General features: G+C 35.2%; 7 protein-coding genes and 1 non-coding gene across 11 annotated transcripts; 3 read left to right on the forward strand and 5 right to left on the reverse strand.

Annotated features, from left to right (window-relative positions):
* Positions 1–10,067: 10,067 nt before the first annotated feature.
* Positions 10,068–12,468, reverse strand: LOC129248636 (tudor domain-containing protein 1-like). Its single transcript, XM_054888259.1, has 3 exons — positions 11,217–12,468; positions 10,770–11,162; positions 10,068–10,712 (listed from the first exon to the last, which is right to left on the reverse strand). Exons 1-3 carry the CDS (start codon positions 12,417–12,419, stop codon positions 10,398–10,400), a joined length of 1,911 nt encoding a protein of 636 aa, XP_054744234.1. The 5' UTR covers positions 12,420–12,468; the 3' UTR covers positions 10,068–10,397.
* A 1,140-nt stretch (positions 12,469–13,608) lies between these two features.
* LOC129248052 (ATP-dependent RNA helicase WM6) lies at positions 13,609–16,563 on the reverse strand. Of its 4 annotated transcripts, none has more exons than XM_054887471.1 (8): positions 16,439–16,563; positions 16,045–16,272; positions 15,633–15,853; positions 15,388–15,571; positions 15,197–15,315; positions 14,336–14,467; positions 13,863–14,265; positions 13,609–13,792 (listed from the first exon to the last, which is right to left on the reverse strand). In XM_054887471.1, exons 2-8 carry the CDS (start codon positions 16,241–16,243, stop codon positions 13,779–13,781), a joined length of 1,272 nt encoding a protein of 423 aa, XP_054743446.1. In that variant the 5' UTR covers positions 16,244–16,272; positions 16,439–16,563; the 3' UTR covers positions 13,609–13,778. The 4 variants fall into 4 exon arrangements, with proteins under 4 accessions (XP_054743446.1, XP_054743449.1, XP_054743450.1 ...); XM_054887474.1 differs by having other exon boundaries at positions 16,045–16,275; positions 16,439–16,556; XM_054887475.1 differs by having other exon boundaries at positions 16,534–16,554.
* Positions 16,564–18,112: 1,549 nt separating this feature from the next.
* Positions 18,113–21,276, forward strand: LOC129246997 (chitinase domain-containing protein 1). The gene is made up of 6 exons (XM_054885812.1): positions 18,113–18,768; positions 18,832–19,018; positions 19,072–19,275; positions 19,348–19,509; positions 19,569–19,806; positions 20,405–21,276. The coding sequence occupies exons 1-6, from the start codon at positions 18,490–18,492 to the stop codon at positions 20,544–20,546; spliced, it is 1,212 nt and encodes a 403-aa protein (XP_054741787.1). The 5' UTR covers positions 18,113–18,489; the 3' UTR covers positions 20,547–21,276.
* A 4-nt stretch (positions 21,277–21,280) lies between these two features.
* LOC129246995 (uncharacterized) lies at positions 21,281–27,323 on the reverse strand. Its single transcript, XM_054885811.1, has 3 exons — positions 27,173–27,323; positions 25,076–26,464; positions 21,281–24,908 (listed from the first exon to the last, which is right to left on the reverse strand). The coding sequence occupies exons 2-3, from the start codon at positions 26,264–26,266 to the stop codon at positions 21,828–21,830; spliced, it is 4,272 nt and encodes a 1,423-aa protein (XP_054741786.1). The 5' UTR covers positions 26,267–26,464; positions 27,173–27,323; the 3' UTR covers positions 21,281–21,827.
* Positions 27,324–29,614: 2,291 nt separating this feature from the next.
* LOC129248131 (zinc finger protein 208-like) lies at positions 29,615–35,682 on the forward strand. Its single transcript, XM_054887574.1, has 4 exons — positions 29,615–30,998; positions 31,057–31,092; positions 32,712–33,086; positions 33,148–35,682. Exons 1-4 carry the CDS (start codon positions 29,894–29,896, stop codon positions 35,577–35,579), a joined length of 3,948 nt encoding a protein of 1,315 aa, XP_054743549.1. The 5' UTR covers positions 29,615–29,893; the 3' UTR covers positions 35,580–35,682.
* Positions 35,683–44,884: 9,202 nt separating this feature from the next.
* On the forward strand, positions 44,885–44,955 carry Trnag-gcc (transfer RNA glycine (anticodon GCC)). The gene has a single exon. It is a non-coding gene; the product is annotated as a tRNA-Gly (tRNA).
* A 19,963-nt stretch (positions 44,956–64,918) lies between these two features.
* Positions 64,919–76,286, reverse strand: LOC129247093 (WD repeat-containing protein 81). Its single transcript, XM_054886016.1, has 8 exons — positions 75,331–76,286; positions 74,083–75,220; positions 72,191–74,019; positions 71,220–72,059; positions 70,985–71,160; positions 70,028–70,909; positions 65,687–66,282; positions 64,919–65,614 (listed from the first exon to the last, which is right to left on the reverse strand). Exons 1-8 carry the CDS (start codon positions 75,935–75,937, stop codon positions 65,380–65,382), a joined length of 6,303 nt encoding a protein of 2,100 aa, XP_054741991.1. The 5' UTR covers positions 75,938–76,286; the 3' UTR covers positions 64,919–65,379.
* Positions 76,287–79,774: 3,488 nt separating this feature from the next.
* Positions 79,775–83,492, reverse strand: LOC129248910 (E3 SUMO-protein ligase ZBED1-like). Its single transcript, XM_054888521.1, has 3 exons — positions 83,166–83,492; positions 82,043–83,086; positions 79,775–79,810 (listed from the first exon to the last, which is right to left on the reverse strand). The coding sequence occupies exons 1-3, from the start codon at positions 83,340–83,342 to the stop codon at positions 79,775–79,777; spliced, it is 1,257 nt and encodes a 418-aa protein (XP_054744496.1). The 5' UTR covers positions 83,343–83,492.
* Between the last annotated feature and the right edge of the window lie 60,687 nt (positions 83,493–144,179).

Raw genomic sequence — 144,179 nt, forward strand, 5'->3', positions numbered from 1 at the left:
TATTTCAACTCACACTGAGGGGGTCCAAGGAAAGTGGGTAGACGTAGCAAAATGCTGCAAAACATTTATTCGTACACTATCAACTCATGATATTCTTGCTGCAAAAGTAACAGTAAAAATCGTTTGTGTTTTTACTAATATTGCTGAAAATGAAAAAAGATTGATTTTTCTTAGTTTTTATCGTCGCTTCAGTTTCAGATGCCCGTAATATCTCGATTGAAAGTGACAAAATGGGACGAAGTGCGGATTTAACATTAGAAATGCGCGAAATTGTTATTAAATTGTACTTAGAAATAAGGATTTGACAAAAAATTGGCAAATCGCATTATACGGTGCAAAGTAATTACGTTAATACTGGTAAATTGGAAGCTAATCACCACCAAGCCGGAAGGCGAAAACTATTGGCTTCACGTGCCGAACGCAATATAGTAGCATCAGTCGCGCAAAATCTAAAAATAACCTCCACGATACTATGCCGAAGTATTCTAGAGCATTTGCATAAAAAGTAAGCCCATAAACAGTCCGTAATTGTCTGCAAAACGCTGGTTATCATAGCAGAGTGGCACGCCGCAAGCCCCACATTTCAGATATTAAGGGGTTATGTGGGCTTCAGAGGTTGAAAAAAAGAAGATTTTGACTATTTTTTTTTAGTATATAAAATTATATATTTTATTTAAGCAATTCACTATATCTAAGATACATATATAAACAGTATTTTGTGAAATTTTTATTTAAAAATTTCGAAAACTCAGTCGTTGGTACCTCATCTTCCTTGACGTCTCAAAAAAAAATGCTCTTGCCGTGGACAGCATAGCTCATTATTGGTTCATCTAAAATCAGAAAACCAAACGGATTTCGTTAGTACATGGATAAATCTCGTTGTTGTACGAAGGAAAAAAAAATCAAAATTTGAATTTATGACAGGCTTTGAACCAAAAAACACATTTTTTAGTGAAATTTTCGACATACATTGGCTAAAAAAAATTGTTGTAATTAACAGAAAAAAAATCCTTCGTTCAATAACTAGATAATGTTATTTCAAAGATTTGTACAAAATTTGAACTAAATCGCTTCATAACTTTTCGAGATATCGTGTCCACCGCCTTAAAAAATGGAGTTCTGAGATAAACACGTATAAGTTAACGTATTCAGCAATTCAAATTAACTTCATTTATTTATTCCCACAAAATATTATGCTGACGCTATGTCTGCGACAGCGGATATTTTGGCAGAAACAGTGCCAAGTGTTTTGTGGTAATATGACGCGCACGTGTTGCATCGTCAACAGTAAATGCAGTCAAGCGAGGTTTCATTATGTTGTGCTTGCCTAATTAGAGTTAGTCTTTTAGAGTACTCAAACAGAGCATGAAGCTCAAGTGTAATCAAATAAAGTAATAATACCAAATAAAATGTAAAATAAAATAATAATAAAAATACCAATAAATGTAATTTGTACAACAAGGGCTATCTTACGAGGTCTGGCTGTTAAATAAATGTAATTGGCGCCCAACGCGGATTAAATTAATTAAAAACTAAGAAACTAATCAAAAAATAATAAAATCTTTTTAACAAAAAATTAATCCAGAACAGTAAAAAAGTGAAGTTTTTAAATTAAAATTCAAAAAAATAATAAAACCTTTTTAACAAAAGTTTTTTGAAAATAAAAAATTTACGCAGAACAATAATAAAATATTTTCAACAAGTTTTTAAATAAAAAATAGTCACCAGAGCTTCGAAATAGCCTGGGCAGCAAAAGTAAAAGAAAAAATTACCGGAGCACCAGAGAGGAAACCAGCAAAAGGAGAAAAGTCACCAGAGCTTCGAAATAGCCTGGGCAGCAAGCAGCAAAAGTTAAAGAAAAAATTTACCGGAGCACCAGAGAGGAAACCAGCAAAAGGAGTCTTATATTTTAAGAAAAATGCAATACCTTAAGTAAGTAGAGCGCAAAAGTAGTGTCATATCCTTGTTTTTGTTTCTATAAGAATAAATACAATTTTTTTTTACGTAAAATAACAAAGTTTAAATTTGGAAACTAAAAATATTTTTTTGTAAATCTTTGCACGGGTTGATCTAGCTCCTTGTTTTTGATTTTATTTTTGATTTCTATGAGTGAATCTGATAACGAGTTAGAACAAGTTTTGGAGGCGATCAACGGAATAGAAGTTAATAAGATACAAAATAGAAATAGCTTAGGAGCAACTAATTGGTGGGAAAACACAACAATGTCTCTCACAACAGAACAATTGAAGGCAATGGTAGAGGTCGCCATTGGAACCGCTCTAAGATCTCAGAAGCAGATTTTCGAACAACATATTGAGGATCCTAAGAAAAAATTCGATGAGTGTGTCATTCACACCCCCAAGGTTGAAACATACAAAGACATAGAAATAATACAGGGGCAAAAATGTGATGAGCCACTGGACATTGTTAAATCTCTGCCTGATTTTGAACTATTAATTTGAAACTATTAATAGACACAGGGGCTTCGAAAAACTACATTAAACCCTTACGGGAACTAAAGAACGTAACCCCTGTAGATAACCCTTTTTCAGTGAAATCAATTCACGGTTTCACGACCATTAAGAAAAAATGTATTATTAACGTATTCAATACGAACAGCAACTTTTTTATTTTACCGTCACTGTCGACATTCGATGGTATAATTGGCCTTGATTTGCTAACGCAATTAAGGGCAAAACTTGATTTCAAAAACAAAGAAATCCAAACCCAAAGCGGGTTAGAAAAATTATAATTTTTAAAGTGTGCAAATGTAAATTTCACACAAATAGAAGACATAGTTGTACCTCAAAATGTTACAGAAAAATTTAGGAAAATGATAAAAAAGTTATTAGGAGTTTTTGCAAACCCTAATGAATCTTTATTTATCAAGGATTTTGCTACAATAGCAAAACCTCTTACTGATATATTAAAAGATGAAAACGGAAAAGTTAGCGCTCATCAGCCAAAAAAGATAAGGTGAACTTGGACGAAAGACAAGTTCAAGCCTTTGTCAAATTAAAGGAAATACTGACTTTACAAAAACTTAGGAATTATCTACGGAGTGTTCTGCATCTAACTAAAACCAATTAACTGCTACCAGAATCAAATAGTTTTAGAAGAGGCATCTTTCGCCCGAAAACGAAACTTTATTCTTTTTGGCGAAAAAACTCATCATACAATTGAATTTACTGATCACGGTTCTTATTAGGGGGAGGGTGGTCCATAAGGACAATCTAAGATAAAATATTCCTTCTGATTTGTAAATTTTGTTTTTACTTTCCTTTTTTCTTTTCCTATATTTCCTATATCTCCTACATTTTCATTCTTTGTTTTTCCTTTCTTTCTTTCATTTTCTTATAGGACTTTGCTTATAATACTTCCACTTCAAATTATATCTACAAAATTAACAGATTATTCTAACTCACACTACATTCCTATTGCGGATGGAAATGTGTTCATATGGCAAGACTTCGAATACATGCAACATACAAGCAACTTGACAATGTACTCTGAAATAGCAGACGAAACAAAACATCTGACAACCCACTTCCCTTTATCTCATATGGTAAAGATTCTAAACTCAGACATAGCCCGAATTAAAACAATATTGGCATCCTTTGACATCCGCCACCGACATGTCAGGAGCATCAATATTCTAGGCACTGCCCTTAAGGTTGTCGCCGGGACACCGGATTTCGATGACTTCGAAAAAATCAGATTCAATCAACAAAATCTAATAGAGTCAGAAAATAGGCAAATTGTTATAAATACAAAAACACAGGCCCAAATAAATAAATTAACGGAAACAGTTAACGTAATAATTAAAAATTCGAAAACTTACCAAATAGATACCGCCCACCTGTATGAAACTCTGCTCGCGAGAAACAGAATAATAATTTCGGAGCTTGAAACATTAATGCTAGCTGTCACCCTTGCAAAGATAGGGATAATTAATCCTACTATTTTAGACTCTGAAAATTTAAACACGATTATAAAGCGCTCTACAAATATAACTTTAACTATAACTGATCTAATGGAAGTATCCTTTGTTAAAGTTCTTTTAGATAATAATTTTTTACATTTTCTAATCAAATATCCTAAGCCTAAACTAGAGTGTAAGAAAATTATTGTATTTCCTGTACAACATAATGAAACGATCCTGCACCTCGGTGAAAACAACAATGTTGCTGATTGCGAAAACAAGGTAATTGCTATTGGAAACTGCAATGCAACTCTTACATCAACTTTTTGTCGGGAGCTGTTGAATCCAACATGTGCCCAACAACTCCACTCTGGAAGCGTAGCCCAATGCAGTACAAGACCTAGCCACCTAGAGCCTCTGGTTGTAATTGATGACGGCATTATCATTATCAATGACGGCACTGCTGTAATAGAAACCATTGAAAAAACTAAAAAGCTTATCACCGGAACGTATCTTATCACATTTGATGACGAAATACAGATTAATGGATCCACCTACAAAAATCTAAAAAGAGGATTGAAAATGATACCAAATTCTGCAGCTGCTACAATCGTAAACATTACTTGCCACCAAGAAATATTGAGCCTTCCATACCTTCGAAGACTGGGCATCGAAAATTTGCGGTACATTGCGCAAGTCGAAAACAAACTCATTGTGGGACCAGCTGTTTCCGCTCTCATTATAATTTGTATCATACTCGCCTTTGGCTTAATTTTCAAACTACGTCAGAGAAGAAAGAAGAAGCGCCAGGGTCATATCATTCAGGCTACCATTGATAGTTTAAGGAGACCCGAGGACGGCTCTCACTTAAGCGAAGGAGGAGTTAACGTATTCAGCAATTCAAATTAACTTCATTTATTTATTCCCACAAAATATTATGCTGACGCTATGTCTGCGACAGCGGATATTTTGGCAGAAACAGTGCCAAGTGTTTTGTGGTAATATGACGCGCACGTGTTGCATCGTCAACAGTAAATGCAGTCAAGCGAGGTTTCATTATGTTGTGCTTGCCTAATTAGAGTTAGTCTTTTAGAGTACTCAAACAGAGCATGAAGCTCAAGTGTAATCAAATAAAGTAATAATACCAAATAAAATGTAAAATAAAATAATAATAAAAATACCAATAAATGTAATTTGTACAACAAGGGCTATCTTACGAGGTCTGGCTGTTAAATAAATGTAATTTATACCTGCGTAGCGCTCAACTGACGTGGCCTAATGGGCGGAACTTCTGAAGGGTCTATCTCATCGAATTTTACTCGGATTGACTTAAAATTTTAGGAAAGTATTTTAAACATACTGTACTATTTAATGAGATAAAAAAAACAAAATTCGATTTTTTGAAATTTTCAAACCCACCTAACCCCTTAACAGAAAGAAGAGATTGAAGTTCGCCAAACGCCTTATAAATGAGACAGATTCTTTATGGGAAAACGCCATATTTAGTGATAAGTCAAAATTTAATGTTTCCGGATCAGATGGTTCTCCAAAAGTTTGGCGAAAAGAAAATACAGAACAGAATGAAAAAAATAGTATTCCTACCGTTAAGCATGGAGGAGGGAATGCAGTGGTTTGGGGGTGCATAGTTGCATCTGGAGAAGGAAAAATGGTTTTATTGATGCTAAAATGGACAAACATCTGTATTTAAATATTTTGAAGAATAATTTGCACCTATCACTGCCGTTAAACTTGAACTGGATGCTAAAGGGTTCTTGTTTGAACAATACATTGACCCGAAATACTCATCTTATCTCGTGCAAGAATAGCTTATTTACCCCTGTAAGCAGCTTAAATATTCACCTCAATTACCGGATCTGAATCCAATTGAGTATGTCGAGGAGCTCTTAGAAAGGAGAATCAGAAAGCGCGAAATAACATCAAAGGCGTCATTAAAGACAGCTTTAAGTGTTGAGTGGGAGAAGAGTGCAGCTAATGAAACCAAAAAGTATGCACCGACTTTTGGAAGCAGTTATTAATGCTAAAGGCAGCCCAAAAAAGTCCTGAGTACTCGTTTTTTCTATTAATTTTTTAATCAAATATTTTTTATATGGCTATGTACGAATTTTTTTTTTTGCATAAAATTGTGCCTTATTTCATTATTGCCCTAAGTTCTCTGATTCCAGACATTAATTTGGAAGTTTTTGTTCCTTAAATATTGAATAAATTTTTTTTTTAACGAATATATCCAAATTTTGTTCTTTTGTATAAATCGTGCCAAGTATCAGGTGTATCTGTTTATAAACTGTGAGTCTACGTATAAATTGTGTGACCACTGTATATTTGACCCAACAGACAAGCTTGAATTAAGGGGGCAGATACCTGTAAAATTTCGATTTTTTTTTTTTATAAAATATTAATATAAGAATATGTCAAAAAAAATTTTAGAATGTAAATTTATGTATTTCTTATATTATAGATCGTCACGACCGTGACAACTCTTCCGTTTGAGCGCTGGGAGAGGTATAGTTATGTATTGAAACTTTAGAAGCGGTTTTCTCAAAACTATATTTTTCGAATTGGCGGGCACGATAACTCGAAAAAGTATTGCCCGATCTCCCTGAAATTTCGCACACATCTTTTTTATGATATTATTTTCTATGTGATTTTTTTCGAAGCAAAAATAGTAGGAAAATACGCCCCGAAATTCATTTTTTTAAGCATTTCATTCCGCGAATTTTTTCTTTCATTTGCTTTTAATTCATATAGAAATTATGATATTAATAAACAAGACAATGTTTGGTTTTTTGTATTCAGGTCACTGACGCCAATGCTACACTGCCCGCCGATTGAGAAGGCCCGCTGCAACCTTCCTGGAAGAATTGAGTGTAGATCCGCCATTTTAAATGATTAAAATAAAAAAAAATTTATATTTATTATTTTAATCTCTATACTACAAAGGTGAATGAATGTCTGTACGTTGTCCGCGCATCACTACGAAACGACAACACCAAATGACGCAAAAATTTTTATATATTCATATTTTCACCCAATGAAGGTTATAGACATGTTTGTATGATGGAACTCCCTTCCCACAGCCCCAGGCCGCTCCACCACTCTCATTCGTCACTAATAATCGAATATTTGCTTAAATTTAATCTAAAAAATCTTAGTTTTTCCTATTTCCCACTATTTATAGCACACTCTAGACTTCATAATCCGCATAAGCTGTTTAACTATGACCCAAGTTCAAAAACGGTTTGAGATAGAAAATTAATAAAAATAATTTTGCTTGATATTTTTCTGATTGGTTGTTTTGATTTTATTCAACGAGGCATAGCAACGGATGCCGGGTATTGTAATATTATGGTTATTATATTATTATATTAAAACTACTCCTACGCGAGCGGGGCCGCGAGTTAAAGCTAGTGTATAAATAAACTGTATGCCAATTTGGAAAAAATATATTGACTTCTTCATTTTAAATAATTTTAATGAAAATCAGGGAAAATATGGCCGTTTACAGGTATCTGTCCCCTTAAAGACTTTCTCCCACTCTACTTACATTCAACGGAATACTGGAGAACCCACAGAGTAACAAAGCATTTGATTATTGTTTCAGGCGACTGTGTGAACAATAGCCTTAATTTATACTTTTTGCAAGTGAATAAAAATAATAGTGAAAGTTCCAAGCTACTTGGTTTTCGATTGCCTTTTTTGGGAATGATTCAATAAGTCTTGAAGACCTAAAGAAATTCGGAACTACCCGAATTTATGTCACTTCAGCTGCATTTCCTGTATATGTATGGGGAGTGTTTATGCTGCGACAATAACAGCAACCTAAATAAAATCACTCCTAGTACCATAAGTCGTAGTTACTCCACATCTCATCAATCTTCGGTGCATAAGTAATTATGCCCCAAAGGGCCGATGGAACTTAAGAAAAGCAATGCCGTTTCACAAATTCAGTTATCAAATCCTCACAGCAGACTTTTTCTTCGCCTCAAATCTCAACGCTTTTACCTTCAAGGAAATAATAACCACAAATGAGTTTGCTCATTCATGTAGGCGCTTCAAGTGAAATAAACAGTTAATTTATAGAAAAACTTATTTTGAAAAATTTAAATTTATTTCGAGAAGTTTATCAACTACAGCGCCTATAGGTGAAAGACCACGATTTGTGTTATAAAATAAAAAAGTAAATAACACAGGTCAACAACGTTTTGTTCTAGGAAAGTGTAGGGTCATTAAATTTAATTATAATTTATAAATTAAATTGCTCTATCACGTCAGGATTTTGAGATATCCTAACCTACAAGTGCAAAAAACGCTGTTTTTGCCCATTTTTGCGGTTATGTAGCTACGCAGATTTTGCTCTTCATAAAGCAGTATAGTATTTTAAAGTATAAGTCTTCCTCTTTTAAATGCCGTTGAGTTTGCTTAAATATCTTTATTTTTCACTGAGATATCGGATTTTGAAGTTTCCATGTTTGTGAATTTTTCGATATTCGAAAATCCATTGAGCTAACATGAGACGTGATACGGTCAAAATGCGATATCTCAGTGAAAAATTAAGATATTTGAGCAAACTCAACGGCATTTAAAAGAGGAAGACTTATAATTTAAAATGTAACGTCTACTTTTTTATGAAGAGCAAAATCTTCGTAGCTACATAACCTCAAAAATGGGCAAAAACAGCGTTTTTTGCACTTTTAGGTTAGGATATCTCAAAGTCCTGACGTGATAGAGCAATTTAAACCCCGTATTCGGATTCTACGCAAAAAATTACTTTGGAAATGACACTACACTTTTATAGGACATTCCGAACCCATTTTTTTGCAGACCTGTGTAATTGGTGCATACAGGGACAGGTTAATGTAATTTTCAACCAAGATATGAAATTAATTTTAAAAGCATACCCATTTGCTTGATGTTAAAATTCATTGCTTCAGATTTCCAACACTTCATATCAAGCAATGTAATTATATATATAGGGTGATCAATCATGAGGTGGTTTTTTCAATAGTTAAAAAAAACAAAAATGTAAATTATGTTCAAAACCTTTATTTATCATTTGAAAGGACATTCTTTGACATTTACTTTTTGAATATGACTTCATTCAAATGTTGGCCGCAACTACGCTTAAGGTGGTCCATTCTGAAGGTCCAATTTTCAATCATTCGACTGGTATGTCGTGAATAACACGCGTAATGTTGGCTTCCAGAGCTTCAATCGTAGCTGGTTTATCAGCATAGACCTTGGACTTCACGAATCCCCAAAGAAAAAAGTCCAAAGGTGTGATATCACAAGATCTTGGTGGCCAACTCACAGGTCCTAAACGTGAAATCAGCTGCTCTCCGAAATGACTTCTCAATAAAGTCATTGTTTCACGAGCTGTATGGCACAGAACGCTGATTTTCATAATACAGTTGAACAATTTGTAGACGTTGTTGCGGTGTGAGTCTTTCCATGATGAAATGCCAAACGCTGTTCAACAAATCCACGATGACAGTTTGCCACAACTCGCGCGCGATCTGTAAAAAAACGCAAATGAAAAAACTCCTCTTGATTGATCACCCTATATACAAATAATTGGCGCGTGCACCCTTTTTGCGTGTTTGGCCGAGCTCCTCCTCCTATTTGTGACGTGCGTCTCAATGTTGTTCCACAAATGGGGGGACCTACAGTTTCAAGCCGACTCAGAATTTCAATTATAGTGTCTATATTCCGATGCTTTAATGTACTTATTTTCAAAACCTCTTAGAAATGGGGCCGTTAATAATATACGACTTAAATTTTTAAGTAAATCAGTGAATTGATAATTAAACTGACATTAACGGCTGCATTGGGCGAGTCCTATGTATAATGGCCGCTTTCTGATAGAATCCGCAAAATTCATCTTTAAACGATTGAGCTGCACTCACTTCATTTCAGCTGTAAGTTATGATGGCCGCTCTAAAGATAATCGAATTCATATCTTGTCAAGGACCGTCGCTGTTCCAAAAACATGATAAAAATAAAAATGCAAAGTTATTATTGTAAAACAATTCCGCAAAACTGAAATATCCACATCTGCATCAAAATGCATCACCTCTTCGTATGCACATATGTATGTATGTATACGATTTCGAGTAAACATTACAGCTACTACATTATAATTCAATTTATTAAACAAAAACACTTTGTATTTCCCACTTGTCTATGATACATCTAAAATATTAGGTATTTTTTGCACGCATAGGTAGCTGCGCTAAAACTGAAAAAATACGCCCAGCGTCAATTATCTATAACTGATAAAAAAAATGTTAATTTTTTACGTAACTATTTCATAGGCGCATATAAATCTATACACTTATTACTTTATACAAATTTGAGCGCAGACGTATGTATGTACCATGTGGGCATAAAAAAAACAGTTAACTTTGTCAGAACTCTTACATACAAAAATAAATAAATATGCCCCATTGAAGGCGTCCTCTTAGATTTCCTTAGCATAGCCCATTTCGACCAACATTTGTGTTGTCTCAGCAAACTCCTTGTCCAATAGTTGTACGCACAACTCTCCATCGTTCATTTTTTGTACGACTCGCACTTCGATACGTTGATTCAATAACATAACAACTAACATTTGCACAGCTTGTTCGCAGAGCGACTCGTCCCCGTTAGTAATATCGATTATACCAGCAAAACGACAAAATACTGCACGAAACGGTGCCGTCTCTTGGGCACTATTGCATTTGGCAATGCTCTTCAATGACACCGTCTCTGTATTACCATAATCCAAATAGAATACCTTCAATGAAAAATACAAATCGGTAAACCATAGCAAAAATTGTAAAACCATATTTACCTTAAAAACATCATCATCGACCACATCAATGACTTTAGCGCGATACCAAAATTCATCTTTCGCATATTGCGCCAATATTATATCACCCAATTTGGGTTGCGCTGTTAGCTTTTGCTCCAACAGAACTTCGCCGGTATTCCAAAATAGTTGTTCCAATGTTTCCGATTTATTTTTAAGTATTTGTGCATGGAAGCAATCAGGTCGGTCAATATGCATAACTTGCAAATATATAATATCATTTTTGCAAACCTCATCTGTGCGCAGAGTTAACAAAAATTTCAAATTCTTATTGCTGTCAAATTTGGTTTTTGGTGGTTGAACGTCACTGTTATATGAATTTTCATTAAAAGAGTTTACGAAAGGGTTGTTTGATAAATTTTCTCCTTTTTTATCCTGAAGTAAATTTTTTTATTATTATGTTACTTTAATGCAATGGACCAAACCTACCTTTGGTGATTTCGCCTCAATTTCTCGATTCTCAATTACATACACAAATAAAACTCGACCTGTTTTTCTTACAACTTCGAAATTGACTTCTTTAAATTCATAGCTTTGTAGCTTTGTACCCAATACACATGCATCCATCTGTGCACATTCATCTAGTGCTGCTTTAACACCCAAAAGTATACATTTCATAGCCTGTGCAGGCAAATCCCGGTACACTTTTGGTAAATCATAAAACTGAACATCATTGGGATTCAGGGGCACCAGTTCTCCATAATCGATGAGTAGCACATGTAAATTACCATTTCCGCCATCGGAAGCACCGTCTAGATACTGGAGTACTCCCCGCAAAATGCTCTTACTATTAATAGAAATACCAAAAACGGTATTCGTTGAAGGCATGCGTACGCTCTTGAGCAGGTTGAACATGTTACTCAATTCGTAGAGCATATCGTTGCGCATTTGGCAAGCATAAAAACTCAATGCTCCTAGGTCTTCAACGTATGTCACAAATGCAGAAAAGTGGTATCCAGCAACAAAAGTGGACAAGTCACGCAATTGCACACAAGATGGCCATACTTCTAGCGTCAACGATTCTGGCGTAGCAAAAGTTATTTTACGCACAAGCGGACATTTTTCTTCGCATATTTCATCAGTTGAATGTACTTTTTTACTGACATCTGCCACCGTAGTGGTAGCAATTGATGGCCCATCTTCACTTCGAAACGGTTTCAAATCGAGACACTCATCGCTGTCCCATAAAACCTTGCGCCATTCCACAAATTCATCAAATAGATAGGAATCAGGTGCCAAGCCCATTCCAATATCAAGAGCAAATATCTTATGCAGATTATGTAGTTGCAAGTGAATGTTAAATTTCCGTGCAAGGTTTGTTACAGCAGCTAAACGCGACATGTATCGATCATAGGCCATAAGTGCAAACACGTTGGCGTGTGTTGGAAAGCCGTTTTCTTTTCGAGAGTTTTTTAATACATCATTTCTCAGTACAGCTTCACTATCTATCAGAAACCTAGACAAATTTGTTTGCAACTGCTCAAGCTCTCGTGCGCACATTGCATGCATTGTTTGCATGCGGTCCATATTTGAGCGAAACGCCATGACCAAAAACAGCGTAAAAACGTAAAATTTAAAAAACTTACTAAATACAACTGATTCAAAATTGTTCACAATTGTCAAACTCAACATTTTAATACAACATCCGTTATACTAGCCAAAGTAACGGCACTTGGCATATGATATTGCCAGCTACAACAAAGTTACAGCAAGTAAAAGCGACTCGGTACCCTCGCTTTCTGCTCGTCACTCTTGTGGCTATACATAACTTACGAGCTTGCCCAACAAAAGTTGCCGTACCTGAACGCAGTCACACAAGTTTATAGCAGTTGTACAAAGTCGAAATACATGTAATACAAAAACAAAATGCATATAATTATATGTTTATATATACATAAAATTATATTGTATGTTTTTTTTTTGTTTTTTTTTTTGCTGTACCTGTGATACACCAAACGCCAAATAATAGCAATTATGCAGACAGTTCGAATCAGCTGAATGTTGTAGCAACATTAAATAGTCCACAGAAATTTTTCAATATACTGCTGAAGCACCTTTTTACAGGCTTTTGAAATTTTGTCAACGGTTTTTATTTGCTGAATGTTGAATGCGGCACTTTGTGCTTAAAAACAGATAATCTCAGCTGGGAAAATTTTTCAGTCAACTGACATCTTATCGAAATATTTGTATTTTTGAAGTGATCTAAAACCCTGATTATTCCTTTGGAACCAGCTGAATAGCTGTGGTTTGTAATTTTCGAAAAAAAAAAAAAATTGATAGTTAATGTGGTACAAGAAATCCAATGTATTTTTAATAAAATCTCATCGAAAACAATCCAAAAAGGTCTCATATCTCCGAGAATTACACACTTCGAAATTACCACGCACCCAGAATGAATTTTTGTTCTTTGAACATTTTGTTATCCTATTTGTTTATTCATTTTGTACCGGAAAGACCCAAATTATTTCCGGTCAAGGACTGTCGCTGCAGCAGCATTTTCCTTGCATGTATGCTTGTTCACGCTCTTGCCAAACTTCAGTTGCGCTGCATAAGTGCAACGTTAAGCGTCCTTAAAAAAAATCGAACATGCGTACTCATTTAAAGTTCCTAAATATATGCATCAAGTTATTAATACTCATTTCAAACGAAAATTGTTTATAAAATTTTTATGATGCAAAGCATTGCAGTGATAAAATTCGAGGCGGCGTTCAGGAAGTCAGCCATATTGAGCAGTCAAACATTTGAATTTTAATTTCAGTACCATGTTTCACCCACTCTATATTTATACCAATATTTCACATATCTTAGTAAACAAACGAAATTTATTTTATTTTCTAATCTCTTTATTCTATGTATATTTATCAGCAAGTGTCTTAAATAAAATAATTTGTGTTGAGTTTCTGGACTTTATTTGAGTAAAACGTTCTAGGTTACGATAGGTTTACAATGAAGCCGCCCAGTTCTATAGAAAATACTTATTTGTTTAATATTTTATCGTCCTTCAACTATAAATAAATAAAATAAATTAGATCGTAATTAGTACTGTACACTATTCCAGATTAAACAAATACTTACTATACGATGATAAATCAATTTCATCTGGTAATTCAGTGATATTGACATCAAATCTGTCTTGCACTTCATTCAAAATTTTAGCATCCGCCTCATCCGAAACAAATGTTATAGCCAAACCTTTGGTACCGAAACGACCAGCACGGGCCACACGATGCAGGTAAGTGTCCGAATCTTCTGGCATATCATAGTTAAATACAATGTTTACACGCTCGATATCCATGCCACGACCAAAAAGATTGGTGGCTACCAGAATACGCTTTTGAAAATCTTTAAACTGTTGATAGCGATTTAGACGCTCTTCTTGAGTCATGCCACGATGTATGCCAATTGCGGGAAAGTTTTGTTCGGTTAGTAACTGTGCCAACGCCATGCAACGTTGAACAGATTTTACAAAAATCACGACCTATTTCGCCAAAGTAATTTTTTAGTTCGAATTCAAAAGGAATGAAAATCACTTAAAGCCAAATACATACTTGGTTGAATTCGAGTACATCCAACAATTCGAACAATTTTTTATTTTTCTCGTTCTCCTTCAGCTTAACGTAATGCTGTTGTAATCCGTGTAATGTCAATTTCGCTTCATCATCCACATAAACTTCCATGGGCTGCAATATAAAATTAAACAAGGCATATTTAAACTTACAGTTATTGAAAACCAGCATAATTAGGAATCATCATCCTGCCGCTGAATCGTCAAAAGACAGATGAGGTGCCTTTAGCTCATTCACTGCCTCCCAATATTAGACTTAGCAAATTTAGAATCATTTATATGCTATAATTACATACGGCCACACAACCACCACATCTCATTAGTTTCGAAACAGGCTACTGGTGCAGGCGCACGCAAACACTTTCAAGCGATCCCCAAGAAAAGTTTACACCTATATCCGTTTCGTTCTCGGCTTACAGATGCATCCCCAAAGGCATTCCATTTGTGAATGATCGATTCAATGACTATATTATTGTCGCATGTTGGACTGTATATAAAAGTACGTCGCATATAATCCACGTTGTTTTACAAAACAATTCGACATACATTGTTCTTGCATTTTTTGATTATGCAGCAAGTGACGCATTACTAGATCTTTTAAATGACCGTTTTGTTCCGGCCTTCTTTGCATTTATAATTAATTTTGTATGATCAGCTTGTGATAAATTAATATTTTGTTATACTTTATGTTTTTTGATATTAACTTAATGTTTGATCGTTTTTTAATTGGTATTTTAATGGTGTAGTGGTGTTTATGGTGTGGCAGTTCAGCAATTGAGATAAAGCTTAGTGGTATAACTAGTAGTAGTAGAACAAGTAGAAGAATGGACACGTAGATATTTACATCTTGCATGAATTTTTTGCACACCGGACGTATTTCCTTGCTCAACGTGGCGGAAAACATCATGACTTGTTTTCCATGTGGAGTGCTGCGGAAAATCTCCTGTACATCGCGACGCATATCTGCAAATAAAACAAAGTTATTAGATGTAACTTTTTGACTCTATTAACTCATTAATTTAGCTTTCATCTTACCAAGTTGTTCCAACATTTTGTCGCATTCGTCAAGAATAAAATGCTTCAAATGCTTGAGGTTAAGTTTTTTGTTGCGTATCAAGGCAAGGATACGACCAGGTGTGCCTACAACAATGTGTGGCGTGGTGCCCTTCAAAGATTCTTCATCTTTTTGAATCGACAAACCACCAAAAAATACACCCACCTAAAATATGCAATAATAAATGTTATAAAAATTCACAAAATTCATTTTTTGAGGTCATTACCTTCACTGCTGGCATGTACTTTGAAAATCGTTCATACTCTTTGCTTATTTGAAATGCTAATTCACGAGTATGACACATAACCAATACGTATACCACATTTTCCGTCGGTTCTAACTGCTGTAAAGTTGCAAGCACAAAAACTGCAGTCTTACCCATACCCGACTTGGCCTGGCAGAGAATATCCATTCCTAGCACGGCCTGTGGTATACACTCGTGTTGCACTGAAATAAAATTAAAAAATATATACATATGTAAGATAGCAGTTAAATGTACATATGTCGCTTGGCAGATGCAAGCATGCAGAATAAAATTTGATAAATCGATCATTTTATATCTTATGTATATATTTCATTACTTAAACAGCGTACATCTTATATTTTATAGCGCTTATTCATTATATATTTTTCCTTACCTTCGGACGGATGCTCAAAACCGCAGTCGACTATTGCACGCAAAATTTCTGGCTTCAGTAGAAAATCACGAAAGCCCGAGCTATGAATTGACACGTATGTGCCTTTCACATCCTTCTTTGGTGCTTCTGGGACCTCGGCGACCGTAGTCTCGGTCTGCTCCTCATCCTCATAATCCAAAAGATCATCATTATCAGCCATTTTTATTGAAAGTTGAGAATCGTGCTTTACTACTACCCGGGAAAAATACAAAGTTAGGTTAATCGTGTATCGTCGGCAAAGCTAAGCGCCGCATAAGACGCCATTTTCTTTTTCTTCCAATTAGGTACAAAAATTTATACCTGATTTTACTTTCTTAAAATTTATTTCAAAGACTAAAGAGCAAACAATTATTACCGTCTAAAGATTTATAGTTAATTGAAATGCAAATATTTCACAATTTATTCTAATTAGTAAAATCGTGTAAAAGCGCGTCACACTTTTTCACTCACCGTCCGAAATTCTACAGGGATGAATTTAAACTTGTGCTACCATATCGGAAAATAATTATCTGTCGCTTTTTGCATGCTTCCATTTATCGATAGAAAGGCCGAAAAGCAGCAGCAGCAAATTTAAAAAGTTTGAAAGTGACTTTTTTCGAATGTACAAAAAGGGTAATAATATTAACTTATTTAAAGCCGGCACATATACGTTCTGCTTTTCCGATTATCAGAACGTTTTGCCGATTCCAACAATCTTAGCTCTAAATATTATATGATGTGAGCGAAATCGGCATAGCATTCGAGCCGGGAAGAAAAGCAGAACTTCTAAGAATCGGATCCGCCATCACAGGGTTCTACGATAATCTGAAGGTGTTCGTTCTATATGATATGTTCACATCGCCGCACACAATCGATATCAAGCTCCTTTCCGACTATTTGAAAGTGCTTTCTCTATTGGTTTAATATAGATCGCGACAAACTTGAATTAATTTCAGTTACATTTTATAGTAATTTGCGAAATTGAACATTTAAAATTATCTATTGAAAATTATCCATGTAGTCATTGCTTGCCATTCCCTTTCCGGCAATTACTTTAGTCATCTCAATCGTATCTGTGGATGATCGCTTCTTCCTCTCTTCCAGTCCTCTATAAACAAATGTTTCTAGTTGGTTTTTGACGTTAAGATCGCATAACTTGCCGGTGGGGTCCAAAATTCCTATCGAACGATATGCAGGGGGGGGAACAAAGCGCCTGAATAAGTTACTTTTATTAATTTTTACAGCCTCCAGCTACTTGAAAGAAGCCCTTCTTACAGGTGCATATATACGAATTTTGACACCGCTTTCTCTCAGCGTTCCACCAGTGTATCGGCTTACATCTTTTACACTCTCTTAGTCGGGCCATAACTTAACCGAATTATGGCTTAGAATTTCAATTTTATTTTCATTAAGGTATGATTAGCTGACTTCGTACTAATTCAATCATTGTGAATATTTTAAAATTTTTGTAATTCACAAAAACCTTTCTGAAAATACGAAAACTGCACATTGTTTCTTTAAAATTTAATTGGACCATTGAACTGGTGGTAGCAGTAGCGAAGAAAAAACAAGAAAAATGTATTTTGTTTTTGCTTTTGGTCCTTAAAATGAAAACGAAAATGCACTACCAGAGTAAACGGTATTTCTGAAGACAATTTGATTTCTTCCACTATTATTCAGCAACCTCCTAGACTAATAATTTTTTTTGTTTTTCGTTTCCACTACAATCGGTTCTACGTTATCGAAACGACGCGGATCTATATCCGGCCAAGGACTGTCACTCCAGCAGCATTCCCTGTATATATGGGGAATGTTTATGCTGCTACAACAACAACAACAACAACAACAACAACAAATAATTTTTTATACAATTTCTTTTTTTGGCTCTGTTATTATAAAACAACTTTTTTGAATATTAATCAAGGTTTATTCATTTTATTCCATTGTTTTCGTTAATTTTTTCATATCGATGTGATAGCTAATTTCGATAAATTTCCGATAAAAAATAGGCAAGACAACAATTTTTTTGTAATTTTCAAGGTATCAATAATGCTTACTTACAAACGAGGTAATTCGCTTTAAAAATATTGTATAGCGAACTATGTATTCGAAGCAAGGATGATAGATTACCTGAAATTTTTTTACAATATATTCGAATTAGCTGGGAAGTGAATTACGAATGAGAGAGCGAATTATGAATGGCAGAGCTAATACGTGCCGTGGGAACTTAGCTTAAGAGAAACCTAAATAATCAAACAATCCAACATGACTTTATGGAATCAAGTAGCCGGTCAATAATATAAGAATATATAAATAAACGCTGGTAGGAGTGGGTGGTTTACCTCTTCTGGTGACATATTTCAACTTCAAAAGGCCAGTCTGTTCGTGCATGTTATAAAGCCAATTGAAAATAGTGAACATACGAACATGCCGACCACTGCCACATATTCACTTCTAATAACCGTATTATTGATTGTGTTTTCAACGATTGAAGCTACATTATCACCAAGGAAAGGACGTGCTGAAAAAACCAAAACAATTAAACCTTTAAATGTGTTAGCTGGACCTCACGATGAATCCGTTTTCGAAAGAAATCTAATTGATATGCGTCCCCTACCCCAAGATATTCTAGAGCACAATGCGGCATATTACAAGGATACTTCATTGCGGAATTTCAACGGCACTGTACTTGGCTATGTTACGGCGGTATTGTTTTTAAATATCTTTACTATATTTGCTATTTATAATAAAATTTGTATGGCCTTGCAGTGGAACTCACATGGGTATGATGTGGCAAAATGGTTTGCGCGAAAATTCGATATTATCTCCCCGGTGTGGTTTCAAATTGTCAAAAATGGTGATGAATATGAATTAGCTGGCACACACGACATTGATCGAAGTTGGATGCGAGAAGTGCGCCGCAAGGGTAAAAACGATCGTGGTACTGCAGTAAAGAGTAGGTATTTGGCTGATAATCCATTAAGAAACTAAAATAGTAAGAGCGATTAGTTTTTCCACGTTTCATATTTGATAAATTTACGGAACGGGATTTTTCTCGATTGTTGAGTTTGGAGAGAGAGCGGGTGCGTCTAAATGAACTGTTAGTAAATGCTTGCAAACAAAATGAATTCGATGGCGTTGTTATAGAGTTTTGGACGCAAATTGGAGGACGTGTGGACGAACATTTTCTCATTACATTGGTGCAACAATTACGTAAATTATAATATATTTAAATTATAAATTTCGATTAGTTTTCATCTTTACTATTATTTCTTTTCTATTTAGATGAAGCACTCAAAAAGGAAAATTTACGTTTAATCCTTGTGATACCGCCATATCGGCAAGAGGTTCCAAACTTATTCACTGAAAGGCATTTAAATCAACTATATAAACATGTTTATGCATTCTCACTAATGACTTATGACTATTCGAATGTACAAAGACCAGGTACGTATGTGTAAGAATATTTTATATTTAGAACTCGTCTTGAGTTTGAATATTTTCAGGCGCAAACTCCCCTTTGTATTGGGTCCGCCAGTCAGTTGAACTACTAGCTCCTGCTACAAGCCACGATGTTAAGACGAAACGTCGCAAAATTCTTTTGGGCCTTAATATGTATGGAAATGATTATACATCTGACGGTGGTGGGCCAATTGTAGCTGCACAATATTTAAAACTTTTGAATTATGCAAAAAAACGTGTACCTTTCGATGAGCTGGATGTGGAAAACTACTTTGAAGTGAAGTAAGTAAATTTGTAAATTGTAATGATTTGAGTACATATGAGCAGTATAATAATTACATAAATTTTAGTATTTCAATATTTATCGACCTAAGGAAATTATGTAAGGTTATGCAATGAAAATTATTTAATTGAACAACTTTCTCCGGTTGTTATAAAGTTGAAAAAATTGGCCAAAGTTGAGGTTGTAATAGAGCACGTTTTTGTTGTTGTTGTTGTAGTAGCTTACTATGCTTAGCAGCTTAGTAATTTTCTAATTACGATTCATATGTCCGGTACATTCAAATGTCTAGAGCAAACGAAGTTGAAAGTACTTAAAATTTCGCAAAGAATAAAGCAATAGATGAAGGTTTTTAGTCTCACTTAAGAAATGCGACTAAAAATATCCACCTTTATAAATCATTGTTTCTACACTCAGTCGGCTCTACGTTACCGGAACGACCGGGATTTATATCCGGCCAAGGACTGTCACTTCAGCAGCATTATCCGTATATGTATGAGGAATTTTTATGCTGCTACAACAACAACAATGAAATTTTTTTTATCTTAAGTAATATCCATTATTATTACTATTAATCATTTTAATTTCGATTTCTCCTAGAGCCGAGGATGGTCGACATATGGTGTTTTATCCCAGCCTTTATTCCGTGCATGAACGCATAAAACTCGCTCAAGAATTGGGTACTGGCATTTCTATTTGGGAATTGGGTCAAGGCTTAGATTATTTTTATGATCTCTTTTAATGATGTTATTTAAATACTTAATAATATAAGCAATTATCGTCGTGGGTAAGTAAGTTATTATTTATACGAATGCAAATCAAAAATAAGTGATAAGAAACTAAACATTCCCAGTAAAATGCTGATATAAGGACACAAGCGTATTTGAAATCCGTTTGCGACTAAGAATGTAACCAATAAACTTTATGGGTGTCTATTCTCATATTTATATATTTTTTAATTCTATCACTTTAAAGGGATATATGTATAAATAATTTTTAAATTTGAAATGGTATTAGTGATAGTAGCTGCATTTTTTAATGTGTGACACATCGGTTGTTATGTTGGAAGTTGTTTTTAGTTCGATCCCACTTTCTCGTACATGGGAAACCTGTTAGTTGTTCTTAATGGCGATAGCGATTGGAAGGCAATGCCTCCAAGAGTATTTCTATCTCAAAAACGCAAAAATTAGGAATTCGTAACACGGAACACAAGGGATTTTTTTAATAGAAGTTAGAAGCATCATTACATAGTGCAGACCCTTCAAAAAACACGTTTCCTAAACCTAGCATTAGATGTTCTCAATTAAACACTGAGCGATACACCAAGATAGGCAGGACCTAGTAACAACAGCAAAACCAATCGGTGTGTTCTAAGTTTCTGAATTTTTCTATGTACGATTATATTATATTTTTCGATTATATTTATCCTTTGTTTTCTACTCTTCTCAATAGAGTATATCCTAACAAAATACAATGTGCTTATTTAATTTTTTACTTTATTTATTTGCATTGTATGTATTGTAGAAACAGGCTTAATAACCTTTCAGTCTAGATTGAAAACATATACATCTGATTGGATAATGACATGAAAGTATAAATACTACATAGTTACGTGAAAATAATATGCAATGGATGTACTTTGTGTAAATGAAAAATTATGTTGTAGCTCTTTGTAATATATAGTAATTATAAGTAATACATAGATAGATACAATAAAATTTAAATTAGTAAAAACCAAATTAATTTATGCAAAAACTAAATACAAATCTTGAAAACTACAAAATGCTTATGTTAATCAAATGCTATGGCGTCTGAGCTGCTATTTTCGTTTGCTCACAAAGTTTTTTTTTTCACTAACGCCACAGGCTTGTTAATTTGTAGTATACTTTATAATCCTAAATTATATTTAAACTATTAACTAATTTTTAAACATATTCCCACAATCTACAATTCGTTTTATGCTTTGATCAAGTCTAACAAATTTTACTTCCATAACCCTTCCACTATGATTTTAGCGGCGGCTTCAAACAGAAATGCGCAATACTTCACTGCCGTTGGTGCCGCTTGGATTTGCAGTCGCATTCGCGCCCTTACAGTTACCTACTGCAGTATTTAATTGCCCATAATCAGTGAGCATTTTGAATAATTGCTGTTGTTGCTTCAACAATTTTTGCTGCATCTGAAGTGGTTGCGTGCGTTGCTGTTGTTGCTGCTGCTGTTGCTGACGAGTATTGCGGGCGAGGTCGTATAGTTTTCGACGCCGCTCGTAGAAGTGAGCAACACGATCTAATTTCAATTGCTCATCAGAATTAGTTGAGGTTGTATTGTTGGTGCTGGCGTTGTTATTTATAATGGCTTCGTGGCTGTTGTTCCCGCCGTTAGAGCCAATATCCGCACATTGTTGTCCCGACATCGACTTATGGTTGCTACTACTCTTATTATTGTTGTTGTTGTTGTTATGGTTAAGGCCGCCTAAAAAATCAGCAATTTGACGCGGTGAAAACTTCTGGCGCTTGCCGCCATCATTTCTGCTATTGCTGTTGCTGCTGTTGACGAGCGGCATACAACGCTTGATCAATTTGACACGATCATTCCCAATCGCAGGTGTGTTGTTCACAAAGATGGTTTTGCTGCTTTGCGCAAGCACCGGACCAGCAGTGCTGGGACGCGGTGGTGGCGGTAAACGGCTCGTGGGCGTGACTACGGCAACAGGTGCGCCAGTTTGTGATTTACTACGCACAAGTGTCGCGCCGCCTGCGGAACCGCCGCTACCGGCGGATGAATTGCCTGACTTTGAGCGCGAACGTTGCATTGATGACACAGGTGACATAGCCGGCCCACAGCCATTGGAATTCGTATTGAAAGTAATCTCCACGCCGCCGCTGCCTGTCCCACTACTATTACTACCCGCGTTCTGGTGCTTTTGTTGTGCTGCATATAGTTGACTTTGCGAAACAGACGAGTTAGTTATGGTAATACTGCCAATCGAAAACTCATTGCTAACCAAAGAATTCGAGGACGAGGTCAAATTGGAGAAATAGTTTTGCATCGACTTGGAATTGTTGGACAAGCGTGCAGCGGCTGATGGGTTTGAACAGACAATGCCGTTAATGCCACCGCCGCTCAGTGTAATAGGACTGTTGTTGGCTTTCCGTGCATTCAGAATGTGTTTTCTGAAAGTTGTTGCGGCAGCGAATGGCAGCTTGATCAGACCAAAGCAGTTGATAGCAATTGGCTTAGGTATGCCCGCGTAGAGGTAAGCATTCAAGTAAACGTCCTCATAATATTTACTGTTGCTGCTAGCGCTGCTGCCGGGTTCAGTTTTAATGGGTTTCGAGTTACCGCCGCTGCTTACGCTAACCCCGCTATTACTGTTGTTGATGGTTTTCACCGTCTCTAATAGTGAGTAGTCGAACTCGAATAAATCTTCATCGTTTTCATCACTGGCTTCTCTCATTGGCATGTTGTTGCCGCTGTTGCTTTGTTGCAACAGCGAGCCTACTTCGTTTGTGGCATCAATATTCGGTGCATTCGCTGTGGCATTCATATCTGTTGTAACCTGATCGTAGTTGGCACGTGTTAGAAACTCGGTAAGCATTTGTTGCTGTCGATGTTGGCTTATTACAGCCACCTGATTATTATCAGTTATTTCATAAATTAGGTGGTCTTCACCTGTGCCGCCAGGCAGTACATATTGTTGTGAAGCGCGTTGCATGCCATTCACGATGTTAGGCATTAGAATGCCAGGTTCACCGCCATTGGGTACATGCTCTGCTGTTTCCACATTATCATCAGTGAGTGAGGGCACATTGTATAGCTGGAAGTGTGCTGCCATATTATCATAACCACTAGCAAATGAACCAGCTGAGGACATCGTGGAAAAATCACCCAACTTATTCGATTTTATATCAACCGTGGCACACATATCAATCAGGTGCTTTGCACTGACAACACCAGTTTGATCGTATTGTTGCTGCTGCAAAGCTAAATGGTTCGGATCGGAAGAATCATCAACTATACTGGTGTCGTAGTGTGTATTCAATGTTTGTTGTTGTTGGTAAAGAAGCTGTTGCAGTTGCATTGCATCAATAGCCGTGAGTTGTTGTTGTTGTTGCTGCTGCTGCTGCTGTTCTGCCGCATGCTGTAAATGCGTTGATATCTGTTGATGTTGCTCCACCAACGGACCGGAACCATTAAACATCTTCAAATCCTCTAATGTAGCAACATTGTAGGGCACATACTGTTGCTGCTGCTGCTGCTGCTGGTAGCTCACGAATTCTCCTGTTATTTCGACGCCCTGACCTTGCTGTTGGTGTTGTAGCTGTTGCTGTGGTACACTTTCCAATATTGTCTCATCATAGCGCATGCGCTTAGCCGGTGTTACCTGTTGCTGTTGATAAACCTGATGTTGTTCCTGTTGCTGTTGTTGCTGTGCCACAGCTGCGGTATCTAATTCACTTTCGTCAAAATGTATTTCCGTATCGGCCGTGCTGAGAATCTCATTAATAAATTTACTATCGAAAACATCATCAAATGTGAGTATGGAATTATCGTCGGAGGTATTGTGTGGAAGCCCATCTTCGCAGGCTTGCACCATTTCTTGTGGAACCACATAGTTTGGTGGCATTGCTGTTTGCACAACATTCATGTTATTGGGTGCAGTGTTGGCAATAGGCTGATGCAGTTTTTCATTGTGGTTTTCCGTAACCGCTGTAGTACTTGGCATATGAAAAATATTATTTGAAGTTGGTGTCAAATTAGTTGTAGAATCAACAACGTTTTTCATGGAGCCTCCCATTTTCTTATCAGATTTTCCTTCCACTGCAGGGCATTCAGTAATTGAAGATACGGCCTGGTCAAGTTCACTTAACTGGGTTGAGTCAAAGCGTGAAATTTCTTTCACGGCAGAAGCTTTAGCTACCTCTTTGACAACAGGAATAGAACAAGAACTGCTTGTAATTGCTTTGGTTGTTGTTGTATTCGCTATAAGCGACGATTTTGAAGATACCACTTTGCCACTTGAACTAGTGCGCTCGTACTCACTACTCGAACTAGAAACCGATGAATCGGCGAACTCTTGAGCAACAAAAGCAGGGCTTTTCACCTAGAAATCCAAAAACATATTAAATGTATTAGTGAAATACAAGCACAATTTCCAATGTATACGAATTTTTAGTAGCATTTTCATTCATGAATTTTTATATATTTTGGTTTAAATAGTGAATGAATCATCCAAGGAGTAGTATATATGCATCTACAACCTTTACCTACCTCAGGCAAATGTGTAGTCAGTTTTGGTGTCGGCGGCAATGAACATGACGAATTCGACGAGGACGAGTAAAGTGCTATAGGTGTTGTCACTGTCGCATCCAGCATTCCTGTGGTTGGGTCTTTACTATGTTTGGCGCTATTTGCTACGGCACTAGAAGTTGTTACCAATGCGGACGTTACTACTGCTGATGTATTGGTCACATTCTCGTTTTTGTTCGTTTTAGAGCCTGAGGTGTGGGCGGTTTTTTTCGAGCTTTTCCTAGGCGCTTGCGTATTCTCCGAATTGGTGGTGCTGGACGTATGAATCCCGACCGATGCTGCATGGTTGGTACTGCTGTTGTGACGCGATTGTTTGCTCCGCGATCGACTGCCACTGGTGCTACTACTTCTGCCAGAGGAACTGCTCCCAGCCGTTGTACCACTACTTTTGCTACTTTTATGACGCGGTTTAGCTGTATAAGTTGAAGATGTTGTTGATACGGAAGATGAAGATGACGATGCATTTGACGATGTCGACATTATGCCGGATAAATCTGAAGGCGACCCTAAAATTTCAGTTGGTGCTGTTGAACCCGATCCATCACGAATGCAGTCTTGACTATTATCGTTTGGTATTAAACTGTATATGTCACTCGGGGTTGGTGCATTGGATAATTTCGAGGAAGCGGCGCCCCATGCAGTTGGATGTTGCATCATCATGTGATTGTTGAAGCCGACCATAGTGTAAATGCCGCGACAAATACTGCAAACAATAACATCAGCCGATGTCTTCTTGGGCACGATGCCATAATAATGCATATCGTTGCCATTTAAACGTTGCACCTGACGTAGAGATCGTCCACCTCTGGAAGTAGAGGTACCGGACTTTGACGGTGGGGCAGATGAATTGGATGAACTATTCTTTCCATTATTACTTGAAGAACTATCACCTTTATAGCGGTGATGGTGCTTTTCAGCGACGCGGATCTGCTTTAGCAATTTATCAAAATCGAAGTATTGGTGCCACTTTTGTCCCTGATGCTTAATCAACGAATTTTCGATGTTTTTATTAGAATTACTCGAGAGCTGGGTCTCTGAGGATGAATTACTGCTTTTACTTGTTGCCATTGTAGTTGAAAAGCTACTGCTTCCCGATGAACTTTTTGATATTTTTTCTGAGTGTGCTGCAGTAAAGTCGCTGCTGATGAGCATGACTTACATACAACGATTAAGGCGAATTCGCTTTTTTATAGTATTGTTTCTTTATTTTGCAGTTATAAATGCGTATGTTATTCGATCCGTATACCTGGTATGGACTGGATTAGTGTTCAATCACAATGCGTATACAACCTTATTAGTGTAATTTTTGCAGAGTGCGTTCTTGTGAAGAAACGATATCAAACCAGAGTACTGAAATTTTAAAATATTCCCTTGAAATATATATACATAAATATGTAAGTGTAATTACGTCGCTAGCTTTTAAAATTCTGTAATAATACACTAATGCCATTTCATCCTTAAATAATTTGTTTTTAACTTTTAATTCCGTGTACTTGAATTTCGTTTATATTAATTCCCCTGTGGTTGCGTATTTCGTTCATTTTAGATCTTCCAATTAGCCAAAGAAAAGAAAAAATGTACCGTATGTAAGTGATTCAATCAATATTAAAGGTACTAGTTCGTAATACAAATAATATACATCACTGTTATGGGCATAATAATGCCTAACAAACAGCTGTTACCACATATAACAGCTGATAATCCGTAACTTATATACCTCTCTTTTACACGCCTTGTCAAGTACACTAAACACTGAATGAAGGACAGGTAGATAAAAAAGATGAATGTGATGCAGAAGCATGTCAATGTAATTATTTTTTTACCCAAAAAAGATGTGGTGGCTTAAACTACCTACTCTGGCCACATCACCAATGCACCATGTATATACAAATCTGGACAAGAAAACCCAATTTCACTAATATCGAATTTGTAAAAGAAAGCACAAACTCAAAGTACTGCTAAATAACCAACGCGCTTTAGAGTTTAGCCAATCATATACCGAACACCTATCGATAACTCATTTTGCGTTTCCGGTGTACAAATAGAAGCACTTCTCACCCAATAGCCGTGTGAATGAAGCCCTGCCGTTACAGCATATCCCGTTCTAGATTCGATTCATTATTTAGGAATTACTATGTAAAATTATAAAATATATGGTCGGCTCTCTGTCCGAAACAGACACGGCAGAAAATTTTACGTATTCGTTACTTTTATACGATTACTTTATAGTGCTGAATGAAAAGTGTGCTGTATTTTGTAGAGTTGTATTATGCATCGGGACACAATAGTTCTTATACACGTCTTCACTGGCAAAAGTTTTTAACATATTAATTTTAACAGACAATACTCTGCCAATGGAGATATCATACTGCTTATTGAAAGCAGTAATTAGGCATATTTGAGATTCAAAACAATGAACATACTTTTTTAAAGCCTCTTACAAGATACTTTTATCAAGGTAAAAAATTTGCACACACAAATATATCCACTGATAAAACTTATATCTGGCAATCAAAATGACAGGAAAATTAAAACGGAATGCACTGCAACTAACGGAGATGTAACCGCTACTACGTACATCACGGCGTACATAATACTAAAGGTCTCGCCTTCCGAAAGCCACTACTTTATTTTTTGCGATTTCAACAACCAGGTGACAACATCACTCGGCTGTCGGTTCTACGTTACCGGAACGACCCGGCGGCAAGGCTTAATATTGTATATTGAATTTTCACAAACATGTAATTTGCCCTCCATTTATTTGTTATTTGGTTTGTTTTGTATTATTAAAGTGCCTGACTTCATACTTGTTAAAATCGCGAAAAATAGAATAACTGTTTTGGCAAGACGCCACCTGCTGTACTCAATACGTCTTGGTATTCTATCATTATTGATATCACCTTGTATGAAATCGCCTTACTGATTATCGCTTAATAGAAATAATCGCCCATTTTTAGAACTACTAATGCTAGGCGGCCGCCGTAGCCGAATAGTTGGTGCGTGACTACCATTCGGAGTTCATAGAGAGAACGTTGGTTCGAATCTCGGTGAAACACCAAAATTAAGAAAAACATTTTTCAAATAGCGGTCGCCCCTCGGCAGGCAATGGCAAATCTCCGAGTGTATTTCTGCGAACGTTGGCTCGAATCTCGGTGAAACACCAAAACTAAGAAAAACATTTTACAAATAGCGGTCGCCCCTCGGCAGGCAATGGCAAACCTATGAGTGTACTTCTGCCATGAAAAAGCTCCTCACAAAAATATTTGCCGTTCGGAGTCGGCTTGAAACTGTAGGTCCCTCAATTTGTGGAACAACATCAAGACGCACACCACAAATAGGAAGAGGAGCTCGGCTAAACACCCAAAAAAGGTGTACGCGCCAATTATATACATATATATGTATATATAATGCTATGTTCTCACAGCAGATAATTCACTACGTAATTCGCGAGTAATCATGTTTTCACGGTGTATTCGTAATTAATTTTGCCAGCTCTCCTTTTTGTTCTCTTATTATGTACTGTGAATCGGCGATGGAGAGAAAAAATAAGTTTAAACTAAGATTTGTTTTTTATATGTAGCGTACTTAATTATATAATATTAACTAATTCCTTCTATTTTCCAGCAATTAGAAAAGTGGTAGCAAATCGGCCAAAGACTGCTGATAGAGATATATAATAGCGTGGGTGCTGTAAAAACAGCCAAATCATTTTAGAAATGGTGCAGGAATAGCAGAACCAAGATTTGTGTACTCGTTGCTGGAGGTGAAAAAGAAAAAGCACTACTTGAGTACATGGCGCCCACCTCTCAAGGCGCATCCATTAAAGATGGTGGCTATAGACCTACAACAGTGTTGCGAAACAGTACATATTGAAATCATTAGCAAAACAAACTTAGATAAATTTATATTTTTATGAAAATATTTTAAATACGCTCTTTAATAATGTTAATTATAGGTAAATGAAATATGTATTTGCATTTGTTGGTTTTTGGCTTTGGTTGATTATAAAATGAAAAATTGTAGCTGATAACACGGATGTGTGTAAAAGTAAATATACCAAAATATGAATGGCAACATTATGTCGATGCAACCCACACAAACGAAAGCAACTGTTTTCTACGGGCTCAAGTTTTGCTCAATTTTTGCTCAATTTTGTGTATCTCATGGGCAACGGACAGGGACTACGGTAGAAGCGATGAGTATGGGCACCAATATTTGTGCTTTTCAATTTGATAAACAACGCATATTCAAAATTAAAAAAAATATAACTATATAATATATAACTTTTTAATAAAAAAGTTTTTTTAACATAGACTTCAACAAATTATATATTCGATTTATTGTCTGAATAAACCGCTGGGAGCTATGCCGATAATATGTAGTCCTGCCCTTAAAAAGCTTAGCAATAAAATTATATTTTTCGATTAACGATAAATAAAACGGGTATCGTTTATCGGCTTTATATTATTAGTGTTTCACTGGTTTTTGCTTAAAGTTGAATTGATTTTTACAGTTCATCTATGGACAAAAATAAAATTGTAAATAGTTTGAACAAGCTAGTATGCATTTGATTTCAATGATAAAAATATACAATACCATCACCTAAAGTGCAAACAGACGTGACTGAATTTCAATTAATGCATTTAAGCATTGTGGAATGGTCTATATAACTTTATGCAAACACCAATCTCGGATCTTGACGTTGGCATATAAATAAGTTTCTAATTCTAATATTGTTAAAAAACTGTTGCATTTCGTTTTGATATACAAGATATTGAAATGGAGGAGTCGCCAGGCACAATGACGCAGGAGACAACAGGACCGTCCACACCAAGTACTGATGTCGACCCTACTGAGCTTGCAGTAAATGTGAAACAAGAAGTCGAATTAATGGTAGACGAATATGAAACAAACTCAAACATCGACGATGAAGATTATGACGGTAGTGACTCTGAAAGTGGTTATCATTTTGACTATGAACCTGAAGTTAAACGGCCTTGTCCAGTCTTGCCTGATTTAGATGCAAAGAAGAACGCGTACATAAAGAGTGCAAGTTATATTTACAGCAAATTTGTTATGAGACAATGCCCGATGTGTGATTATGAGTTTAATTCGGCACATTGTTGGAAGAAGCATTTAAATTTTGTTCATCATCTAGAGAAACCGGAAGATTTGCAGTTTAAGTACAATGAAGTAGGCGCGAAGTGCAAATTGTGCGACTTTCAAACGGCAACACCAGACTTCAACAAATTACTAGATCATCAAATTTCTCATATGCCATTCAGTCATTATTTGAAATGCAAATTATGCGAATGGAGGACAAAAACACATCCAAGTATGAATTTTCATTTGCGCCAACAGCATTCGGATATACTCGATGTAACGTGTAAAAGTTTAGAGTTAACGATTTGTCCATATTGCCAGCAAGAATTCGCGTCCCAGTGGTATGTGCGTAAACACATTATACAAGAACATGCAAAAACTATCGACGATAGAACATGCTTTATTTGCTTAGAATGTGGTGAAGAATTTTTGACAAATGCCAGTTTACGTGCGCATGTGGCCGAAAAATTCAAAGACAAGTCCGTGATCGAACTAGGTTTTAAGGAATTTCCTGCTAATGGCGATGATGAAGCTATGTTTAAATGTATTCAATGTCCAACGGTTTTCCGAAAAATTACATCGAATCGCACGATAATTAATTTGCGAGAACATTATATGTTGCATTTAGGAGAATCGACAGGTAAACATGCTTACAAATGCAGATATTGTGAAGAAAGCTTTCGACGTTTCGATAATATGCGAGTACATGTTTGCGACGAATTACGTAAGGTATTGGAAACAATGGCGGGCTCCCAAAATATGAGTTTTGGCACAAATAAAGGTAATTTTTCATATTAATCCATTTAAGAAATATGCTCATCATTAATCGTAAATTTCAGCACCATCGCTTAGTCGAAAACGTAAGATGGCAAAAAGTGAGTTGGAAGACTTTTATAAATATCTAAAAAATTCGGAAATGGATTTTAGTTTTGGCCTTAGCTTAGATTTGACACCTTAATCCTATGCCTATGGGTCGATCGCGTCCGGCGCTTATTTCTACTATATAACGCTACTTGCCCTTGCTCCAAGGTAAACCACTACCTCGCCAGCCTTTCTCGGTTCTTCACTGCGAGGAATCTACAACTCTCCCCCACTAAATCCACGGCGACCCTTTTCACCACCTGGACAAAGGAGGTCAAGCTACAACTCAAGGTGAAAGTCGATGATACACAAATTCCGACGGTTAACAACCCCAAAATATTGGGAGTCACCTTTGATAGCTTGCTCTCCTTCTCAGCGCTTAGAACCGCTATTGCAACTAAAGTACAGAATCGCAACAAGGTTCTCAAGTAGCTCGCCGGCAGGAAATATTGCTGTCGACTTTTAAAGCAAAGGCCGCGGACGAGATCTCCGACATAAACAGACAGTTATTGGATCGGACAGTGTACGGACAGGCCACAAACGACATTCATCGGGAGACTCTCACTACCTTCTTAAGCTCCCGACCCCCGAATGCCGTTATCGGAGTCCAACCACCATCATTCGCAGACGAAGAGCTCCAACTTCAGATTTCTCAAAACTTTTTATTTTAATAATATTTTATCATAAACAAATGGTATGAAACATGCAACGTGCAGTAGTTTCCTAAAAAATGCATGATTTTTCAACGAATTGGCCGGACACGAACGAACCATCGGCATGCGATTAGGGTTAATAGAGCTGCAGATACCGAAATAAATTATAACCGGAACGCGCAAGTGCAATACTATATGGCAGGTATATCAGAAGCACGCAGCTAAGCTCTCTCAGTCTGGGTAGTGCCTTTATGAAACACTAGGACTTTTCTATTGAATTGTTTACTTAAATAGCATTATTTGTTGACAATCAGATCAGAATTAATGATGTTGTTGGTGTAGCAGCATAAACAGTCCCCATACTTATATACGGGGAATGCTGCTGGAGTGACAGTCCTTGGCCGGGTCGTTCTGGTTACGTAGAACTGACTATCGTGGGAACGCAAAATTAATGATCTGATCAGGCGATGAACATCATAATATACTACTTCCTCCCATTAACACCAAACACACAGGATGTACCTGTTTGGTGACAATCTAAACTGGGAAGCTTCAGCTCGCTTTGTCCGCTATCTTTCCATATATTTGTGTTGTACGTGATTAATATTTCATTACCAGTTTCAGTAGCGTTTCGAAGCCGGAAAATCGGTCCATTATATCCATTCTATGCAGCCACAAATGCTGTTCGCTAGCAATATCAGCAGTCCTCCAATTTTTTTTTCTTGATTTCCTCGGCTTTTGCATTTTCGATCATGTTCCACTACATCCTGTTCTACGCTAACGGAAGCACTCGGCCAAGGACTGTCACTTAAGCAGTATAAAAAAATAATTTGGGCTTATGATTTAAAATAAGAACCGTCCAAATTAATTTCAATTGAATAATAAATTGAAATCCATCTATTGACAAATTTGTTTCCGAATTTTTTGGGCAACACAGTATATAAAATATTATTTATTGTAGCTTTTGTTTTTTTACTTAGAAATGCAATATGAACCCGTTATTGGCCTGAAAAGAGATTATATGAAATATATTCGGCATGTTTGTTTAAAATGTGGAGTCTCATTTGGTAAGTTGTTTCATTGCAAACGGCATATGTTCCAGAAGCATGGGATGAACAAACCGGAGGGTCTCGATTTTAGAAAGGTCGGAAATCAAAGTGCCTCGGATGTATACGAATGTACAGTATGCGAAGAGTTTACCTCCGATTTTGACTTAAATACGATGTTAGTACACGCACGAATACATACAGTATTTGATCCTTTACAATGCAAACATTGTCACCAGTCTTTCGGCTATGAATCCGAAATACCTGGACATGAGTGTGTAGATGTGGAAAGCGTAAACACGTTGACTGGTAAGCATATTAAATGTTTATAACAATGAAAATTTTTGTTTTAACAGTGATTTTTAAACAGAAAAAAGAGGTCCAAGAGAGATACCCATACCTAACATGGAAAGCTTTTGCCCAAAATGTGGGCAAACCTATTCAACGCCATCTTGTCTAACTAGACATATGAATAGAGTGCATGGAATGAATGAACCATACGGGCTCGGTTTCGAAATCTGCGAACCGATTGACATCACTGAAAAAGTATACCGTTGCAGTGAATGTGAAAATTTCACAGCTATGGAGAAGAATTTGAAAGCTATGCTAGAGCACGCTCGGGAACATTTTCCCTTTGACAGTTTCAGGTGCACTCTATGCAAAGAGCGTTTCCGGTTAAAAGATCAAGCGAGGAGACATCAATGTTCAAATGACACCAGCAAAGAAGATGATATGTACGATGAAAAGATATTAAAGAAAACACGGCTGAATAAAATGGGACGATTTTGCCCTAAATGCGGCAAAACGTTTACCAAAACTTGCATTTGTAAAACGCATATAACCCAGGTGCATGGATTCGATAAACCGGCTGGTCTGGGGTTTGAAAAAATTGAATCGATGGATGGTATTACTGAAGAAACATATCGTTGCATTGAATGTATCACTTATACAACAACACTGGATTTAGGTGTTATGTTGGAACATGCCAGAGAGCATTTTCCTTTTGAGAGTTTTTGGTGCATGTTATGCAATGAGCGCTTTAGATTAAAAGTACATGCAAAAGAACACAAATGCTTAAATGCTACAAGTAAAGCGGAATATGAAAAGGATGGGGAGAACGACAAGACGTCACGAGCGAGATATCCAAAGACTTTTGAGAAGTGTATAAGGAAATTTTGCCCTGAGTGCAATACTGAAATGCCAAGTGTGAAAACATGGCGCTGGCATTTGTGTAGATATCACGAAATGGGAACTCTTTCAGGTTTACATATGAAGCAAACAAAAGGCAATTTGGTAGAATGTTTGATTTGCCAAGTACAAATGACATATGCAAGGAGACAAGAGCACAGATTCGTGCATCTGCCTTTCAAACCGTTTCAATGCAAATATTGCAGCGAATATTTCATCGAAATTGAAAAGGCAAAATTTCATTGCAGCGAATGCACGCAAATACCATTAAATTTCGAGGAAAGTGAAGAGCCAAAAGTAATCGTAAGAGATTTATATAAGAGGCTTCCGCGACGCGTTGAAATAAAAATTGATGATAAAAATGAACAAATCAAGAATTCGATAGGCTTACAAACAAACGTGATAGATGAAAGCAAAGCGCAGACGATGAAATGCCATAAACAAACAAGCAATAATATGAGTTTGGAAAAATTAAATGAACAAGAAGAATTGGACAGTGGAAACGAAAGCAGAGCTACAAACAAAGGCATATGCGTAGTACTCACGGATGACAATGATTTCGCAAAGTTTGTTAGAATAAGCTGCCCATTATGTCCTGATACCGAATTCGAATCCAATCTATTCCTATCACGTCATTTTAACGAAGTACATGATAACTTCCGCGAACACTTTACAGTTCATAAAACAAACTCGGCGAATTGTAAAACGTGTAACAAATATTTCAATATTGTATACAAAAAGACAATGATAAAGCATTATTTAAGTGAAATCAACGCAACGTGTTTCTGGTGTCGACTATGTGAAAAGAACATGTTATACTTTGAGACCATGCGGACACACCTTTTGGAGGATCACCAAGCCGTGATAGCAGGGCAAACACAAGAGGCGAGTAGTTCAACATCCACGGCGGCTGATGTGACGGATCCTTTGAAAGTAACATCTGTAGACATTTCAAAAGTATCACGCACCACCATGGCTATACCCACAAGCAAGACAGCTGTTTTCAATGAATTTAATGCTTACATTTCATACGCATGTCCCGAATGCAATGTGCCATTCGATACATCCGAGCAATGGCATTTGCACATAAATGGTGAGCATGATTTCTTTGATCAGCATCAGTTGAATATTGAAGCCACACCGGATGGCTTTAAGCGTTGTAAACAGTGCAGTGTCAATATAAGTGGTGGCGTATTGGCGGAACAGCGTCATAAATTGACGCATATGCAGTTTAAATCGTTTATATGTACCCTCTGCCAACATCGCTCAACCACGCTGGGTGTGCTCACTCAGCACTTTCGCAGACGTCACTTTGCCAAGGGTGCGTTTAAATGCGGTTTGTGTCCACGCGTTCTAAGTACTTCATGTGAACAAATCGAACATATAAAGAGTGAGCACGATCCACGTGAATACCCACCAAGATTATGTCGCGTTTGTTTTAATATTTTTAGCTCAGCCAGAGCATTGCTTATGCATATGGATTTGCATAATCCCAATCGCGAAGTTTTCCAATGTAATTTCTGCGATCGTTTGTATAAATATAAAAGAGAATTACGTTTACATGTGCGGGCTAAACACCCCGGAAAAGAAGTTACAATCAGTGAAAATAATTAAACTTAAATTATGAACGAAAACTTGATAATTTTTAATTTGAATAAGTTACAGTAATAAGAAGAAATGCAATATAATTTAAAAAGATTTAATTAGACACATAGTTTAAAAAAAAAAACTTAATTTAAATTTTAAAATTTAAATTTTTATAAAAAGGAATTTAGTTTAATTTTAAATTTTAAAATTACATTGATTAAGTTTAATTAATTAACCTGTACAATAAATAAATAATAATAATAAAAAATTATATAACCTTTTATTGCAAAACTTTTAGTATAAAAATCTGACGCAATCAATTCACTATACATACATACATACATATACGAAAAATAACTTAAAATAAAATTTAAATCAAAATCTTACCACTATTCAAAAATACAAAATTTTATTTTAAATTATTTTCGTTCCCAGTTTTAAATATTTACATGAATGTTATATGTATATGTACCTATGTACATATCTATGCAACATATTAATAATTAAGTTAAAATGAAACAAAAAATTCCTTGTAACATTTCTTAAACAATGTCAAATCTTCATAACCATTTTATTGAAAATGGCAATGAAAAGGAAGATCAAATTATGAACTCTTATTAGTTATGAACTAATTTTAAAGTTATAATATATAATAAGTTATATAAGTATGAACTCACTAACAATTTTTAAATTTCAACACAAAAGTTCAATCAAATCACCATCACTTAAAAAATTCACCTACTTTATTATTTTACCAATTAAAAAAAAAACTAGAAAATACACTAAGAATACTTAATTTAACCCTTCGTTGGGCACCCGGGTCTTTTCTGGCCAAAATTTTCGACTTTGGGCGTGAATTTAACATATTTCTATTATAGCTAACGACTTGAGCTTTCAGGTAGCTTCCAAAAATTTAATTTTCTATCGATTTATGGATGTAACATTAAAAAAGAATCCTCGAACAGGTCGAAAAAAGGCCAGACCCGGGTGCCCAAGCGAAGGTTTTAAAAAAAGACCCTCCGTTAAAGTTATAAAAATTAGTTCAATTGAAATATAGCAGAGGGCATAAAAAGTATACATTTTTTATTGAAAATTTTGTGAAATTAATCTACCTATAAAAATTAAAAAAAAGAGGAATTGGTTTTATGAAATACATTATTTAAGGTCACATCTGCTTTCATATATAAAAAAAAAAATTATTTAATACATAAATTATTACTTTAAAAGAATGTATGAGTACACACTGTGCGCTAACTACAAAAAATGTCGTCATTCAAAATTGATCCATTAAAATGAGAGTAACGGAATCGGATATTTTTTTCTGATAGTATTATTTATCATTGTATTTATAAAATTTGTAGTTTTGAAAGAATGATTATTCTTTTGGAGTACTTATTTCTTTGGTCGATCTTGCTATTGTTTGAACTGGTGATTGAGAACACCAACATCTGACGCATGCGCAATAGACTTAAAATGTCGCTATCCTTGTTAGACTAGTGATGTTACGCGCTAGCTTCCTCTCACTCAACCTTCAATTTTTCCCATCTTTAACTGCTGGCAACCCTAACTTGCGGCCAGATTTAATTAGGTTGCCATATATCATAATAATGAGAAAAAAATTAGCTATATTTTGATCTATAACAGATCAATATACGTTATGGATGTATAAATATATCGAAATCATACCTGTTTATACCTGGCTGCGGAGAGGTGCGGCCAAGCGCGCAACGGCAACTACGGTTTTTTTAAGTCTTTACACCTATTGCAGTAAACCGAACGATATTTTATCTCAAAACTTGGTTAGTGAAATTTTTCCCGCAAAATCAATTAACAATAAATTAATTAAAAATACTTGCGACCACATTTCTACTGGCAACTTGGTGAATTTTTATTCTCCTAATCATAAATGTGGGTAAAAATATGGATTTCAGCATGTACTCGATGACTACACCAAATCTGCAGCCGGATCTTAGACTAAAATATTCAAGCCCATAACATAAATGCGTTGCTGCAAAATATCAAATATCATTTAGAAATTAAGTGCATATGTTTGTATGTATGTATATACGGGTAAGTATATACATGCATACATACATACATCTATACATACATAGTTTTATTTTCTAATTTAATGGCTTACCTGATATTCTTTTATTATAAAAGGTAAGAAATGGGTTTTTTAGTTTGGTTTTTCCTATTCTTAAAATTAAAACTAGACAAAAATGTATTGGACGTTGATTATTATTTTTTCTGAACTTTATTTAGTTTAAAATATATTTACAATTTATTTTAGTTAAAAAAAATTATAAAAAAAGTAAACAAATTTTAACTCAATCAATTTTAACTTAATCTCATTTTTAGGTATTCCTATAGAAGAAATCAGTTTTTTCAAAAAAATTTTTTTATGATTTCATTTATTGTTGTTTTGGGTTATGAGTTTGACGTCTGAGGTTGGACGCTTCTCAAAACGACAGATTGTCGCTCTTCTTCGCATCTTCTCAGTATGTAAGTTCGATTTTAACCAAGGGGGGTTCATAGAGGGTGACTTGCGTAGAGCAAGAACAACATTAACATGTGGAATGTAAATAACCAAATAAGGCAACAACAAAGAAGCAGGACACTTTGACATTCAAACCACCAAATCGCAAGAAAGAAAAAAACAAAAAACAAATAATCTGTTATACCGAAGTCACCTTATGTGGATTCGCTACGTATGCACTGCACTACTTTAAGCTCTTTGCCTAATGTTGAACAAGCATATTGCATATCGCATTAGATCAAGGATGATAAAACACCAGGTTGCGCCTTCCGAATTCGCTATGTCGTCAGAGCCCATAAATAAATAAACAAAAGGAAGGGGGGGAATTACTTGTTTGTGAAGAGGAATAGTAGGCAAAAGCAATGAAACAACCAAGCACAAGAATTATATGCACATACACACACACTTTCTTCCCACGGCGTCTTCCGCATAAAAACCCGAAAAACTGCATTTGGAGGCTTTATTAATTTGTGCTTTAACAATTTAACGCGCGGCACTTCGTTTTCATTAGTTTGTTTAGTTTTTAAATTTTCACAAACATCTAATTTTTGTATGTTTTGTATTGATAAGGAACCTGACGTCAGACTTGTCAAAATCTTGCAAAATAAAGTAACTGCTTTGGGAAGACGCACCCATAGTACTCAGTTCGCCTTGGCATTCGATTATGTAGTGGGCAAAGAATATGTGGCTTTAATTTGCATTAACAGCTTTAATGCGCCCTAATTCGTGATTTATCCCATCTACTATGCTGTAAATGCACGAAATCAATAGGGGGAACCTCTATGTCTAGTACGATTTCATAATAGTATGAAACGTAAATGTTCTATGGTAAAATGTGAAAGATTACGTGAGTACCCACATATCACGCTGTAAAGTTACAATAAAAGAATAGTTTCGCATTTGTCATGCTAGGCATTTAATAAGTTCATCCTGTATCTCCCGCAGAGTCGTCTTTTATCGACTTATAGAGGCGGCCAACTCTTCAAAATTGAGTCGATTTCTCTCGCTAAATCTTTTTTTTTTTTGCTTGTTTAACCATTCCTTTCCACTCACTTTTTATAGCTAATAAGTTTTACAAGTTCTGAGGAGATGCTGCAAAATACTGATCTAGCGAACCGTATGAACCGTGTGCAAATCGATCGAAGCGTCTCTATTTTTGTTTTTTTTTTTTAGTTCGCTGTACGCATTTGGACCTAACTCGGAAAGTTGTGGGAATCCCATTATAAAACTTTCAGGGATTACTGAGGATCGGGTCAGCTGGCAATGGGTAAAGTAAGAACAAATCTGAGGGGAATACTTTTTAAAAGTGGTGAAACAAAAGGGTAAGAAGAAATTTAAAAAAGGAGGTTTTTTAGAAGTACATTTTATATTAAGAAATTAAAAAAAGTGGATATAAATGTTAAAAAGAATCGAAGATATATCAGTTAATAAAACTCAGTACAAAAATACCCAACAAAAAAATTTTTTTTTAATTTTAGCAGTTTACTTCTTATTATACTCAAGCAACCAATTTTCAGAAACATTTCAAAATACTGCGATCACTTGATATGTAATCGCTCTATAGTGCAACGGTACCCCTCTAATAGCTCCATAAGATTCCGGCGCAGTGCGTGGATTTCACCTTGTCATGTAGAATAAAAATATTGATTGCGGCTGACTTATGAAAAGTTACCTGGAACATTCTTTTACCAATTACTTGAATAAGGCCGTAGCAATTTCGATGACGACCGCTTGGCTTTAGATTTTTTGCTGTAGTTGGAGGTATTCTTTTTAAGCAATCACTAGTGCATAAATAATGCTGATACACTAAGATACTCCTGGTTATTGGTTTAACTCCAAATTGGTGGTTGAATTGCAGGTGCCAAAACTGCAACTGAAAACAAGCGTTTGCGAAGTACAATTTAGCGCGTGCCTGTAACACAAATATATATACATATATTTAAACGCACGTCAAAAGACAAGCTTACGCGCTCGTTATCGAAGACGTAATGGTTTAATTTAAGCAAATAATTTTTTATTTTCCAATATGCAACGATTTTTTTAATTTTAGATTTTCGTTATATACTATTTTTTTAAGAAAATATTATTTTTGCATAAACAATTTTTATTGCTTGGCCTTAGAATCCTTTACATTTTTCGTATTTTTTGTGATCAAAATAGGTTGTCATTTGTACACATATAATTTACCTAAACTATTTTTTTATACCAAGTCAAATTTTGTATAACTAAATCAATATCTTTTGTTTTATTGTTTACCCATTTTTCAACTTAAAACCCTTCGATTCGTCTCTAGTCTCTAGCAGATAGTATTCGCATATTTTCCAATTAGTTTTAGTGTTGCATATTAAACCTAATAAATAATAACAAAACCATTATAAACAAATTCACTTATTTGAATAGTTGCGGATGAAACTAACTGTTTTTTTTTATCGGTTATAGGCAATTGTCGAATTGTCGATGAGAGTTGTCTTTTTTTCAGTTTAAGCGCAAACATATATACGCATAAAGAAATACAGCTGCTATTAAAAATGATTTTTTGAATTTTTTTCGTTTTAATTTTTGATGCTCTTACCATTTATTTATGCTACGCGAAACTTATTATTTTTGTAATCTGTAAAAAATTTGCTTTAAAATTCCTAAAGGGTTCTCCAATAACAGGTGTTATCTATCGCTATCGAGAGATGATTAACGATTTTTTATGACCGGAATTGGATGGTATTGATCTGGACAACGTTTATTTTCAACAAGACGGCGCTACGTGTTACACAAGCAACGAAACCATTGATCTTTTACGGGAAAAGTTTCCGGACCGTGTTACCTCTCGAAGAGATGATCACAATTGACCACCGAGATCTTGCGATTTAACACCTTGTGACTTTTTTCTTTTCTTTCCACGTGAAAGAGAAGGTCTACACCAACAGCCCAGGGTCAGTTCAAGACCTCAAAGATGGAATTTGTGAGGCTATCGAGGACATAGGGCAGCCACTTTGCAATTCGGTTATGGAAAATTTCATGAAAAGGATATTCTCCCGTAAGCGTGGTCGTGGTGGTCATTTGGCTGATGTTATTTTCCATTATTAACGGCATACCTTCCTCTTTATAATGAAATAAACATCCGAGCATTTATATTAAAAAATAGCATTTTGTTTGAATATCAAAATAACACCTCTGTTTGGAAAACCCTTATTTTTAATATCAAATATTGATTTATTTCACTTAAATACATACATACATATGTATATATATTGTGAATCTCATTATTTTTAAATCTAAAAATGTGATGTTTTTTTGGCTCTGTTGCTTTTAATTTTTTTTAAATTCCAAATCGAATTTTTAATATCGAATATTGGTTTATTTCACTTAAATACATGCATACATACACACATATATTGCTAACGGCATTATTTTTTAAATCTAAGAATTTGATGCTTCTTATTTTGTTGGTGTACCAATATTTTTTTATGCAATTTCTATTTAGTATGAAGGTTCATTACTTTCAAAATATTTACGTTTGTATATACATAGTACATATGTACACACACATATATATATGTATGTGAATACCTACACTCGATGAAATAAAATTAAGAAGAGAAAATAAATGTATAGTTTTAAGATTAAAAACAAATTTTACGTACAAGCAAATACATATACAAATGAATGTATTTTTTAGGCTTAGTAACATTTTTTAAGATTAAAATTTATATTTCCATACGCAATCATTTTTATTCCTTTATTTTTTTTAAAATTAGTTTACCAATTTTCCCTCATTTATACGATGTACATATCAACAACGGTGTACACGATGTACACACACAAACTTCCAGTTAAAATTTATGCTGCAGCGCACAATACAACATCACTGAGCCAACGGGAATTCACACAACTGCTAACTGATACTTCATTACCTACATTCTTTTTACAAGATTACAATAAGAGCTACACCCACCCAGATTGTTTGCTTATCCGGCCGAGAGCGCTATGCTGCCTCTTCTTTCGATGGCGTTTCGGAAGCACGACAACAAACATTCTTACCAGGCAGACATGAATAGTAGTGCGACGGACAGCATCACTGGCGGAAAATGCAATAGACAGTTGTTAGAAAACAAAGAAGAAAATATTAGAATCATACGTACACCAATGTCCATATGTAAGCAATATGTGTTAGATTGTATGTATATGTGAAAACAAATGGCCATATAATATCAGCTGTTACGGAGAGCGTAGTGTTTGTACTGTGAAATTAAAAATAAATGAAGAAATTAACAAATTGTATGTGTGCTTCGTTGAAAAGGTAGACATAAACATTTGCGACAGTATTTTTATGAGCGACATTCGGCATTTTAGCGTAAACTGCCTTGAACATATTTCCATGTTAAAATGGCTATTTGATTAAATCGTATGGGGTAGTTAGAATGCTGCACGAGTACAGTACAGAAAAAAAATCGCATGGGAGTGAAAAACGTTTTTCGTGGTGGATGATTAAACTGAATTTAATCGTTTGCTACTGGGCGTTCAGTAGGCGTCAGCAAGCGACTCAACTAATGTTTTGCCGCCGCGGCAGCAGCGCTGGTTATGGGTATGTTGGTTGTGAGCTCGGAAACATACATTGGGGTGGTTGACAAAAAAATGTTGCATTGGAAAATTGGAGGATGGTAATTGAAGTTGAATTTCTTGCTCAAAATTATTATTTGTTAATTTTTAGATGATACTGAAATAAATAAATAATAAATAGTGAAAGAGGATTAAAAATATGTAAGCAAAGAAAGTGGGAAAAGTTTTTTTCTGGAATTAATTCATCGAACAATTCTAGTTCTATCAGAGAACTTAAAAATCTCGATACTTACAAACTAATGCACAATATATCAATAAGGCTCCACGAGAAATATTGTGTGCCGAAATTTCAAGCGTTCGGAGCAAAATTTAAAAAGTTAAGGGCAATTGAGTCCGAGTTTCTCTACCTACTCGTCTGGAAAGTGTTTTTTGGAAACTTGTTTTGAAATTTAGTACATCTTCACATAATTCGCCAGGTATCCCTGCAAACTTTTTTGCATATTTTTAATAATCATTGATCTTACAATAACAAATTAGCCGATTTTTTTGAGTGACACTTCGTTTTTGGCTTTCAAGTGCTACGAAAAGTCTAATAATCGAAAAAATACTCCCGGAGATGCTTTATAAATAACAAATACATATAATAAATGCAGTTTAATTTTTTGGTTTCAGATGGTTTTGTTTGCGATTTATGATACATATCGCAACTTTTTTTTCGAGTGACCTCGACATTGACTGAATTAACTAACATCGCCGAAAAATATTCTTGAAAGCAGGTATCTCGTTCCCGCGGATACTCTTGTGCCCCGGTGACCACATTAGCTGAGTGCAATTACCCAGTCCTAGTGAGTTTAATCTCCTTATATACTTATTGTATATATCTACTACCTATCTATTGAGGATTTAAACTCAAAGAATGAAACAACTTGAAGTGCTACTGTCTCTTGAAATGCTATCCGCTATTGAAATTCTTCAATTCTAATATTGGATTTTGCTGATTTTTTCCTCAGAAAGCGATGACTTGTTTGTCGGCGTTCTATTTCTAGTGAAAGCTGCTTTTAAGTTAAAAACCATATAAGAAAATTCTCACTCAAAAAATATTTATTCTAATTGCCTCATTACCAGTAGCAGCAACCCACTAAAATTGTTCAAAATTTAGCTACGAGTACGAACTATATTTTATAATTATTGTGGCTATTCTTCAAAAAATTCCGAATTCGAATGACTATAAACCAGAGCAAGCCGGAAACGTTAAAGCATTAAAAGCAATAAAAAATAATAATTTAATTCTAACATTTTTGTTAATTTTATTAAAAAAATTTGAAGTTCTTGGAAATTGGGTTTAAACTTTTCAGCTCGTCCTATTATGTTTCTAATGCTTTGGTCCTCTGCTAAGTATTGGCTGTTTTGTATAAAATCTTCTCATAAATGGAAATATATATCATAAAATAAGTAACTATCAAAGGGTGTCCTTGCATTTCCTTATTTATAAAAAGGGAGAAAAACTTAAATATATGTATGTATATACTCGTATGTATACCTACATATTTCTCCGTGGATAACCGGCATAACCCAGTATTTCCATTAGCGAGGAAGAAATTCCTACGCCTTGCCAGCCTTGCCACTGCTCGTCTTTAACTTATGCATTAAACATTTGTGCACAATTAATATTAAGACAAAACAAATAAGCATTTTTTTAATTAAGACAATTCAAATCCACATTACAATGGAACAAATAAAGGCATTTAGTCGCAACTATACTTTGATTTCGACTCGTCATTTGTTTTCCGTACATTTTTCTAAAATTCTTTCCACCATGGAAGTGAAGTCTCCATAGATATAAAGATGTGCGCCGCATTCAAGCGCAGTATGTTACATTTTTAATATGTTTTGAACCGACGAAAAATTATTTTTTCTTCTCGCAAGTTTTTATGAACATAAATCGAGTAAAATTTTTTTGTCTTAGATTATGTCCAAACAGACACCTAATTAGTAATTAAGAACTTTTCAGCAATTTTTGTCTTAATTGTAACCCAATTTAACATACAATAGTTCAAATTATTAATTGTCCATTAATACTTAATTTTCCATAAGAGTTCTCTAGTGATAACGGCCAATTGAATTTCACTTTTCCCACAGGCTGCTAAACTGTTTGGGTTGTGACACGAATAACAACAAATGTTAATAGCAAATAAAAGTATGTGATTGAAGTAAAGTAACTGGTAGGAATATTGTATAAGCATCGGTGGTTCAGTGGTAGAATGCTCGCCTGCCACGCGGGCGGCCCGGGTTCGATTCCCGGCCGATGCAATGTTATTTTTTTCATTTTTTAAATTATTGCTTCGTATTTTTTTTCAATTCCATATTAAGAAAAATGTTGTGCACATAAATTATATTTATTTCTTTCAGTCGTATCCATCAGATAACTTCTCCGCATACTCGTAAAATAAGTGTAAAAAAATATAGTGCATACAGTTCTAAATATACTAAACACACGCAACATTAATGTGTCCCAAACCAGCACTAGCGCCACAAAGCTGCCAACCATGCTACCTTCACGTGCGTCTGTGTGTTTTCGTGCACATTCCTTTGCGTGCCATGACGTTTATTCGTCGGTACGTCGACTTGAAATACCACACATTTTACTTGCGCTGTGTATTGTGCGCTCGTACAATGACGGAGCTGGTTGCTATTGTCCATGTCGCCCTGGTATAAATGGCATATCATGCAACAATTCTTTGAAAATTTCAGATTCCCCAAATTCCATCATGCGATTTTTTCCCTCTCTGTACGATTGTTGTAAATTTTCTCTGTTTGTTTACAACGAATTTGATTGCTCGTGGAATTGATTGGTGAGTGGTGTGAAAAGGTGAAACTCATTAGCTTTAGCAGCACTCATTGCTTTGCGTGGGTTTCGATTTTAATAAATTTATAATTTTTTTCAAACATTCAGTTTATTATTTTATTGTTAATCAAAACTTTTTAGCACATTGCCTTTAAGTTTGGAAAGTATTTTAAACAACAACAACTTTTAAATATAGCGAAATTAAATAAGTGGAACAACTTTTTCAGTTTATCAAAAAACTGGAGTTTTACTTATTTTTTAAGCATACATATTTTGACACGGCCAACTGTCGAATCAGTTGTTTAAGTAAACACCTTTTGACATTTTGGTCTAGTATACTCTGGCAAATGGCCACACATAACTCAAAGTGATAACAGAGCAATTCGCTATCCAATATGCATCAGGAAGTGCTGGGCGAGGGACCTATTACCGTGATCAAGCGGGATTAGCTTGAAGGATTACCGCTACTCGAAGTCCAAGGTTTAGGTCTTTGGGATTTGCGTCTAGCTCTTGTTCCAGTTGCAATCACAACCGCTGCGCTCTGCACGAATTTTTTAAATATCACGTTCAATGTGGAATTCTGGCAAATTCCGCAAAAGTGTAGCGTTTTGACTGTCAAAAAGTTGGACATTGTTGCGCACGAAGCCTTTTAAAGTGGCATCATAAAAATTTTGTTTACACGATTTCTTCATTCTTTCGTTAGTCAGTATAGTAATATAAATTACCATCGATATTGAAATTATCAAGGAAAATATATGCAGAAAACTCCATTATTTTTATTTACTTATTTATCTTCGCCTATCTATGCAATGTAAGTGCCGAGCATCAGAGAAGTATCAGCTTTTAGCATTTGAAACAAGGTTGCACACGTTTAAAAGGGCTGCAATACCGCCGCTTTTATTTCGTGCCTCGAATAAACTCATAATTTATTTTAAAGCGAAAGTAAATTTGAATTTTTGGAAACATTAAATATTTTAGTAATGACATAATTTTTAATAAGTTATAGCAATCAAAATCTGACAAATCTCTTTGTGTAACCCGTCCGCTTATAATTTCTTAGCTGTTATATATACTATATATATATATTTTTAGATAGGATGTTTTGAATGTTGTATCCAACAATAATACGCATTCATCAGCAAATCAGCATTTTAAGTTTGAGACCTCTGGATCTTCAAAACGGTTTGGTACTGAATATCTCTGCACCGCGGCACTAAATTGTAAAATGGAATCGATAAGGCAGAAGAGCTTGTGACAAAGGCACTTTCATATCATTGTCAACGTCATAGGTGGGCACACTGCATTATAAATTTACTGCATTACAAATAGCAGTAATCAGTAAAATATTACTGATAATGAAGTTTAATTTGCATTACCAGTAAACTTTTACTGATTACTGAAAAAAATTGGAGTAAAAATATTTTTTTACTGATTACTGAAAAAAATTGGAGTAAAAATATTTTTTTACTGATTACTGAAAAAAATTGTAGTAAAAATATTTTTTTTCTGATTACTGAAAAAAATTGCAGTAAAAATATTTTTTTACTGATTACTGAAAAAAATTGCAGTAAAAATATTTTTTTACTGATTACTGAAAAAAATTGCAGTAAAAATATTTTTTTACTGATTACTGAAAAAAATTGGAGTAAAAATATTTTTTTACTGATTACTGAAAAAAATTTGCAGTAAAAATATTTTTTTACTGATTACTGAAAAAAATTGCCGTAGGAATACTTATAATATAATTTGATTTGCATTATCAGTATAATACTTACTGTTTATGGGAAGTCAAAATGTAATACACTCTCATCACGAAATCCAATCATTTATGTACTCAATAATTCTTTATTTTTTGTGGTTTCTCTTATTTTCCTAAATAAAAAAATAATAACCCCATAACTGTAACTGTCGTACAATCCAAACAAAAGAATTGGATGAAGATGCAAAGAAAAAAACATTCCAATAAATATTTATTGCACGCTACACATATCTATACAACATACAAAGAGTAGAGGTGATAAGATATATTATTTTTACATAAATTATCAGCTTCTTTGTTAGAATCGATTAACCTACGTTCTTTCGTTTGTCAAATCAAGTTTACTTCAATATAATAATAAGTATACTTTAAATGCGAATTTAATAACTCCATGCATAACAAGGTTGAACTCGCTTTATGATTCCGTAAATAAGTTACTGGAGCACAAAACCAATTTAGCGGAATTGTGTTTCCGTTTAAAAATTCCTACCATTCTCCGTGGTGAGCTTGAGTACTTAGAGGAATACGTAAAGCTTATGAGACCTATTGCAGAAGCAATCGACTTCCTTCAGGGGGAAAGGACCATGTATTTTGGTTATTTCACACCCACTATAGTGTCCTTAAGAATAAAAATGCGTCGTTTGGAGCCTAAAAGTTTTAAGTATTTAACCGAAAGTAGCAAAAAAATGCGTGGCTTTTGCTTTGCTTAAAGATTTGAAAAGTACTTTCTGATTCAGCCTGATGCTATTTCTGTCCCTGACATTAAGTTGCGATTTGTGAAAGCTCTTTTAGAAACAGCTAAAACGCAAACAGAAGAGGAAGTTAAAAAAATGTTCAACACTTATGTGGTCAAGTATGGAAAAGTAGCCTGTGCCAAAACTCGTACTCTACCTCAACCACCTCAAAAAACATTGTTTGACTTCGGGGATGAAAGTAATGGTAAACTTTTTACACTTGGTTTTCAATTAAATATTTGTTTTATGCATATATTTACTTAAATAGATATTAGCATACAATGTGGTTCCACTGACTCGAAAAATTATCTTCAAGAAACGCTCTTATACCTGGCCGAACGAGAAGAAACAACAAGTTGCCTAAATAAATATCAGGCTATTAAAAACGTATTTTTAAAATATAATACCCCATTACCGTCATCTGCACCTGTAGAACGGTTGTTTTCATTCGCTGGAATTGTAAATCGGTCCAGAAGGCAAAAACTCAGCGATGCAAATTTTGAAATGCTTGTGTTAAGAAAGGCTAATAGCTAATAGCAAATCAAATTATATTAACAGTATTCCTACGGCAATTTTTTTCAGTAATCAGTAAAAAAATATTTTTACTGCAATTTTTTTTCAGTATTCAGTAAAAAAATATTTTTACTACAATTTTTTTCAGTAATCAGTAAAAGATATTTTTACTGCAAATTTTTTTCAGTAATCAGTAAAAAAATATTTTTACTCCAATTTTTTTCAGTAATCAGTAAAAAAGTATTTTTACTGCAAATTTTTTTCAGTAATCAGTAAAAGTTTACTGGTAATGAAAATTAAATTGCAATATCAGTAAAATATTATATTTACTGCATTTTTACTGTTACTGCAAAGTGCCCACCTATGGTCAACGTCAGTCGAATTCAAGCAGCCCACATTGAACAAAAGAAAACCGCGCTAAATAGCAGGGAAGTAGTATTCATAGCCTCGAGGCTACTTATATAACGGCTTTTTTACACAATCTCTCGGAAATATTTTGAGCCTTGAGAGGTTATAGACCGACCGATCTATTTTCAGATTACTTCTACGAGGCTAATATACGCTCTAATAGGAGAATAGTAGAAACGTGGTCAAAACTAGCAAACTAAAACCTAAATCTGCGCTCTGAAAAACTTTACATCGCCACTGCCATTATTGTCGGAAATGAAATCTGCAATATAATCGTTATTTCTTTCATGATATCAAATAAAGTAATGGTGTTTTCGTGTTTTCGAAAATCATGTTCATAGATGTAAAGGGTCGTTCAAAAGACATGCCTAGATGTTGCTTTAAAATAAAATATGCACAAATTTTGCTTCTTTCATATTTCACTATTTTTATTCAAAATACTACACAGCTCTTAACAATTACATATATGTGAAAAATAGCATCATCTAAGAACGTCTATAGGTAAAATCCGCAAAACAGTCGATTCATGAATGCCTCATTGTTGAGAACGTCTAGCTACCGATGTTGAAGGTTGTTTAGCAACACTTTGCGCTACAACATCAAGACCACGTGTAGCTTTTGGTCTGCCAGTCCTTTTTTATCCTCGACAGCAGCAGTTTCTTGAAATTTTTTCATCAATCTTTGAATTGTCGGCTCATTCGGTCGATTATTTCCACCAAAAAAATTACGAATTTTACGATATGCTTTTCTTAAATACCGACCATTTTCATAATAAGTTCTATAGCTTTAGCGCCTTGTTCTATTGTTTAAAATTGTACATTTGTCTACTTGACAAATTTCAAAGATGACATAAAAAAAGGTACCGTCTAGGTATTATTCACTACTGAAACCTAGGCGTCACTTTTGAAAGATCCTTTATTATTAGAGAGGTCGGACTCGAAACCCGTTGTGCGCATAAAATACAAAACAAAGGCAAACCTCCGAGTTTATTTCTGCCATGAAAAAGCTCTTCATAAAAATTCATCTGCCGTTCGGCGGTGGCGGCATAAAACTGTAGGTCCATTCATTTATGGAAGCAAGACGCAATTGAAGGAGCAGCTTCGGCTAAAAAAAAACTGAACTTTAGCCCAACATTTCTGTGAATTTTTTTGTTAACAATTTTCTACACTTTTAGTTTTTGTATAATTTTTTCATTACTGGTATCAAAGCCTACATTATTTTTAATTATTTTGAATTGAAATACTCCTCCATTCAGTGTGGCTGGTGAGGAGTTCTTTAGTGCTGCAAGTCAGGTCTATACGGGTACACGGTGCCACTAGCAAGTTGAAAATACCGGTGAGCTAATATAATATTTTTACATTACTAAGGTGGAATTATACGAGTGAAGTAATAAGAGCAATACGAAAAATTTGGCGCTGGAAATAAAAGTTGGCCTTATTGGAAGTTTATATTTTCCAAAAGTTGGTAAAGTACAGAAATTTACAAAATTGTTTCCCTTCTAACTATTAAAGGGCTATTACTTAAATTTGTTGTAATAAATATATGTATGATTAAAAATTACTTTTGGTGACATTCTCCACTAAGAAAAATGATGAGTGAATATAAATTAAGTAATTTGAAGCATTGTAACCATTTTTTTGTTTAAATTAGATTTGAGTTAACCAATTCTGTGGATTACGCTTGCATTTAGTCAACAATGTTAAAAGAGCTATACAGATTTTACGCCGAAAGTTATAACAAATAATTTGTAGAACCTTAGTTGTAAATCTTGCACTATTAAAAGTAATGCGATATTCTAAATCCGTGGAATAAATAATTTAATTTGGCGAAAGAAAATCAATTGCGAACGCAAATAACGAGAATTTTTGTCTGTGATGACCTTCAAGAATTGGAAGCGTCTATATCCTCTCATTATAGGTAAAAGGTGCAACTACAGATTCAAAACAGTCTCATGGCTTTAGGTAAACAAATGAATATCAAAATGGTGCAATTAGTAAAAAAGATTTTGCTGAAGTAACTTTATTTACAAGTACTCACAAAATGCATAAAAAAAATCTAGATTATTTTATGAAGCGATGCAATTAAATACATATCCATATCCATATCAAGAAAGTCGATAACGTGATTAAGACAAATGCAAGACGTGAGATTATTGTATAATAAATATATTTGAATATCATCATCATCATCATAGTATCACAGTTCGGGGTGAGCCATTGCTTCCGTTACAATTCGCCTCCACGTCACTCGGTCATCAGCTCTTCGTTTGATATCAGATATGCCCATAGCTCGAAAGTCGCCTTCGATGTCATCTCCCCATCGTTTTCTTGGCCGGCCTCTTCTTCTGTCGCCTTATGGGCTTGTTTGAAAAATCTTTTTTTGGAGTTCTATCGTTGCTCATTCGTAAAATGTGATCGTACCATCGAATCATTTGCATCCCTGATAAATGTGTCTAACTCGTCGTTGTACCGAATACGTTTATTTGAATAAATGAATTTAAATTAGTCAATATTTAAGATTTACAAAATTTTGTAAGGAATGCACCCAAAGTTCTTTAGGCTTGAAGACTTTATGCGAAATGACACCTGCACTTGGCGTCATCTTTTTAATGAGTTAGTGCGTTGGAAGTTACATCCCTAGCTGACTTCGAGTGAAAGCTTGGTGACATTCGGTTCAGTGGAAGCGAAGTTATTGCATCTAAAATGTCAGTATGTTTGTGTCATGGGTACAAAAATGAGTTTCGAATAAAGAGCTAATATTAAATTTTCTTTCAAAATTGGTAAAACTTTTACCGAAACATTTGAATTGATGGAAAAAGTTTATGGCGATGATTGTCTATCTCGTGCCAGAGTTCATGAGTGGTTTACACGTTGCAGAGATGGTTGTGAGGACATGAACAATGAACAAAGAACATACGGGACGAAAAAAATCAGTAATCACCGAAAACTCCATCGAAGTCTTTTGTAAATTTATAAAAAATTGAAATTCATGGAAACGGAGTTGAATATCTCCAAAACATCGATTTATCGCATTTCAACTGATCATTTAAGCTAACTTACATTTCATTCCGCACAAGTTAACTGAGGACCAAAAATTGCTCAGAATTCAACATTTAAATGATCTCATTAAAGAGGCGAGAAAAGACGAGAACTTTCTTTACAACTGTTAAATTGTAACTGGTGATGAAATGTAGTGTTTCCAACATGGACCTCAAACTAAGCTTCAAAGTGCCGAATGGAAGGCCCCAGACGAGCCAAAACCCAAAAAATGGCGTTTGGAGAATTCAACAATCAAGTCGATGCTCATTTCTTTTTATGATTCCAAGGGAACTATCCACAAGGAGTTCGTGCCAATGGACCAAACCGTCAATGCAATTTTCTATCTTGACGTTTTGAAGCGTTTGTTGCATCGCATTCGTCGAATTCGCCCTGAATACCACATTTGCATTTGGCCACGAAAGGAAAACGTTTTGCGTTCGTAGAGGCCATCCAAAAGGCTTGTACCGACATCCTGAATGGTATTCCGGTCAACGACCTGAAACACTCTTTCGAAAAGCTTTTAGATTGCGCGAAACAGTAAATCCAGGCCAGAGGGGACTATTTTGAATAAACAAACTCGAAGTTATTAAAACAAAGCTCCTGTCGTTTCTATTTCAGCTCAGTTTTGTTTATTTTGGACTTCACCTTGTAGTTTCTCGGAGATGTTGGTAGTGCCAGAAATTATTCCACCATTAAACACTTGAAACATCCCTTTCAATAAATTGGAAAAAGGAAAAAATTAAAAATGAACGTCTTCATTAGTCCACGTTTTTTGTAAATTGGACAGCTTGACTTAGGAATTTTCAATTTTTTATGCACAAATAAATAACAAAATAACCAAGAAGAAGCAGAGAAGGTTTCATCCGCAGAAACAAAAAAAAAAAAGAAACCGCAACAGGGTCTTCAATTCGAAACCGGTAGCATTTGGAGCAAAGGCAAAGAATTATGGCTGGCGACAGTTCAGAATTATGCAGCGGCCCTCACCAAACCTGCCAAAGCAATGCTATCAGGACAGCCACAGGATATCTCCCGATACCTCTTTATAACATTTTCGCAGCGAGGCTACTATGCTCCCAGATAAGCAGCATAGTCGGATGTTCAAAAAATAATTCCTGCTAAGAGGTTACCGCAGGCACTTGCTGGAGGCTGAGTTACCTCCCAGGCACGTCAGGAGACATGTATTTGACCTAACAGAAGAGATACAGAACTTGATATATCACCCACTGGTATAATGGATAACACCCACCAGTATACAGACATCCTCTAAACGGAGTTCGTCGGGAGCCTCTTACGACCTTTTTAAACTCTAGAATGCCGTAATCGACCAACCAGCACCCTTCGTAGACCGAGATCTTCAGCTGCCTCGTGAGACCCGCGCCATCTTTGCACAATTGCATTAAGGATATTGCATTAAGCTAGATTTCTACCTATCCTGAATTGACGCCGACATACTCATTCATGTGCCCCCTTCAACCCACTCACATAAGACTTCTTTCCCTTTGAACCAACCCCGTCGAAATAGCCGGCACGGTGAAGTCACCGCACTGCGATGATGATCGGTGACTTCACCGTGCCGGCAGGGTAGATAAGCTGCTACAACAACTACATACTTTAGCTAAGAAGAGAATTGCGTGTTTGTACCGCCCAACTATTTGAAGATAAACGCGTATGTATGTATGTCTATCAGGCCATAAGTATTGTACGTATGTATGCATGTAACTAAATCTGTATGTATGTATATTTAGCCGTAAGTATTTGCATAGGCTTAGCAGACAGTGTAATTTCCTGTGGGGTTCCAACGCCACCAGTCAACAAAGTGGTGATGGCATTGGATGATGATGATGTCTTCAATTGCTTTAAAGAATGGATCCAATCAATAATACTGCTTTGTGGTGAGTAGGTCACAAAATTTAGACGCACTATTGTCCTCTGCAAATCCTAAGAGTAACAGGGTAACAGAACAATTGTGAAGCAAATAAAGTAAATGTTCCTGCAAGTGCATATTAGGGTGTAGACACATACATACATACATATTTACAAATAATACATACATTTTCGTAATCAACTTATAAAAATAATATAAAAGTAAAGATACTACAAAAAAAGAGTGATGCTGTCAGAGACGAAGACGCAAAAAAAAGAAAAAAGAAAACAAAATTGCACTGCAACACTTGGAAACTAAAGGCATGCGTCTCCATGCCGGAATATACATACATATGTACACATATCATCAGTGACTTACACACTCGCACAAACATATATGCATGCCCATGAGCATATGGAGACACCGTCGCTACTGCTGCTGTTGCTGTCTCCGTTGTGTTGTCGCTCTTGATGATCCTGCTCTTGAAGTGAAGGTTATAAACGTCGCAAGCAAAAGGTAAGCAAAAACTGGAATAAAAATACACCAAGAAATTGAACAACCGACTTGCTTAAGTGGCACAGGAGCACAGTTGAACTTTTTTTTTCGTATGCCGTCCGATTGATTTAAGTGTTCATGAAGAAGAGCTGTGCGTCATTAGCATAAGGCCGGTGGCCAAGAATACCGGAATACGAATTTCAAAATATAGGACTATATTAAAATATCTTCAATTAAGGGGTTAGGTGGGTTTGAAAATTTCAAAAAATCGATTTTTTTTGTCTTATTAAATAGTATAATATGTTTAAAATATTCTCCTAAAATTTCAAATTGATCCGAGTAAAATTCTACGAGATAGACCCTTCAGAAGTTCTGCCCATCAGGCCATGTCAGTGCAGCGTTTCGTTTTTAAACGCGTTTATCTCAAAACTCGATTTTTTAAGTCGGTGGACACGATTTCTCGAAAAGTTATGAAGCGATTTTGTTCAAATTTTGCACACATCTTTGGAATAACATAATCAAGATATTGAACGAAGGATTTTTTTTTTATTACAACTAATTTTTTCGAGCCAACACATGACGAAAATTTGACCAAAAAATGTGTTTTTTTGTTCAAAGTCTGTCAAAAATTCAAATTAAATTTTTTTTTTCCTTCGTCCAGTAACGATATTTATCCATGTACTAACGAAATATTTTTGGTTTTTTGATTTTAGATGAACCAATAATGAGTTATGCTGTCCACGGCAAGAGCATTTTTTTGTGAGACGTTAAGGGAGATGTGGTACCAACGGCTGAGTTTTCGGAATTTTTAAATAAAAATTTCACAAAATACTGTTTAAATATGTATCTTTGATATGCTGAATTGTTTAAATAAAATATATGATTGTATATATTAAAAAAAAATAGTAAAAATACCCTTTTTTTGAACCTCTGTAACCCACCTAACCCCTTAAAGGTATTTATGTAAAAAATTTCGAGAAAAGCGATGAGTTTGAAATTGGGGTATTTTCCTTCTTTAGTTGGTGAATGATGATTATTTTATTATTATGTTCGATATGGCTCATGGCTGCAAGAGTGTCATAATAAAGAAATAACTATTTTTAGGTAAGTGTACAGAAATGATCACCTCGTTTTTTATCGCGTGTAAAAAATGTATGGCGATATCTAAAGGGTGATCAGATTGTAGGTACCCTAATGGAAAGGGTGGTTTTGACAGATCACGTGTGACTACTGTCAAACTAAATACATTTTGTTTTCTGTATTCATTGACATTTCATCATGGAAAGACTTACGCCTCAACAACGTTTACAACTCGTGCAATTGTAATACGAAAATCGACGCTCTGTGAAAAGTATTCATCGCGCGCTCAGGCCAACTTATGATGTTAAGTAATTTTTGGCATCAATAAGCAAAGTCGTCGTATTCGGGCTGAAGAGCAACCCGAAGCCAATCAAGAACAGCCATTGGCATCCATTGAAAACAACCGTTTTTCATATTTCTTCAGCAAGCAAATCGGCGCAGATAACTTTCACTCTTCGAAATGGCTCATGTCCTGCCGTATATCTTAACAGCGTTCCAATACCACAAACAGATAATGCCAAATATTTAGGTAATCTATTAGACCGGCGTCTTACTTGGCGATCGCATATATTTTAAAAGCGAAAGCAATTTGGACTGAAATTGCGATCACTACACTGGTTAATCGGCTACAATTCAGCACTTACACTAGACAATAAGGTGCTTATCTACAAATCTATTCTGAAACCGATATGGACGTATGGAGTTCAATTATGGGGCTCAGCTGCAAAATCAAATCTAGAAATCATGCAAAGATTTCAGTCAAAGGTGCTCCGCATGTGTGCCAATGCGCCATGGTTTGTACGAAACGAGATATTGCACCGTGACCTAAAAGTTACGACAGTTTTCGAAGAAATAAACAACCTCAGCCAGAGATACAACAACCGACTTGCCACTCATCCGAATAACCGAGCAAATAACCTCTCCAAGATAAGCTACTCTTCAAGATTAAAAAAATGTCAGCCTAAAGATTTAATGCAAAGATTTAAAAAGTAATATATAGTACGTAAATGCAAAAGTTGTAAAATTGTATAATATATGTACAGGGTGACCGATGAGAATCTGACGTTTTTGAAATGAACAGTACACAGTTATTTTAAATGAAATATTTTATTTTAATACACAAAATCCTTTGTCATGACATGCCATTTGAAGATGAATATTATTTGTCTGTCTATTAACATCCCCATCCAAATGAAAATGCGCCTCGTCACTCATGATAATAACTGCATTCTCATTGTCTTCCAAAAGCACTTGCATTCGAAAAGCAAACTCCTGCCGCTGCGCATAATCTCTTTCCTCAAGCTTCTGAGCAACACACATCTTGTAAGGGTGAAATTTTAAGTCTTTCTGTAAAATTGTCCGCAGAGATTCACGGCTCATTCTTAATTCGCGCGCGTGTTTACGTGCAGAGCGCCCAGGGCTACGAGTCAGCGCAGCTCTCACACGCTCGATGTTGTCTGGTGTTCTTGCTGTCTTAGTCGGACCTGGTGGTTTCTTTTTCACAATAGATCCTGTTGTTCGTAGATTATGAACCCAACTGAGAATCGTGTTGCGGCTTGGAACGGTTCCACGACGCCCACGATTGAAACGCACACGAAAAAGTCGCTGCACGGTAATAACAGACCCGCACAAATGCGTCATACGCAAACATGCGATGTTCAACCGTCCACCGCTCCATAGCTACTGAAACGGCATCGAATGGCGAGATTACTGGCTTGTAATTCGCCTCCCTACTCCTCTCACCGGCAGAGTACTAGCCATCCCAAAAACGCCAGATTCCCGTCGGTCACCCTGTATATGTTGTTTGATGTTCATTATTATGTAACGCATTCCACTGGGAATTCTTACTCTAAGCTATTCTTCTTTAAATTGTAGGTAAAAATAGTACTTATTGTTATTGTTATGATAGATTGTATGGAATAAATGGAGTTCGAAAAAAAAAATATTTCTTCAGAGACGAGGCTGGCGCCAATGTAACAGTGAATGTCGAACGCTTTCGCGCCATGATAAACAACTTTTTCATGCTGGAAATTGATCTTTGGACTTTTATTTGTGGGGGCATTTAAATTCGAAATACTTTTTGGATAAACCAGCTTCGATTGAAGCATTGGAAAATTACTAAAGCGATTCACGAGATACCGATCGGAGCCCTCCAGCGAATCATTTAAAATTGGTATTCACGGATGGCCGAATGACGGCGCAATTGCTGATTATAATGTCATGAATGGTTTTACACAAAAATAAAAAATATTGCTCAATCAATTTGAATTTTCCTTGTTTTATTTCAAATTAAAATCCGATACCTGTAAATTGATCAGCCTTTGTTTAGGGGTTATATACAGTTAGAAGGCCGAAAGAAAGCGAATTTTCCAGATTTTTTTCTGAGATAACTTTTAAATTTATTGATCTGAAAATTGGTACACATTTTATGTTATCTATTAACTGTATTTTAAGACGTAGTATTAGTAAAAATATTTATTTGGAAAGGAGCTGCAGCTCAAAAAAGGCGGGAGCTCCTCTCAAAAAAGACGTTTTGTGGTGACCACTATACCTCTGAACTGAATCCTCTGAAATTAAAAAACCGAATAGATTTCATTAAAGTCATGTTAAATCTAGTAATTAATCAAAGGAATAAGCAAATTATATTTTTTGACAAAATGGCGGTTTCTCAAAAAAAAAAAAAAAAAAAAAAACCGATTTTTGACCAAAATTTCGGCCTTAATTTGTTTGTAAAGGAAAAATAATATTTATCGGTGAGAAAAAATCTTCTATTAGTCACTAAAAAATGTATTTAAGAAGCTTGAGTTAAAATTTGAGACCAATCGGTTTAGTCGTTTTCGAGTAATGTTGGTCACCGACTTTGAAAACACCATTTTGAGAAAAACGCGTTTGAAGTTTGAAAATCACTTTACTTTACTCTGAAATGCCTTTTCAAATTTGCGGTAGCTTCGAAAACATTCACCGGAACGATATTAAATTTTCTGTGAGTATTCTTAAATATATGTAATATACCATATATTAAGAAGAAAAAAAAAAAAATTGAGTTTTTGAAAATTCTAACTTTATATAACCCCTTAACTGTATCTCATTAGATGAAAATGTGCCTTTACTTTTATTTAGGGAAGCAAAAAACTAATTTTTTCATTGAAAACATAACATACATTTTTCTTTACAATACTTTAAAAAAATACAGAATAATGACACAAAATAAAACTGTACTCAGAAATTTAATATCCAGCATATTCATTTTACATTATTTTGCCTTTACAGAATTTCGAAATACAGAATTATTACCCAATCGTATTTAGACTTTTTAGAATTTGTTTCACACTTTTTCCAGAATTTTTACTCACGAAAATATTTTAATGCGGAGTTTAGAAAAACTGAAAACTTAAAGCTCTGGATTTCGCAAAGCATCTACAGATACCCGACAACAGAAAGCCGCAAACCACAGAAGTCTAGCCACAATGATTGCTTATCAACGTCAAACCAATCATCAAGGCCCTGCAACTTCCCAAAGCAGGCACTGCAATAGAGAAGTACATAAAACTCTTTGTCGCGGAGAAGGAAAAAATATCAAAATCTTGGTTGGAAATTCATATACAAAAATGGGTTAAAGGTCTGAAATTAACACCACCTTTCTAGTAGTAACTCAAAAAGGGGACCAATCAAACATGGCATACTGCACTCGATATGCTCGGTCTTTACGGCGTTTGCTGCTCGAAGCAGCCATATTGCCAAGATAAACAAAGGCAAATCCATTGTCTGCACAGATAGCCAATCGTGCATCGACCCATCGTATCACCAACCAATACTTAGAGTGAAAAGGTGACCAATCGCAACCCATTAATAGGCTGTTACAATAAGATTAAACTAATGTGAATACCCGGGCTCGTAGAAGTGATTAACTTCACTAACCATGGACTAGGCAATGTGCGCCCGTAGTGGTACAATCAATCCGAGTAGAAAGAGACCAGTCCACGACCCTAACGCACCTCCGTGCGTTAAGATCCTTTACTCGTCTGCGGCCGCATAATTATAACCCATGCCTATCTTTACAATGATCCTTGAACGACTTGTGTGTTAAGCGCGGAAACCACAACGCCCTTTTTTTATTTATTTATTTATTTTTTTTTTGTCCGGACAACTAGCAAGTGCAGCACTCAGACATTAATTAAGTCCATTGTTCTACACTTGGATTCCCTTTAACGCCTAAACACATCCTAATCATGCCCATGCAAAGGAACACGTCGACAAGAGATTTTGTGATACGCCGACCTCATCGATATGTTGAAAAATCATCTCGTTAAAAATTAACAACCATGTAATATATAACTTTCTGAAAGAGGTTTTTCTGCTCAGACGAATTTGACACGATCGCTTAAAGCAATTCATAAATTTCTTCGCATTTCTTCGCAGGCCAACAGAAGACCTCCACCGCCAGTGCTGCGAGTCGTATTGTTTAAAAAAAAATTATATTTGCATTAACCGTCGTTAATGTGAGGGTTAATTTGTTAGGTTATTAACGAGCTAATCAACCTGTTTTTACTAGAGTTTTTATTACAATGTTTTTTTTTGCAATCACAGATTTTAGTTCAAACAATGTAGTCTTGTAGCTGTTAGTTAATTTTGCAGAGGAGATATGCCAATTTGACTTACAATATAGCAGTAAATAAATTTGTTGTTGTGAAAAATTATATAGAAGACAAAACATGCAAATTATAACAAGAGAAAGTAAGTGAAGAAGTAAAGTGGTTGTTGGTAAAAATTTAATTTAATTTAAGGTAGTAGTCTGGTCAGCCCTAACTTTCTATAAAAACAAAGTCCGCCATTTTGTTATTTTTATTATTTATTATTTACCAGAATGACAAGCCTACAGAATAATAATCATTTTAACTTTTTCGTTTCAGATGTCCTGAAGAGCCAAAATCCTGTTGACGAGCCACCTATCTTTCCTTTAAGACGCTTACTTTGGTGCCACACTACTACAAAAAAAACATGTAAAAAAAAAAATTGTTTTTGTATACTATTTGATGTCAATAATAACATACTATAAAATCAAAAAGATGACATTTTATTTTCTTAAAAAAAAATTCCTAAAAAATATCTATAAAAAATGAGTATTTGACCAGACTACTTACTACCTTAACAAAGTCAACAAAAGAAGCGGTGGGTCCATTTGTGGATCAACATCAAGACGCCCACCATAAACACCCAATCAAAGGATGTAGGCGTCAAATAACAGAAGAAGCGAAGAATTTGCTTAACGCCGTTTCCACGACAGTCGGTTCTACGTTACCAGGGCGACCCGAATTTATATCCGTCCAATAATGGTCACTCCAGCAGCATTCCCCGTGCAAGTGTGGGAATGTTAATGCTGCTACAACAACAACAATTCGCTTAACACATTTTTTTCAGTTTTTTGATAATGATTTATCTATTGTAAGCTTAATAAGTTTTTATGGAAATGAATGATATAAAATAAAAGAGCAGAGTTGGTGAACTCGTAGAAAAAAAAAATTTCGAAGGAATTAAAAAAGATTAGCGGTAGTTCATTGCCCCATCAGTCGGTTCTATGTTAAGCGACCCGGATATAAATCCGTTCAAGGACTCCACTTTAGCAGTATTTCTCAAAAATTCATGGGGAATATTTTATGTAGTTACAATACCAACAGTAGCGGCAGAAGGAAAATATAAGTATAGTTTGGGGAAAAAGAAATCCATTATTTTGTAGATAGATGGCTGTAGTGATCGATATCTCGATCGAACAATTTAAAGTTTATGCTCATTGCTAAGGTAACATTTCATACTAAAAAATTCTTTAGCTGTTTTCGGTACATTTTACAGTTTTTCTTTGATAAAGGCGAAAATGCGAAAATGCAAGCCAGGCCGCTAAGATTGTTAATGGTGTCGACTCTATAACGGATAATTACGTGCAATTTTGATTTCGTCGATTCCGTTTAGGCATTTTTGATGTTAAAGAAAATGTGGATAATGGCAATAAAATCACAGAAATAATCGAAGTTCACCGGCATATTAGTAGTCTTAGCATCATCCAGTTGAATTTGAAGAGGACAAGCCAAGGAGCACCAGGAGATTTGGTGGCTCCTAAAACACTCAGGCTAGAAAGCCCATTGTATTTAAAGCTCTGGAAAGGGGGTATATAGTCAAGGAGAGAGGGAGAAAAGTATCAGAGAAAGAGATAGGAAAGAATAGAAACAGAGATAGAGATAGTTAGTCCTGTGAGAATTTTCCAGATTCCTTGGCAAATCTGCAAATATCCTCCAGTTTTAGAGAACGAATATTACTCATTCCCATGACATCGGAACCCAATACTCGTAGTCGCGCTCTAGCAAAGGCAGGACACTCACAGAGAAAGTGCTCAGTGCTATCCGCCTCCTCCAAGCACGACAGGCATACCGGGTCCTCGATGATTCCAATGGTGGTCATATGCTGACCCCATGGGTTGTGTCCTGAAATGATGCCGACCATCAACCGAATGTCCTTCCTTCTAAGTTTTAGTAGAAAGTTTGACAGTTTTCTGTTCGGACTTGTCACAAAACACTTTGCAGTTCTGCAGCGTTCTAGACCGGACCATCGCTCTTTATGTAGATTGCCTACATAATCGCTGATCCAATTTTTGATTCCTGCGGAACTGATTCCGATTATTGGCTCTGGCCCCTGTGGGGGCACCGCTGATCCACGGTTGGCCAATTCGTCGGCAATTTCGTTTCCTTGAACACCGGAGTGTCCCGGAACCCATATAAGTACAAGCCTGTTTTGTCTTGCGACAGAATTAAGCTTCTTCTTACATTCTTGAACAATCTTCCAGGTTTGCTTCGCGTTCTCCAGGGTCTTCAATGCAGCCTGACTGTCACTGAAGACTCCAATCTGTTTCCCGCTCCATCTCCTCTCGATTATCCATTCGGCTACTTTTAGGATGGCAAAAACTTCTGTTTGGAAAACAGTTGCCATTCCCCCCACAGCATAGTGATACTTATTACTATCGTTTAAGTACCATCCGGCTCCAGACCCTATTTCAGTCTTGGACCCATCGGTAAAGAAAATATCCGTCAAACCTCCCTGCATGCCTCCTGGATTGCTCCATTGCTCACGCAATGGAAATCTGACATCAAATTTCCTTCCGAATGAAACTGTGGGTATCAGGTCATCTTTAGGTGCCAAAAACAGTGGATACTGCTCCGACAGCAACTTAAAGATTTCTCTGTGTCCCGAAGTTCCATCTTCGTGCCAGAAACCATATTTATGGAGTCTACACATTGCTTTTATCGCTTCCTGTTGTATCTTAAGATCCAGGGGGAGCAAATCAAGCATAGCATTCAGGGCATCACCAGAGCTTGTACTCATGGCACCCGTGATGCTTAAAAACATACACTTCTTTGCAGCCTGTATAGTTCCCGGATTGTGGACTTAGCCATGCTCCGTCGCCACCAGACCACAGAAGCGTAAGTGATGATTGGTCTGATAAGTGCTGTGTATATCCATAGGACCACAGCGGGTTTCAGACCCCAAGTTTTGCCAAAGGCTCTACGGCATTGCTGGAAAATCTTCAATGCACGATTCACCTTCAGTGAAACGTGTGTCTCCCAGTTCAGCTTCTTATCCAAGATTACTCCTAGATATTTAACTTCGTTGGAAAGACCAAGTGTCACACCTTTCAGTGTTGGAAGACTGAGTCCATCCAATTTCCGTTTTCTCGTAAACAAGACTATGGTTGTTTTGTTCGGATTAACGGAAAGACCTTGTCTCATGCACCAATCATCGATTTTGTCAAGAATCCTCTGCACTTTCGTGCAAAGCCTCCTTAAGGATTTATCCGATGTTAGCGCACAGACGTCGTCCGCATATGCTTGGACGTGAAAGCCGAGTTCCTGCATCTCCGCTAATAGGGAGTCTACGACGAAGCACCACAGCAGCGGAGAAAGAACACCCCCTTGGGGACATCCTTGCTTGGCCCTGACTGTGATTTGCTCGTCGCCGCTCCCACCAGCGGTTAACAGCCTCTCAGAGAGCATGGAATATATCCATTTTATAACGGCTTGATCAACTCCGTGTCGTTCGGCAGAAGAACATATCGAGCCGAAAGTGGCATTATCAAAAGCCCCCTCAATGTCCACGAACACGCCCATTGTGTATTCATCAGCTTCCAGCCCAGCTTCAATCTTGCTAACAAGATCGTGTAAGGCTAATTCACATGATTTTCCACTCTGGTAAGCGTGTTGATTTCTACTAAGTGGACTTCTCGGCAATACCCCCACTCGAATATGTTTCTCCACCACTCGTTCCAGACTTTTCAACATGAACGATGTCAAACTGATTGGTCTAAAACTTTTTGCTAGGGAATAGTCATCTTTTCCTGGTTTCGGAATAAATACTACTCTTACGCGTCGCCATTGGGATGGTATATAACCAAATGCAAGACAGGCTGTGAAGATCCTTTTCAGGGCCTCAATCAGCCTGTCTCCTCCTTTTTTAAGCATTGCTGGATATATTCCGTCAGGTCCAGGGGACTTAAAGTTCTCAAAGGAAGATAAGGAAAACCTTATCGATTCCCTTGTCACTATCCGACTAGCAATATACCAGCTGTACCTAGATGTTCCACCGTTGCCACCGTCATTGTTCATGCCACTCTCAGCTTCAGAGAGAGTTCTACTACCCGGAAAATGGGTTTCGAGTAGAGCATTAAACGTTTCCGATTTGGAAATGGTGTATGAACCATCAGGTTTTCGAATGGAATCCAGCCTTACTGAGCGGTCTAAATGAAGGACCTTACAAAGTCTCGCTGTTTCCCTCATTTCTTCGACGTTACTGCAGAAATTTCTATAGGATTCAAGTTTGGCTTGCCGTACTTTTTTCTTATATTCTCTCTGTGTAAGTCGATGATTGGCCCAGTCCTCTTCTGTTTTGGTCTTCAAGGCCTTATTAAGAAGTTTCCTGGACCTATTGGGCATCATCCAGTAGTATCGACCATAAACAGTTTTATACCATTTACGCAAAAATAATGGACTTCTTCCTCCCCAAACTAATATTATATGAAACCTAATTTTGAACTACTATTAGAAAGAAAACAACTCAAAATGTCGGATAGCCACTATGACAGAAAATGAAGTCTTTACAATTACGTTCTGGTTATTGTAGCAGGTTAAACTCCACTTATTCAGAATCAACCTATGTCCAGCATGTGAAGGCACCCCGCACGACACTAACCACCATTTCACATGCTCCTTCAAACCAACTCATCTAACACCCCTCTCCCTCTGGACCCAACCTGTCGCAACAGCAAGTTTTCTGGGCCTACCGTTATATGAGCTAGACGAAGGCGACTGGTGATTCACAATGCACCGGCAGAGTTTAGTATTGCTGCTACAACAAGAACAACCATGAAGTCTTTAGCAACTGACTTTTTCCCCCGACTATTAAATTTTGTTCAGGGAGCAAAACAAAGTAGCTTTAAGCTTATAAGTAAGTGTCCAAGAGCTAAAAATGTATGTATAAATATATACATATGCCCTTAAGTAGTTTCACATCTAAGCCATTATTAAATGGTATACTTGTATATTTTTTTCTTGCGTTTCTTTTATAGATTAACATATATTACACGTGCACTATATTTACTTAGAGTTAATAGCCTAAAGGATGTATGCCACCCTCGCATATTAAATGGAACTAAGTGGAATGTTTACACAAAACCTTTTTAAGTCAATATCAATTTTTACGTAAAATATGTAGTTATGTTTACTAGAATATTGTGTACAGAAATATGGTATCACCTTTGAAGTTAATAAACTAATAATAAAAATAGCATTACATATTTGATTACTACTACGCTTTGAATTGTGCGCACAATATACATAAGCACTTACATATGTATGTGTGCAAACATTCAGGTGCTACATTTTTGGTTATTTTTATTTTGTAAACTAATTACGTTCTGGTTTAAAATAATTTGTATGCAATGGATTTACAACATTTACAAACTAACATAAAAGCACAATATTCCCACTTTCATTGCCGGCCAAAAATGTGCGATTCAAAGGCAATACCGCCAGAGAGGTCAGCACACCACGGAAAGTCTCAGCGCGCAGCTTTGTCACTGTGTGTATTGCGTGGGAGCTACCAATGTCTGCATAAATACCAACACGATTTCCTGTGGTAGCATAAACCAACTCTGAACCGATGGTTTGAAGGAAGTGAGCGGGTTCGGCGGGTGGTCTGCAAGCAAAGACAATACAGAATAAAATGATGAAAATATTGAATAAAGTGAAAACACGGGAAAAAACTTACTTCATTTGGTAATGTAAAATGCCATCCGTTGCATGCCATACTGCCAAACTGTGATCCAATGCCGAACTGATGAGCTGCTGATCATTTGGTGCCGCCAATTGCAGTAAATCGCATTCCATTGGGCGCCAAGCGTTCAAAATACAACCCGTACGCGTATCCAACATAACAATGCTGCCCGAGGAGAGTCCCACGGCGAGCCAATTGCCCGATGGGGCGACCGTTAAACAGCGCACTGTTGCATTGCCTTGCGTGGCGGCGTTGCTCACACGCCATTCATTCACATATTGCATGCAACGTGAATCAATTATTTTCACCGACGACTCAGCTGTGCCAGCCACTATAAGTGGGCTCGGTGAAGGCAGTGCTTTAACTACAGTTATGGGATTGTGTTTGGGAGCATCTAGCACACCCAGTGGGCGTCCAATGAAGGGGTCCCAGATATGCACACCCGAATCGCAGGAGATCACAAAACGCATGGCCTCCAGGAAGGCGAGTGAGTTTATAGATTTTTTGTGTGCTGTGTATGTGAATTGACAAGAGGTCGTTTTACGTCCGTCGCCTTCGCTGCGTAGTGACCATAGTTTAACGGTTTTGTCCTGAAAAGGGCATGCAAAGTGTATTATTTCATTTTAGTTTTTGCGGCTAGAGAACCGAAATATTCTATTCCTTGGGGCTAACTAAAATCTGCTTTTATTTGCATACAAAAGTGGAAAATTTTTGTCAAAAATTTGGCTTTATCACAAACAAAAAAAAAAAAATTAAAGAAGACCCAAGATTTTATCTGAATTGGATCGGGCCCTAAGGTACACTGCAAATCTTTAACATATTTATTTAATGGTGCATAACGATCGCTACTAAAGTGTACGAAAGTCAAAAAACTATTAAGAAATTAAAAAAAAAAAACAAATTAACAAATATTAAAAAAAAAATATTAACAAATATTTAAAAAAATATATTAACAAATATTAAAAAAAAATATTTACAAATTAAAAAAAGAAGTATTAATAAACATTAAAAACAAAAAAATTAAAAAAAATTATTTAAGAAAAAATTAACAAATATTAAAAAAAATATTATCAAATATTAAAAAAATATATATTAACAAATATTTAAAAATGCAATAAGTAGGTATTAATAAATATTAAAAAAAAATTAACAAATTTACAAAAAGTATTTAAAAAAAATTAGCCAATATTAAAAAAAAAAATTATTATCAAATATTTAAAAAAATATATTAACAAATATTAAAAAAAATATTAACAAATATTTAAAAAAAATATATTAACAAATATTAAAAAAAACTTAACAACTATTAAAAAAAATATTAACAAATATTAAAAAAAATATATTAGAAAATATTTTTCTTAGAATAAATTAGTTGGGGGAAAAAGGAATCGCAAATTGTTTAAAATTGTTTTATGGCCGATCTTTAGCTCCTGGGCGATGGCACGATGGCTACTAACATGCCGGTCAACTTCGATTATTTCTGTGATTTTTGTGATTGTTTCTGAAATTTTCTATAACATCAGAAATGTATGATCGGAATCGCAAAACCAAAATTGCACGTAATTAGCTGTTTAGCGGCCTGAAGTCATTTTCGCCTTTATCAAAAAAAAAAACTGCACGAAAGTTTCTCTTTGTTGACTTCCATTGTCAACACCCTGTAACTCACAACTGGATGGAACAAACAAAAAACAGCAAACGAATTTATTTAGTGTGAAATGTCATCGTGACAACGAGCATAAACTTTAAATTGTTTGACATTGATCACTTCAGCCATCTACCGACAAAATAATCGATTTCTTTTTGCCCAAATTAATATAATGCCACAGTTAATTTAATAATGAGGCAAGAAAGGCAATCAAAGGAATAATGATTAGACAAAAATATACAAATACCAAAAATGATGTATTGAAATTTGTTAATTAGTAGTTTGCTAATCCCAATTAATTATTTCAAAAATTAATTTTATAGACTTTAGCTAAAAAATTATCAAAACATTCGCATTTAAAAAAAGTTATGCTGCTAACAACTGTAGTTGTTATTGTTGTTTTTGCAGCAGCAAAATTATTCCCCATACATGTACGCGGAGTGCTGCTGAAGTGACAGTCCTTGGCCGGATATTTAATATATCCGAGTCGTAAAACCGACTGTCGGGGGAACGTAACTGTTGTTGTCTTTTTGTCTCGCTGTTATTTTTTGAGAGCGGTATCACAATGTGAGTTATTACGGTTTTACACTTGTCGCCCTCGTCGAAACTGTAGCTGAAGCGCAAAGGTTGATCTCATTACTACGTTTTAAAGCCAATCTAATAATAATATCTTAAAAATATTTTGTGAAAATTTGAAGTGAATCCGACAAATACTTTTCCGAGTTATTCAACAATTAACAAAGGGCGCTCGGGCAAAAACAAACAAAAACATAAAGTTTAAATGCGTTTTTCTCAAAACTATGTTTTTTGAACTGGTGATCACTGTAACTTAAAAACCGCTTGGTAGATTTCAATAAAGTTTATACTGCTTTTGAAAAACATAAAAAACTCGTGCCTGATCGAAGGATTTTTGAAGTGAAACTTCTTTTGTCTCGAAGGATGAAACGCTGTGAGGAGTAAAACCATAGCGTTTCATCGATATGTGACGCTACGCCAGCGCCATCTGTTAAAAGCGTGGCGTGGATGAAACGCTGTGAGGAGTAAAACTACGCTAAACTACGTAAAACTCACGCTATGCCAGCGCCATCTGTTAAAAGACTGGCGTGGCGTGTCGTCGTGAATGTAATGCGGTCGTTTATTATTGCATTCTTATCGAATGTAATTTGTAAATATGACATTTGATTGACGGCCGCCGTAGCCGAGTGGGTTGGTGCGTGATCACCATTCTGAATTCACAGAGAGGTCGTTGGTTCGAATCTCGGTGAAAGCAAAATTAATGAAAACATTTTTCTAATAGCGGTCGCCCCTCGGCAGGCAATGGCAAACCTCCGAGTGTATTTCTGCCATGAAAAAAATCTGCTCATAAACATATCATAATAAAACAAAATGAAATAAATGTATAAAAAAAAAAAAAAAATTTTCTTGTGATTCGAACCAAGGATTTCGGATCGGAAGCCCACATTGCTAGCCGCTGGGCTATCGCGCTATGCTGTCGCCGCAAAATAATGTATCATAAATCTGTTTACCATACCAAAGACCATACACTTTGCGAACGCATTTCGGTGGAAACAGTTGACAGTTATCCCAAACACAATATTATTAGTAACGCGAGACGCGTCATAGAGTGTGTGTGTAGTTTTGAGCAAATCTTACAAACATATTTTGTTTTGTTGATTGATTTCTGTTAAATATGGCATCAAATCAACAAAAACGGAAACCGAAAACAGGTGCTGAACGGCAACGTGAGTATTTGGAGCGTAAAAAATTAAGAGCTACTGTTGAACACCGTGATACGATAAGTGATAATTTGTAGTACCAACAACAAGATGCGGAACTACCATTGATGCAGTATTTCATCGATACCTTGATAGATTAGAATGTAGATCATTTTTTACGCATTTCAGTTACCATAAAGCCCTTGTTTCATTTTTGGAAAACGAATCCAATAATGATAATGACAATGCCGAGAACCAAATGTAATTGAGTACAATAAATTCATTTCTTTTTATATTAAAATAAATAAATAATTCTGTTTAATAAAATTCCATTCCATGCTTTCCATGACTTCTGCATGCATTATAATGAAATAATAGTTAAATTATTTATTTGTTGATAAAAGAAGTTTCACTTCAATCGTGCGGGTTCCGTGAACTACCACACACTTTCTTTTTTTTTTTTATTTCGATTTTTTTCAAACAATTAATTGCCGGTTTTTTTTTCGAAAAATATTGTTAATTTTGAAAAAAAAAAAAAAAGCTTCGATGAGGCACTGGGTTATCTATGTATTAATAAAACTAATTTCTCTTGATTGATTTTAGATGAATCTCCAAGGACTCGTGATGATTACCTCAAGGGACTTCTGGAGAAAGGGACTCCACACAAACAGCGATAACTTTTACAATTATTAATTTTTTTTTTTGAAATTTTGCGAAAGTCAAGTCGAAACATGATGTATTAATGCCATGTTTTTATTTTTGTAAAATAAAGCATTTGACTAGCAAAAAAATTTGTTGAAAATCATAATTTTTTCCAGCCTCTGACTACCCCTAACCCTTTAAATCGAGAAAACTACTGCATATTGATAATGAAGTTGGAATATAATATAGGCAACGGATGCTAAAGGATTTAATAAGTGCGGACATATCGAATTGAAATTAATTGCTGTCTGACATGTTTATTTCTGCGCTTACCTTAGAAGCCGACAAAAAGCTGTTTTCGTTGTCCAATGCCAAAATCGAACGCACCGAATTCGTATGGCCCGCAAACGATTGCAATTTGATCTGCTTCAAATTCAGCATTGTATCCTTGTCAGAACGACTGATCTCGTGACGCCAGTAAGCCAACCAATTGCCCTTCAAATGTCTCGAAGTTGGAATTTGTTCGAATTTATAAGCGACCATATCCAACACCTCCATGGGACCAACTTCTTGTTGCGATTGGTTGCCTGCGACCGCTCCACTGACCACCTCAATGCGATTACCAATAATGTTCGTGCCAAAACTATTGGCCACAGACGACTCAAGCTCCGTCAAATTATCTTTACTCTTCGATGGACTATCGACCGTATCGTTTGACTTACCAACGTCGGTTTGCAACGATTTGTAATTGGGTTGCTCAAATTCATGACAAAGTGTTAAAATAAATTCCAAATTGCAGATTGTACGTTGCATTATGGCCTCACCCAGAAAACGCAAGAACGACAAGTAGGATATATGCGCAAGTGCTGGACTAAACACGTCGCGTAGCTCTTCACGTTCGCGACTGGAATTTGCGCCGTCTTCAGCTGATACGCCACTTATCGGTGGTGATATCGATAGTGAGCTGCTAGTGGGATTTACAAAATTCTCTCTTATACCAAATGCCTTATCGAAGATGAGAAAGAATGGACGAAGTGCTGGAATGCATAAATGCTCCTTAGACATATCGGGACCGATACGTACGCAGAGCGTATAAACTGCATCCAACCATTTACGCGCCAATACCGAGCGTCCCAAATAGCCACTGGGCATGAGAAGACGTGTAGATCCAAGTATACGCACTATTGGTAGCAATATGCTGATGAGTATTGTTTCCTATAAAATTGTATAAGGTAAAAAAAGTTGTAAAGGGAACACAACCGTTTTATTATTTTAAATATTTGAGTATACCTTCAAATGTTCCATTAGTGTGGCATCTATCAAACAAGGCACCAAGTACTTGAGTAACTGTAATGTACTTATAATAGCGCCCTCAAGACTGGCTGTTATGCGCTTTGCGCCCAACCCAATCAATTCGCTTATGTGTGGAAAGTATTGCATGAGTATGACCTCCTCGCCGAATAAGGCTGTATAAAAATGGCAAATGTACAGAATGTTAAAGATCAGAAAAGCATTTACCACCTACCGGCTATGGACATTAGACACTCCAGCACACGCGCTGCACTCCGATCACCCACTACACGCGCATCGGCCATGGAGAAATAATTTAGATTACCCATTTCTGCTTGCTCATCCGTTTCTGGCAACAAATTCTCTTGACCAACATAACACAGTGACAGCATCTTCAGCAGATTGCGTGTAATGTAACGCGAAGTTAGAGATGGTCCTAGACGGTGCGCCAGCCACATCAAACTTTCCGCACTCATCTCTGAGATGCGATTATTTTGAGCTGCCTTAGCCTCAGACATTTTCGATATTACCGAGGCTTGCAGTGAGTCCAAAGCAACTTGCGATTGCGTTTCATCCGCTTCCACGGTCGTCTTTCTGCTTTCAGGCAATAGCTTTTTGTCACCAGCAATTTGCTGCGACTTCAATTGTTTTTGTTCCTCCTCCACTGCTTGCGTGATAATCTCAAAAGAATCAATGCTTTTGCGTGAGCCAATATCACAATCGATGGTGTTTAGTTGGTAGCTGCGCCTTATGGCGTTGGCGGGTATTTCGATTGTTGGCGATTTGGGGCCAAGTTGTGCGGTGGGCGAATCATTTGCGCACTGGCTGCTCAACGACACCTTATCGGAATCTTCCAGAGAAGTACTGGAGATTTTTGAACCGTAGAAAATCTCTGAAATAGCTATTTTTTCTAATGTTGCATCGCCTTGACTGTAATCCTCCTTGGCTTCTTCAGCAGGCGCAGGGCGCATGTCAAAAGAGTCAATTGACTTATTTTCGCTGGTGCCACAATTCGAGACGTGATCAGAGTTGGCATCATCATCAAAGCTGAAAACATCTTCGACTTCCTGCTTCACTGAATTGGTAGCAGTGGAATAAGGAGAGAAGTTAAAGTCTAGTGTAAATGCATTTGATGAACTTGTTTTTCTCTAAGTTTCTCAAAATTATAATTCCTCTTGTGATCTATAGGCTATTTCAACTACTTACCCGATACTTTCATCTGCAGCGTTGCATCATCAACACTTACATCTCCTTCCTCCGTCGACATTAACGTTAAAGAATATTCATCCTCCGTAGAATTATAATTCAAGTTCCGACTCGTTCTTCGACTGCCGCCACCTCCACCATTTGTTGAGCTGTGATAATGGAACCCATTACCATCTTCTGGCTCCTTATATCCCCCAACAGCCTCAATAAGTGGCGCAATAAAATTGTGTAGAAAACATTTCAATCCGAAGCGTACAATCAAACGCAAAAGAAAACTGTGGTGGTAAAGCTTTACCGACTTCCGTGACTTAAAGGAGCTGCTCATCGAAAATCGCAACTGCCCACCGGAGGAGCCATTTGCATCCGCACTACGTGTGCGCACCGAAATCATGCCGCGTTCAAAGCTTTCCACATCGTACAATTTCATAATTGGCAATAACAGGTACTTTTGCGTATTAACAATGCCGAGCGCTTGCGCAACTGGATCGAATAAATTCCACGCAGTTAATATCGACGTCTGTTCATCCAACAGCAGATCGATTATATGCGGTAGCAGTAGTTCTACGGGAGAAAATTGCTCATATCCAATTGGTTCCAGCAATCGGCCGATGTATGCACAGCAGGACATCACCTTACACTCGGCTATTTTACGTTCGAAGAGTACGCGCTGGCGATCCATGTCGGTGTATTTCGCGCAGTCGCGGCCATTGCAGTTGAAATGTGTACACAACTCCAGTAGTGAAGCGTTAAAATCGAATTGGTGCAACGCGCGTATGAGGGCATAGGTAGGATAAAAATTGGCGGGGAAAGGTATTAGTTGGTTAGAGAAAATTGGCTCGAGTAATTGTGTAGCTGTTGGGGGCGGCAGCCCCTTTTCAGTGACCAATTCTGCGCGCTGCAATTGCAGCAGCTGGGCGACAACGTAACGCAAACACTTTGGTATGTCTTGACTGTATAGTTTAGCTACGGTGCGACACGCTTGCAAACGCTCCTCGATGCCAACGTTGACGCCGTTCATGAGCATTGCGCGTAGGCGGTGCATAGCGAACAGTTCCACAATCAGGCAACCGAGCACTTGCAACTCACGCTCGCGTTTCTCAGTCAGCAGCTGCTTAATTGAGCGTTTCTTCAGAAAATTTGGACTTGGCGCGAGCAAGCTTTTGGGCTTCTGTTTATTTTGTGTTATGGTCGGCTCAGCAGGATTCGTTGTACCTTCCACAAAAAGACGATTTGTAAAAGAGTTCTCCGAGAAGTGCGCTTCAAACAACATATCGCTATAAATAATTTTTTCCGAAGTATTTGTCGCAGCCTTTTGTTTTGGAAATGTGCGGGCGAAAAAAATCTCCATTGTTTCCAGTGACTGGAGTAATGCGCTTGGGTTGTAATCTTTCGGCAAGTCAATAAAATTGGTGCTAGGATAAAAACTGGAACTGGGTGTCATATCGCCAGCAGCGTTGTTTGTACGCAGAGACATACGCGGCGAAGATGATGAGCCACCCGTACGACGTAGGGAAGTAGTTGCAGCTACAGGGTCTGTTTCATGCGCAATGGATGATTCGTTCGCATTGAGATTCTCTGTGCTCTTAGCAAGTCGTCTAGACTCGTGAGGACGCAGCGTGGAGTTGGCGGAACGTGGAGAACGCGGCGGTGCATGGAGCTGGCTGAGTCGTGGTGGCATTTTAATAAACCACGATGATGGAAAACGTTTAGTAGGATGTGGTGTGGTGAAAAGTTGCACAATGCCACGCTGGCAGAGCTCTTTGTGCTGATCGACCAAACTGAGACACACATTTTTCGACTTAACAGCAGCCTTACCAGATAATTTGTAGCTGTAGTGATAATAAAAAAAATATAATCGAAAGAAATCATATAACAATTTATCAGATACTCACCCAAAATTGAGATCTATCCAGTGCTGCAGCCGTTCACTGACATACTGAGACTCTAAAGCTTCTCGATGCTTTGCAATGAAATCTTCGGGACAGGAGGCCCACGCGGGTACCTCCAAGTCTGGTAAATCTTCATGTATGCTCTTAAAAATCATTGGATCTGAGTAGAATTCCGGTATGCATTCGTCTGGTGTCCATTGTTGCAAACGTTGTATTGATGCCGGATATTCCGCAGGCACCCAAATCGGGCGCACATGCTGGCAGAGTACAGGTTGTGGTGTGCGACGCGCCATATAAACAAAGTACGTGATTTCCGAAAGAAAATCCGACACATGATGTGGCGCTTGAGTGCTTACACCAACCACAGTGGCGGTATTTCCAATCGTGTTTATGCCTTGATGTGTGGCGTGTGAAAACATCAAATCTAAATGCACATCTCCTTTGTTGAGACGATATTTGCTTTTAGTCAAATCACGCCAGTTCAGTCCATTGCGTGCTGTAAAATCAGTCACCCATGGCATTATGTGATGATAGGCAGGGTTATTCAGACTTCGGCCAGCAGCATTATTCAATATGGTTAGGTAATCATAATTGGAAAGTTGACCATTGCACCACATCTCACAGTATTCCCGCAGTGTAAACTGTTCCAAGTCGTAGGCGAACTGCAGATCGAATTTGGTGTTGCTCGAGCAATCCGCAGTGTCGTCATCTTCGCCGCCATCGTCATTCGCATCGCAAACAAAACTTCCATTTTCGTTTTCCTCCAATGCGGCAGAAATGTCGCCATCCGCACCGTGTGCCGTCTCGCTGGGTGAAGCCGCATGCTCATCAATATTGTGCCGTAGTATGCAAGATTCCAGCCGAGGCAGCACTTGTATCCAGAGATTCTCACGCACCATTATATCATGCAAACGTATATCACCCAAAAAGTGTCCACCCGCTTGTAGGGCCTTTGAAAGCTGTATGATTTGGTAAATGATGAAGAGAGATTTGTTGTAAGATTTACCCAATATGGATGGTGAATAGGTAATGCAGTCATAGAGACTTGTGACGATGGCAGGCGGATAAAACAAAACGCAGAAGTGTGTTGAAGTCTCCACTGTAATGAGAGCGGGCATAATATTGGCATGACACTCCGGTCCTGTAAAAATTAAAGGAAGGTTAATAATAGTTTAAAATTACAGGCACTACGGCAAGAATTCACACCATTAAGGTAACTAAATAGTTGAAATCAAGTACATATCGCCTTACCGGTTACGTCTTCTGTAACCACACTCCCAATATTGTTTGCGCTGTCCAGCCCTTCCCGCAGTCGGTCTATCTGACAATGTATGACCGGGCAGTTGTATACGCGCTGTATCACTTCTTTCAACACCACATCATAAAATGTCAGATTACATGCTGTAGGTGAACTGAGCGTTCTGCCTGTTGTTCCAGAAGCTTTTGCATATTTTACATTAGCACCTGGATAGCGTTTGTATGCAGCCTCCCAAAGATTTTTGAAATTTGTGCTGGTCACATAGGCTAATGCTTGAGAGTAAGTGAGCGGATTGTTACCCCCACCTTCTCTGAGCGGGTCTATGCCCGCATCGCTTGTTTGCCGTTGCAATGGAAATACCTTTAAATTTGGTTTCTTCGGATAAGTTTGCAGCAATATGCGTGTCCATGGATGATCCAAAGGACCACTTGGATGGGCACGTCTATCCAGTTTTGGCCATATATTAAACGGAGCAATCTTGCGCCGCTGTTCCAAAGATTGCAGCCATTGCTTGTCGCAAATCAATTGGTAGCGTCCCGACACATTGGTTTCGCACAAATGCTCTTTATTTATGCCGATCTCATTACAAAGCGTGTCCATTTTTAATCTTAATATGAGCGTAATGCTTAAAACTATAACATTTTCTTTTATTTGCGAGCACAAAAATTTAGCAACACTTCGCTATAAAACGACGTAACGCAGGGCGAACGACACGCTACAATAACCAATCTTCTAATTACACACTTTCCCAATTTCACAGTTACACAAAGATTTCACATGTTTTTTTATTTGGAGGTCAATTAATTTTGATAATTGGTAAAATTGTTATAAGAAAACAAAGAGAGCTATGTTACGTTTTGCGGAGAAAGAAAATTTGCGATTTATTGGAAGCGATTAATGTGAATAGGAGACGATCGCCAATATTTTATCGATGACATATCGATTAATTTATATACGCGTTTGCTAAAACTGGACTTGTTTTTTAAATACCGACTTAAAAATCTATATGTTGTGCATTGCTACAACGTCACGCAATCTGTTTTCGAAGCATTTAATATGTAAAACAAAAATGAGTACTTCAATGCCCATTTCATTACTTGGACCTATCGGTTAAATAAAAATATCATCTCTAGTGCCAATCAGCTGTCTGAAAACACATAAACACAGGATGACACAAAGATTCAATACAAAAATACTTAACCCGTGCGTGAGCATAAATAAAAATGATCTTTACTTCGAAAAAATAAATTTCAAAATATTTACAAGTTTTAAAATAAAATAATAAAAAAATAAAATTTTTTAAATAAAATAAACGACCTTCCTGAAAACAATTTATATTTACTAAAAAAAGGTGTCTTAGAGCAACGCTGACAGATTTTATGGCCAACAAACTCATCGGACTTTCTTTCAGTACGACATATCCGCATACTATGATCTGTCTGGGGACAAACAGAGAATTCAATTAAAATTTATATATTTGGTGTTTTTGTAGCTGCATGAAAACTTTCGATATCGATAAGTATGGTTTATATATATTAGTTTGGAGAAAAAGAAATCCATATCTTTGCGTAAAATGTTTGCCAAATGGCTCAAAACTATTTTGTGGTAGATCTTTTGCTCCTGGGCGACACTACGACTATTAACATGTCGGTCAACTTTATTTCTGTGATTTTACACACACATCACAATTTCGGTGATCAAAGAAAAACTGTAAATTGTACAGAGTCTTCTCTTTGTTGACTTCCATTAGTAGCACTCTGTAACTCACGACTGAATGGAACAAACAAAAAACATCTAAAGAATGTTTTTAGTGTCAAATGTCACCTTGACAACGAGCATACCAAGAAAATAATGGATTTCTTTTTCCCCAAACTAAATTATAGGTTTCTTCAACTCCTATCTGGAGCATAGGGCGTCGATAACTATGTTTTGACAGCTGAGATTATTAAACTGTGTTGACATTTCTGTTCAGTAAGGTAATGACCCCTATTATGAGCAATATTCGATCTTCGACTGTAGTCGAAAGTGCTGATCAAACGAATTTTCATTTGGTATTATGGTGCTCATTCGTTGAAGAATGGGACTATTGTGAATTTCGATCGCTCGACGCATTTAAAATAGATAATTTTTTCTCAGCTGATACAGGAAATCAATATAAAAGAAAAACCGATTGTGTTGAAATTCTTTGCTAACATTATTTTTAAAAGTTAAAAAAAAGTATTTTTTGTGAAAATGAGTACAACGGAGTTGTGGTTCGACGATTCATCGGACGATGAAAGATTAGTGGAACTAGCTAGAAGTAGAAAACAGTTGAGGGACGCATCCAACCCCCTAGAAATGGCTTCCACTGAGTGAGTTTATAATTTTCAAAATGTGTTGACGTACTTAATATTACAGAAATTTCCTTACAGATTTTTAAAGAACTTTAGATTATCTAAAGAGGCGTTTGTGAACCTATTGTCCAGTACAGAAAACCAGTTGCAGCAGTGCACCCGAGCCAAATTGATTCCAAATATTTTAAAGCTAGACACAGTTCTGCGATTTTGTGCTCAGGGATCGTACCAATTTAGTATTGGTAATGAAGATATGCTAGGACTTGCTCAACCCACTGTGTACGATGATGCTGAAGATATTGAAGTGGAGTCAAATAACGGAGAAGTAGAAAACATAAGAAATGAAATTTTGAGAATATTTTAGAAAAATCTAAAAAGTATTAAATAAAAAGCTTTACGCCACAGTTTCTGTTTTATTTTTGTTATAAATTTTCTTTATTCAATTATTCGTCATTCGAAAAAAATATGTATTTCAGTTCCTCTACGTATTTCAGCCCATACCTGCCAAGGGAAAATAAAAATGTATTTCTATAAACATCACAAAAAAAAAAACCATTATTAAGCTTAATCCATTTTGCTGCCGTTCTCACTGGAGGTCCCAATTCAGCTCCGTTGTAAATTCCTCCCATTTTCTTGCTGCTTGAACTTTGGTGCAAATCCCTTTTGCGAATGGTGGATTCTCTTCCATTAATGAAACTAGCCTTTCTAATTGCTGTTTGGTACTCACGTCTTTCGACCTGCATAAAATTAACAAAATTAGTATATATTTATTATTTGGTTACTATAAAACCATAAATAATCGCAAACAACTTACACTTTAACAAGTTTTCCCTCAATACGCTACACAATCGAAAGCAAAATTGCATTCGACTCTAAATTCGGTAAACAACGAAAATTTCGATAGGGTTGCACCGCTCATAATACCAAATTGACATTCGATTTTCGATCTTCGACAACCAGCGAATATCGAAGATCGAATGTAACTCATAATAGGGGCCAATAAATCTTTTAGCGAAGTTCATAGAGTGCTGAAGAAGACACTGAAATGTCGATTTGTCGTCCTTCTCAACTGTCGTACTTCGACTACGTGGAAATTTTACGTAAGGATAATATTGGACGGATCGAATGGACCATGTAACTTGTAGCCGCGGCATATTTAAAAAATAAATGTCATTAAATTATCTACCAGATTGTAATAATAAAAAAAAAAACAAAAATCATTCCAGCAATATTTCTGTTTTGTATTATCATTTTAAATTCTCAGGCTCTTAACCTTTATGTTAAAAAATATGAATTATGTGATTGATTAGGTATTACTCAAACAGATTTTTAACTGAAGAAGAGAAAACGAAAACTAAAAATCTCGAACTTCTGCTGGTGGCTGCGTGTGCATGAAGACCTTTGTCGCAGTGCGCTTAGGGCCAGAACAAATATTTTCCATTGATTTCGGTTTTCAGTTGTTGTCTTAACCTGTGACGATCAAGGTCATCTATGTATGTTGCTACGTCTTCATGAGCTTCTTGGACGTTCTCTATTTCATATTCCAGTCTAAAGCAGCTCTGCTGCCTTCCTGCGTTGGTTTGCGCAGAGCAAAACCTATTCAGCATCATTCTCCCCAACCAGCGTAATTTTTTTCCCGAATCTCGATATTTATCGGACTTTGGTTTCATCTATTGAGTAGATCCGTATGTACTAGGGATACCCGAAAATTTTTAAATATTGTACTAAGAAGTAATAAATGGTAGCAAAAGGTGTAAACGGGCTATGCTTTAAAAATACAAATTCACATATTTATTTTATTTTCTTTTTTTTAACAGAAAAACATAAATATGAGGTTTATAAAATTAGTTTATCTTAAATTATAAATGATTCTATTTCATGGTATGCTTAAGGGGACAGATACCTGTAAACGGCCATACTTTCCCTGACTTTCATTAAAATTATTTGAATTTAAAATTAAATGAAGAAGTCAATATATTTTTTTCAAAATTGGCATACAGTTTATTTATACATCAAAGTAATATAACATTTTTTTTTTTAATTTTAATCATTTAAAATGCTGGATGTACACTCAATTCTTCCAGGAAGGTCGCAGCGTGGCTTCTCAATTGGCGGGCATTGTAGCGTCGGCGTTAGTGACCTGAATTCAAAAAAACAAAAATTTTTTTTGTTATTAATGTCATAATTACTATATGAATTAAAAAAAAAATGAAAAAAAAAATTGCGGAATAAAATGCTTAAAAAAAAATTAATTTCGGGGCGAATTTTCCTACAATTTTTGCTTCGAAAAAATGATTTTTTCGAAAAATTTTCGAAAACTTGTAAATTCACATAAAATAAATAAATAATTGGCGCGTACACTTCTGTTAGGTGTTTGGCCGAGCTCCTCCTCCTATTTGTGGTGTGCGTCTTGATGTTGTTCCACAAATGGAGGGACCTACAGTTTCAAGCCGACTCCGAACGGTTGATATTTTTGTGAGGAGCTTTTTCATGGCAGAAATACACTCGGAGGTTTGCCATTGCCTGCCGAGGGGCCACCGCTATTAGAAAAATGTTTTTATTAATTTTGCCTTCACCGAGATTCGAACCAAGGACCTCTCTGTGAATTCCGAATGGTAATCACGCACCAACCCATTCGGCTACGGCGGCCGCATAAATTCACATAGAAAGTTATATTACAAAAAAGGCGTGTGCAAAATTTCAGGGAGATCGGTCGATAGCTTTTCGAGTTATCATGTACGCCAATTCGAAAAATATAGTTTTGAAAAAAAAAAAACGCGTCTAAAGTTTAAATACATGAAAATTCAGCCTCTCCCTCCGCGCTCGAACGCAAAGAAACACTTAAATTTACGTTCTAAAATTTTTTTTGACATATTCTTAAAAGGATTATCTTAGCATTTTACGAAAAAACTTTTTTTTTTTCGAAATTTTACAGGTATCTGTTCCCTTAAATGATTTTGAATGAAATTGAAATTTTAAATGAATTTATTACTAATATTAAAAAAATGTTGTTCCAAGGTGAAGTCCGGGACATTACTTTAAAATAACCCCGAAATTCCGGGGAAAAATTGTCTGCTAATATTGGCATCTCTAGTATGCACCATCATTAATTAAAAGCTAGTCATTCATATCCCAAATAATGTAGATCGCGATAATGGCAATTAAAACTAGGGATGTGACCTCGAGTCGAAAAAATCGATCATTTAATAATCGATTTTTTTCGTTTCAAGATAAATCGATTTATAAAAAATCGATTTTTGAGGGAATAATCGATTTTTGTGGATATTTCGATTTTTTAATACGAAAAATGCGTATTTGATATATAAGTATGAAAAAATATCTAAAAGGACGACTTTAAGATTATAAATACATATTCAAATTAATGATACATATATACATTTTTTAGTACTCTTAAATATTTTATTGCAGTAAAAATAATACAAAACTATAAGAGTACAAAATATAGCAATATAACAAACAAAACTAAGAAAATAAAAGAAAGCTATCTTCAAGCTTTTAGTTTAAGTAATAAAAAAATTCAATTAAATAATTGCCACAAATGTTTTGTATCAATTAACATTCGACTAGAATCAAAATAAAATTAAACGATTAATTTAAGTATTAAATATAACGAGAATTGTTGGGTATGAACATTAAAAAAGAAAAGGAAGCTTCCTCCAAACCTCAAATCAAAATTTATCAGAAACTTAAAAAATTATTGCCATAAATCTTCAGTCAAAGAGTTTAAAAATAATAGTTTTGGTAGTCGCTTTCCTAAAATACGGTTTCGAGTTTTTCTGACAATATTCCCAGCCTTCGAAAATAATCTTTCAGCTGGTGCAGAAGTGGCCATCACTGAGAGGTGTTTCAAAGCTAAGTCTGTTAATTTTGGAAAAGTTCCCTCAGAACTTCTCCATACATCGAGAGGGTCTACTTTAAGATTTGATAATGGCGCTGCGATATATAAATCTATCTCTGTATTTTTTGTCATTGACGTATTAGCAGCCATTATTTTGTTATGGTGTACCTGCCATATATCTTGATCGTCGCTGGCAACTTGTGATGAAACAGATGATTCAAAATCGGTCACCAGTATAGTATCATCATTCCTAGTATTTAAACTTAGGCATCGGTTGGTATAATTAATTGTTTTTGACAAAGATAATGGCTCATCTAAATGATTTTTTTTGAATCTAGGATCCAAAAACGTTGCGACTGAGAAAAGGTGAACTTTCTGTATGTTTTCAAATCTTTTTTTTAGTTCTGTTTGCAATGAATATTTGAATTGATTGGCCAAATCACTGGTTATCGGTATAGCGTCTAACAAAGTTCTCAAGCACTTGATAATAGGTATAGCTTTACTAGCTGTCACATATTTTTCAGCGCTCATTTCTTCGGTAACATTGTGAAAAGGCTTTAAAACTTTTCCAATTTCTTTGAGCACAACGATTTCGTTTGCTTGAAGCATTTGGGGTGCATTCGGATGGTTTATTAAAATAGATCCAATTGTGCTGCTCATTAACACAAAACGTTCAATCATAAATAATTGTGAGTTCCATCTTGTAGACACATCTCCGACCAAATGCTTCAATTTTCCTTCAACAACGCTTTCCTGCATTTGCATCTGTCGCAATTCTTCAGCGCCTACATCACTTTGGTGGAACCAAGTTACGATTTTTCGTACTTTATCCAAAAAAAGTTTAACATCAGAGGAACTCACAGAATTTTCAACTACTAGATTCAACGTATGTGCTAGGCATCGAATATGTTTTGCTCTGCCGAAAGTAATCTCAATAGCTTTAACCATGTTAGCGCCATTGTCTGTAGTAACACTCACAATTTTGTCATGCGACAAACCCCAATCTTCACAAACATTAAGAACCATCTCCGATAAATATTCGCCTGTATGATTGTCATGAAGCGGTTCACATGCGATATTCACCGATTTCATTTCAAAATGTTCTATAAAGTGAACAGTCACGCCTAAAAAACTTCTTAACTGCATATCCTTCCATTCATCTATTGTAAGATAGACGTTTTTAACAGACCGTAATTTTTGTTTAATAAGGGTCTTTTTTTCGTCATATTTAGTATCAATGAGATCTGTGATAGTTTTACGACATGGAACCTTGTACAAAGGAACGATAGTTTTCATTAGCTTTTTGAATCCTGTTCCTTCCACCATATTGTAAGGAAGACTGTCCCGGCATATCATTTCTGCGATGCTGTTTGTTATTTGTTTATTTTTTTCTCCATCTGAGGCATATGCTGAAATTCTTGAAAAAGCCGCTCCGATAGTTGATCTAGCCCGTTTTGGAGTTAACGACGAAGCCTCAGTGTCTGTCAATGGCGAATGCACCAATGAATCATTATGCCTCAAATTGGTAGTATCCTGGACATCAACTTCATGTGAATTCTGCGGTGATAAAAATAAAAACAAAATATAATTTAAAATATTTTAAATAATAACTATTACATCAAATAATGAGTTTTACCTCGTCAGCTTGTAAGACATCAGAATGTTTTCTTTCCATGTGCTGTTTCAAGTTTGTAGTGTTATTGCATGTTTTTAACTCTTTTGGGCAGTATTTACATTTTGCGGTTGCATTTTCCTTCCTTATTGTAAAATACTTGCGCCAGCAGCTTCTGGGTGTTTTAGCAGCGGAAGACATTTTTATGGTTAAACCAATATTTATTTCGACACTTCAAAGCTTCCAAGAAATAAATAAAGGCAGGATCACAATTCATTACATATTTGTACGTAAAGATGGCACTGATTTTTATCGACTTGTTCACATTAGTTAGCTTACTTATCCATTTTATCATCCGTCGCACAGATGGCACTATTTACAAAAATCGATTTAAAATGTGTAATTCATATAATCGATTTATTAAAAATCGATTTTCGCCTTTAATAAAATCGACTACAAAAAATCGATAATAAGAAAAAAATCGATTAAAGCAAAAATCGATTATTTTTTAACATCCCTAATTAAAACGGACTCAATATTTAAAATTCGACTTTAAGATTCGGGTTTACCGCTCAACTTTTCCACTTGAAGCGATAATAAAAATGAATGACATTTTTTAATGTTTGTATGTGTTTGTACTAGTGAGTAATTGTTTTGTGTATGCTGCCATTAAATAATTTAGCCTTTTAATCGTTTGAACAAAATATTTTATGTACTGAAATTTGTTAGGGGTCGCATGATAAATTCATTAAGACTACAAAACAATTAACTGTATAAATAAGCACAATGTAGTGAGTTAAAAGTAATCAAACGTTTTATTTCCCTTTGCCCCTGCCGTTATAGCGGAATATGTTGTGTATGAAATATGACGAGGGCTTACTTTGATCCGTAGGTCGAGAAGTCGTGGGAAATTGAGATTGCGTTCGTTTGCGTCCACTGGAGAGTAGTAGCCGATATCCCGTGTGATACGATGGATTAGAAACTATATAATTAAAACGAGAAGAAAGAATAGTATTAAATTACTGGCATCAATATTGACATGTTATGTCTTCACCCATTAGGCTACCGGGGAATTGATAAAGGTTATTTGGCTTTGGTGGTGGTATATGAATCTACACGTCAATGTATTGTTAAACATACTGTTAACTGTTAACATACTGCTACTTGAGGTTATACCAAAATGCACGCAACCAAAGTAGGGTTTTGGGATTCAATTGGACCACAATTTCTTTAAACTAAAGGGTGTTTTTTTAGAGGTTAGGTTTTCAAGATGAAATAAAACGTATATAATTTAATTATAATTTAATGTTATGGCCAAGAATTTAGCTTTATTATAAAGATAAGGGTTTGCCATTATGTTTTAAAAATGATTTCGGGCAAGTGGCCGCCGCGGCGGGCTCGAATAAATTCCAGCCGAGAGGCCCAATTTTCGACCACTTTTTGCAGCAATTGGGGCCGTATATCAGCAATAACGCGCCGAATATTATCTCCCAAGACGTCAATCGTCTCGGGCTTATCTGCGTAGACAAGCGACTTCACATAGCCCCACAAGAAATAGTCCAGCGGTGTTATATCGCACGATCTTGGAGGCCACGCCACAGGTCCACGGCGCGAGATAATGCGCTCACCAAAAGTTTCCTTCAATAAATTAAATAAATTGTTGCGTTGGCTGTATGGCATGTAGCGCCGTCTTGTTGGAACCAAAGGTCGTCCACATCAACATCGTCCAATTCAGGCACGAAAAAGTCATTAATCATGGCTCTATAGCGCTCTCCATTGACTGTAACATTATGGCCGGCTTCATTTTTAAAGAAATATGGACCAATGATTCCCTCTGCCCATAGAGCACACCAAACAGTGACTTTTTGAGGATGTAACGGCGTCTCAGCAATGGCTTGTCGATTATGTTCACTCCAAATGCGACAATTTTGCTTATTGACATACCCATTCAACCAAAAGTGAGCTTCATCGCTGAACAAAATTTTCTTGTGAAAATCGGGATCGGTGGCTATCTCGTTTTGGGCCCAAATTTGCACGATTTGCAAACGTTGTTCAGGTGTAAGTCTATTCATTATGAAATGGCAAACCAAACTGAGCATAAATCAAGTGACAGCTGTCAAAAAGACCATCTACGAAAAAAGTAGTGCCAACTTGAAAACCTAACCTCTAAAAAAACACCCTTTACCTTAAATCACTTAATGACTCCATTTCAGGTCTCAACGTTATACAAGTAAATAACGTCTTGCTTCAAAACTATTGTTTACAGTGCTCACAATTGGGTTAGATTAGTATATGTAAATGGCTGCCCTTGCGAGGGGCTCACTTGCACAAATATTAATTAGTCGCCCGTTGTGATACCACACAGGAGAAAGGAGAAGTAAGGGGGAAAAGGGAGCTTGGATTTAGAGTTAGACCCTCTAGGAAATAATTTTTCTTTATTTGTAGACAAGGAGTTATCAGCTCAAAAATGAAATATGTAAATTTTTTTCGCTTATGGCTTTTTATAGCATGAATGAAGAAAGGTCCCGACATTTAGCAAATATGACTTTTGTTAATTATCATGATGAAAAACTACTAGCATTATCCCTTCCAGAAATGATGTACTGACAATTTATTACGAAGTAATTAGATATTTAGCGGCAGGCTAATCACCTACGTTGTCAAAAATCAAAAACAGATTAACGAAACCAACGCAAGACTGAGTCTTGTCGAGGTCCTATGCTCCCGAGAGAAGGGATTAAGAAAAAAAATTGGTATTGCAATATCTAATGAGTTTTCATATTGAGTTGGAGGTATTACAGTGCACTCAATTATTTTGCGACAAAGTCTTACAAATTACACTGTGTGACAAAAAAAAAATTAAATATAGTTTTATGGAGACCTAGTACAACTTGTAGGTATAGTAAAACTAAGAAAAATGGTATAGGAGAAATTTCCAATACACCCCCAAAATCTCATTTTATGGCCATAAAACCGTTTTTCAGTAGGTTGATAAGAAAAAATAAAATATTAAAACCCATACAACTCTATTAATTTTAATTCAATTACAGTCAAATATAGCTCATTCGACGCAAAATTAAATTTACTATAACAGTAGTGTACTAAAAAAAATCCTCAATATCGGATAATATCGCAAAAATTATGTCAAAGTTGAAAAAATAAAGAAAAAATAAAAAAATTCCAAATACTTCCGTCTACAGTCTCGTCAGTTGTCATTTCAGAAAAATTGTCAACACACTGTCAAAAAGGCTTGTTTTTGTTCTTTCGAACTAAAAAAACAAATTCGAAATCGGATGGAAATTGGCGAAGTTAGGAGTGATTCTTCACATCAACCTACTGAAAAACGGTTTTATGGCCATAAAACGAGATTTTGGGGGTGTATTGGAAATTTCTCCTATACCATTTTTCTTAGTTTTACTATACCTACAAGTTGTACTAGGTCTCCATAAAAGTATAATTTCACTGTCGCACAGTGTTATTCCATCTAAATCGCCAATCCATTTCAAGGCTTCGATGCTTTTCAATTAGACTGCCAGAGACATAACACATAGGCTGAAAAGTCAGGGGCCTAACAGATATGTAGGTGGCGTTAAACGGATCCATGATGACTTGTCAAACCTTACTGAACAGTTTGCCATTCTTAGCTGTCAAATCATAGTTATCGATATCGATAGTTCTCATGTAGCTAAAAAAGCACCCGATATTTGGAGCAAAAATAATTTGCAATGAATGGAGGCACTGTTTGGGAACCCCTGGAGTAATGCTTGCAAGTTTGAAAGAATTTGCTGATGCATTTTTGTGTCGATACATCACTTTTTATATTCCTTATTGTTTTAAACTCTCAACCCAAGCAGTTCAATCATGCACTTTTGTATTTTCAATTCAATAATTCCTTTTCTCAGCTAAAAAACGGTTGGCTTCGAATTAAAAAAAAAACAAAAAATCGTGTTCATGACCTTTATAACCGATTAGAAAATGTATGCTTTCTTTGGAGAAATATTCTTTTAACTTATGTATGTATATGTATGTGTATAAGTATATGTACGTAAGTACAATTTTCATCAGCCGTTGTCTACTCTCCTCGGAAACGCTAGCTTCAGGGGTTAGGTGGGTTTGAAAATTTCAAAAAATCGATTTTTTTTTTGGTCTTATTAAATAGTACAGTATGTTTAAAATATTCTCCTAAAATTTCAAATTGATCCGAGTAAAATTCTACGAGATAGATCCTTCAGAAGTTCCGCCCATTAGGCCACGTCAGTCGAGCGCTTCGTAGGTATACGCGCTTATCTCAAAACTCGATTTTTTAAGTCGGTGGACACGATTTCTCGAAAAGTTATGAAGCGATTTTGTTCAAATTGTGCACACATCTTTGGAATAACATTATCAAGTTATTGAACGAAGGATTTTTTTTTTATTACAACTAATTTTTTCGAGCCAACACATGACGAAAATTTGACCAAAAAATGTGTTTTTTGTTCAAAGTCTGTCAAAAATTCAAATTAAATTTTTTTTTTCCTCCGTCCAGCAACGAGATTTATCCATGTACTAACGAAATATTTTTGGTTTTTTGATTTTAGATGAACCAATAATGAGTTAGGCTGTCCACGGCAAGAGCATTTTTTTGTGAGACGTTAAGGGAGATGAGGTACCAACGGCTGAGTTTTCGGAATTTTTAAATAAAAATTTCACAAAATACTGTTTAAATATGTATCTTTGATATGCTGAATTGTTTAAATAAAATATATGATTGTATATATTAAAAAAAAATAGTAAAAATACCCTTTTTTTGAACCTCTGTAACCCACCTAACTCCTTCATGCAAACAGTTACTTATTGCATCTCTCAAGAAGTATTTTATTTACTTTGACTTCCCAAATCTGAGAAAGAGAAACAATTACGCCCTCAATTTGCAAGTATAAATATAATGTGTATGTATGTCACAATCAAGTGTCAATAATTTTGTGCTAATACTCGTACAATATTGGCGATGATTTATTTATGTATGCAAGTTGAGACACGTGCAAATTTAAAGCTTCCATAGCAATCAATTCAATTTGTTTTGCACTTGTGCTTCATATGTATGCATGTGAACAGTACAGTTTGCATTGTACGAGTCTGTATATGTATGTATGTACATACATATGTACAATGAATGAAGCGTTCGATGTTCATCCATTTTGCTCTTAAGTCATGGAATGACGAGCAAAACTTTTTATTACTTTTATTGTTTCTAAATGTTTGCGGCCAAGTTTAAGTTGAATGCCCCTAAGGCATCGCAGCGTAAAATTTAACATTCGTTTATAGTTTATTTTATAGTTCAATGCTATTATTTTATTTGCGTTATTGTTGTAAGAGGATATTAAAAAAATATGCAAGTACAATATTTGTTTAATTTCTAAGGTTAGATTAGGTTAAAGTGTGAGTTCTTAAATAAACCATGAAAACTGTCGGTATTGATAAACGATAAGTTGTTTGCATATAAAATGCATATACAGACATGCATATGTATGTTTATACATACAGATGTGCGTATTTCAATGAAAGTTAGCCTATTTCTTTGAGAAAAAATCAAATGCATACATGTGTAGAGGTAGATATGGATTTAGAAATGCGATTGTCGTACAGTGCACCTTCTCCGATTAAATATAAAACAAATCGTGACAATCGTGACTCTAATTAATTTATAATTTAGGGCAATTTTCTCAATATATTAAACCAGTTGTGATTTAGCCGAACTATAGCTTCAAATACTCGCTTTAATTCGCGGATTCGGCTCAGATTTTACTGATTTATACACTTTAAAATTACTCCTTACCTCACTTGTGGGCTCTAAGTCGGAATCCGCTGTTTTTATTTCGAGACCTTTTTCTAAATGTGTAACGGCAAGAAACTTGAAAGCAGCCAAAAAGTTTTTTGAGGCAAGTTCCCTCTTATGTGACAGTTGCCGGAACAACCGTTAGGTGACGCTGACGCTGATTTCAGTTATATTTTTATGTTAGGTTGCCACATCTATGATTAACATTCCTACCAAAATTTTATTGCCATTGCTTGACATTTGTAAAACTTACGCCGTTTTGAATAAATCTACCTTTGCAATTGTTTTCAATTTTTTAAAGATTTAAAAATGAATTTGGATTTGTAACAACGAGTTTGTATTAAATTTTGCGTTAAAAAGTATTGAACAGTGCAAAATCCTTAGATGTGTTGGGAAAATTGTTGCAGTAATGATACTCTAAAGAAAACATTAGTTTACGAGTGGCATGAACGCTTCAGAACCGATCGTGAGTCCATCGAGGATGACGAATTAGTGGCAAGCCGCGGACATCGAAACATCAACTGATGAAAACAGCAAAAAAGTACAAGAATGGAAGTAATGGAAAACTCAAAAACGGTTCTGAAGACTCCATCGAAAATAGAGTTCCAGAAATGTTTCGAGAGCTGGATCCAACACTGGCATAAGTGCGTTGCAGTTGATGGGGAGTACTTTAAAGGCGATAATATCACTTTTAGGAGTAAACTTGTATTTAGAGTTTTCTCAATATATTCCGGAATGTTGTTTTTGATCCCGGTGGTATATGACGAAAAATGTTCGAAGACAACCTCAACGTTCGGCAAAAAAAAAAAAACTATTGCAAAAATATTGTCGCCTAAGGGTGTGCAAGTTTTTTTTCTTATAAGTTCGTACGGTTTAATGTGCATACTTAGGAACATGCTCGTTTTGGGATAATAGAAAATGAAATAAATTTTATATACATTATGTACAAACGTACATACATACATACATACATATGAAGGCACATCAAAGCGGCTTTCACGCTTTATAATTTTTTTTCCAAATTCCCGACATATGCACGTTTTGCGTTTATTACCATTTTGAATTAGACTTTATACTTATATCACTAAAACCAAAACAATATTAATAACTTTTTTTACAATAGGTAATTTAAGTAAAAGTTGTAAAAAAATAAGAAGAAAAAAAACAGTTTTCTTGGTTCTTGGCGTATTTCGTTCTCATAGTACAATAATGACTTAAAAATTTTATCGCCTTTCTATCTACGTATGTCCATATGTATGGTATGTAGTTGTTGTTTCGCAAAGGCAAATAAAATTTTATAATTTCTTTATCACTCATTTAATATTTTTTGGGGAAATTCTATACCTTAGTACCTTGTCCTGGCACGAGCGCAAGCGAAAAGCGCGAATACCTTGTAAAACCATAAGAATACCAAGCGGTTTATGGTGTCATAACAGATGAATAACGCGAAAGCAAGTGAAGGATATACAAGTGTATGCGGAAGATAATGAGGAAATCGTACTTGCAGTAATTATCGATGGTTATGACATATGCAATGAGCCATTTCGATGTGACTAATATGAAAGTAGCCGACAATATTTCTTGAATTGCGATACTCTTAAGCTATATGCAGGTAGAGGTATATGTAAGTGCACTTACATGTCACCTTGATCAAAAAGTTCCCAGAATATATTCTGAAAATTCAAAACACAAATTCATTCCTTAAAAGTGATATTATCGCCTTTAACGTACTTCCGATCAACTGCAACGCACTTATGCCAGCGTTTGATTCAGCTCTCGAAACATTTCTGGAACACTATTTTCGGTATAGCCTTCAGAGTCTTTGAATTTTCCATCACTTCCTTTCGGCTGTTAATCTGCCTATCAAACAAAAAAAAATCGCAGGGAGCTATGCCAGTTGAATTTGGTGGCTGCTAGATGGTACTCGTCTCGTTCTTGGTCAATAATTCACTTATAATGATGGCACTGTGAGACAGCGCGACGATGCGTTACCATGGTGTAAAATCCACGAGTTGTTTTCCACAAATCCTTTCGTTTTTGACGAATTGCTTCACGTAAATGTCTCATAACGCTCAAATAATATTTCTCATTAACTGTCTGAACTTGGCAAAAATTAGCAGTCTATAACACCGTTGTAATCTATAAAAACCGTGGATCGCTTCCTTTTTTGACTAAAAACGATGTGATTTTTTTTAGCTTTGGTTCATTCGGAGTTCTCCACTCCCTCGATTTTTATCTGGATTGCATATTGTAGCCATAAGCCCAGGTCTCGTCCCCACTAATGATGCGTTTGATGAATGTTGGGTCGTATTCAGCCTTGCAGATCTAGTCTTTGGCGATATTAGCGCGATCGCTTTTCCGCAAGGAATTCCGGTTCTTTGGGATCAACTTTGCAGCAATATGGCGCAAATGGAAATCATTAACTACAAAGCTTCTGATTGAATCCATAAGTAGTGTTAGAGTCCTCTGCCAGCTCTCTGGTGGTTAATTTGCGGTATTTGATGAACTTTTCTTTAACTTTGTTGATGTTTTCATCGGTTTTCGATGTCGACTGTCCTCGATGGACTCAGGATCTCTTCGGCTGTTCTCTTTAGAGTATCATTACCGAAACATGTTCCCCACAATTCTAAGATTTCCGCATCCTTGAATCTTTTTTTAACGCAAAATTTGAAACAAGCTGGTGGCAAATCCATTTTTCAAACTGGATCGAAAAAACGTACAGAGGTGGATTTATTGGAGACGGTGTAAGTTTAAAAAAGTCACGCAATGGCGATAAAATTTTGCTACGAATGTTAATCACAGCTATGGCAACTTAACAAAAAAAAAAAACATAGCTCAAATCAGTTGACTTGGAGCGTCCCCTATCGTTTGTTTCGGAAACTTTTTGATCAATGTGGTGTTAGACAAGTTGGCTCTAAATTAATCAACTATCGGAAGATGTACAATTTTCGCAAATGGCGTTGCACGTATAAACAGCCAAGACATGGAGCGCGTAAAGTTCGAAATAAAGATTTCCATCACTCAAAATCATTTTTTTATTTAATACTAGCAAACCCGGCCCCCTTCGCTGGGCACACTAAAATAGAATAGATATGGTTTAGAACAGGAAATATATGATTTTCATATTATTTATTTCTTTATTCTTTATTCAAGCGCTTTGGCATAAACAATATTTTTTGTTTTTCTATTTGTTTTTGAGTAAATATAAAATATAAATTGAAAATCAGGAAAAAAGAAGATTGTTTTTAAATTTCAAATCAACGCATATGAATAAACAATCGTCTTTTTTCCTGATCATCCATGAATTTTTCGTTTCAATTTATATGTTTTCTTAAGCATTGGAGCTTTTTTAACCATTATCCATTTATATTTTTCAAAAAAAAAACGAAAAAAATTTGTTTTTTCCACGAACACATAATTTCATTCGGATTTCACATTAAATTCTCAAATTTCGTAAGAAATTATTCACTGTTCCAAAATCCACTCCAAAAAAATTCACAAACAATTTTTACATGTTGCACTTACGTTTTTTACTTATGGCATCCAAATCAGAAAGAAATATTGACACATTGTAACTCACACTATCAATTTGACAGTTCAGTTCCGCCCCAAGCGTTAAAAAAGTAAGCGACATTATGGCTGGCTCAAAAGAACGCTGTACCCGTTGCCACTGCTCCGAATTACAATCAAACTCTACGAAACCCATTTTCAATACTTACTTAACAATGTGCATAAGTTTGGTTTAATTCGGTGCAAAGACACGGCGGGACCACGTTTTGGCATATATTTCGAGACCCTAGTCATCAATAGGCATGAAAATTACCCCGTATTAAAGCACTTATCAACAGCTTTCATTTGATATCCATATTGTACAAACACATTCTAGGGTCCACGTTTTGGTCTCTATCTCGAGACCCTAGTCACGGAGCGGATGGACCATCTTCAATACCTCCTTAACAGTGTGTGTAAGTTTGGTTTAATTCGGTGCAAAGACACGGCGGGTCCACGTTTTGGCATATATTTCGAGACCCTAGTCATCAATAGGTATGAAAATTACCCCGTATTAAAGCACTTATCAACAGCTTTCATTTTGTACATACACAACCAAAGGTTACCCGGGTCCACGTTTTGACCTATATCTCGAGACCCCAGTCACGGAGCGGCATGAAAAATACTCTGAACTAAAGCATTCACCAACAGCTTCAATTTGATACCCATATTGTACATACACATCCGAAGGTTACCCGGGTCCACGTTTTGACCTATATCTCGAGCCCTATCCACCAATAGGTATCCAAACTATACGGAAACCATCTTCAATACCTTCTTAGCAATGTGCGTAAGTTTGGTTTAATTCGGTGCAGACACGGCCGGTTAGCGAACACACACAAAAAGTTGACTTTATTTTATATATAAGATTTTTTTCAGTTTGTGTCCGAAAAATCCAAATATCTTACGGAACCCTATTTTTTTCCAAAATAAAATGTAATCCATGTTACTCCTGGATAATGTAGTTTTCGAATGGTGAAAGAATTTTTAAAATCGGTCCAGTAGTTTTAGAGCCTATTCGTTACAAACAAACAAACAAAGTTTTCCTCTTTATAATATTAGTATAGAAAAATGTTATTCAAAAACAAAACTGAATGATTAATTTTGCACCACCTTGTACATGCACTTGTAATAACGCCAGAAGATGCATGCCTTTCTCTTCGATTTCCTATTACATTTACTATATGATAGCGCTCGCCTAAATATACTTGTGGATCATAAAGCATTGACTAATTCGTTTATTGTTGTAGATTTGTATTATTCATTCATATTCTATTCTACTCTAGCACGCGCTGTTTGTTTAATTCTTCGTTCCGTCTAGATATGCATACATACATACATATATAGGAATTTATAGAACTTGAATGTGTACTTTGAATTAACAGCTTTGAAGTGCAATAAGTCAATAAAATAAAAGTATTTAGCGACTTTGCTATTAACTGCAATATTGAACATTTGATAACACCATTCATGTGGCATTTTTGAAATATTACCCTAATTTTTTCAATAAATTCCCATAACAGTAGAGGGGAGTAGAGGACTTCGGCACCCATGAAACAAATATGAATGAAGCCGAAATGGATGGAATCTTGAAGGTATATTAGAGTAAGCGGAAAATCGACTACATCGGCTGTTGTTCTAAGAGGCAGTACTGTTGTTGGTGTTGTAGCAATTCATCAAGGCCGCCAGCACGGTGTAGTTACCCATAAGCTCAGGAAACATGTTATTCGTCGGGTTGAGTTCAAAGAAAGGCGATGTTAGGTGAGTGGATTTAAGAGTGCATGTGAATAGGTGGTTATGGTCGTGCAGGGTACCTTCACATACCGGATATACGAGGTGTGTTCAAAAAGTATCGTGAAGTTTGTGTTTTTTTTTAATTATTTATGTATTCATTAATATCTATTTTGTCCCCTTCAAAGTAATCCCCATGAGATATTATGCATTTGTGCCAACGTTTTTCCAATCTTCGAAGCACTTCAAAAAATCATTTTTTTATCTTGTTCAGCTCCTCCTTCGTTTGCATTCGACCGAACGTGGCGTGCTTTTTTTGGTCTTGGTTCCACTTCATAACCATAAACCCACCATCCGTCACCAGTTATGACTCTCTAGAGCAAATTTGGGTTGTCGCGGACAGAGTCCAACATCTCATTAGCAATGTTCATGCGATGCTGATTTTGGTCGAAATTGAGTAGTTTTGGTACGAATTTTGCGGCGACCCGTCTCATGTCCAAATCATTGAAAAAAATCGAATGGTACGATCCAATCGATATGTCTAGGACCTCAGCAACTTCTCTAACAGTGATTCGACGATTGGCCAATACCATTTTCTTCACTTCATCAATTTTTTCGTCTGTTGTTGAAGTGCTCGGGCGTCCGGCACGCTCTTGGTCGTTCATATCTTCTTGGTCTTCTGAGAACAATTTGTACCACCGATAAACGTTGCTTTGGTCTAAAGTAGCTTCTTTGTATGACACAGTCAACATTCGTTCCCACGACAGCCGGTTCTACGTAACCGGAGCGACCCGGATTTATATCAGGCCAAGGACTGTCACTTCAGCAGCATTCCTCGTATGTGCACGGGGATGTTTATGCTGCTACAACAACAACAACACACCCAACATTCGGAATGCATCCGCGCACTTAATTTCATTTTTTACACAAAATTTGACACAGGTTTTTTGATCCATCTTTTTGAAGAGGTAAAAATCGAAGTTTAACTTAAAGCAAAATCCTGAACTTAATCACGACGCATCTGGAACCATTCACCTGCAGTGGGTGGTGCCTGGACCCCGTTTCCTCCAGTAAGTGCCTACAGAGGTCGTTCCTACGGTAGCAAACCAGCAGGAATTGCTTTCTGAAAGTCTTCCTATATTCCTTAGCCGGAAGCATAGTAGCATCGTTGTGGAGATGTTGCAGGTGATAAATAAGGAAGCATCCCGTGGCTGTTCCTATGGCAGTATTCTGACAGGTGTAAAGCCTAGTTCACTGCAAATCGATAGTGCCTGGTGACCAGTTGGGCGCAGCGTAATTCATAATCGATCGGAAAATTGCTTAAATGTCATCAGCAACATTTCCTTGCCTTTGTCCCAAGTGCTATCGGCTAGCGATTTGAGGGCCTTGTTGCGGTTTTGGACTTAAGCGGTAGTAGCGGTTGCATGCGCAGAAAAGGAGTGCAAACTGTGGAAGGTAGAAGGACAACACCTTGCGACACTCCTTGCTTTATTCTCCTCTGTTTTGGGTTTGGTTTCGGAAAAAGCAGACATTTATCGATCACACGAGTCATTCGTGGGCCACCTCTTCATTTGGATATCATCTAGCAATTAAGGTTACTAAGACAGTACTCCCCCAGGGACGGTCTTGGTTAAGCCCACGATTTACCTGTGTTTTTATGGCAGTGAGTGCGTTGGTGGTATTGTGCAGTGAGTGTGTGCTAATGTCTAGCGGGCGTCAGGTGTCTACTGTCGATCCAGATACTTGCTCTTTTTTTGGAGTAAAAACCTGTATTATAGGTAGGTTCGTACAGAAAATTTGCGAAGTCGGCAGTCAATTCTGTGTTTGACCTTTAGCTGGACCTTCAATTTGACCCCGCAACGACAAATGGATAACGAATTCGGAACCCAAAAACGTATATATAATTTTTTTTGAAATTTTCCGGTAAATAATCTATGTTTGTCCTTGAAAAACTTCGATTTTAAATTTTTAGGTAGTTGGGGATGATTTCATCTCTTAAAGGGGCTGGAACTTTGCGTCTTTGCCGGCATGTATTACCGTCGATTATAACTACAATAAAAAATGCCAAACCAAATTTGAATACATACAATTTTTTATTTTTAAAGTTTTTCCGAATTTTTCACAAAGATACCCCTGTGCGAGGCTGTGCTTTCAGGCCTAAACAATCTCTTCCAAGAGCATTTTAAGAAACAAATTATTATGAACAAAATTTGTCGAAAAATCCCCATTGTGCGTAGGCGTGTCGCGGGCTACTTAAAACACAACTTGCCCCTACAAAGATTGTAGATATTTGAAATAGATTAAAAAATAATAATAATAAAAAAATAAATTTAACATTCGTCCTACTAACATTCCATACATGCGCCCGCTGCTTGAAATTCGATTTCAACCGCTTTAGAATCTTCATAATCTATTTTTTGTTTTTTTTTCTAATATAACCAAAAGTTCTAAAAAATCACCTTAAACGCACTAAAGACTTCAATAGTTGTTTTCTAATTGAAATTATAAAACGGATATGCCAAATTTTATTATATAATCACATTTGCATATTCGTTTTGGGCTTGTACATGGAATTGCTTGCAAATGAAATGAAATTATTTTATGATGAAGTCACGTTCTTAACTACATATGTGTACATGTGTACATGTGTACATACATATGTTATAATTTATACAACAATTTTTAAGCTTTGGCAAAATAATGTGTACCAGTCACCATACAAAAACGCATCCAGGGTGGTTCATATACCTAATGTTAATTGTGAATGTTAACAGTGATAGCTCTTTGCCGCTAGAAATCTTGACAGAAAGTCAACATCTCATCTCCGCTGAACAAAATGAATCTTTTTACGCTTAAAAAAACGTACGGAAATGCTGTGCTTTACAGCGGCTCCAAATGGGTAACGATTTTGCTGCAAAAAAATCATCTTTTCTGACGAAGAGCATTTTCATCACGACTGCTATGTTAACAAGCAAAACATCCGCAGCTGGGGATCGGAAAACTCGCACGTTATCGTCGAGAAGCCAGAGCGGGAGTATCGAACGGGTCAGAGAGTGACAGTTTGTTGCGGATTTTGCAGCGGTGGCGTCATTGAAAATGCTGCTGGATACGTCCTTCTGGTCAACAACATGAAAAACAATTTTTTGTGGCCGGTAATGGAAGGCATGGTCTTGCACGATCTTTGGTTTCTAGCAAAATGATGCGCCATGCGACAGAGTCCATGCCACAATCGATCTTTTACGCTCCAACTTCGCTAATCGTGTTATCAACCGTCGTGGGATTTGACACCTTAAGAATTTTTCGAAGGGTACCGTGAAACATCGATGTTATGCCAATAATTCATTAACGATTTAGGTCCTTAAGGTGGATATCCTGCTAGCCATTCGTAAGATAGAGCATAGAAATGTAATTTTTTTTGAATTTGTAAAAACAAACCACTATATGGCCGACGTTGCCGAATGGGTTGATGCTTGATTACCATTCGATAGTACCCGGAGCTTCAAATTCAAGCACCAAATCATATTATAGAAAACGTTTTTTCTAATGGGAAATGGCACACTCACCTCCGAGTGTATTTCTGCTATCAAAAAGCTCCTAATAAAAACCATTCGTCGTTTGGAGACGGCATATGACTATAGCTCCCTCCATTTGTGGAAAAACATCATGACACACACCAGGAGGTGTGTTTTGAAGAGGAGCTCGGCCAAATAATCAACAAAGGATGTAAGCTCCAAATTAAAAAAAAACATACAACTATGTAAAGTGCGCAGAGGTGAAAGCAGAGATGGATTTTCTTTGGTGGAGTCAAGTTCTACACATATAAATTTGGATTTATCCAACTTTTGATTAGCTGTTTTTTGTTTTTGGATTTTCAAATAAAAAATTGAATATAGCATACCTTCTTCGGCATTTCTTCTTTTTATTTTTCTCTATATTCGCTACCGAGCTGTCAAACCGTACGGTCGCATTTAATTCGTTTGTGCTCTATACTTGCTTCTTTCTTTCTACGCTACTAAACCTAAGTATGCTTTTTAAAATTTTTTCCACGTGCTTTTTTTTTGTTTTTTTTTGTATATCTGTTAAAGCTTTAAACTTACAAATTATTTTGACAAAACCGTAATATTCCATCAAAATGCCCCCCGGGGTCAACAAGCTGGGGGATAATAGGTTTGCACCTTTATCCTCATCTCCAAAAACCAAAAGGAAAAGACCAATAATCTCAACTCTGGATGTGTTCCCGGAATTACCTATAACCAAGAAGGATGCTCCTAAGTATCTCGTTTTAAAGTCTCAGGACGACACTAAACCGATCTCATCCACATCTTGTTTTGCTGTCTACAAAGGTATTCAAACAATTAGTAAAGACGTTAACAAAATCACAGCTCTTCGAGATGGTAGTCTACTAAGACTAGTAAAAAGCCAAAAAATTGCCGAAAAATGTTTGTCAACTACATATCTGCCTGGCGCTGGTGCTGTTGTATTTTCACTCCATGACTCACTTAACTCAGTAAAGGGGACGATATATGCTCCATTCATTTGCCAACTTGCTGATGAGGAAATAATTGATGGTCTTAAAGATCAAGGCGTTACTGCAGTTCACAAATTCACCAAATTAAACAATGGCTCGCGGGCACCTACTGGCGCTTTATTACTGACATTCGATAAATACACTTTGCCTAGTCGTATTGAAGTGGCCTGGCGAACACTAGATATCCGTCCTTATTATCCTAATCCCATGCGCTGCAGAAATTGCCAGTTGTTAGGTCACACGACCAAATGCTGCAACAACAACCCATCTTGCGTGATCTGCAATCTTCCCTCTAACCATTCCTCCCCCTCTAACTGTACTAGAGGTAAATGTGCTAATTGCGGTGGTGAACATCCTTCTTCTTCTAATGACTGTCCAAGATTTGTCCAATCTAAAGAATTACTCAAAATTAAAACTATTCACAAATGCTCCATTAGAGAAGCCATCAGTCTATATAAGTCTGAAACTCCAATTACTCCTTCACCATTTTCTTACGCAAATGTAACTGCTACCAGCAATATCGATTCTTTAAATACAAATTTCACCAAAAATCAAAACAAGCTAACCTCAAATGACTCCAACCTCAATATTATAGTTAAAACTTCAAGCCATAACACCTTATCTAATACCAACATCCGTACAATCTCTACAGACTTCTCTTATACTCCATCTCCCTCAGTATCTTCCTTAAATAACTCTCCTTCCCCTCCCTTCTCTCCTCTCTCCCTATCTTCATCTCCTGCCATTAATTTGCCTCCCGCCTCTGCGCCTTCTCCATCTACCGTTCCCTTCTCAGAGATCCCCTCGCTCATGGAAACATAAATCCTTACACTATTTTTCTTTTCCTTTTCTCTTCATGATGTTAACTGTCCTTCAATGGAACATTAACGGTTACAAAAATAACTACTTTTAACTTGAAATATTAATTAAAGAACACAACCCCTCTGTTATATTACTAAATGAAACACATATAGCAAACAATTTAACAGCTTATACTCCAAAACCATACATTGGTCACTTTTATAACCTTCCGTCTAACACATCAAGCAAGCAAGGTATCGCAATCCTGATTAGAAGAAACATCCCTCATAACATTCTCCCTACACCTCATTCTAACATCTCGTCCATTTCCCTTGAAATTTCCTCCCCCTTTAAAATTATTCTAATTTGTGCCTATTCCCCGCCTCAGCAAACATTTACTTCAGCCGATTTCCTGAACCTTCTCCCCCCTTCCTCCTCTCCTTTCTTACTTGCTGGTGATTTCAATGCCTGGTATCCTCTTTGGGGTCCTCCCTCAATTAATACCAAAGGCCGCGAATTGAAGACGCTCTACTTAGCTCCGACTGTTTTGTACTTAACGATGGTTCCCCTACCCATTTTTCCACTCATTCCACTTTCACTCATATTGACCTTACATTCTGTTCTACTTCACTCTCTCCCAAAGTTGATTGGCATCGTATTGATGATCTTCATGGAAGCGATCGTTTTCCTATCAAAGCTAACATTTCCCACCATAATTCAACTTTTACTAAACCTAGAATATTCTTCAAAACCTCTTCAGCCGACTGGCCTAAGTTTGAAGAATTTTGTTTGAAATACTCAGATAAACTACCTCCTTCTAATAATATTAATCAAGAAACTTCCAGGATTCAAAAAATTATAAGATCTGCAGCCAACCAATCCGTTCCACAATCCTCTCCTAAGCCCCGCAATAAAAACCTTCCTTGGTGGGATAACGAACTTTCCTCGCTTAGACTTCACAAACAACAAACTTGGCATCATTTCAAATATAATCGCTCGCCATCAAATCTTGTAGCATATAAAAAAGCGAATGCAATTTTTAGAAGAAAAGCTAAGTTGGCAAAAATTAAATCTTTTCAGACTCTCACCTCCAGCATAAGCTCCTCTTCTGATCCCAAAATGATTTGGAGAAACATAAAAAGACTATCTGGTAACCTGACTTCCTCTCCTATCCCCTCCCTCAACTCCTCTCAAGGCACTCTACTATATCCTCAGGATATAGCCTTAGAGTTCGCCACTTATTTTTCTAACATCTCCTCTGACTCTAATTTCTCACCTGTATACTCTTCTAACAAGATATCTATTCTCTCCCATAGTTACTTACCCCCTCCCTTATCACATTCAGCCAAATATCTCGACTCGGATTTGTCTTCAATTGAACTCCATCTTGCCCTGTCTTCTGTGAAAGGTAAAACTCCTGGCTTAGATAAAATTTCCTATCCCATCATCAAACACCTACCCCCTCTTCTCCTCAATAGACTCCTTAAACATTACAACAATATTTTTCAAACCTCCATCATCCCTCAAGTCTGGAAAACCAGCGCCGTCATTCCAATTTTAAAACCGGACAAATCTCCCTGCGAAGTTACCAGCTATCGTCCTATTTCTCTTCTTCCTTGCCTAGGTGAACTCTTAGAAAAAATTGTTGCTACAAGGCTTTCCTGGTTCCTCCAATTTAATAAGCTTATTCACTCTAATCAGGTTGCTTTTAAAAAAGGCCAAAGCACAATCGATGCTCTTTTGTACCTTGACCACTTCATTTGTGATGCTCTATCTAACAAAAACCACGTTTCCCTTCTCTCGCTTGATTTTGAAAAGGCTTTTGATCGTGTTGGCATACACGTAGTTCTAAGACAATTAATTAAATGGAAAGTAGGACCCCGTGTTTTTAATTTCGTAAAATCTTTCCTTTATAAACGTAAAATCAAAGTTCTTATTTCTGATACATCTTCTTCCACACTTCCCTTAGATAACGGAACTCCTCAGGGATCTCCGTTATCAGTTATTTTGTTCACCATAGCATTCGACGAAATTAGTTCTATTCTATCAAATTTTCCTAATATATGTCACCAGCTATATGCTGATGACCTTCTCCTATTTTCCAAATCTTCCGACCTGAATTCCATATCATCTTCCTTTGTAGACTCCCTTTCCCAGCTATCCAAGGGACCAAGATCCTTTCGTCAGGCGCTTCAATATCGTACTCTAAATCTAAATCATTCCACATTTGTAGAAAACAAAATTGTAATTTTCCAACCATTTCATTTAATAATATTAATATTACATGTTCTCCTACACTTAAGTTTCTTGGATTAGTTCTAGATAGTAAGTATGTATTTAAAGATCACTGTCAGTATATAAGAAATATAATTATTAAAAACTTAAATATTGTTAAGTACCTATCATGTAAGCGCTCGCTCATTGGCCCAGCTCTATTAATTCAAGTCGTCAACGCTTTAATACTCTCCGTAATAAACTACGCTACTGAAATTTACGGACATCACTCAAATAACCATCTCAAAATGCTTGCTGCACCATATCATTCAGCTATAAGAAGATCGCTTCGTGCATTTCCAACATCGCCTATAAAAAATTTATTAGCTGAATCTGGTCTTCCCTCACTAAGGGATAACATGGAAGACAGTACTATGAAACTCTACCCTAGGATTATTCTTGGTTCCAACAACATGCTACGAAAAGTTTTGTTTTCATCATCATCACGGATCCGATTGCCAAAAATTGAATCAGCTATATACATTTGCGCGATTTTCGCTAAAATAAATAACTTGCCATTAAAACCACCTAAATTACGTAAACTTTGTCATCCACCATGGTTGATTCCTAAAGAATCTTTTATAGACAATATAGTCCGCCTACCTAAGAACATCACTCCTAATGCGATTTATATCGCTGAATTTCGAGTAGTCGCGAGCGAATTGAAACATAATAGTTGGAGATTTCTTTACACGGACGGCTCTAACAACTCAAGTACGTCTTTTGCTGTCTTTTTGTAGTCAAAAATAAGCCGATTTGAATGATTCTGGGTTCAAAATTATCGTAATTACTTACACGAGCGACTTCATGCAGAAACAATTGCAAAAAAGTAGTTGAAAATGTTTTATTTTGCAAAAAACAAAAAGTGCGAAACAGGTTTTTTACCCAAAAAATCATTACTCAATAACAACTCATTTTAGCTACTGGGCATTCAGCTTAATTGAAGTTTGAGGTATCCTCTTGATTTGGAAAAAGTTATAAAAAAAAAAAATACACTTTTTGAAATATTGAATTTCGAAAAAATTTCAATATTTTTTCTTTTTTGCTAAATAAAAAATTTTCAACTACTTTTTTGCAATTGTTTCTACATGAAATCGCTCGTGTAAGTAATTACGATCATTTTGAACCCAAAATTATTAAAATCGGTTCATATTTGACTAAATTATGGGCATTAAAAAAATTTTTTTTCTTATAATATATAATTAAAAAAAATCGAGTTTGAGTCGAAAAACAAAATTGCCGATAACTCTTGAAAAAATTTTTTTTCGGGCGAACAAAAAAATACGTGTCTCATTATTTTGACCAGAGAGCAACATATTTAAGTTTCATCGAAATCTAAGAACATGACCCGAATAGCCAGGTTGAATTGAAATGGAAAGCATCTTCTATATTTATTGCTGAGGCCACCGCAATTTTCCACGCTGTTCTACATGCTTCTAAAAACTCTGGAAAATATGTAATATGTACCGACAGCTTATCATGTTTTCAAGCTATAAAAAATTGCTATAACCAAACTACTGTCATTAAAAAGATGCATCTAACGCGCCCACATTAACACTCAACTTCTTTACAAAATCTGATATATATCGTCTCATCAATGAAAAGAGGCACTCGAAAGTCTTCATCGATTGGATTTCTTATAATCATCATTATACAATAGTCAACTCAGCAAGGATCAAACCAGTATATCCTTCAACAATTCCAGCTAACTTTCTCACTCCATACATACGTCTCCAGATAGGACACACAATAGCTACGCATGCTCACCTCCTTGGTAGCATAAGAACCAATAACTGTCCATTTTGCAACGAGCAGCACAGCAACTGTCCTCCACCTATTTCCCTCCTTTCCAGCCCAACTGAGGAAAACATAAAAACCATATATCACTTTCTAAAAGATTGCGACCTATTGAGAAGAATTTAACACAAATCATTCATTCAACGGTCAGCTGATAGCCTCTGATGCTAGCGCTGCATGTTTTTTTAGGTTGTACATATGTAAATTTACATTGTATAAGCTTATATAAATAAAAAATAAAAAAATTTTCTCTATCGTCACAATATCGCTCTCTCTCTCTCACTTTGTAAGAATGTTAAAGTGTCGATTCCACTAACAGTTTGGGCATCAACATTTTTCTCTTCATCCACACTGCTTCGTTCATCATCTTCGGCTTGCATCGCGTGCAACAATTTAGTTTCTGTCAAACATTACGAGCAGATCATCGCATTACAATTTAAAACAGCAAATTAATAAAAATAATGCAATTAAAGACATGAAAACATGCATTTTTCAATTGATGATATTTTTTCTCATCAAAATATCAAAGAAATTGAATAAAATTTTCGCACAATCAGCATGCAATTGAACATCAACAGACGTTATTAGTTGAAAACCTCGCTATTCAACACTACTTGTAGATATCGCGAGTAACTCCACCTGGGAATCTAAGATGAGTTTAACTTTGAATCTCCGTCCTTTAAGTAATTTTAAGTACCATTTCAATTGACCTTTTTGATTCTCATTTTCCCCTGATGCTTTCCATTTCAATTCAACCGGGCTACTCGGGTCATGTTCTTCGATTTCGATGTAACTTAAATATGTTGCTCTCTGGTCAAAATAATGAGACACGTATTTTTTTGTTCGCCCGAAAAAAATTTTTTTCAAGAGTTATCGGCAATTTTGTTTTTTGCCTCAAACTCGATTTTTTTTAATTATATAAGAAAAAAATTTTTTGAAATGCCCATAACTTAGTCAAAAATGAACCGATTTTAATAATTCTGGGTTCAAAATGATCATAATTACTTACACAAGCGACTTCATGTAGAAACAATTGCAAAAAAGTAGTTGAAAATTTTTTATTTAGTAAAAAAGAAAAAAAATTTAAATTTTTTCAAAATTCAATATTTCAAAAAGCGCATTTTTTTTTTTTTTATAACTTTTTCCAAATCAAAAAAACATCTCAAACTTTAATTGAGCTGCATGCCTAGTAGCTAAAATGCGTTGTTTTTGAGTAATGAATTTTTAAGTAAACACCCTGTTTCGCACTTTTTGTTTTTTGCAAAATAAAAAATTTTCAACTACTTTTTTGCAACTATTTCTAAATGAAATCGCTCGTGTAAGTAATAACGATCATTTTGAACCCAAAATTATTAAAATCGGTTCATTTTTGACTAAGTTATGAGTATTTCCAAAAATTTTTTTCTTATATAATTAAAAAAAATCGATTTTGAGCCGAAAAACAAAATTGCCGATAACTCTTGAAAAAAAATTTTTTCGGGCGAACAAAAAAGTACGTGTCTCATTATTTTGACCAGAGAGCAACATATTTGAGTTACATCGAAATCGAAGAACATGTCCCGAATAGCCCTTTTGAATTGAAATGGAAATAATCTATATAAGAAAATTTTTTTTAATTGCTCATAACTTAGTCAAAAATGAACCGATTTTAATAGTTTTGGGTTCAAAATGATCGTTATTACTTACACGAGCGATTTCATTTAGAAATAGTTGCAAAAAAGTAGTTGAAAATTTTTTATTTTGCAAAAAACAAAAAGTGCGAAACAGGGTGTTTACTTAAAAATTCATTACTCAAAAACAACGCATTTTAGCTACTAGGCATGCAGCTCAATTAAAGTTTGAGATGTTTTTTTGATTTGGAAAAAGTTATAAAAAAAAAAAAATGCACTTTTTGAAATATTGAATTTTGAAAAAATTTAAATTTTTTTTCTTTTTTACTAAATAAAAAATTTTCAACTACTTTTTTGCAATTGTTTCTACATGAAGTCGCTTGTGTAAGTAATTACGATCATTTTGAACCCAGAATTATTAAAATCGGTTCATTTTTGACTAAGTTATGGGCATTTCAAAAAATTTTTTTCTTATATAATTAAAAAAAATCGAGTTTGAGGCAAAAAACAAAATTGCCGATAACTCTTGAAAAAAATTTTTTTCGGGCGAACAAAAAAATACGTGTCTCATTATTTTGACCAGAGAGCAACATATTTAAGTTACATCGAAATCGAAGAACATGACCCGAGTAGCCCGGTTGAATTGAAATGGAAAGCATCCCCTCTAAAATCTCTATTGTATTGTACCGTTTTTCTTGTATGGATTGATTAGAACGAATGCAAAATAGCAAATATGCAATACTTGTGGCCGGTCTTTCACATTTTCCAGACATTTCGCTATCAACGAATCATCACCTTGTGCGCTCTCAAGAATAAATGCGATACGGCATTTAATCAATGACAGATCAGCGATTGGTTAATCTTGCAACGAACTACGTAGGACTTGAATTATTCTAGGATTTGAAAGTGCTCAGTGCTTATTAACGGGTACTTCTGCATTGTTCGATCACATAGGCAAATTCAAGATGATGGGAATATGTGACAAGAAGCAATTGATTAAGCAGATCCTCATACGTCGCTGTACTGCCATAATTTTTGACAACTGATTTTTTCAACGAGTATTTCAAATATTGCTAGTCGAGAGCTATTGATACAATTGCCGATTAGCTGGTAAAGAAAAGTGCTTTGCTTGCATTAATCAACGTTTCACACATCTACACTCTCTCTGCTGTTTTAGAATCGATCTGTGCATAGCAATTGGGACTAATGTGAACTGAAAGTAAGCTGCTTCTCTGTCACTGGAAAGCGGCATTAGTTCTACATTCCGGGAGATAGTGCGAATTAGAGCCTCAGCAATTTATTAAATAACCAGCAAAACAGTGAAATATAAGTAAGCTCTCAAAGTAATTTCCAGAGAAAACTAAGCAACAGTTGTGGTAAGTATATGAGACAACACTGTTGAACAGACAAATAAACTTAATCTAATCTTTCTTACTGGCAAGTACTTTATCATGCTTCTTTATGTATTTTTGGATCATTTAAGCAAATAGCATCGACTCTGAATCAATCGATATGAATCAATCACGAGAAAATTATACTGTAAACATTATCAAATTATTTAACAATAACAAATTGTTAATGAATAAATGGAATGAATTGAAGAGTTTGGCTGCCAACTTAATACGCGTATTGCGGTTGATGAAAGGGAAATGTGCTATTCAAATAGAAAAGTATAATGCATGTATATCGTATTTCCTCTATAACAGTCGTTTCTTTTGACAGATTTTTTGTAGAAAATCTCAATTACAATTCACTAGGAGAATGATGTCGTTATATCACTGTAATATCACTGCTGTAAGGCCTAGCGAACGCAGAGAGCATATAGCGAACTTTTTTTATAGCAGATAAGCGAGCTCCCAATTGTTGAGAAAACAAACACAATGCACGCATGCAAGTGCACGCATGCAAGTGCACGCATTGAGAGTGTGAGATCGCGTCTACTCTCAGGTGTAAACTCATCTATGTTTGTTGAATCAAACATTCTAGGTTCTTCAGCGTGATGATGTGAGTGTTATTGAGAGTAAATGGTTAGTTAAAAACAATGGATGTGGAACAACTGATTAGTGAAATCTCTCTTAACCGCCTTTGTGGAATAAAAATCTTGTTAGTTATTGAAACATAAGTGTTACAGAGAAGAACTTTTGAGATTTAATCTTAATCTTTTCTCAGCTATCTGCGTGTGCATATTATGCTCAGCATAGCGCATATAAAAGTACGTTCACATTAATTACCAATAAATCCACAAAATTAATCTAACCGTTCACATATGGCAGATTACCTGCAAAATTGAGGCTGTCAATACTGTAAGGTTTTTCTTCATAGAAATTATTTTGGTGAAATATTTCGGTGCTTTTAATTTGTTTAATTATTATTAACGAAGAAGAAATGAAGAAAGGGCAAGGAGGAATAGTTAATATAATTGCGCTATTGGCTGCTAATAGTAAACAGTTGGAGGAAATTCATAAACGACGTTTACTGAGGTTTCAAAAAATTCGAAATTCGATATTACTTTTTATAATAAGTAATAAGAGGACACAGGTTTATGGACACACGCATTTTTCTGTTATATGAATGCACAATTAATAACACCTAACAAACATTTTATTAGAATTATGTCTACAAACCTGTTTTTTTTTGCCGGCATCCATATTATTTAGTTTTTACTTTGACGTTTTTCTTTACAAGCGTAAAAATAATGATCTATTACACAGAAAACACAGGACTGTTGTCAAAAAGTATGGTCATTATATAGGATTATTTTATAATCTCAGATTTTGGGAGAGAAATTTTGTACGGGAAATCTCGCTTTTTAATTACGGGTTGGTAGTTAAGCAGGAAAAAGTAGATCATCTATGTTTTTGTATATGAACGTATTATACGTTTATTAATGAGATCTGCGTGTGCGTGGCCAAAGGCAAAGCATGCGCTTAACCTGTTAAGCGATTCGTTTTTCTTAGACAGCTCGATTTACTGTGCTGAATTGATTTCAAGCGAAGACTGTCGATGCAAAACCGGTTTTCAGCCAAATATTGGATTCGCCGTGCGCGTTGGCTTAACAATTATAAGGAAATTCAGTGTTCATGCTTACTTTATAATGTCAAAATAACAGGGAAATTTTCGTTTTTTGCTTAACTTTAAATTTCATAGCAAATGCAATTTTCTTTTTCGGCATGTCGCATATATACTACATTAACTAAAAAATGAACTTTTGAAATTGACGCATATATACGACATAATCACTTAACAGGTTAAATCTATCATCGAACTGCTTGTTTTCTTGACTTATCGTTACGACGATGACTACTGATGGTCCCACTACTATAAGCGGAGTTTTGTAATTTTTATTTGTTTTGATTTAGCATTCTTTTGTTCTATATGACATTTTTCTAGTTCAATAATTCGCTAAGTTCAATTTATTTTTTATTCTTTTTTTTCTATTTATTTTTTTTCATCTGGCCACATTGTCGGCGATTGCGATTATTGTTGGTGGTGGTGATTATTCGCGTGTTATTTGTGTCTGTGGTTTTAATTCGTATTTAGTAAACTCAAAGGCCTTTTAAAATTGATAAAAAGGTTTTAAATGTTAAGAAGGGTTAAGAGAAGAAGGTTCACTATTCTTGTAAAACTTCAAAAGGAGCAAAAAAAAAAAACAAAAAAGGTTTGCACTTTCGAAGCATCAAATGTTATGAGAATCAACAAATTTTCAATAGCATTGAAATCTTTTCAGTATAAGATTTAAATCCAAGAGTGGCCTTTTTGAGCCTTTTTTTAATTATACAAATTTTTTTAAACTCACAAATTTGGTAGCTTCAAATTAGAAAAAGAAACAAACACCAAACTCAAAAATTTTCGCACTAAATTTATTGCGAAGAGCAAAGGGTTGGCAACACTGCACAACTACCGTGACGTCACGCACTCTCTGAGGGGCGCAATCTTGTTTGTATGTATCATTCTTGAGACACTACTTTTACTGCATTTGGTTGTATCGAAACACTTGAAAGTACTTTAGGCTTTCCAAAATCACTCAAAGAATACAGGTGCCAGAATTTTAATATAAATTTTCAAATTAACCTTAAGTGCTTCTTTTAAGTTGTTGCCCAAAAGAGAGAAAGGAACAGATAAGCTAATCTGAGCGAATTATTGTACAAGAATCATTAAGATAAGTAGCGTGGAATTTTATTATTAATAAACAAGTTATCTGGTTTTAGTACATTTCCTAACTTTTTTATGCATAAAAAATTACAAAAGCTTAAGGAAGTGATATGAATAAAAAATAATGGAAAAATAAGAAACTGTGTAGCCATAGCCGAGAGGCAAGCAAATGTATCATAGTTTATCTATTTTTAGACTGGAGGTTATGGGCTCGAATCAAACTTCTGGGGAAATGGAAATGATGAGCACGAGCCTTGATTATAATAATTATTAATTAATTTTTTTTAATGTTCGTTTGAAAATGACGTATCGGATAATCGGAATATTACAACAAATTTAAATGTTTCAAACGCCCAAAAGAGGGAAAATACATTAGGGCCGTGTGCTTCTTCGGTTAATATAGGGGAGTGAGTAATAAAAATTAATTTTTTTTTGTTTTTTATTCCTTGACAGTAAATACTTTTAGATTACATTTTTAAGAAGAACCAAAGAACTACCATGAAAAAACATCTCTGCACATATTATTGCTCCCAGTCTGAGCATTAAATTAACCAAATTTAAGATATGATTATTCAAGAAGTATTAAATTTTTCTGGTGCTTAAAAATTGGTTAAGAACCTTGTAATCATTTAAAAAAACGTTCATTTTGTTATGCTATTCGAGTATAAAAGATAATTCGCAAAGATCGCCTACATTTTAACTTTTGAGTGTTGCCACTTTAATTAAAGCCTTAAAAGCAGATGAATGACTGTAAAATTAAAAGTTCATAAAATTATAGATTTATGAATTTTTGCTTTTTATTATTTTATTCTACATTAATAAATATAACAAAATTCAATTAAGGGTTTTTTAAATTTCAGTGCTTTAAACAAAATTTGGTAAGGACCGGCTTTTAAACCTATGGTGGACATGTAAAATCAAATGATAGAAAAGATATTTTCTAATAGCGGTCACCGCTCTGCCATAAAAAGCTCCTAATAAAAGCCATCTGCCGCTCGGAGGGAGCATAAAACTGTAGGCACCTCAATTTAGTGGAAGAACATTAAGACGCATGCCACAAATTGGAGGAGGACTCAGTTAATCGTATATATACCTAATATATATTTTTGTATATAATATTTGTATGGACCAATTTTTTTCGCTGGTAAATAAGCATCTTGTAAATCTGCGTTAAGATTGTTTAGATTAATATAAAATCTTTCAAAAGTGACGAAATATAAATAATGCATTGCATGCATAATGAATGCATTTTCGGTACCTGATGGACTCTACCTCTTTTTTATTTCTATAGCTCAGCTCCTAAAGCAATCGCTCCTACAGTTGTTCGAATCTAGCGGTCAAATGATCAATAGTCATGTAACTCTTGAGGGCCAGTGCATATATTAAATGTTCAACAGTCATGTAACTCGTGAGGGGAAGTGCATATATTCGTTTCACTGCCACATCGCTTGGTAGATTCGGTAGCCGAATTCTGCACGATCATTTCACATGTATTCACACACACGTTCAATCAGCCGTTGTTCAAATGGTAACGAAGCAACATGATTGGATGTTGCGTTGATTTTTTCCGTATAATACTAACCCAATTGCACAACTTCTCCTAAATTTCTGCCAAAAGAAAACCTAACTGAGCTTGTATGCTTGGATGTGATTTCCTGAGTCGCATTCCCGATTCTTTACTATTGCGTTGCATGCCTCGGAAGGCAGTATAGACTGACATCGTGGTGTCGTACTTATTGTGGGGATTTTCGACATTCTTCAACATGTTTCCAGTTCATTGTTAACTGCCGTTTGCCTAACTGTCTACAAAACAAAAAACAAACAACAACGAATTTTGAAAGGTAAACGTTTTTATCAACTATAACTTCTGCTCAAATATGAACGAGACGTTATCAATAAAACGGTCCGCGGATGACATATGGCAAAAATAAATTTTTTGTTTTTTGGTAGAACTGTTATAAGCTTACATGGCAAATTTCAGGGTGATATGTCACATAGTTTGTTTTCTGTGCTACTGTAAACAAGTCAAGCTCGAGTGTGTTCTTCGAATTCTCTTTTATGACTTCAATTGTCTCAAAATGTTTTCCACGGAGCGGCAACTTGAGCTTGGGAAACAGGAAAAAGTCACATGGAGCCATATCAGGCGAATACGGTGCTTGTGGAACGATATTAACATTATTTTTGTTCAAATAATCGCGAACAAGACGTGATGTGTGAGCTGGTGCATTATCGTGATGCAAGAACCATGACTTGTTGTCCCACAATTCCTTCCTTTTAAGACGAATGTTCTCGCGCAAACGCTTTAAAACGTCTAAATAATATTCAGCGTTAACCGATCGGCCTTGCAGAAGGAACTCCGAGTGCACCACACCTTCGTAATCGAAAAAAACAGTGAGCATAAGCTTAATTTTTGAGCGACTTTGGCGTGGTTTTTTGGGTTGATGTACGGCCCTCTTTGAATGATTTGTACCACTGGAAAACACGTGCACGCGATAGAGCAGAGTCCCCATAGGTTGTCTGCAACATTTTGAAGGCGTCTGAAGCCGAAATTTTGTTGAAATAACAAAATTTCAAACAAATTCTTTGTTCAACTTGAATTTCCATCGTTAAATTCGAAGAACACACTCGAGCTTGACTGGTTTACAGTAGCACAGAAAACAAACTATGTGACATATCACGCTGAAATTTGCCATGTAAGCTTATAACAGTCCTACCAAAAAACAAAAAATTTATTTTTGCCATATGTCATCCGCGGACCGTTTTATTGATAACGTCTCGCTCATATTTGAGCAGAAGTATGTTAAAAAATGTCAAAAAAATGCATTTGCTTGAAAAGCTGGTATGACAGATATCTCTATCGAAAGTTGTATACGTCTAAAAATAACGCCTGCAATTAATTGGCACAAGAATATCATTTAATATATTATTTGTTTGTAAATGAACATGTGTAATCACACATCCACACAAATGTACATATGGTACGCAAAATTTCCCAATTTATCCATCTTCTTATCGAATTTCGCTCTCCAAATCGCTCTCTTCCCCGTCAATTGTCGAAGCAATAAATGTATAAATAAATAAAAAATCACGTAATATTATACAGAGATATAAAAATCTGATCAATGAGTTAACGCAACAGCGATGTTAATATGTTCGACATATTTGCGAAATTATCATAAAGCACTTAATCGACACGGTAAACACAAATAAATAAATAAATACATAAACTCATGTGGAAGTCTTGCTTCGATTGAGAGACTTTGGGCATTGGGATTTGGGAATTGCGAGAATTGTGTTGACATAACACGCCGATGCCGACCAGACGTTAATTGACCCATCGACCAAGCGTGTGCTGGTGGTAGTATGCTAAATTTGTACGACGCCCGCATACCTGCCAAACCGGCAAATTGCTGTCAAACGTGTGATTTCCGCACTGTTGAATCTCCTTACACACCAAAAGCACGGCGTTGATTTACCTCCTTCAGAAATGTATATACATACATATGTATGTATATGCATAGGTATATATGGTAGATGTGGAGTTGTATTTACAGGGTGCATATGGTATTTCTTTTTAGGAGGTTAAGATCAAAATATCAGAAACATCAACAAAGGTGCCGCCGCACCATGCCAAGCATGCTCTCACTAACACTGAATTCGGCTGAATTTCACCTTGGGACAGGTACCTGCGTCCAGGTTCCTCTCACATGGGGGTATGGCGGTTATACGCTATCGATACTATCCAGTGGTTCTGCAGCAAATGGAACATCGGAAAAAATTTCCTAACTATTGGCGACATGTCGTGGCCGGATACCGTCGTGAGCATTTGGCTCAGGCGTCTGTGATTTGTCGTCAGTTCTTAGGCAGTCCACCTCCAGTAGAAAGCTGCTGTTGATTACTTTGCTACATGTTACGTTGCCATTCTGTGCGTTGAAGGTATAGCACTATCATTGTTGCGAAATTTTTACTACGTTCTAGCAAGTAGTTGATGCGATCATCTTAGTGATTAGATTTTCCGGGCACAGCTGTTCACCCACCTCTCTGAAACAATCGCATACGGTATTTGAAGATATTCATTGATATACATATGTGGCTATAACTTCTCGGGACCACTACTTTTCTCTTCACTCTTTTTCAGATTACATAGACATAGGGAGGACTACAAATTAACTCAATAAATGAAGAGATATGCAATTATCGTCACTGTATGTGCAAATAGCACCGATTTGGGAATCTCAAATTTTCTAAAGTGCGTCCGGAAGCTTCAGGCAGCGATGGAGAATCTGTTGCAAATTGCAAAAAACACGAGGAACGTTCTGAATTCATTCCGACTTGCAGAATTCATTCAGCAAGTGCAGGCGCTTATTGAGGAGGACCCTTCAATATCAATGAGGGCCCTTGCGAGGGAGTTTAATGTTTCTGCGAGTCTTATTCGTCGAGTTGTCCATGAAGATCTCAGGTGTAAATCCTACGCAGAATACAGTTTATGAAATGTTATGGATTTTTTGTGACGGAAAAAATGTTAACCAAGGCCAAAGACCAACCGCTGAAATGACAGATGATTATGTTTCAATACTACAGAGGTTCCTATTGTCATGCACACACGAAGTTTTCAGCCACTGCTATGGTTTTAGGTGTTGTGAGCCACAAAGGACATGGCATGCCACTTCTCTATTCGAGGACTTCTTTATTCGAGGATTTCAAGTGAGTTCTACTGCATATATCAAGGTTCTAGAGATATTAGCGAATTTGCGATTGTTGGTGTACTCGGTGACAGCCCATACATCTGGCTCTGCTCCTTCACACAGTAATAACGCACCAACCCATTCGGCTACGGCGGGCGTCGACGATACAAAATTCGATGGTTGAAAATTTCCAAGACTACATATTACCAAACTAATGGCAGCCTAACTCCCCAGATCTTAATCCCTGGACTACTACGTCTTGGCCGTAGTTGAGCGTGAAACCAATAAGCATCCTCATAACACCATTTCTTATGTGAAGGTTGCAATTAATACCGTTATCGTCAGTATGAAAAAGGAGCATTTGATTCAGGCAAGCAATCGTTTCCGAACCCCGATTGGGGAGTTTATTGAAGCTAAAGGAAATGTTATTTAAGGATTTTATGGATGTGTAATAAATTAATGTTGTGTAAAAAAATCGTTAATTTTCATTAATTAATAAGTTTCAAACTAAAAGCGAATTAGCTTTACTCTCAAGTTGTTCATTGTTCTCAAATACCATACACACCCTGTACTTATGCAAGTTAACACGAGCAGTGGTGCAAATGCCCCACCAGCTCTAACTGTGAAGACAATAGAATTGCGAAACTAATTGCGCAAATAAATTCGTTCTTTGATACATCCGCTCTGACGGATGGGTGCGAAAACTTTGGTGGGTGAGGATGGGAGAGATACCTTACACCAATAGCTTGGTAAGCAAGTTCCAATCGATCAATAAATTATATGAGCGACAACATCATTGAACATCGTTATGCTGAGCCCATAGTTTGCCAATAGCGGTCACAGCAACTCACCAAGTTAAGGTTAGATGCAATAAAAGGGAAACATTAAGTTTGTTAAGGGGGGTAAGAGATAAAAATTGATTTTTTTTTGCATGTTATTGTAGTAAAACATTTCAAAAATACCGTGTTAAAATTTTAAGTCAATCCAAGCAAAACTTTTTAAGTTATAGAGCATAAAGCCGAGCCGCCTCAAACATCTGCCGAGACGCAGCAGTTGCGCGCGCAGTCCGTTACAAACTTTAATCGCGGTTTTCTCGAATCTTTTTTTTTTTAACTGCGTAGTCATTGGCATTTGAAAACTACTCAACCGATCCTTTTGAAATTTTGCACACATATTTTACATATAAAAAACCTCCTCCCATCGTTTTTTTCGCCATTTTTTTTTATATTAAGGTGGTTTTACACCTACAAAATGGCGGCATTTTTTCGTCAAAAATCACTTTTTACTTCAAACGACTATCAAATGGTTGAAAATGAAAATAAATCGTCAAAATAAACGTTGGGGGGAAGTTTAACTCATACTTTAACTAAATTATTCGATTTTTTTGATTTCTGAGATATGCTGACTGCTGCAAAATGTATTTTTGAAAATACGTCTACGTAAATGTGCTCTCATTCGCTCATTTTGCAATATTTTTACATGAAAATTTTATCAAATATTCTTGAAATGTTACTTTATAATATGCAACAACTTTTAATAAACTGACTTGAACCGTTTCGCTACAATAAATTCATGAAAAAAGTGTTTTTTTTAGCGTTTATCCCTTACCCCCCCCTTGACAGAACTCAGCCAAATTGTAAATGAATACTTTGGTAATATAAATAATGTTAATTTTTTATTTAAATAATTTAGAAATATTTGATTGGGTTTTACTGCAAATTTGTTGTTTTTGTGAAATGTGCGTCATCAAAATTGCTAATTGCATTTACATACAAATTCATATAAATATTTAATCTAAGTGACGTTACTGATCACCTTTCTTTATTTTTAGTTCGTTCTTATTTTTGCACAACAAACCAAAGCTTTTTCGCAGAATATGAAAATTTGATCGCGCCTGATCGAAGTTCGCCATCCCATGTGTATGTGTGCATGTATATACATTAGGGTGCCTTAACAAAAAGTTTATGGTTTATCACAAGAATTATAAAATGTACAATATTATATTTTTTTAGAGCTCCGGCAAAATATTTCCGAAAATATTAAGCTTTACGTGAACTGGATGTATTTGAAAGTACCTCCAAAAATCATAAAACACTCGATTTTCTTAAATTAGTTTTTAAAAATGTTTTTTTAAAAAAATCATTCGGTTGATACAAAATTTAAGTTTAAAAATTTACATAAAATTGTTTAAAATTTATCAACGATATCCATTAAGAAGAGAAGAAGAATCCATTTCATATACATATGGACGGACGGACATGTTTAAAAGTACCTCTCTTACAGTAGTATGCGCCCAACAACCATTTGTGTAACGATCCATGATGATTTCGAAAATTTTTCTGGATACAAATTTTAAAAAATTACTGTTGAACATAAGAACGCGCTTATTGAAAAAAAACCGTTATATCATATTATTTTTGGTAATTAACATCAGCCAGACAGATGTTTTTTTAAATAAAGGCAGATTTTTCTTACTTAAATATGCAATTTTTTGTTTTAATTTTACAGCTTTTGTGGCAAGATCTTTAAACGAATCAAATTAGTATTTTAAGTATTTTAATGAACACACGAGGTGGTTGTTGTTGTGTCTGCAGTCGTAACATCAGAAACACAACAGTTGCCTACCTCTGCGTGCACTTCATTCCAACTTATAAAATTACAAAATTGTGTTAAATTTTTTAGCCACAGTGAGTTTTTAGCTGTTGAAATACGTATGCCCAGGTTGTTGGGCATTGGTCCCATTTCGAAAGATGGAAAAGCTGGATGAATAAAAAAGAAAAACAAAAGTAGCTAGCCCCCTTTTCTCATACATAGACTGTTAATTGTCACTAAGTCAGTTCCAAAAAGTCACATTTAGTCATATTCGGTTGGTTTGACCATCATCATATTTTATACATACATAATCGACCTGCTCGCCAAACTTTTATGGCATAAAGTAACTCCTGTAATTATAATTTTCTGCCAACCTGGCTGTGATTTTATATGACTCCACTGGTCGATTTAAGCTTTGCAAGTATCATCGCATCTATAATCTATGCTTTCCAATATTTCGCGTCTCTAATGGTATGGCAATTTCCCCTGTTCCTTGACTTGCTTGTGGCTCGAATCCGATTTCAGTACTCACTCACAGATCAAATATTTTTATTTGCGAAGTCAAAATTGAATCTCTGCAAGTATGCTAGGGCTTTCTCCACATAGCATGAGTGTTTATTTAGCTAGGAGATTGATGCTGTAAAACATTTCATTTTGATTTCATATATTCAGCGCAATCCACGCAAATGGCCTGGTATCAAGGCTTTTGCAACTTATGATGTAAGTATATCATATTTTGTTGTTCTGTTGTCATGGCAATTTGCTAATGTCCTGGTGCCAGGCTATTTGTACTTAATTGTGAATTGCCGTACTTACTTACTTCCTATTTATCCTTCAAGGTATATTTCTCTTCAATGCCAAAAACATTTCATGTTTATCATCCATTATTTGAAGCAGTACTAGAAGTTTTCTTGTGTCACCTTCTTAAGGACTCTTCAGGACAAAATAAAATTAAATCAACAATAATAAAATAAATATCGAAAAGTACAAAAAAATTTTAAAAATAAACAATAAAAAGTAAAGCAAAAAAATAATAAAAAAGTAAAAGGAAACAAAAAAATAAAAATGAGTCCGAAATAAAATGTATATTAAATAAAGTAAAAGAAAATAAAATGAAGTAAAATAAACAATAAATAGTATAAAGAAAATTTCAAAAGAAACCAATAATGAATTAAAATGTACAAAAACAAAATAAATATAAAAAAATATTATAAAAAAACGAAATAATGAAAACAATACAAATTTAATTAAATAAAGCAAAGTAAAATAAAATAAGATAAAGTAAAATGATAAAATAAAATATGAATAAAAAGGTAAAATGGTAAAAGGAAAAAAATCATAAAATAAAATAAATTAAAATAAAATATGGTGAAATAACAAGTAAATAAAACAATGAAAACATGTTAACAATTGAAAACGAAAAATAAATAAATTTTATATTTATTATTATTTATATGATAGTTAATAAATAAGAATTGAAAAGAAATTAAATTAAATTAACTAAACAAAAATACCACAAAGGCAAAATTAACTATAATACAATAAATAAATCAAGTAAAAAGTAAATTAAAAATAAGAAAAAATGTAGTTTAAATAAAATAAAGTAAAAGGAAACAAAACAAATAAAAAAAAAGTTAACAATTAGAAATACAAACAAAAATAAAATAAATGAACAATAATAAAATAAATATAATTAAGTAAACATCAACCAAAAAGTAAGAAAAAAATTAAAGTCATATGTAATAAAAAATAAATTACATAAAATAAAATAAAATAGAAAAAACAATCAGAAAAAAAATTAATAACATGAAAATAAATATGAAAAAATTAAAAAATAATAATAAACAAAAATAAGATAAGAAATAAAACTTCTATAACTGCAAAAGTAAAAAGAAAAATAAATAAAAAAGAACATAAAAATAAAATTTTAATCAAAAGAAAAAAAAATAAATTAATGGTAAAATAAAATAATTAATTTAAAAAAATAAAAAAAAAACAATTAAAAAATAAAACAAAAATAAAATAAATAATAAGAAAATAAATATAAAAAAGTACAAAAAAAAATATATAAAAATAAAAATAACAAAACAAAATAAAGTACAAAAAAAAGTAAAAAAAAATACAAAAAGAAATAGTAAAAATATTAATAAATATTAAAATTAAAATATAATAAAGTAGAAAAAAATCACAAAATAAAGCAAAATAAAATACGATGAATTAAAACATTGGTTGGTTGGTTGGTTTAAGGGTGACCCCGCATCGGAGTGCCACATAGACCGCAAGTTGGGTCCGTTGTGCTGCCCTAGAGCTCATTATTTTAAATGATTTCCCCACCTAACCGAGATTTTTATTTTAGATTTTGGTCAAAGATATTAATTCGTTTCGAGAATTTGATGAGAGATTCGATTTTCAGGTCCGAGAGTACTGAAAGATTGTCAATTGTTGGAGAGCCTAGAAGAGCGAGTCGACTTCTGGCTAGACCCGGACAACTGCACAGCAAATGTCTGCTCGATACTTCCTCATCTTCGTCCTCGCAGTATCTGCACAGGTCGTTTTGAGGAACCCCGAGTCGACGTGCGTGAGTGCCCAAAAGGCAGTGGCCGGTGATAAGAGATATTATATGCCTTAGTTCGTGTTTCGAAAGACTTATAAGGGTTTTTGTCTGTTTCAGATTGTAGGATGGCCAGATTTGTCTGGTCGCACCCAAGTAAAACATTAAAATAAAATAAAAAATAAAACTAAAGTAATAAAAAAAGTGAAAAGCAAAGCATAAAATAAAAACAAGATAAAAGTAAAATTTAAATGAAATAAAGTAAAAAAATGAAGTAAAAGACTAAATTAATAGTAAAATCAAATAAAGAATTTTGATAAAATAAAAAATAAAATAAAGCCAATTAAAAAAAAAAACCAAAAAAATAAAAGGGAAAATAAGAAAGGAGGGAAAAGTAAGTCTTCCATCACCACCCTTGCTATTCTCCTGTTCACTCCCAACTAGGGAAGAATGGAAGACAAATCTTACCGAAATCGATGGCCCTCTGACTATATATACAGATGGTTCAAAACAAGACGGCAAAGTGGGATTTGGAATCTTTTCCAATTCCCCTCACATCAATCTATCATTTAGATTACCCGACTACTGTAGCGTATTCCAAGCGGAAGTATGCGCTATCTGGTATGCTGCGAAAACTCTCTTAGAAAATAGAATATCACTAGAGGATATCCGCTTTTTCACCGACAGTCAAGCGGCCGTTCGAGCACTCAGCTCCTCTTATACCCACTCAGATGTGGTTCGATCCTGTCTCTTATCTCTTAACGAGATAAGTGTTCAGAATTCTGTCCAAGTTATCTGGATACCGGGTCACAGTGGATTCGAAGGTAACTGCAAAGCTGATGAGCTCGCAAGAGCTGGAGCTGCGCAATCATATGTTAGTAACTTACCCACAATCCACATTCCGCTCTCAACATGTAAAATGCTCATCGATCGAGAATTTCACAGCATTGCTGATCGGAGGTGGCGAGTGGAAACTACTTGCGTTACGACCAGACAAATCTGGCCATCCTACAATCTGAAACAGACAAAAACCCTTATAAGTCTTTCGAAACACGAACTAAGGCATATAATATCTCTTATCACCGGCCACTGCCTTTTGGGCACTCACGCACGTCGGCTCGGGGTTCCTCAACACGACCTGTGCAGATACTGCGAGGACGAAGATGAGGAAGTATCCAGCAGACATTTGCTGTGCAGTTGTCCGGGTCTAGCCAGAAGTCGACTCGCTCTTCTAGGCTCTCCAACAATTGACAATCTTTCAGTACTCTCGGACCTGAAAATCGAATCTCTCATCAAATTTTCGAAACGAATTAATATCTTTGACCAAAATCTACAATAAAAATCTCGGTTAGGTGGGGAAATCATTTAAAATAATGAGCTCTAGGGCAACACAACGGACCCAACTTGCGGTCTATGTGGCGCTCCGATGCGGGGTCACCCTTAAACCAACCAACCAACCAGGGAAAAAGTAAAAAGATAAGGAATTATAAAAATAAAAAAAGCAAAATAAAAAATAAAAAAAATAAAGTAAAAAAAAAAAATAAATAAAAAATTAGAAAAGAAAAAAATAAAGAAAGAAATAAATAATAATAAAATAAATGTAAAAAATACAAAAAGAAATAGTAAAATAAAAATAAATATTAAAAATAAAATAATATAAAATGAAATAAAGTAGAACAAAATCATAACGTATGAATTGAATCAAATATAAGGAACATCTTGCCAATGGACTTCCTGATATCAGGCAGTTTGAAATGGCAAATAAAAACGATATCGAAAACGCTGTCAATATGATAACGGAGATGTGTCAAAGCGCAGCACGACAATCTTGTCCCCTGACAAAAACAGGAGGTAAGCATAAACCTTTTTGGTGGACTTCAGAAATCTCAGAACTTCGCAATCGAACTCGGAAACTCTTTAACCAATTTAAAATAACAGACGAATGGGAAGAATATCGACAATATCTCAAAGACTTTAAGAAAGCTGTCAGAAGTGCAAAACGTACATCCTGGCGATCATACACTCAAGAATTAGAGAACACTTCAGAAGTAAGCAGACTACGCAAGATTCTTGCATCAAACCCAGTCTCTCCCAGTTTTATCATGACTCAAGATGGAACTTGGACTACTTCAACTGAGCACACTCTTAGAATACTTCTAGAATCTCACTTTCCAGGCTGTGTTGCCAACTTACTTGCACTTCCCAGCACTTTTCAGAGTAATTATGGGAATAGATCAGATCTAATCAGCTCTAATAGCATCTCTACAGCAATACTAAGTTTTAAAAAATTTAAATCACCAGGTCCTGACAACATCATTCCAGCAGAACTTCAAGAAGGACTGGAAATTTTACTGCCTTGGTTAACAAGGATCTTTAACAAGTGTTTAAATCTCTCTTACCTTCCGACAATTTGGAAGAAATCGAAGGTAGTATTCATTCCGAAAACGGGGAAGCCTTCACACTGCAAACCAAACGACTTCAGGCCCATTAGCCTAACCTCTTTTTGCTTAAAGGAGCTGCGCAATCAAATGTTAGTAATTTACCCACAATCCACATTCCGCTCTCAACATGTAAATTGCTCATTGATCGAGAATTTCACAGCATTGCTGATCGGAGGTGGCGAGTGGAAACTACTTGCGTTACGACCAGACAAATCTGGCCATCCTACAATCTGAAACAGACAAAAACCCTTATAAGTCTTTCGAAACACGAACTAAGGCATATAATATCTCTTATCACCGGCCACTGCCTTTTGGGCACTCATGCACGTCGGCTCGGGGTTCCTCAAAACGACCTGTGCAGATACTGCGAGGACGAAGATGAGGAAGTATCCAGCAGACATTTGCTGTGCAGTTGTCCCGGTCTAGCCAGAAGTCGACTCGCTCTTCTAGGCTCTCCAACAATTGACAATCTTTCAGTACTCTCGAATCTGAAAATCGAATCTCTCATCAAATTCTCGAAACGAATTAATATCTTTGACCAAAATCTACAATAAAAATCTCGCTTAGGTGGGGAAATCATATAACATAATGAGCTCTAGGGCAACACAACGCACCCAACTTGCGGTCTATGTGGCACTCCGATGCGGGGTCACCCTTAAACCAACCAACCAACCAAAATGATAAAATAAAATATAATAAAATATGAATAAAAAGGTAAAATGGTAAAAAGAAAAAAATCATAAAATAAAATAAATTAAAATAAAATATGGTGAAATAACAAGTAAATAAAAGAAATTAAAACATGTTAACAATTGGAAAAGAAAAATAAATAAATTTTATATGTATTTCTATTTATATGATAGTAAATAAATTAGAATTGAAAAAAAATTAAATTAAACTAACTAAACAAAAATACCACAAAAGAAAAAATTAACTATTATAAATAAATCAAGTAAAAAGTAAATTAAAAATAAGAAAAAATGTAGTTTAAATAAAATAAAGTAAAAGGAAATAAAACAAATAAAAAAAATAAAAAGTTAACAATTAGAAATACAAACAAAAATAAAATAAATGAACAATAATAAAATAAATATAATTAAGTAAACATCAACCAAAAAGTAAGAAAAAAATTAAAGTCATATGTAATAAAAAATAAATCACATAAAATAAAATAAAATAGAAAAAACAATCAGAAAAAAAATTAATAACATGAAAATAAATATGAAAAAATTAAAAAATAATAATAAACAAAAATAAGATAAGAAATAAAACTTCTATAACTGCAAAAGTAAAAAGAAAAATAAATAAAAAAGAACATAAAAATAAAATTTTAATCAAAAGAAAAAAAAATAAATTAATGGTAAAATAAAATAATTAATTTAAAAAAATAAAAAAAAAAACAATTAAAAAATAAAACAAAAATAAAATAAATAATAAGAAAATAAATATAAAAAAGTACAAAAAAAAATATATAAAAATAAAAATAACAAAACAAAATAAAGTACAAAAAAAAGTAAAAAAAAATACAAAAAGAAATAGTAAAAATATTAATAAATATTAAAATTAAAATATAATAAAGTAGAAAAAAATCACAAAATAAAGCAAAATAAAATACGATGAATTAAAACATTGGTTGGTTGGTTGGTTTAAGGGTGACCCCGCATCGGAGTGCCACATAGACCGCAAGTTGGGTCCGTTGTGCTGCCCTAGAGCTCATTATTTTAAATGATTTCCCCACCTAACCGAGATTTTTATTTTAGATTTTGGTCAAAGATATTAATTCGTTTCGAGAATTTGATGAGAGATTCGATTTTCAGGTCCGAGAGTACTGAAAGATTGTCAATTGTTGGAGAGCCTAGAAGAGCGAGTCGACTTCTGGCTAGACCCGGACAACTGCACAGCAAATGTCTGCTCGATACTTCCTCATCTTCGTCCTCGCAGTATCTGCACAGGTCGTTTTGAGGAACCCCGAGTCGACGTGCGTGAGTGCCCAAAAGGCAGTGGCCGGTGATAAGAGATATTATATGCCTTAGTTCGTGTTTCGAAAGACTTATAAGGGTTTTTGTCTGTTTCAGATTGTAGGATGGCCAGATTTGTCTGGTCGCACCCAAGTAAAACATTAAAATAAAATAAAAAATAAAACTAAAGTAATAAAAAAAGTGAAAAGCAAAGCATAAAATAAAAACAAGATAAAAGTAAAATTTAAATGAAATAAAGTAAAAAAATGAAGTAAAAGACTAAATTAATAGTAAAATCAAATAAAGAATTTTGATAAAATAAAAAATAAAATAAAGCCAATTAAAAAAAAAAACCAAAAAAATAAAAGGGAAAATAAGAAAGGAGGGAAAAGTAAGTCTTCCATCACCACCCTTGCTATTCTCCTGTTCACTCCCAACTAGGGAAGAATGGAAGACAAATCTTACCGAAATCGATGGCCCTCTGACTATATATACAGATGGTTCAAAACAAGACGGCAAAGTGGGATTTGGAATCTTTTCCAATTCCCCTCACATCAATCTATCATTTAGATTGCCCGACTACTGTAGCGTATTCCAAGCGGAAGTATGCGCTATCTGGTATGCTGCGAAAACTCTCTTAGAAAATAGAATATCACTAGAGGATATCCGCTTTTTCACCGACAGTCAAGCGGCCGTTCGAGCACTCAGCTCCTCTTATACCCACTCAGATGTGGTTCGATCCTGTCTCTTATCTCTTAACGAGATAAGTGTTCAGAATTCTGTCCAAGTTATCTGGATACCGGGTCACAGTGGATTCGAAGGTAACTGCAAAGCTGATGAGCTCGCAAGAGCTGGAGCTGCGCAATCATATGTTAGTAACTTACCCACAATCCACATTCCGCTCTCAACATGTAAAATGCTCATCGATCGAGAATTTCACAGCATTGCTGATCGGAGGTGGCGAGTGGAAACTACTTGCGTTACGACCAGACAAATCTGGCCATCCTACAATCTGAAACAGACAAAAACCCTTATAAGTCTTTCGAAACACGAACTAAGGCATATAATATCTCTTATCACCGGCCACTGCCTTTTGGGCACTCATGCACGTCGGCTCGGGGTTCCTCAAAACGACCTGTGCAGATACTGCGAGGACGAAGATGAGGAAGTATCGAGCAGACATTTGCTGTGCAGTTGTCCCGGTCTAGCCAGAAGTCGACTCGCTCTTCTAGGCTCTCCAACAATTGACAATCTTTCAGTACTCTCGGACCTGAAAATCGAATCTCTCATCAAATTTTCGAAACGAATTAATATCTTTGACCAAAATCTACAATAAAAATCTCGGTTAGGTGGGGAAATCATTTAAAATAATGAGCTCTAGGGCAACACAACGGACCCAACTTGCGGTCTATGTGGCGCTCCGATGCGGGGTCACCCTTAAACCAACCAACCAACCAGGGAAAAAGTAAAAAGATAAAGAATTATAAAAATAAAAAAAGCAAAATAAAAAATAAATAAAATAAAGTAAAAAAAAAATAAATAAAAAATTAGAAAAGAAAAAAATAAAGAAAGAAATAAATAATAATAAAATAAATGTAAAAAATACAAAAAGAAATAGTAAAATAAAAATAAATATTAAAAATAAAATAATATAAAATGAAATAAAGTAGAACAAAATCATAACGTATGAATTGAATCAAATATAAGGAACATCTTGCCAATGGACTTCCTGATATCAGGCAGTTTGAAATGGCAAATAAAAACGATATCGAAAACGCTGTCAATATGATAACGGAGATGTGTCAAAGCGCAGCACGACAATCTTGTCCCCTGACAAAAACAGGAGGTAAGCATAAACCTTTTTGGTGGACTTCAGAAATCTCAGAACTTCGCAATCGAACTCGGAAACTCTTTAACCAATTTAAAATAACAGACGAATGGGAAGAATATCGACAATATCTCAAAGACTTTAAGAAAGCTGTCAGAAGTGCAAAACGTACATCCTGGCGATCATACACTCAAGAATTAGAGAACACTTCAGAAGTAAGCAGACTACGCAAGATTCTTGCATCAAACCCAGTCTCTCCCAGTTTTATCATGACTCAAGATGGAACTTGGACTACTTCAACTGAGCACACTCTTAGAATACTTCTAGAATCTCACTTTCCAGGCTGTGTTGCCAACTTACTTGCACTTCCCAGCACTTTTCAGAGTAATTATGGGAATAGATCAGATCTAATCAGCTCTAATAGCATCTCTACAGCAATACTAAGTTTTAAAAAATTTAAATCACCAGGTCCTGACAACATCATTCCAGCAGAACTTCAAGAAGGACTGGAAATTTTACTGCCTTGGTTAACAAGGATCTTTAACAAGTGTTTAAATCTCTCTTACCTTCCGACAATTTGGAAGAAATCGAAGGTAGTATTCATTCCGAAAACGGGGAAGCCTTCACACTGCAAACCAAACGACTTCAGGCCCATTAGCCTAACCTCTTTTTGCTTAAAGGAGCTGCGCAATCAAATGTTAGTAACTTACCCACAATCCACATTCCGCTCTCAACATGTAAATTGCTCATTGATCGAGAATTTCACAGCATTGCTGATCGGAGGTGGCGAGTGGAAACTACTTGCGTTACGACCAGACAAATCTGGCCATCCTACAATCTGAAACAGACAAAAACCCTTATAAGTCTTTCGAAACACGAACTAAGGCATATAATATCTCTTATCACCGGCCACTGCCTTTTGGGCACTCATGCACGTCGGCTCGGGGTTCCTCAAAACGACCTGTGCAGATACTGCGAGGACGAAGATGAGGAAGTATCGAGCAGACATTTGCTGTGCAGTTGTCCCGGTCTAGCCAGAAGTCGACTCGCTCTTCTAGGCTCTCCAACAATTGACAATCTTTCAGTACTCTCGAATCTGAAAATCGAATCTCTCATCAAATTCTCGAAACGAATTAATATCTTTGACCAAAATCTACAATAAAAATCTCGCTTAGGTGGGGAAATCATATAACATAATGAGCTCTAGGGCAACACAACGCACCCAACTTGCGGTCTATGTGGCACTCCGATGCGGGGTCACCCTTAAACCAACCAACCAACCAAAATGATAAAATAAAATATAATAAAATATGAATAAAAAGGTAAAATGGTAAAAAGAAAAAAATCATAAAATAAAATAAATTAAAATAAAATATGGTGAAATAACAAGTAAATAAAAGAAATTAAAACATGTTAACAATTGGAAAAGAAAAATAAATAAATTTTATATGTATTTCTATTTATATGATAGTAAATAAATTAGAATTGAAAAAAAATTAAATTAAACTAACTAAACAAAAATACCACAAAAGAAAAAATTAACTATTATAAATAAATCAAGTAAAAAGTAAATTAAAAATAAGAAACAATGTAGTTTAAATAAAATAAAGTAAAAGGAAATAAAACAAATAAAAAAAATAAAAAGTTAACAATTAGAAATACAAACAAAAATAAAATAAATGAACAATAATAAAATAAATATAATTAAGTAAACATCAACCAAAAAGTAAGAAAAAAAAATTAAGTCATATGTAATAAAAAATAAATTATATAAAATAAAAAAATAGAAAAAACAATCAGAAAAAAAATTAATAACATGAAAATAAATATGAAAAAATTAAAAAATAATAATAAACAAAAATAAGATAAGAGATAAAACTTCTATAACTGCAAAAGTAAAAAGAAAAATAAATAAAAAAGAACATAAAAATAAAATTTAGTCAAAAGAAAAAAAAAATAAATAAATGGTAAAATAAAATAACTAATTTTAGTAAAATAAAAAAAAAACAATTAAAAAATTAAACAAAAATAAAATAAATAATAAGAAAATAAATATAAAAAAGTACAAAAAAAAATATATAAAAATAAAAACAACAAAACAAAATAAAGTAAAAAAAAATACAAAAAGACATAATAAAAAATTAATAAATATTAAAATTAAAATTAAATAAAGTAGAAAAAAAAGTCATAAAATAAAGCAAAAAAAAATACGATGAATTAAAATATTAAAATAAAATAAAAAATAAAACTAAAGTAATAAAAAAGTGAAAAGCAAAGCAAAAAATAAAAACAAGATAAAAGTAAAATTTAAATGAAATAAATTAAAAAAATGAAGTAAGAAAACTAAATTATTGGTAAAATAAAATAAATAATTCTGATAAAATAAAAAATAAAATAAAGCCAATTAAAAAGATACCAAAAAACTAAAAGGGAAAATAAGAAAGGAGGAAAAAAGTAAAAAAATAAAGAATTATAAAAATAAAAAAAAGCAACATAAAAATAAATAAAAAAATAAATAAAAAATTAGAAAAGAAAAAAATAAAGGAAGAAATAAATAATAATAAAATAAATGTAAAAAATACAAAAAGTAAAATAGTAAAATAAAAATAAATATTAAAAATAAAATAATATAAAATGAAATAAAGTAGAACAAAATCATCTTTATGTTATAAAATAAAGTAAGATTAATTAAAATATTAAAATAGAATAAAAAAACTAAAATAATTAAGAAAGCGAAAAGCAAAAGAAAAAATAAAAAAAAACATAAAAGTAAAATTTAAATGAAATAAAGTAAAAATAGAAATAAAATAAAACGAAGTAAAAAAAAATTAATAAAAGAAAAAAATTAAGTAAAAAAAAATAAAATTAAATAAAAAATAAAATAACTTAAATTAAATTTAGGGAGAAATCATGTAAATAACCAAAGATGTTTTTCTTAAAAAAAATATATATATTGTATTAAAAAAAAAATAAATTTAATTAAATTTTGGGAGAAATCATGTAGCAAGCCAAAGATGTTTGCCTTTTATTTAATCAATGTTGCCCACTGTCTTAAGTTGCAACTCGTGATTGGTAAATTTCCATAGTTGTTGACTTGACCAAAGCGCAATGATAAGTTTCAATAAAAACAACAGCAAAATTCCAAAGCAAGGAAAGAAAAAATTGCAAGGCAATTGCATTTGCTGATTGTGATTGCGGTCGCTAAGAGGCCAAACTTGTTGCAATGAAAAAAAAATAACAACATGCATAAACATACATACAAACATGCATGCATATAAAATTGTATATAAAAAAGCAATACTTGCTTAATAACACACTTATACATATACATACATGCGTACAAATAAATAGATTTGCAACAAAACGCAAAGAGTGGCTAAAATAGTTGCAAGTCCGACATCCACAATTATGAAACGAACCAAGTGAGGGGGACAAGCAGGCGCTACAACTGCACCTACGAAAGCCAATGGGTGCATTGTTGTTACTATTTAATAGATATGTATGCATGTATGTACACATGAATTTATAAGAAAGCAGCATATAATCATATAAATATAAGTACTTACATATGTAGTGGTATCTGCTACTGGTTTAATCTGGTTTGAGATGAAGGAAGGCCTGTCCACGGGCGTTTATGAAATGCTTGCAGTAGCAAGATCAAAAGCATGGTATCCTCAGATATGTGACACACATTACTCACAGCAAGTTGGTACACACATATGCGTGCATGTATGTATGTATGATGTATGTGCATTAGAGTGGATTGACTTGTATAGAAGAAAAGTTGCATTCATATAATCGTATATGTGTATGTACTCTTACCAGTTTCTGATATTTAAAGGATGTTTCTTTTTTTTTTTAAATTTTGCAGGTTTGAAACTAGTTTCTCATCCAAAGTTACTTGAGTGCCTTAAACCATGGAGAATGCCTTAAAATTGGATAATTAAAAAATCGACCCGGTCTAGTGCACACGGGTCACATGCAAAAATACATATGTACATATATATGTACACATATACATGTGTAGAAATGTATAGAGTGTAACCCATATGTTGCCCAGATGTGATATGCAGTGAGTAAGGCTCCAAATATAACTTATTTTCATATGTCCATACATATGTGTATGTATGTGTGTATGCATGGCTTTGCGGTTGTGCATGTCCATATGGATGTAAGTATGCAATTGTAGTGACAATGCGAAAGCAAGCAACGGAAGCATATCAAAAATTCTGGAAAACGCTTTACATCCTGTAATTTAATTATTGTATTATTCACCGCTAAAAAAAAGAGGAAGATGCTTTCACACATTTGTACATATGCATGTATGTATGTATGTATAAGTATGCTTTTAGCAAGTTTATTTATAAATTATAAATTCTCTGATATAATTAATGAAAATATATATATATATGTATATGTATATGTGTATGCGTGTGCATTACTTCATTTAATACTTTTATTGTGTATTAATCATACTTATAGCGCCAGTCCTTGAGTAAAAAACAATTAAGATTAAATAAAAATATAATATATATACACACATATGTATGTATGTGTGTGTGAGTCAGAACAAATGAGGCATACAAATACATACATATGTAACGTGATATGTATGTATAAGCATATATGTATCATTTAATATGTCCATACATACATACATATAGATATGTGCCTCCTACTCATATCGAGGGTATTGATGGAACCCTTCACTTCCGCCGTTTAATGTGTATGTATGAATGTATTTAGGAATATAGACTTGCACGTCATGTTAACATTATCTGGTAGAATATTTAGGTGAGCAGACACACCGGTACTTCAACAGATAACAAAAATATTTATATTGGATAGTTTAAAAGGGTCGGCAACCAATAACCAATATACGCATTTACATAAGAATATCTCTTCTGACACATTATAAAGGCTGTTTCATCTATACTTGACACACAACATTTGACAGTTGCGTAGCAAAATTTTAAGCGTGTACCACGCAGAAATCGTGAAACTTTGCTTTGAAAATAACTATTTGAATATTAAAACTTCAGCCTCTGCTGGTGCGTAAATAAACAAAATTATTGATTTTGAGACACTGAAAGTCCTCGAATCGTACATGAGCAACGAGTAACTGTTTAGTGTGGTGTGCGCCCTGCGCATATTTTCTTCTATTCCTTAAATATGCCCTTAGTTCATTCTCAAATCCTTTTTTCTTCTTCTCTATTTCCTGTTTGATTTTAATTAATTTAAAGTCTAAGAGAATTCAAGCTCGATCTCGAGTTCTATTCCGTTGACTTTATGGTGTCAAAGAAGGAATTTTATGAATTTTTGAAGTTTTTTTTTTAATTTATTTAACTATCTTCAGCTCATATTAGCTTTAAGAGGTTTGTAAAAACTATTTTTATGTTTTAGACTTGAAAAAAAAAAATGAAAAAATGTGTATACGAATATAGTAAAGGGTGGTTAAATTTCAAGGGCCGATGTTGAATGTCAACCACACCTAAGCGTCAAGCTTTTTTCTGCATTTCATTTGACATTTTTCAATTCCAGACTAACTCAATTCGAACCATGGAAAGATACGCAATCAATGGTCAGACTGGTAGCAGGAAATGGCAACAGTGAATGACCAATTTTCGAAGAAAATCATCTTGATGAGGCACATTTTACACCTCAGTGGATTCGTCAATAAGCAGAATTTCCGCATTTGGGCGAATGATAATCCAAGAGTGATTGTCGAAAAACCAATGCACCCACAAAGAGTGACTGTTTGGTGCGGTTTATGGGCCGGCGCATCATTGGGCCGTATTTTTCCCAAAATGAGGCCGGTCAGGCAGTTACTGTGAATAGTGTTCGCTATTGTGAGATGATAACGAATTTTTTATGGCCCGAATTGAAAGATATGGATGTGGTCGATATGTGGTTTCAACAGGGCGGTGCCACTTGTCACACAGCTAACGAAACAGTGGCTTTTTTGCGCGAAAAATTTTATGGCCGAATAATCTCACGTCGCAGCGATGTCAATTGGCCGCCAACATCATGTGATTTGACACCGTTGGACTTCTTTCTTTGAGGTTATTTGAAAGAAAAGGTATACGTCGATAAGCCAGCAACAATTCAAGAGCTAAAGGATGAGAAAATTCGGCACATTAACGGCATAGAACCTCAATTATGTCTCAGCGTCATCGAAAATTTGGACCATTGGATGGAGGTGTGCCGCCGAGACCGCGGCGGCCATTTGGCCGATATTTTGTTTCATGCGTAATTGAGCTATACCAATATTATCATAATAAAGAGAAATGATAATAATTTAAAAAAAAAATTCTATTTTATTCAAAATCAACACCGGCCCTTGAAACTTAACCACCCTTTAGTATTGAAGGGAAACAGCACATTATGAGTTGCTACTGTCTGTATGAAAACTTGATTTTGACGGTAAAGCTGTTGGCCATTAAAAAGATTGAAGTAAGCAATTCAGTTGAAACGACCATAATTGATCAAAATAAACATGTCCATAATGCCCACAGATCACTTAGGTAAAATTGAGGGCGCTTATCTGGGAAGTCCTTCATATAGTCCTTACCATGCACTCTCAAACAAAAATGTTTTTGGTCAATTTAATTGAGTACAATGGAAGCCTTAAGTGGTTGAGTCTTTTTTTCGCTCAGAATACGCAGAATTTCTACGTTGACTCCACCCGAAAAATAGCAAAAGACTAACATTTATTCGATTTAATTCATTTTATTCAAATACACTTAAGAATGCCTTATTGGACAATATTCATACATTGTTTTATAGTTTTAAAATATTTATTATAATTAATAAATATTATTCACGTATGTAGATATGTGTAGTAATTAAATAACACTGTCAATTGGGTAAGAGGCGCGCTACCTAGGACTAGTATTAGATAGGAAGCTCTCGTGGAAACAAACGATTAATGATAGAGTAAAAAAAGCAGCCACAGCACTCTTTACATGCAAAAGAATTGTGGGGCCAACATGGGGCCTAACCCCAAAAATAGTACACTGTGGCATATCATGACATACGGTGTCTTAGTCTGGTGGCCAACACTCGAGAAAAGAAAAACAGTAAAACGCCGAGAAAGTATTTAAAGGGCCGCTAGTTTCTGCATAAGCGGGGCACTAAAGACTACGCCCACGGCAACGATGAATGACATGCTGCACTTATTACCGATTGAGGCCTACAGCAAACAGCTGGCAGCGAAAGCGGCATTTAAACACAAACCGACTGTTGAAACTAAACAGGAAATATATGAGAAATCTTCTCGGGGTCCTAACCGGGCATTGCCTGATTGGTAGACATGCCAGTAGATAGGGAGCACCCTATAACGACTATTGCAGAAGCTGTAACGACATTGAAGAAGAAGAGACTATAGAACACTTTCTATGCGGGTGCATGGCTCTGGATAGAAGAAGGTTCAATATTTTAGGAAAAAGTTCCCTGAACAACTTGGCAGAAGTAGCCAATATAAAAATAACAAGTCTTGTTAGATTTATTAAAGCCACAGGTTGATTCAATGAGGACAATGTAGAGTGAGGAGAGGGGAGAGCCCTGGTGGTATCACAATGGGCCTTCAGTAGGTCTAGGTGTGTCAACCGACAACCACTATACCTACCTACCTACAATTGTCATTGCCTGCCCAGGGCCGACCGCTATTGGGAAAAACTTTTTCTTAATTTTGGTGTTTCATCGAGATTCCAACCTACGTGTTCTCTGAATTCGGAATGGTAGTCACGCACCAACCCATTCGGTTACAGCGGCCGGGGGCACATTGATGGGGTACAAATTCTCCGGACTTGAGCTGGATAAACTTTGGAACACCTTTGGCATATTGTGAAGCGCAATATTGACTCTTTATAAGCCAAGCAATAAGACAGAGTTAAACAAAATTTTAAAAGAGTCTGCAAAGAAGAGCTCTCGCGTTGAGCTTTGGGAAGCCTAGTGGAATCAATATCGTCGCGAGTCGAAGCCGTTTTGCCTGCCAAAGGTGGACCTATCAAATACTAAAGTACCTCAATTTGTTTACTCAAATGTAATCTATATATATATATATTATATATTATATATTATATATTATATATCTATATATATAAAAATGAAATGATGTTCGTTTGTACGCATTTTTTTGGGCCGATACGAGGCCAATTTTATTCGTTCTGTTTTCATATTATAGGGATCCACTAGGGGAAGGTTTATAGCAAAAAAAATTTCTTTTAAATATTTTCTTCATATAAAAAAAAGAAAAAATCAAAATATTGTACAAAACAAAACTTGCTCGATTCTTAGATTAAAGTAAGTTTCGAATCGACATTCATTTTATGTGTACAACTTTTTTTGAATTTTTCGTTATTGTATACAGAAATTTCAAATGATTCGAATGAAATTTTTTTTTTTTTTTTATTTCTTCCATAAAATATTACACCTGTCGTTAGACAATAAGTAATTTGATTTACAAAAAGATGGAATGAGAGTGATATTGAAGGGCTAATGCCTCCAAGCTCATTTAGAAGAAATATATACATATTATTTAAAAACAAGTGGTTAACAAACAATGACATATACGATTAGTTGACAATTGATTACAAGGATTTTGCAAGATCTGTTGGTGTTTGACGGTTAAGCCGACTTTGGGTAGATTTTTCTTTATTTGGTAGTCTTCTCATCATAGGATTTGTATGCGTTAATAGTCTATTTATGTGTCTTCTGCTAGCGCTTTGTATTGCTTCATCAATAGTATCGATGTCAAGGTCGCGATGAATATCTGCGTTAGGTATGTACCAAGGTGCATTAGTTAAGGTCCTAAGTATTTATGAAAATAATGTTTCAATTCAATTGAGCAATGCTTTCTTTGACCAATTCTATATGGAAATGAATGCGTTTGCAAACGATGTTTTCGGCTATGAACAAATGTTGGAATCGAATGAAAAAGGAAAGAAACGCGAAATGATAAAAAAAATTCTTGGAAAATTTAAAATGAATGGTGCTTCATTGGAAAAATTCAAAGGTAATAAGAACATACACAAGATAAAGTTAGAATTCGAATTTTTAGATTTATTTTGTTTATTTCTCATTTTTTCAGAAGTACACCACACAAAAACTCATTCCAACTCTGATTTTGAAATCCTGTTGGAATTGGTGATCGATAATTTTGTTACTATAATGGTCAATGGAAATTTGCGTGTATCAGACCCTGCATATTATTTACCATATCAACTTTTTATGGAACATATAGACCAAATGAACACAAAAAAATAATTTAGTTTTGTTTTGATTTTTTGCAACATTTTGATTTTCAGTTAATACAATAAAAACAATACTGTTTTTTCGTGAACACAAAATTCTAAATTTATTACGTTGTTTGTTTAGATTTTTTTTAGAAAAAAAGTAAATTTTTTGGTTTTGAGGAAAATTGTTTATTGTTGCTATTTGTGAAAGCGTAGATATTTGTAAGTATTTGACTATAATCCTAAAAGTTAATGGAATACCACTATGACACATAGAAAACATTTTTTCCAAGGGGTGTTTTTCGAAAATTATAAAAAAAATTGTTTTCAAAAATTTTGAAGAAATAAAGTAAAATAAAACAATTTCGAAAGCATGAAATTTTTTCAAAACCAAATTTTCCTCAAAAAGATAAAAGAAATTTCTTCGAAGAGGTGTTTTTCTAAAATTACAAAAAAAAAATTTCAAAAATTTTAAACAAATAAAATAAAATAAAACTTTTTCAAGGGTATGAAATTTTTTCAAAACAAAATTTTCTGAAAACCAAACAAAATTAAAAAAAAAAATGGTGTTTTCAAAGCATTTCATATTCCACTATTAATAGAGAATACATTTTTTCAAGGGGGAGTTTTTCAAAGCGGAAAAAAATCTTATTTAACAAATCAATTTAAACTTTTACAAAAGTATGAAATTTTTTCAAGAACAAAATTTTCTCAAAAACGTTAAATTAAAAAAAAATAGTTTTTTCAAAATATTTAATTTTCAGCAATTAACTGAGAAGAAATTTGTTAGAGCGAAGTGTTTTTCAAAACCTCAAAAAACACTTTTTAACCAAAAAAAATAATTTTTTTTTCAAAAACAACAGGAATGATAACATTGCCTAACAATTTCTGCACTTTTGCACAGTCTAAAGAGGCATTGATACAGAGTGTATTTCCAAACATAGTTCAACATTACAAAAACCATGATTGACTCAGTGAAAGAGCAATTTTAGCTGGGAAAAATAAGGATGTCAATGATATAAATTCAGCTATTTTAGATCAAATACCTGGTGACATAGTTGCGTATAAGTCAATGGACACTATTACTGATCAAGGTGAGAGAGAGAATTAATAAGGCGCAAGGACAGTCTCTACAAATTTATTTATTTATTTATTTGCGGTATTAATTTAGAATACCCAATTTTTTCTCATGGACAATTGTATGTAGCTTGCTCACGAGTTGGCAAACCATCGTCATTATTCACGCGAAAGATGAAAAAACCAAAAACGTTGTCTACCAAAAAGTGTTACAATAAAGTTCGAATGAAATTGTATCAAAGAATTTGCTTTGTTTCGTATTAATTTTATTCTCTTTCAGCAAATCATTAAATTTATCGTCTAGCGAAGCGGGCGAGGGTACGCTAGTATTTAATAAAAAAAATGAAAGTTCAAGAACAATTAGAAAATTAATAAAATAAATTAAATATATTCATAATATCTCTGATCTTAATTAAGAAAGTCTTCGTTATTTATGTACACGAAAAAATTTAAAATAATCGTTTCAAATCAAAAGCTTTCTCTCAAATTATGTAAATTTGTCTTATAAATTTATATTTTAAAAATCAATAATCAAATTAGGTATAGTGGTAAGCTCTATTTTTCATAGTCGATTATTTGAGTTTTCTATTCAATCGATATTTTTGAAAAAGTATGATGCATCTAGTAACATGAAATAATGTCGCCATGAAAGCGGCGCTTGTTTACAATTTATTTAATTAATATTACGATAATTGTCTGTCTTTCAAGTTGGGTGATGTGCAATTTTTCAATTGAATTTGTAAACCCTTAGACGCTGACAAACAAGGAAATGTGATGTTATCTTATTTCTTTATTGCATTAATGCTATTAAAAAGTGCAAGTTTATTAATGAATTAAGTTCGTTTTACTAGTTTGCCCACAAAAAATGAAATCTTACAACACTTAAGTGCTGCATATCTCCATACGTCAATTATAAAAATATTTACTGAATAAATAAAGATAATTAAAACTGTAAAGCTTCAATTCCCAATAGCGTGCCAAGGCTCTTACTTGTCAAGTACGTATGCACTTATGTAAAAATTATATGTCTACTCGTAGGTATGGATTGCTCTCCTCAAACTCTCGAAAGGCATACTAGGCTACTGAAATAGATTTTGAGCTCTCAATTTATGCCTTTTGGGCAAAGGCGAACCACTCTCAATGTAACTAGATCAGCTCCAGATCAGTATTCAATTTAAAAGAACTTTAATTAATAATATTTCTTCAAAAATTTACAAGAGAAAACACAAAACACATTGTGAAAATAACTATGTTCCTCAAGTACTTGCAGGTTGTGCCAATAGAATGTCTATATTCCTCTTGGAAAAACTGTAATATAAGTTTGGCGAAAAAGAAACCAATTATTTTCTCGGTAGATGGCTGTAGTTAAAGTTTATGCTCGTTGTAAAGGGGACATTTCACACTATACAAATTCTTATGCTGTTTTTTTTTCCATTCAGTTGTGAGTTACAGGTGGTTAACAATGGAAGTCAACAAACCGAAAAATTCTGCACATTTTACAGTTTTTATTTGATAAAGGCGAAAATGCAAGACAGGTCACTGAAATTGTGAATGGTGTTTATGGTGCCGATACTGTCACAGCTAATTACGTGCAATTTTGCTTTCGTGGATTCCGTAGAGCCATTTTTGATGCGACATTCGCACAGAAAGTGCCCCTGTGTTCTCCCCACGTATCTAACCTATTCTTACAGAAATCGTTTAGTGGTCTATGAATGTCGGCCATAGGGCCACCAGTTTAGTGCCCCCTTAGTACTAAGAAGATAATCCTTAGATTATTCTCTGTTCTGTGAACAATTTGGTTTTGCCAAAAAAATACACCAGGTGAATAGTTAGTTTCTTTGAATGAAAATAAGCTCTCTAGCCTCAGATTTTGGTTAAACGCTTCAAAGTCTTAACGGTTCAATGGAAATGCAAAAAGTCCCCGGCGCACACCTATACTGATACGGAGCTCTGTTTGTACTTTACGTTGATATGAAGAGTGTACCAATATTATAAAAAAATGTAGTCTAATAGCAACAACCGCAAAATTGATTGAACATCCTAGAGTTCCTCAAAAAACCTTGTTCAGGGGTTAATTAGTTATATTGAAGAAACAAAACATAATCGAGAAATGGCTAAAAAATAATTTCTCAGTGTTTTATTAGCGAACAGTCAGTTACTTTCGATAAAGTTTATCGGAGGATTATCCGGTGATGAATATCATAGTGGTGAAAATAATAAATAAAATTTTGTTTTGCTATAGGTTTTTTTTTGTCGGGACAACTAGCAAGTACAGCACTCAGACACAATTAATTGTGTACTGCACTCGAGTTCCCTTTTTAGTTTTCTTTAAATCTATCTGACCTTCGAAGAAATCTGAGTAGATCTTGTGACGTCAAGGAGCCAAGGTGGTCGCTTCTTAATACATCAGTGCCAAAGACCTCAACCCTGATTCGAGCGAAGGCGGGGCAGACGCACAGGAAGTGGTCCGCCGTCTCATCCTCCTCTTCACAAGCTGGGCAGAGTGCACTGTCTGAGATGCCCAACCTTTTCATGTGCTTTGCCCACAGAAAATGGCCCGTCATCAGTCCAACCAGCCGTCTGCACTCCCCTCTGCTTGATGACAGAAGGGTTTGCGACAGTCGATCGGACATGACAGGTAACATCAGTTTAGTCCATCTGCAGCCTCTCTCAGCCTACCAAGCTCATTTGTGAATGGTAGTTACCCATTTGCTAACCGTGGCTTTGATGGCTTGCGAAGTTTGCAAAGATTTTTTTAAAACTGATGGAGCATCAAGAGAGAAAGCCATTTCTATACATATACTACATATGCATATGCTAAGTCAGTGGCTTTTTCATTAGTATAGCTAATTTGTATGGAATAGGTGAGACCATTGCAAGCCTCGTAACTAATAAGGCTTTGTAAACATTTTATAAAAGATACCTTTTCTCTTCAATTACCGAGAAACCAATCCAGCAATCCTCTTATTCTATTATAATTTCTATTCCTCAGTCGGTGCTATTAGTAAGATAAATTACATACAATAATTGTAAGCAAAACTCAGCCGATGTGCTGTTTTCGTATATTCACAGGTTCCTACAGAGTATTAAGTTACGAAAACGAAACTTATTGAAGCACCTAGAAATGAATTTACAGCTTTTCATAGGACTGCTCACGGGACACCCCACTTCGAACAATGCACTTAAGGGGGTAGTATGGTATTTTTTTTTTTTCATTTTTTTTTTTTTTTTTTTTTTAAATTATTCTATAACATCTTAAGATTATTGTGTGAAAGTTTAAAGTGCATTAGAGTAAAATTGACAAAGACACAAAGGATTAAGTATCTACCTCTCCAACCGGATTTCACGCTGCCGAAAATCTTTAAACGCGTTTTTCTCACACTTGCCTTTTTTACGGTCGGTGTCCACTGCAGATTCATATCTACTGCACCGATTCTTTTCAAATTTGGTTTTTTTGTTTCTTTACTTTATTCACGAGGTACTGACGTAAATTTTTTTTTTTTTTAATTTTGTCATATTTTAAAACAACAAAGTTTTGAAGTTTTTTTTATGAAAAATCGGTGTTTTGACTTCAAAGCGCTTTAAAAAATTAAAAAAAAAAAAAAAATTCGACGTTGTTACCTGCGAAACTTTATTAGCTGATGAAATCAATTTGGTTTTTTGATTTTAGTTGATCCAGTAATGAGTTCTGAGGGACACCGCAATAAAACTTTTTTATGAGACGTCCGCGAAGATTCGCTGCCACCAACTCATTTCTTCATAAAAATCAATGAAAATTTCACACAATATTCTCTAAACATGACTTTATAATGAAGTAATTTTAAAATTTTGAATAAATCAACTGTGTCGACAAAAAAATTTCGAAAAATATGCTTGTTTTACACCGAATTAACCATACTACCCCCTTAAGATTTCTGAGAAGCCTTTTCTTTGAGAATCGCGACCTAAGCAGTAACGCTGGAGGGACTGCTTGAACTAACCAAAAGTTTGAAAAGATTTTGTCATGATAATTCAAGGGAATCTTTTCAAGCCTAATCATTATTTAAATAAGCCACACAAAAATATTTAAACCCCTTGTGTTAGTGTACCGAAGCATGCACTGATTTGAAGGAGACAACTTCTTTTAGTGCATAAATGTTAACTCTGATATAGAGCGGGCATATCATTTGACACATAGACCAAAATGTGAAAACGAATACCAACCGAGGGTCGTTTGTAAAGTCCATGGTGAAATAACAGCTACTTAATTGTTTGGGGTGATTTTTTTTATTTTCGACATAGCCTCCGTTTAGGCTTAAACACTTCGTCCAACACTGTTCTAGTTCTGTTGTTCTGTTGTTGATCCCTTCCGAATAATAGGATAGATCCGAGTCTGAAAAATAGCCATTCGTTTCTGCAATCACCTTCTCGTTTGAATAAAATCTTTTTCCCACCAGCCATTTTTTCAAATATGGTAACAATTAGTAGTGCGAGAGAGCCAAGTATGTAGAATAGGGGGGATGTGAAACGAGTTGGAACCCTATGTCCATTAATTTTGCGACCGAAACTGCCGAGTCGTGCGCTGGTGCGTTGTCGATTTAAACTAACGTCAAACACAAAGTAATAGACCGATCTGGCTAAAACTTGGTGTGTGTTTTTCCAAGAGATGCTACTAACTAAACATAACATCGGTGCGCACCAGTAGTGCCATCTCTCTGACTTTTCAAGCGACCCGCTTACATCTCTAAAACCAATTAAGCTAGGGAACTGGAACTTGGCACGCTGGCTTAAATGTACATATATACCGAAGCTATGGTGAACATCTACCATGTTAGAAAAGGGGGCCTGACACATAACATATAAAGTGATATTTCCAAATCGCTTATTTCTGGACCACAAAAGCTAAGATAATGAAATTTGAGACAGCTGCATAAATTGCCAATATCTGTTTTGTGATGAAAAGTGGTAGGTATTGAAAATGGGAGCGTAGTATCTCCCATACAAACTGAAACCTTCATATAGCTTTTCTCTGGATAAAACCTGCTACTTACAGCGCGAATTGTTACTGATCCAATTTTCGACCTCGGGCGATATTAGCAATATTAACACACAAACAGAACAGGATGTTTGGTTACCAGTTTGAGCAAATGGATGAGACAAATTCTGTTCGCAGTGATAAAATATATTACGAATGGTTGGAATAGAGCAAAGTAGGTACAACTTATGACTGAATGCTATTATTCCCCTTTGCCTCTCCCGAAATGCCAGCGCTATTACGCGAAGTTAAGTTCATGCCCCCGCATCCCAGCTGAACATGTCAGTGGTCTGTTCAATTCAGGTTAAGGTTCCACTCTATGCCGATACGAGTATTGTAAGCAAGCGTTGTGTGAAAAAATAATCATAACCTATTGCTCTTGTCATAAATAAAATAAATATAAATAAAAAATTCAAAACGAAAAAAAAACAATACAATTTCGTATATTGTAATTGCTATTATTAATTTGCGCTGAATTCCACATAATTTTCGTCAATTCATCTGCAACACGCCTTCCAATATACATTTCAATTATTTGCGCCTAATAAATTTGCATAAAAGGCTGTAGCGCATGTTCTAAATCACACGCATAGAGCTCGATCAACACCAGAACGTATGTCTGTCTGGCCGCAATTGACGTCTATGCTCAAATTATGTGTGAGTGGTGTCAATTTGTTTACTCTGATGTGCATAGCCTGTAGGGAAATCCAATAGCACCGCAGTGATGCGGATTTAGCGTAGGTCGAATTAAGGCATATTTTTTTTCATTTAAGGAACTGGCGAAGTTTACTAGGCTACGCCCTTGCAAGTGTTTATTGTCTCCTCCGCTGCCCTTTTTGGATTTTTCGGAATCTGTAGAATCTATACTAATATTATAAAGAGGAAAACTTTGTTTGTTTGTTTGTTTGGTTGTAATGAATAGGCTCAAAAATTACTGGACCGATTTTAAAAATTCTTTCACCATTCGAAAGCTACATCATCCACAAGTAACATGGATTATATTTTATTTTGGAAATAGGGCTCAAGATATAGGTCAAAACGTGGACCCGGGTAACCTTCGGATGTGTATGTACAATATGGCTATCAAATGGAAGCTGTTAGTGTATGCTTTAGTCCAGAGTATTTTTCATGCCGCTCTGTGACTAGGGTCTCGAGATAGAGACCAAAACGTGGACCCTAGAATGTGCTTGTACAATATGGATATCAAATGAAAGCTGTTGATAAGTGCTTTAATACGGGGTAATTTTCACACCTATTGATGACTAGGGTCTCCAAATATATGCCAAAACGTGGACCCGCCGTGTCTTTGCACCGAATTAAACCAAACTTATGCACATTGTTAAGTAAGTATTGAAAATGGGTTTCGTGAAGTTTGGTTGTAATTCGGAGCAGTGGCAACGGGTACAGCGTTCTTTTGAACCAGCCATAATGTCGCTTACTTTTTTAACGCTTGGGGCGGAACTGAACTGTCAAATTGACAGTGTGAGTTAGAATGTGTCAATATTTCTTTCTGATTTGGATGCCATAAGGAAAAAACGTAAGTGCAACATGTAAAAATTGTTTGTGAATTTTTTTGGAGTGGATTTTGCAACAGTGAATAATTTCTTACGAAATTTGAGAATTTAATGTGAAATCCGAATGAAATTATGTGTTCGTGTAAAAAAATTTTTTTTTCGTTTTTTTTTTTTGAAAAATATAAATGGATAATGGTTAAAAAAGCTCCAATGCTTAATAAAACATATAAATTGAAACGAAAAATTCATGGATGATCAGGAAAAAAGACGATTGTTTATTCATATGCGTTGATTTGAAATTTAAAAACAATCTTCTTTTTTCCTGATTTTCAATTTATATTTTATATTTACTCAAAAACAAATAGAAAAACAAAAAATATTGTTTATGCCAAAGCGCTTGAATAAAGAATAAAGAAATAAATAATATGAAAATCATATATTTCCTGTTCTAAACCATATCTATTCTATTTTGGTGTGTGTGCCCAGCGAAGGGGGCCCAGCGAAGGGGGCCGGGTTTGCTAGTATTTTATATACATAATTATAATGTATTGAAATTCAAATGGGATTAAATAGATTAAATTTAGTAGCTTTGAAAAAAGAAGCTGCTGTTCATAAGTGTATCCGAACCCTGTTATTTACGTCTGTAAGGTCAATATTTGTTAATAAAAATTAAATTCTTATATCATAAAGGGCTACTTATTTATCAACTTATCCCTCCCAAATGTCAACCTCACCTTCATATAGTACCTCTGGCATAAAACGAACGCGACGCTGACATAGACAGCTTAACCTTAAAACCTTGCGCAGGTGAAACGCTGTAACCACCCAGACAATTGGACTCCTGTCTGGAGGATCAGCTGGCCGCCCCAGCGCAGAATTGGATTGAATCACCAATCACCTACCTGGTTATAGAAACCACCGGCATTTTGTTGCTCTCTGATACCATAGGAAATGATATTAATAATAAGGTATTTATTATAAACGCATTTTAACTATTATCGGGTGTTTTTTTAAGAGCTTTAGAACTTAAAATGTAATACAAAACAGAAATATTTTTGGAATTAATTTTTTTTTGTTTAATATTTCGGTAGAAAATTTCATGGCATTTATTTTTTTAATATGATATCCGACATATGTATGTATGTCCGCCGTAGCTACGAGTTACGTGGTCCATTCCATCAGTCCAATTTTTCATTATTTTTATCCTTACATAAGAATACATAGTCGACGGACAAAGCACATCAAGTTGAGCATGACGACGAATCGACATTTCGGCGTCTTCTTCCACACTTCGCGCTACAGCAGCAATATTCTCTTCGGAACACACATTTATTTGTCTTGTTGATGGTTTTGAATCGAGAAGAGTAAAATTAGTACGAAAACGATCAATAACGGTCGATTATGCTTGCCGTGAAATGGACGAACTTCACAAACAGATTTATTTTAATTTTTTCAAAGTAAATTTTCACAATTTGGAAGCGTTGTTCTGGTGTGAAACTTGCCAAACCTTACCGAACAGAAATGTCAACACAGTTTGCCATTCTTAGCTGTCACAACATAATTATCGATATCGAAAGTTCTCATGCAGCTAAGAAAAAACTTCCGATAGTATTTCTGGGGAGGTCATATTCTATGATTCATCGACTTTAGTCCAAAGGTCTTCCTTTGAGGTTTACATTTATGGCACTTCTGTTCTTTGTTGGTTGTTTGGCCGAACATCTTCTACAATTTGTGGTATGCATCTTGATTTTTGAACGCCAGATGGTTTTTTATGAGGGATTTTTCATAGCAGAAATACTCTTGGATGTTTGCTATTGACTGCCCCAAGTTTATTTACTTCTTTTCAATATACAGTCACTCACACCCTATTTGACACAGATAAGAT

This window comes from Anastrepha obliqua, chromosome 5 (assembly GCF_027943255.1).
Source record: "Anastrepha obliqua isolate idAnaObli1 chromosome 5, idAnaObli1_1.0, whole genome shotgun sequence".
NCBI classification, from domain to species: Eukaryota; Metazoa; Arthropoda; class Insecta; order Diptera; family Tephritidae; genus Anastrepha; species Anastrepha obliqua.

What these genes read in the sequence shown, in the direction of transcription:
- LOC129248636 (XM_054888259.1), bottom strand. Translation starts at nt 12,419, where the DNA reads ATGTTGAGTTTGACAATTGTGAACAATTTTGAATCAGTTGTATTTAGT. An exon ending in TTGAGGCGAAATCACCAAAG is followed by an intron (nt 11,163 to 11,216) that starts GTAGGTTTGGTC and finishes AATTTACTTCAG; the next exon opens with GATAAAAAAGGAGAAAATTT. An exon ending in TCGATGATGATGTTTTTAAG is followed by an intron (nt 10,713 to 10,769) that starts GTAAATATGGTT and finishes TTTTCATTGAAG; the next exon opens with GTATTCTATTTGGATTATGG.
- LOC129248052 (XM_054887471.1), bottom strand. Translation starts at nt 16,243, where the DNA reads ATGGCTGATAATGATGATCTTTTGGATTATGAGGATGAGGAGCAGACC. An exon ending in TTTTGAGCATCCGTCCGAAG is followed by an intron (nt 15,854 to 16,044) that starts GTAAGGAAAAAT and finishes ATTTTATTTCAG; the next exon opens with TGCAACACGAGTGTATACCA. An exon ending in GCAAAAAATTCATGCAAGAT is followed by an intron (nt 14,468 to 15,196) that starts GTAAATATCTAC and finishes TTTATATTGCAG; the next exon opens with CCCATGGAAGTTTATGTGGA.
- LOC129246997 (XM_054885812.1), top strand. Translation starts at nt 18,490, where the DNA reads ATGCCGACCACTGCCACATATTCACTTCTAATAACCGTATTATTGATT. An exon ending in TACTTGGCTATGTTACGGCG is followed by an intron (nt 18,769 to 18,831) that starts GTATTGTTTTTA and finishes ATGGCCTTGCAG; the next exon opens with TGGAACTCACATGGGTATGA. An exon ending in TCGTGGTACTGCAGTAAAGA is followed by an intron (nt 19,019 to 19,071) that starts GTAGGTATTTGG and finishes AAGAGCGATTAG; the next exon opens with TTTTTCCACGTTTCATATTT.
- LOC129246995 (XM_054885811.1), bottom strand. Translation starts at nt 26,266, where the DNA reads ATGCTCATCAGCAGCGACTTTACTGCAGCACACTCAGAAAAAATATCA. An exon ending in TGACTACACATTTGCCTGAG is followed by an intron (nt 24,909 to 25,075) that starts GTAGGTAAAGGT and finishes TTGGATTTCTAG; the next exon opens with GTGAAAAGCCCTGCTTTTGT.
- LOC129248131 (XM_054887574.1), top strand. Translation starts at nt 29,894, where the DNA reads ATGGAGGAGTCGCCAGGCACAATGACGCAGGAGACAACAGGACCGTCC. An exon ending in AAAACGTAAGATGGCAAAAA is followed by an intron (nt 31,093 to 32,711) that starts GTGAGTTGGAAG and finishes TTTTTTACTTAG; the next exon opens with AAATGCAATATGAACCCGTT. An exon ending in AAGCGTAAACACGTTGACTG is followed by an intron (nt 33,087 to 33,147) that starts GTAAGCATATTA and finishes ATTTTTAAACAG; the next exon opens with AAAAAAGAGGTCCAAGAGAG.
- LOC129247093 (XM_054886016.1), bottom strand. Translation starts at nt 75,937, where the DNA reads ATGGACACGCTTTGTAATGAGATCGGCATAAATAAAGAGCATTTGTGC. An exon ending in GGTTACAGAAGACGTAACCG is followed by an intron (nt 75,221 to 75,330) that starts GTAAGGCGATAT and finishes TAATTTTTACAG; the next exon opens with GACCGGAGTGTCATGCCAAT. An exon ending in TGGATAGATCTCAATTTTGG is followed by an intron (nt 74,020 to 74,082) that starts GTGAGTATCTGA and finishes TTATCACTACAG; the next exon opens with CTACAAATTATCTGGTAAGG.
- LOC129248910 (XM_054888521.1), bottom strand. Translation starts at nt 83,342, where the DNA reads ATGTCTTCCGCTGCTAAAACACCCAGAAGCTGCTGGCGCAAGTATTTT. An exon ending in ATGTCTTACAAGCTGACGAG is followed by an intron (nt 83,087 to 83,165) that starts GTAAAACTCATT and finishes TTATCACCGCAG; the next exon opens with AATTCACATGAAGTTGATGT. An exon ending in AAATGAGCGCTGAAAAATAT is followed by an intron (nt 79,811 to 82,042) that starts GTGACAGCTAGT and finishes TTTTGAATTCAG; the next exon opens with GTCACTAACGCCGACGCTAC.